This window comes from Panthera onca, chromosome E1, assembly GCF_046562875.1.
Source record: "Panthera onca isolate mPanOnc1 chromosome E1, mPanOnc1 haplotype 2, whole genome shotgun sequence".
Taxonomy (NCBI): domain Eukaryota; kingdom Metazoa; phylum Chordata; class Mammalia; order Carnivora; family Felidae; genus Panthera; species Panthera onca.
The window spans coordinates 4,222,534-4,364,847 of record NC_138352.1 but is presented as its reverse complement, the minus strand read 5'-3'; the positions used below and the strand labels follow the sequence as shown (position 1 = coordinate 4,364,847).

The following is a 142,314-nucleotide window of genomic DNA, read 5'->3' as shown; positions in this document are numbered from 1 at the left end:
GCGGCGCGCTGATTGGCCGGCGCGCATTCCAGCCGCTTTCCCGGGGCGGGAGCCGAGGCCGAGGGGAGGGGCGCCGCCGGCAGCAGCCGCCCCCGGCCCGCGCTCCGGGCCGCCCTCCTCCCCCCGGACGCCGCGGCGGGTGCGGGGCGCGCGGGCGCCTGCGCCGGGGGCTCCCCCACCCACCCCCTGCGGGCCGCCGGCGTTCCGGTTCCGAATCCACCCGGGGGCCAGGATGACGATCCGACACCAAGGCCAACAGTACAGGCCGAGGATGGCATTTCTCCAGAAGGTGAGCGCGGTCCGGTGCCCTGGGCCCCGGGAGGTGCGCAGGCTCCCAACTCTGGGAAGTGAGCGCGGGGATGCTGGCGAGGCTCGGAGCGTGTGGCCGGGAGCGGAGGGCACGCCTGCGGTCTTAAATGACTGGGATGTATTGTAATGACATTATCTGTTTAGGTGTCCCAGCCGCCCCCTGAGCCTGAAGCATCAGCCCTGCTTGGGCAGAATGTTGGAGGGTGAGGAGCTTCCTACCCGCCCAGGAAAAACTGTGCTCAGAGTGTTCTTTCTACACCTTTTCTCCCAGCGGTTCCCAGCAGCTCTGGTGATCCACGGGGTAACCTGCCGGCGAATACCCCCTGTCTTGATGTCCTTCCTTTCCCTGGCTCACTTCCCCAGCCACCTAGGACAGCTTCCCCAGCCGGGCTCAGCCCTCTTACCGACGCTGGGAGACAGGTTCCATTATTGTCCCCATTTTGCAGGTAAGGACAGGGGCGGGTAAGGACCAAGACTGAAGAACTGGGGTGATTCAGCGACACAGTGACACAGTGAAGCTGGTCTCGCTACAACAGTAGAAGCATAAAGCACAGCCCGCAGTGGGTCCTAGCTCCCAAATCTGTGTGAGGAGTAGGGGCAGGAACCCCGAGGGCAGAGCCTTGAGGCTGAGATTGAAGGGGCTTCTGCTGTGGTGGGGGCGGCGTGTGCCGGGGCAGAGGCGTGCGCCAGTCTGGTGAGTACAGGGGGACAGGCAGGCAAGGACGGGTCATAAAGATCTCCTGTGCCTTTCAGAGGTGGTCTGATTTCCCCCCAAAAGAAGCCACTGAGGAATTTGGAGCAGGTGAGTGATGCGGTCAGATTCAAGCTCAAAATCAAGTTCAAAAGACCATTCCGATGCGAACGAGAGGAAGTTTGGGATGTCGTCTTCTCCCTGAGCTGAGAGACTTCACACTCGAGTCCTCCTGTGTTCACTGCCGCTGTCACCTAGGAAGTGACAGGCTTATCAAGGACTGGGAGAAAGGGACGGGTCAGAAGGTCCCTTCTTTCTCCTGGGGCGGCTTGGCCTCCAGCTCAGGCCCAGTGCCACTCTTGGGTAGACAGGCCCACCGGCCACACCGCTGCCACCTCTGATTTCTGTTGCCAGGCCTGGTGGCTGGCACCCCACCAGGGAGGGGTCTGGGCTTGCTTAAGATGTGGCAAGAAGCGGTGGAAAGTCTACTATCCAAGAGGTTTGCCCCGGGGGGAGTTGGCTGATGACACACAGTGGACATGAGAGCGTGGCTGGGCCGCCTTCCGTGGCCCACACACAGGGCGCTGCTCCCGTTCCGGCCTATCTCTGTATCCGGGCAACTCTGACCAGCTAGGGGGTGAGGCGGACAAAACGTTCCTTTGGGCCTCTCAAATGTTTTTCTTTAAGACTTAGGGAGATCGTTGGGCCTGGTTGAGCACTGCAAGGAGTAGGAATCTTCAGAAGGCTCGGGCGGATTCGGAATTGCTTATGTCAGGGGCGCCTGGGTGGCTCAGTCCGCGAAGTGTCCGAGTCTTGACTCTTGATGTCGGCTCAGGTCATGATCGCACGGTTCGTGACATGGAACCCCGTGTCGGGCTCTGTGCTGACCGTGCGGAGCCTGCTTGGGATTCTCTCTCTGCCCCTTCTCAGCTCGCTCACGCGCGTGTGTGCGTGCTCGCGCGCGCACACTCTCTCTCTCAAAATAAGTAAATAAACCTAAACAAATAGAATTGCGTGTGTCATTTATGCATTCATCCATGTCACAAACACGTGCTGAGCATCTGTTGTGTTTCAGACATCGTCAGATGCTGGGATAGCAGACAGTCGAGGCATGGCCCCTATCTGCAAGCAGCTTTTAGTCTAGAAGCCACATACGCCAATCAGGTGCCACGACAGACACCTGCAGGGTAGAGGAAGTGCGTAAGTCCCAGCATTTGCTTTATCCTTGCTCAAGGTCACACGGGTGGAATATCAGGAAAGGACTTTGGAAGACTGCGTGGTGGGTGGGCTGGATCTTGAAGGATGGGAAGGTGTTGTTGAGGCAGCTGGGGTGTTGGCGGAGTAGGAGAACTTGCATTTAGCTGTAGATCTATTGCGTGTCCCTTGCTGACCAGAGCCAGGTGGTGAGGGCCAATAGTCAGTCCTATTTCTGAAGGGAGGTTCTGGAATACTTGAGAGAAGTTCTCGGTAGTTATTAAGAATGTAACAAAAACGAGGACTTTCTGAGGCCGGACACAGCTAACAAGGCATGTGGGACGTGGGCATTTGGACTGTGACTGGCAGCCGTGTAGCTGGGACAAGAGTCTCCCTACTAGGGAAGAGAGTGCAGTGGCTTGGGATCCTATTCCACCTTTGCACAACAAAGGATATGATGCGTGTGTTCCCCAGGGAGCCCTCTCTGGCGGACAGGAACACTCTGCTCCCACAAATCTTTTTTTTTTTTTTTTTTTTTTTTTTTTTTTTTCCCCACAAATCTTAAGGACAGTGACAGCCACTTCATGTGAGAAGAAGCCAGAAGCATGGGTGGATGGAAGGATGAGGCTATTGCTTTTTGATGCCTTGTAGGGATGGTCTGGATTCTTTGAAATGCTTGATGTCATACTTCAGTCAGCTGGACTCTGAGAGGGGTAAAATGCTAGGCCTGTTGTGGGGTCAGATAGGCCCAGGATGATCTCTTTGTTGTTTGTGGCCTTGGAATTAGTTGTGGAGAGAAGTCAGGATTCTAGAGAGCCAGGAAACTGTGGTCTGATCAACTCTGTGTGTGTGTGTGTGTGTGTGTGTGTGTGTGTGTGTGTGTGTGTGTTGGGGGTGACAGTGTGGGGAAGGGATAGGGGGTCTTCAATGTGTCTAATGAAAGAAGATACCTCCGGAGGGCTGCACACAGAACACGAAGATGAGGGGGGCCCAGAGATGCCCCAGCAACACCCCTTCTAGAGGGTTTTAAGAATCAAGATGGACTGTCTCTTGTTGGTGTGCAGTGTTCATTTAAGACAGGGAGACGGCCAGGCTCCCCTCTCTGAGACCTTAGGAGTCAGTCCTACGTTTTGCACTTCATTCTTTTTCAGGGAACCCCTTCAGCGAACTTACATGGGAAAAGGTCAGAGGAAAATTATTCTGTACCCTAATGGGAAGTCTTAGCCCGTCCAGGCTGGTATCGCAAAATACCGCAGAGTGGCTGGCTTACAAACAACAGAAATTGATTGCTGATGGTTCTGGAGGCTGGGAGTCTGAGATGCCAGCATGGCCGGGGCTGGTGAGAGCCCTCTTCCCAGCCACAGACTTCATGCCGTGTCCTCGCAGGGCGGAAGGGGCGGGGAAGCTCTCTGGGGTCTCTGTTGTCAGGGTGGGAATCTCATTGACGGAGACTTTCAGGAGTAAAACTAATGAATCACCGAGGTAGTACTTAGTACAAGTTTATTGCGCCTGCACCAAAAAGACAGTTTGCAAACTGGGAGCCCTCAAACCGAAGCATGAGAGGGAGGCTCAGGCGTGCATTGTTATAAAGCAGCTTAGACAGCGTGGAGGCAGTGACTGCTTATTCTTTACAGTGATGGGTTATAATACTAGAAGTTTCTTAAGTGACAAGGAAATGGGCAGTGCCTACCTCACATTATCCTGGGGAAACAGGTCACATGTTGCTTATAATTTCCAGAGGCAGAAGCAAGAAATGACCCAGGTCAAGCTAGCCTTGCAAAATAAGCTAAATCAGGCTTTATTGTATGACTAAACTGGGGTTTTTTTTTTTTGTTTTTTGGTTTTTTTTCCTGCTTGGGGAATTTTCAAGGCTGGTCTTGATGTGGTTTTTATTTTAACAGTTTCAACTTACAGGGGCACCTGAGGGGCTCAGGCAGTGAAGCGTCCGACTAAGGCTCGGGCCATGATCTCATGGTGTGTGGGTTTGAGCCCCGCATAGGGCTCTGTGCTGACAGCTCGGAGCCTGGAGCCTGCTTCGGATTCTGTGCCTCCCTCTCTCTCTGCCCCTCTCCCCTTCATGCTCTCTCTCTCTCTCAAAAATAATCACTAAAAAATGTTTTTAACAGTTTCAACTTATAAATTTTGGGGAGACACAGATATTCAGACCACAGCAACTCCCTAAAAATATACATGGCACACACATGTTCCCCTCTCCCCAGCAGAACCTCCCATTGTACGAAGTGGGACCTCCCTGCTGGCATGAAATCTGCCTCTTTTTCTTGGGTTTTTAAAAATCGTTCTTCTTGATCCCTTTTGAAGGTGAGTTTCAAATTCTTCATAGATAGATTTTTTTTTTTAAACACAAAGGGAAATAAAGGAGCCAGCTTATATTTTTATCAGAGAGGTTTATAACTTATTTTAATGTTTGCTTATTTATTTTGAGAGATGCGGGAGGGGGGAGAGAGAGAGAGAATCCCAAGCAGGCTCCGCACTGTCAGCACAGAGCCCAATTAAGGGCTCCAACTCTTGAACCGTGAGATCATGACCTGAACTGAAATCAAGAGTTGGATGCTTAAGGGACTAAGCCGCCCAGGTGCCCCTTTATCAGAGAAGTTTAAATTTGTAATTGGTCAAGTGGATGAAACCCCTCCATCCAGTGCTTAGCACCACTAAGATGAGGGTTGTTCATCCAGTGAAATACAGTGTTTTCAGTAAGTTATACTCTGAAAAGTTATGAGTGAAAAGAGGAAGTCTTAAGCTGTGTCATTAGCAACGAATGCTAGTTTAACAGGGTGTGTGTGTGTGTGTGTGTGTGTGTGTGTATGTGTATGTGTTGGGGCGGAAGGGACCTCTGGCTGCGTCTTCAAGGGCGACCCCCGCAGCCCATGGCCCCTCGGTCCCGGTGTCCAGGAGAAGCGGCCTCCTCCAGCCCTTCCAACACCCTGCTGGGCTCGCCCCTTCGCTCCCCTGCTGCTGCGGGTGCCTGGCTGACCCAGTGACCGAGTGCTGCCACTGTTCCAGAGCAATCTGTGAGCCAAGGAAGTGTCCGTGCAGATGAAGCGTGCAGTCAGTCTTGCACGAGGAGCCCTGCGTGCCGCCTGGGCCCCAGCTGTCCTCGCAGGCTGGCTGAGTGGCGGGCACTGTGTCTGGAATGGTTTCGACTGGCCGTGCACCTGATCCCTGACGTTGCGCGGGATGGTGATCAAGTACTGGTTTAGCGACAGAATGAACTAGGAATCCCAGCCCCACCGCATTGACTTAGGACACGGTCCCACACTCTTTTCGTCTCCAGGAAGGTGGGGCCTCCCAGCGTCAGGAGCAGGCTGGCTTCCAATTCAGGGCTCCCCTGCACGATTCTTTTCCTCCAATGCAGTCAGGTCGGTGTGCACCTCTTCCCTCTCTACCTGGCCACATCACAGGTTCCCTTCAAAGTCCACTTCCTCCAGGAAGCATTCCCGGATCATCCTGACTATGTCTGCTCCCCTTGATATCCTGTGCAGCTTGGGTCTGACCCATGTGGGGACAGGTGCGCTTTATCCTGTGCTTTGTGTTGATCTCTGTCTGCATGCTGCCATCCAGCTCCCGGAGGACAAAGATTATGTTGTTTATTTGTAGCAATCGTAGAGTCAGATCCATAAAGAAGCAATCAATTAAATGTCTCTCTGGATTAGGTCGTCTAGCTAAGTTTCATTGACTGGTCCCTAAAGGGCATATTGTGACCATAACTTCCATCACTGTCACCCCCACCCCAGCTGCTACGGTTTCTTTATTGCCTTAGAGAGTATCTGTTTCATATTCAGTCTTTTCATTTGCTTTTCACGACTACCCTTTTTAAATAGGTGGGGACAGGTATTACATTTTTTTCCTTGGTGGAAAATACTGCGGTTCAGAGAGGTTAAATGCCTGGCCCAGGGTCACACAGCTGACATTGAGACCAGGCAGGGAAGACCAGGGACAGGCCCGTACAGGACTTTGTGAACTGAGGGCTCATGCAGTGTGGCGCAGAGTTGGGATGAATCGCAGGAAAGCAGCTACTGCGGGATTGAAGCGATCGAGTAAAGAGGGAGCAGTGGATGGCAGTGGAGAGCCAGCTGGCGGGGGCCAGGGTGTATGGGGAGGGTGAGGAGGGCTGTGTTAACGGCAAGGAGAGACCTTTGGTCTCACTGCAGGTATCCGCACAAACCCTGTTATTTGCTCCCTCGGTCCCTCTGCCTTGCCTCGCCCTCCCCCTGGGAAACGTCCTCCCCGCCCCGCCCTCCCCCCTCCCAGGCTTGAGGCTGCATTTCCAGTTGTCTCCTGGACGCTTCTGTGTGTATGTTCCAGCAACACTGCACAAAACGAGGTCTGTCTTTGCCCAAACGGACTGCTGCTTTGGGGGATCCCATTTGGGACGCTGATACCCCCATCTGCTTGGCAGGGAGGCTGGAAACCCTGGAATCCTGTTTTTCCCTCACCGAGTCGGACCCAGTCTTCAAGGGCAAGGTCCACACCTGGAGATCTTCCAGTCTCCATTCTGTCGTGTCCTCACTGCTTCCGTCCTGACCTCGGCCTGCACCTGCTCGCCGGGCCCCCACCTCTGCACGCCCCGCACCCGCCCCTGTTTCGTTACTGTATGTAAAACAAGGCAAACGTTGATGTTCCTCTGTGAGAGCTTCCACTTGTCTGTTGTTGTAGGCTGAATTGAGTCCCCCTGGCCCAGATTCACATGTGGAAGTCCTAACCACAATGTCAGAATGTGACCGCATTCACAGGTTATCTTTGTCTGCTCAGGCTACTGAAATAAAATCCCACAGACTGGGTGGTTTAAACAGCAGAGATTTATTGTCTCACAGTTCTTGAGGCTGGAGACCAAGGTGCTGGCAAAGTGGGTTTCATTCTGACACATCTCTCCTTGGCTCTTTCGCAGCCGCCTCCTGGCTGTGTCCTCAGGAGACCCCTCTGTGCAGGCCCAGAGAGAGAGCGGGAGAGCTGACTCCCAGGTCTCTTTTTTTTTTTTTATTAAAAAAATATTTTCAAATGTTTATTTACTTTTGAGAGAGAGGCAGAGTGAAGGCAGGGGAGGGGCAGAGAGAGAGGGAAACACAGAATCCAAAGCAGGCCCCAGGCTGAGCTGGCAGCACAGATCCCGACCCGGGACTCAAACTCACAAACTGTGAGATCATAACCTGAGCCAAGATCAAGAGTCGGATGCACTGAGCCACCTAGGCACCCACTCCAGATCTCTTAAGCACTAATCCTATTTGATCAAGCCCCCATCCTTATGATCTCATTTACCCTTAATTACTTCCTGAAAGGTCCCCTCTCTGAATACAGTCATACTGGGGATTATAGTTTCAACATATGAATGGTCAGGGGGGCATCACAAACATTTAGTTCAGAGACTTAAACCTTTAAAGAGATGATGAAGTTGAAATGAGGCTATTAGGGTAGGGTGTAATCCAATTTGACTGCTGTTCTGGCAAGAAGAGATCAAGACACAGAGAGAGAGAGAGAGAGAGAGACATCAGGGGACACTATGCAGAAGGACCACCGTCTGCAAGCCAAGGACAGAGGCTTGAGAAGAAACCCACCTGCTGGCACCCTGATCTTGGACTTTCCAGCCTCTAGAACTGTGAGAAAATAAGTATCTGTTGTTTAAGCCACCCAATCTCTGGCATTTTGTAATGGCGGCCCCAGCAGACTTCCACTTATGAAATGACATTCGTGGTCTTTTGGGTCCTGAATTCATTTACTCTTCCCTACGCATACCGTGCACTTTTATCCTCTCGTGCATTTGTACATGTTCCCTCCTCAGTCTGGAATGCCCCTGTTCTCGTCTCCGTGGCGAGGCAATAGATTCTTACCAGACAGTCCGTGTGCTTTCTTAGTTAGAACCAATGAAGTGATGATGTGCGTGGCTTCCGGGCTGAAAGCGTTGATAGGCAAGTGTGTGTTCTCCACATTTTTGTCTCTTTCCCTGCATCGGGATCAGGAAAGCAGGTGTTTGGAATGCACGACCATGAGTTGGGGGTGGGAGCAGCCTGGATCTCTGAGCCGCGACCCTGAGGGAATGCCCTAGATATTTGTTCACTTGAATTAACATTTGGTTAAGAGAAAGAAATCTTGGTTGGGTTAAACTTTCGATTCCAAGGCATAGTCCAGTCTGTCTTGACTAATACACTCTCATTTTCTGCCAAAACCTGCATCTTTTAAGTCCTAGCTTAAATGTTACCTCTTTCCTTAAAAGCCTTCCAGAACCAACTCACGCCCAGTCAGAATTAATCACTTTCCTTTGTACTTTGATGTGTATCTGACAGTGCTTAGTGTTCTGGTTGGTTTATGTACATGTAGAGTTAGGGACACAGAAGGATTAAGAATGTGAATTCTGGGGGCACCTGGGTGGCTCGGTCAGTGAGCGTCTGACTTTGGCTCAGGTCGTGGTCTCACGGTTCATGAGTTCAAGCCCCGTGTCGGGCTCTGCACTGTCAGCTCAGAGCCTGGAGGCTGCTTCGGATTCTGTGACTCCCCTCTCTCTCTGCCCCTCCCCTGCTTGCATTCTGTCTCTCTCTGTCTCTCAAAAATGAACATTAAAAAAAAAAAGAAAAGAGTGTGAATTGTGGAACCAGACTAACTGGGTTCACATCTCAGCCCTGCCCGGCCATTTATCAGCAGAGGGACCTTTGATGAGTGACTTACTCCTCCAGGACCTTGGTTGTCCCTCTGGTACCTACTGGAGTACCTGCTACAATAATTAATCATCCAATAGTATCTGCTTGCCAGCCTCCTTCTGTTCTGTCTTGCAGATTGAGGAATCAGCAAAAGACACACTGAACCAGAGATGGGGACCAGAATGTAAAGCCAGAGGATCCTGTGATCACAGGATCAGGGGCCCTAGCGACACAACAGGTAGTATAGCCTATGGCTCAGGCCAGGACTACAAGAGACTACGGTTTTCAACTAATTCATTCAAACTGAAGGGACAGAACTCAGAGGAAGGGAGGAAGGAAAGAGCTCACTTAAAAAACTTAAAAAAAAAAAAATTTTTTTTTTAACGTTTATTTATTTTTGAGACAGAGAGAGACAGAGCATGAACGGGGGAGGGTCAGAGAGAGAGGGAGACACAGAATCGGAAGCAGGCTCCAGGCTCTGAGCCGTCAGCCCAGAGCCCGACGCAGGCCTCGAACTCATGGGCCACAAGATCGTGACCTGAGCTGAAGTCGGACGCTTAACCGACTGAGCCACCCAGGCGCCCCTTAAAAAACTTTTTAAAATGTTTATTTATTTTGAAAGAGCATGACAGAGAGAGCAGAGGAGGGAGAGAGAGAGAGAGAGAGAGAGAGAGAGAGAGAGAGAATCCTAAGCAGGCTCTGTGCTATATCTCACGAACTGTGAGATGATGACCTGAGCCGAAATCAAGAGTCAGATGCTTAACTGGCTGAAAAACCCAGGCGACCCTCAGTGTCACTTTTTCAAATCACCTTCTCTGATGTCATCATTTTATGTATCTATCATGAGACATGCTGGGGCTCCTGGGTGGTTCAGTCAATTGAGCGTCCGACTCTTGGTTTTGACTCACGTCATGACCTCACACTTTGTGAGATCGAGCCCCACGTTGGGCTCTGTGCTGACAGTGAAGATCCTGCTTGGGATTCTCTCCCTACCTCTGCTTCTCCTCGGCTTGTGCGCTCTCTCTCTCTCTCTCTCTCTCAAAATAAATAAATAAATAAAATTTCTCTCTCTCTTTTTAAGTGTATTTATTTAGAGGGAGAGAGAGTGTGGAGGAGGGGCAGAGAGAGAAAGGGAGAGAGAGAACCCCAAGCAGGCTCCGAGCTGTCAGTGCAGAGTCCGACGCAGGGTTCGAACTCACGAACTGGAAGATCATAACCTGACATGAAACCAAGAGTCAGATGCTTAACTGACTGAGCTACCCAGGTGCCCCAACAAATAAACATTAAAAACAAAGGCACGCATATCTGGGAGATATTGTAGGCTTGGTTCCCGACCACTGAGATAAAGCACACATTGCAATAAAGCAGGTCAAATGAATTTTTGGTTTCCTAGTGCGTGTAAAAGTTATGTTTACTCTCTACTGTGGTCTATTAAATGTGCAATAACATTATGTCTGAAAATACAATGTACATACCTTAATTAAAAATACTTTAAAAAAGATTTTCTTGCCACAACATGCTGTCATCTGAGCTTGTGACGAGTGGTAATCATGATCGCGGATCACTGCAACAAATAGAAAAATAAAGCCTGAAATACTGTGAGAATTGTTACACAATGTGCCGCAAAGACATGAAGTGAGCAAATGCTGTTGGAAAAATGGTGCCGATAGGCTTGCTCGACCCAGGATTGCCAAAAACCTTCAGTTTGTAAAAAACATAGTATCTGTGCCCTGCAGTAAACTGAAGCACAATAAAACGAGGTACGTCTGCAACGTTATGAATTTTTTTCTACTGTGATGAATTACCTTGATGGACTTTTTAGAATATTGAAATATTGAGTCACCCTCGCATTCCTGGATAAACCCTAGGTGGATGCCCGATTTTACTGGCTGATATTTTATTTAAGATTCTGCATCTACATTCATGAATGAGGGTTTTGTTTTGTTTTGTTTCCTGACACCAATCATTTCCCCAGGTTTCTGACACCAAGTGGGTGTCCAACAATTCCAATCAGTTCCGACACTACCTGGAGTTAGCGTCGGACTCCACCCATTTAAAGCTCCCCACAAGACCGTCCCCACTTTAGATGCCAGACAAAATCCCAGATCACCAGTACTCCCGGTGACTGGCTATAAATCCGTAGCACCCCCTGGCCCCGGCTCTGATAATTCACAAGACCAACTCACAGGACTCACACAAGCACGTTGCTTACTGTTACCGGTTGACTTTAATGGATCCGATTTAGGAACAGCCAAATGGCAGAGATGCACCGGGGCCCAGGACAGGAGGGTGGGTACACTTGGAACTTCCAGGCTTTCTCAGGGCAAGGCACCTTCCCGGAACCTGGCTGTGCTCACCAACCTTGAAGCCTTCTGAACCCATCGTGTAGGGGTTCTGTGGATGTTTCGCTATGTAGGCATGACTGATGAGATCACTGGACGTTAGTAATTAACTCCAGGCCCTCTCGCCTCCTTAGAGGTCAGGGGAAAGGGCTGAAACATCCAGCCCTACGGTCAAGCCTTGGTCTTTCTGGGTATCAGCCCTAAGGGCCTCCGGCCACCAGCCATCTCCGCAGCATCCAAAAGACACTCTCATCACTCCTAAAACTCCAAGGGTTTAGGAACTGTGTGGCAGGAGCCTGGACAAAGCCAGATCTTGACTAATTTCTGAAGGCGGTAAGTTGTAGGGCAAGTTCTGAGGGAGTCAGATCGGAGAGACCAGCATTCTCAGTCCAGCCTGGCAGAGACCCTTTCAGCCTCTCTTCCTCCCCCTGTTGGGACTGTTCACCTTGCTCTAGCTTGGTGGTCCCAGCCCTCTGCGTCCCCTTTCCCCAACTCTCCGCGTGCTCACACCTCCTGCCTCTTCCCCGCTATCCCGAATCTCCCCCAGAGCTTCCACGACAATTCCAGCTCCCTGCACTTGGTGGGTGACGTCCCCACAGGGGTCTGGCATCCTCTGGCAGAATCACCAGGAGCTGTGGTGGTATGAGCACCCCGGGTATCTGTCCTTTTGCATAAATGTCTGGGCTCCGCCTTTCGTGACACAGCTCTTGGAGTCTGCTCAAAGTCTCACAGGTGGTTGGCATCCCCTGGTATGAGTATTTTCTAGAGCACTGACACGAGATCTCTTTCCTGGTGATATTTTCTTGGCTGCGTTTCGGGTTCTTTCATTATTATTTCGTCCCAGATGGGTGCTGCTGAGCTCAGACTCCAAGAGCTAGCTCTCCAAATTCTTGGAGATTCCTCTTTAGGGCCCCTCTTCAAGTACAATAAATAAGTACCAATGTAGATAAATGACAGCTGTTGTTGGGAGCACGTATAAAATATATGTAAAGTGGGGCGCCTGGGTGCTCAGTCGGTTGGGCATCCGACTTCGGCTCAGGTCATGATCTCGCAGTCTGTGAGTTCGAGCCCCATGCCAGGCTCTGTGCTGACAGTTCAGAGCCCGGATCCTGTGTCGGATTCTGTGTCTCCTTCTCTCTCTGCCCCTCCCCCACTTGTGCTGTGTCTCTATCAAAAATAAATAAATGTAAAGTCAGTGAAGTCAGTCACTACCAGAATTTATAATTAGACATGGAGAAAATATCTAAGAGCTATCTAAATAATGATAGCTATACTATCTCAACAGTGGGCAAATGCAATTTTGACTATGTGTCCTATGGAACAGACGGACGGGTCCTCTTCGATTAGAAAATTACGTGTCGTTAGTCTTAACATCAAGTACAGTGTCAAAGAGGAAAGGAGATCATTAAATAGATTCATACAGGTTTCAGGGACGCCTGGGTGGCTCAGTCAGTTAAGCATCTGACTTTGGCTCAGATCGTGATCTCATGGTTTGTGAGTTTGAGCCCCGCATCGGGCTCTGCACTGTCAGCGTGGAGCCTGCTTGGGATTCTCTCTCTCCCTCTCTCTACCCCTCCTCCCCCTCAAAATAAATAAATAGACTTAAAAGAAAAACAATTTAATACATGTTTCGGTTCTTGGATGGGTTAAGTGGGTGGTAGAGGAAGTCATCAAGAGGACACTGATTACCAGTTGACCCTCAGGCTGGACTGGAGAATCGGAGGCTTCTCAATCTCTTCCATCCTTGGCGTGTACACTCTGCCTGCTGTTCTCGTGCTAGGATCCATTTTCAAGAAATAGCCTGGAGAGAGCAACGTGTGTTGAGGTCATCTGGACAGTACCCATGACTGACCCTGTCAAGGCTTCTACGTAAACTCTTAAGATTCTGGTGGGTGCGTGCGATTTACGACTTACGGCTACCCGTGACAAGCCTTGCTTATTAAACCTCCTACCTACCAATCTGGGGGTGTTCACCCTTTTCCTCGGTCTCTACTCACCCTCTGTGTATGGAGAACAATTTCAGATTTCACCCGCGAAGCTCCCAAGGTTTCAAACCAACAACGGGGCCAATAGATACTTAAATTTCAGAAAGAGAGCAAATACATAGAATGAAATCGGTCATCAACAGAAAGCACAAAGAGACCATCTAGAAAGCCCCCAAATCCAAATTTGGTGACCTGGGTGCACTTGCAGGGAGGCACAGCTGGTTACACGCTGGAAACAGAAAAACTTAAACCAAGTTCACCGTGTTGTATTGTAGCTTGAGAAAGAATGTGGTGGGGAGAGCATCTCTGAAAGTGATGTTCAAAACGGCAAAATGATTTGTCTTGCCTCTAGCACCGTGGGACACAGTGCCTTTTATTCATGAAAACATTTAGTCAATCCAACAGGTATTATCTGTAGAATTGAAAACACCCGGTGCCATTAAACTTGGGTATCATTCTCTTGGTTAATTCCATGCTGTCTGTGTTCAATACGACCTACCATAGCGTAAGAATCTGGTCTCCCACGCAGATCTTCCTTCATGAAGGAACACCTGGATGGCAAATAAAATTATCCAGATGGCTGAAAATTAAGTTTTTCACTAGGAAGTAGTTAATGCACATTCTAAGTTTATACATCAATCCCTTTTGAGTTTGGTTAGCATTAGTGTGTCCTCTGGAGCCTACTCACCTCTGGGCAAACTAATGAAACCAGGTCTCTGGCTCTATGCAACGGAACAAGGGCACTCCGACGTATTCTTACCTCATCTTTAGGCAGGTTTTGCTTGAAGCTGCAAATTTAGCAACATACTAGGAAGTCACTTCAAAGCTCTCCAGGACAGAGTTTTGTGTCAGACATGTGAAACTACCTCATTAAGAGCTGCTGGTTGGGGTACCTGGGGGGGTTCAATTGGTTAAGCATCTGACTTTGGCTCAGGTCATGATCTCGTGGTTCGTGAGTTCAAGCCTGCATCCATCTTTCTGTTGTCAGTGCAGAGGCTGCTTTGGATCCTCTGTCTCCCTTCCTCTCTGCCCTTCCCCGCTCTCTCAAAAATAAATAAACATTAAAAAAATAACATAGTAGATCTTCCTAGGAGTCTGTGAACAAATTTCCTAGGTTTGTCTTTAAGAAACCCTTAACTGTAGGGGTGCCTGGGTGGCTCGGTGGCTTTGGCTCAGGTCCTGATCTCTCAGTTTGTGAGTTTGAGCCCCGTGTCGGGCTCTGTGCTGACAGCTCAGAGCCTGGAACCTGCTTCAGATTCTGTGTCTCCCTTTCTCTGCCCCATCCCTGCTCACGCTCTCTCTCTCTCTGTCTCTCAAAAATAAATAAACATTAAAAAAAGTAACAAAAATAAAAGAAACGCTTAACTGTAGTATTTCCACTTGGAACAATTCATGTCCCCCCCCCCCCCCCAGTAATTTTTTTCCATTGTTTTATAATTATACATTGAGGGCATTTGCTCAATAATATTGAGACATTATCTACTGTCCATGACGTACGTAGGAAAGGCAAGGAGGGTTCACTTCCTTTTCCAAACGTTACATGGCTTGTCGTACTTTGTTAACTTTGGACCATTTTCCTGAACACAACTATCCTTACTGAAATCCAGTCAGTTGCTTTTCAAAAAGTACTTCTGACATGTCTTTTGAGATGTGACAGTGTCTGCGCCCAGGTGAATGACTTCTCTGTCAGCATTTCCCAAAATGTGTTCTGGGAAAAACCGCACTGGAGAGATATTAATAGGGTGTTACTCAAACGTTTCTGTGGTCAAAATGCTTGAGAAACACCAGGCTAAACAGAGTGAGACAAGTTCCATTACTGCAGGGCTTCTCAGAACACTTTGGTGTTCTATTATTAGCTGTGCTAAGAGACCATAGTTCAAACCCAAAACTTATTTTTGTTCATTATGGTAAACACATTATGGTAAAAGCTTCGTATGAAATACTCCCTAACACAGTCTTGTAAAACAGTGTCAGAGAAGGTAAATCCGGTTCACCAAAGAACCCTTACTCCTGTACAATCACACACAGGAGAGGGGACAGCAGACGTTGTCCTCACTTGAAAATCCCGAACAACTGAACAATCGAGTCGAAATGTGTAGGCAGTCAGAGCCTGTGGCAAGAACAGTAAAGAAGCCAGGCCAGTATTCTGCAGTTGGTGTGCAATGGCGAGCATCCCATTTACCCTCGGTAAGAGGACTTTCTTTATTCTAAGCCTTCACCCTCCTCTCCAACAGGCAAGGCATTGGGACTCCTTACACCTGGTACCTCCCGACCTCCTTCTAAATTACCTCTGCGCACTCCCCCCTTTACTCCATTCTTCCCCGGCCACAGTTCCTCATAGTTTGACCTGACACCTCTCTTCTATATCCGGCCACAATAGATACTATGGCATATATTTTTGTTTTAGTTACTGGACTGTTTTTTATGTCATTAAAAAAATACATATGTATTTATATTTATTTTGAGAGAGAGGGAATGAATCCCAGGCAGGCCCCAAGCTTGCCAGTGCAGAGCCTGAGGAGAAGCTCCAACCCGCAGTGAGATCTTGACCTGAGCCGAAATCAAGTCGGAGGCTGTAACCCACTGGGCCAGCCAGATGCCCCTGGGCTGTTTTTAAGATGGGTACGTAGACCATCCTCTCAGATCTATGGGAACGGACCCTAAACTACGCATTCTTAAGTGGGGGTACGGCCATTATTTTCTACACGCCAGTGGCCTCCGGAATTTATAAAAAGGAAACGAGTCCAAAGCGCTAGGGATTCAAGGAGTGAAGCCGGAGGCATCACTTCGGGGGACAGGGGCCCCGGCTCCAGGGTGGCCCCTCCAGGCAACCTCCCTGCCCGCCCCCCGACTCCGCAGCGTGCGGGCCCCTCCGAGCGGGCGCCCCGCGGCCCCCCGCCCGCCGGCTGGGACCGGCGCCCACCCCGGAGGTCCCTCGAGGGCTCCAGCCCGGACCCACGCCCCAGCCCCCAGTCCACGCCCTCCAACCCGTCGCCCTCGGCCGGGTAGGGCAGAACCGGAAGTGGCCCCGAGCGGAAGTCCGCCTCCCGAGAGTCGCGTTTCCCCTCTAGGAGTTTGGAGGTATCCTCGCCTCTATGGTCTGGGTCCTGGCGGCGGGGTGGTTGGGAGGAGAGGGCGCGCGGGGACCCTGGGGTGGAGAGGGGATCTGTGTCTTCGGGACACGCCACACGCGTGCCTCTGGCAGCACTGCTGGCAGAGAGCTGGGGGTTGCCCTCCTCATGATTTAGAAAAATGGAGATATAGGCTCACAAAGAGCCGCCCCGCAATGTCTCAAGTTTTCTAGATGCTTTTTTTTTTTTGAAAGAGAGCACTTTATTTTTATTTGCAGGATGTATGTATGTAAGCTCTCCGTCCAATATGGGGCTTGAACTCACAACCCCGAGACCAAGAATCGCTCGTTCTACTGACTGAGCCAGCCAGGCGTCCCCTCTAGCTGTTTTTTATTAGTGTCTGCGCGCATTTTTTTTTTTTTTTTTTTTTTTTTTTTATTGGCATGAAGTCTAACTTTACTACAATAACACAACTGAAGTGACCATAAAGAAAAGAATTTTTAAAGGTGTGCATTGGAAGCACCTTTTGAACTTGAACCCCAGGCTGCGGCTGGACCTGTTGCTCGTCTCTTCAGACCCAGACCTTTGGTCCCCAACGCTGCAGGGATGAATGGGCACACCTGTCCTTCCCCTCCCCCCAGGGCCCCAACTGGCTCATCCGTTGCTTCAGAGGCTAACCAACTTTTATATACTCTCTTCTTTGGACTTTCCACTCTAAAAAGAGAAAGGGAAAACTATGCAACTAAAAATACAGAATCTAGTAAAATCAGAATTGTCTAGGTTTAAACCTAACAGCATCTCACACAGAGAAGAGTGTGGCAAAACTAGTTCATTCTGGGCAAACAATGTAAATACGCAATCCTGTTGAAAAACCGCTCGGCGTTCTCTATCAAGAGTCATTTAACGCGTTTTAGGTTCTGACCAATGAGATACCATCCGCGGAAAATTTATCCCAAGCACATAACTCAAGGGAAGAGAACAACAGCTGCAGTCCCGAAGCGATTCTGCAGCGGACAACTGTTGATTTTGCTTGCCCCAGTGAGAATGTGGCTGCCAGGTTCCCAGCCCTGGTTCTGCAACTTAGTAGGTGCGTGGACTTCAGCCCCTTACTTACCTTCGCTGAGTCTCAGTTTACTCATTGGTTGAATGGGGTTGTTAATAGACGTCTGCATTACAGGGTTGTGGTGGGGGCTAATGAATGGAGCAAATATTCTCATGCTTCTTTTTTTTTTTTTTTATTTTTTTTTTTAATTTTTAAAAAAAAAATTTTTTTTTTTCAACATTTTTTATTTATTTTTGGGACAGAGAGAGACAGAGCATGAACGGGGGAGGGGCAGAGAGAGAGGGAGACACAGAATCGGAAACAGGCTCCAGGCTCCGAGCCATCAGCCCAGAGCCTGACGCGGGGCTCGAACTCACGGACCGCAAGATCGTGACCTGGCTGAAGTCGGACGCTTAACCGACTGCGCCACCCAGGCGCCCCTCTCATGCTTCTTATGTACTACCGTGATCATTTTCTACCTCCATGCCTCTGAGCAAGCTCTTACCACAGTTCCTTTTTTAATTTTCTTTTTGCCTTCCGCATACTGCAATATCATCTACTGCATAATCCCAGAATTATATGTTAGGTCTTTCTTTCTCACTGGAAATACTCAAAGGGGAGGGCTGTATCTTATTCACCTTTATATCACAGGCGCTTCTTAAAGCAGTTCCCACCCTAGAAATGGTGCTCAATAAAGGCTTAGTTGGACAAAACTGAATATCCTCTACCACAGAGCAGAGAAAGTAGGAACAGGTAATGAAAATGTAATTAATCCTAGATGATGAACAAAAGAGAAGTGGAGAAAACCACATGAAGCTAGAAAAGTTTTCTTACAAAAAATGACCTGAGGGCACCTGGGTGGCTCAGTCTCTTGATTTCGGCTCAGGTCACAGATCCCAGGGTCATGGAATCAAGCCACGTCAGGCTCGTGCTGAGTGTGGAGGCTTGGGATTCTCTCTCCTTCTCTCTCTGCCCCTTCCCCGCTTGTGTTCTCTGGCTCTCTCTCAAAAATAAATAAATAAACATTTGAAACAATTGGCCTCATTCTTGAGGATTACAGATTCCATTTTTTTCTTGGCCAGGGACTTCTTCTCATATAGTGGGCTGATGAGTTCCAGCAATAGACTGGTACCTAAGGCAGCCTTTGTGAATTATTGCTTCCTTTTCCTGATTTAGAACTCAGCTCTTCCCTTGGGAACCGGCAGGAAAAATGACCGTTGCCTTCTGAGAGATCAAATCCACCCTCAGGATATCAGATGCGGCCTGGCAAAACCCATATTCACGTGCAAATTCACACATACAATGCAAAGTAGAGAGGGAGCTTAAGTGGGGAAGGCTATATTAGGTGCAGGGAGGGGTTGGATCAGGCCAGCCAGGAGACCTTGCTAGTGGGCGATTGCCTAACCTCTCATGGGGACACTGGGTGATTGACAGCAGCATCCATTTCTCTGCCCTATGCCCTTGGAGCCATACCCAGTTGAGACTCCAAATTTCTTAGAGTTGGAAGAGATGGACAGGTTTATACAGTTTACCACAGAGTGTAGCGTAGATCTCACCTTCAACATTTAGACCATGGCCACTTAAACTATGAACACTCCCCTGACCCCTGGTTCTCTGGTCCAGGAGACAACCTCTTTGGTTTATGGAACGTTCTAGTTGCTAGAAAGTTTCCCCACTCCGTCCTAATGTTGTTGAAAAGTGACCTCTGGGTACCTGAGCTGAAATATAACATGAAGACTGAGTTGGGGGATAAAGAGCAACAATAGTGTTACTACTTTGCCAGACAAAGGAACCTTGGTACCACCATTCGAGTTTCATTACCAAGTATATACACTGAGGTCGGCGGAACATCCGTATTGACACCGAGTTCTTGGAGGAACGGATTCTACGGAAAAAAACAAATGAAGGGGTGCAGGATCCTTTAAGGACGAGGAAGAGAAAAATTTGTTCAGTTTCAAGTCAAGGCTTGCTGAAACATTAGCGTGTCCATCTGAATTTCCATCCACCTCTACGCTTCTATAGCAGTTTCACTAATCGCTCTTTAGGTAACTATGTCCCAGTTCAGGTTTTGCTAATCCTTAGCAATCTCTGCGGCTACACCACGGATCTAACAGAGAAGGACTTCCAACTCCCAGCTAGTATCTCTGGGGTCACTGATGTCACCTTAGTAGGAGAATTTATACCACGGACACTGGCAATGGCACATATCAGATCTACCTCTCGCCCAAAGCAAAGTAAACCCAACCCAGAAACTGCTACTTACAAGCCCCTGGCTGCCCTTATCCTTGGTGAAATTCATTGTGAATTTCCAATATGAATACCAATTATCTACGACCCAAAGTTGTGAGTGGAAAGCGTGGACACAGACTCAGTGGAAGGAGTGGGGGAGGGAGGAAGGTAGTCCATAGCGCCCTCAGATAGTGCAACTCAATCTGGGTTCCGAAGCCGGGGCCAACAGAGAGCATTTCATTTGCCAAATATATGCACGAGGGGATTATCAGCAAAACAACCGGAAAGAAAAGACATAAAGGTGAAGAAATCCACCATGGGCTGGAGAAAGAGCAAATCTCAGGCCTGGCTGGAAAAGGAGCCTCGTGTTGACGAGCAATGCAACCGTGGCTGAAAAATCAGATTGGGCTCGACCCCGAAAGAATGAACTTTATGAGGGAGGAAAATGGGAGCCACTGAAACTGTTTGATAAAGCGAGGGACATTCTAAATGTCTGTCTGAAAGCAATCCTTTGGGGGGAATTAATTCTCTGAGTTTGCACTTTTGAAAACTGAGGGGTAATTCACATACCCTACAGGTCTCCCTTGTGGTGTGCAGTGCTCAGTGGTTTTAGTGGTGGTAGTATATTCACAGGGTCACACAACCATCACCATTGTCCAGTTCCAGAACATTTTCATTACCCGAGAAGAAACTCTATACTTACTAGCAGCCACTCCCCACTCCCTCGTCTCCTGAAGATTTGTACTTTTTACAAAACACCAAATCTCGGGGCGCCTGGGTGGCTCAGTTGGTTCATCGATCGACTTCAGCTCAGGTCATGATCTCATGGTTCGTGGGTTTGAGCCCCGCGTCGGGCTCTGTGCTGACAGCTCTGAGCCTGGAGCCTGTTTCGGATTCTGTCTCCATCTCTCCGCCCCTCTCCTGCTCAAGCTCTGTCTCTCTGACTCTAAAAAATAAATAAACATTAAAACAAATGAAAAAAACAAAACACCAGATCTTGTGTCTGTAAAGTGGCCTGAGGTCTGAACCCAGAAGGACTGGCTACCAAAGATAAACAGAAGAAGGGAAGCAGAATTGGCTTTTCCAAGGTTCAGGTGATGTATCCACACGTCTCTCTGTCTCTTCTCTCTTGCTTTCTAACTAGGGGGAAAGAAAGAAAGAAAGAGAGGAAGAAAGAAGGAAAGAAAGAAAGAAAGAAAGAAAGAAAGAAAGAAAGGGAAAGAAAGAAGGAAAGAAAGAAAGGAAAAGAAAGAAAGGAAGAAAGAAAGAAAGAAAAAAGAGAGAAAGCATTATTGGATCCACACATGGAAGTAAAGAGACATGAGCAGGGGTGAAGTAGGTCTTCAAATGCAACTTCTGAAAAAAGTGTAAGCTATAGATGTTAAAAAATATTCTTGCAGTGGTTAATGTTTTTTATTTTCTTTGCATCTCCTTTATGGGTCATCTTTTTATGCCCTTTCAGACATGGTCATTTCTGGGGAAACCAAGGGAAAAGAAGAAGGGGCAGGGACTTCCAGAAAATCCCTTGTTTTGTAAAGCATTAAGAAAGACCTTTGCTCAGGGGGCCTGGGTGGCTCAGTCTGTTGAGCATAGGACTTCGGCTCAGGTCATGATCTCACGGTTCGTGAGTTTGAGCCCCGTGTGGGGCTCTGTCCTGACAGCTTGGAACCTGGACCCTGCTTTGGATTTTGTGTCTCCCTCTCTCTCTGCTCTCCCCACACCCCCACTCTGTCTCTCTCAAAAGTAAATAAACCTTAAAAAAAAAAAAAAAAAAAAAAAAAAAAAAAAGGAAGAAAAACCTTGGCTCTCTGCTGCCCTCTGGGCTCTTCACAAAAGGCAGCAATGGCTTCTGGAAGCAGGAAGGTGGGCCTGGGACTCCGCTGTGGTGCCTGAGCCACCCACACAAGCAGGGGGGCAGAGTCGGCGTGTCAGTAGAGGGCCCCAAGCTGGCGTGCATTTGTTTTTTTAGCATCCTCACAGGATAGGCACGGCATGTCTGACAAAAAAAGGGGACGTCAGGGGCGCCTGGGTGGCTCAGTCGGTTAAGCGTCTGACTCTTGATTTCGTGACATGGGGCTGGGCAGAGGCTGCTTGGGACTCTCTCTCCCTCTCTCTCTGCCCCTCCCCCACACGCTCTCTCTCAAAATAAAGAAATAAACTTAAAAAAAAAAGAAGGGGACTTCAGTGAGGCTCATACAGACTAGTACAACTGGGGTGCACCGAGTGGTACATTTTCCTGGGGTCTCTTCTCCTAAGGTGGGTCTTTCTTACCTGTCCCCCCCCCCCCCACCCCCCCATCTTGATCACTTGTGGCAGGAAGGCTCGGGGTATGTAGGGAGATGGTTAGTACCCAGCACTTTTCGATGTCTGTCACATGGAACCCCATTTTGGGGGCGGCTGGTTTAAGTTCAGAGGGGCCTCGCTTTTCAGGAAACACTAGATTGCACGCTCCTGCTTGTAGGCAGGTGGAGCTTTTTAGCTTTTTATTCCACTTAGAACACTGAAGTCATATGATGTGAAAATAGGGGAGGACTTTTGAGTTCATCAAGTCTGATACTCTTCTTACGAATAAGAAACTAGTGACTCAGATCAGGTGACTTGATCCAACTAATCCATAGTGACAGTCAAAGGACCAGTGGTTGCCTAGGAACGGCAGGGGGAGGGATCACAAAGGAAACTTCTGGGGGTTACGGATATGTTCCCTATCTTGTTCATGGGTGTAGTCTCACATTTGACCTATGTACACGTACAGCAAAACTTATCAAGTTGTACACCTTAAATGCGGTGTTTTTTGGTGGATGTCAATTACACCTCAATAAAGCTGTTTTAAAAAAGTCACACATCCTGTGAGAAGGTGAGCGAGGCCTAGGACACACATCTTGAGGCCTTCACACCCCTCCCCCCAGCCCCAGCGCTGTCTTAAAACCAAAGCCTACTTCGAGTTGTGAAAAATGCCTTTTCTCATAATGTCATTTTTAAAGACTCCAGAGTTCCAAATTGTCTGTGATGTGAAATAATAACACCCTTCACCACAAAGCAGCCGATGTCGTTCAACAGGTCCGGTGTGACCTAGTCCGTAAACAGACAGCACTGTACCCCACAGAGGGTGGGAGGAGGGTGGGGACAGAGCAAGACCTCATTTTGTTCTGTTTACCTATGATTATCTCTGGTGGTGCTTGTGGAGGGTATGACCTCTGGGACGCATGCCAAGAGTTTAATTTAGGGGGGAGAAAAGATAAGGATGGGGTTGTCCTAGGACTGTCCTTTGTGATGTAGTTGATGGCCTCTAGTGGGCCAAGGTAATTTCTGAGCAATCCCTGGTTGAGGAAGAGGCGGGGAACCTTCTGGAAAAACTCTGAGTCCTCTTTTTCTTCCGCGCTTCCTGATCAAACAGCCAGGGCCGCCAGGTGTGGCCAGCTTCCTGAGGTCTAGAATAGCTTCTTTGTGGAGAAGGAGACAGTAAGTGAGAAGGGAGTGGGTGCCTCACCCACACTTCCCTTTATTACTGACTGAGCCAGAGCGGACCAATGGTGCATGGAGAGATTCTGTCCGGCCGCCCTGCTGTGCGGACTGTGGAGCAGGGGGTGGGGGGGTGGGGGGAACAAGGCCCTCTGGTTTCCCTACCAGAAACGATTTTCATGAGCTATTGCCTCTCTCTCTAGCAGGTGCTAGGAAGAAGAAACATTCACGCATCGAAGGTGTTCCTTCTCTATATGATCTTGGTAGAATTGCAAAGGCAATACGCACTCGTAACACATTCAAACAAGACAGAATTCTGTGAAATGCAGACAAGGCATGGAATACGGCAGCGGTCCAGGAAGTCAGATAAGCTCAGTGTGATTTCTGTCCGAGTCAGGGAGATGTCTGTGCAGGTATGGGAGGCGCTGTTACTGAGCTGTTCAAAATGCCTGGCGACACAGATCAACTCTGAGAAGGGCCCTCTGGGCTTCTGCGCCGTCGAAGACATTTAAGCCACCGTGCAGCTTCTTCATGGCTTACCTACCCTGCGTTCCTTCCCATCTCCGATTCCTTCACCTTCCTCTGTGTGGCTCTGTGCTCCAGGGGGCCGGCCCTAACAGGCTGCATCATTCAGGCTCCACTGCCCTCTGGCTTCTGGTCAGAACTGAGCAGTGGGAGAGCCCAGGAGGAGAGTGAGTCAGACTATTTGTTCCCCTGGTGTCCTATCTAGCAATGGCTCTGTCCCTCCAAGAGGACAGCTCTGCCAGGTACCTCTCCACCAGGGCCCTGGTCCCCCAGCCCTTTATGTCTGGATAATAGCAGTGGTTTCCATGGTTGCCATTCTCTGGGCGCTTCGACATCCCTTAGAGGTTCCCTTAACCCAGCCCCACCTCTAAGAAGTCCCTTCGGGAAGTCTCTCTGCCTGGAAGTGGTTTAAGGCATCCATCATGTGGGAATGAGCTGTTTAAGATGCTGTCTCCCTTCCAGTGTGTCCTTCTAAAGTTTTATCTCCTCAGCACTTAGCACAGTGGACTCAACTAAACTGTGGAGTCAACCAGGGACATTTGACCCTAGACCTGGGTGTTAAAGGGCACTGCCGTATGGATGACCACATCCTTGCGCCTGGATGAGGTTTATCCTACAGGGGACGAGGGTCAGGCCCAGGTGGATAGTATCCAGGGCAACATGACCCCAATTTAGCGTCTGAAGGACACCCTTTTGTTAATGAAGAGGAGGACACTGAATGACCGCAGTGACCGTGATGACAACTGCTTACCTGCCTGAATCATGGAGGGTGTCATTTTTGTCACATGTCCCTCTGCCATGTTGCAGGATAATATTTTCTTCTGGGGGGTCAGTCCTTTTATTTTGAGGTATAGTTTACAGACAACGTCAGGCTGCAATTTTAAGAGTGCAGTTGGATGAGTTTTGACAAGTTCATTTACCTGCGTAACCATCCTTCCTATCAAGATATAGACATTTCTATCACTCTAGCAAGTTCCCTCATACCCCTCTGCATTTAATCCCTGAGCCAAACTCTCTAGCTGCCCCCACTACCACCAAAGCCAATCACTGTCCCATTCCAGCCCACCATCCTCTTCCCAGTCTCCTGTGATCTCGCTTCCGGTAAATTCTTTGCCACTGCCCTCAGACTATGCTGAGCCTTGCCTCGGCACCTATCTTCCCCTGTTGTCTGATGTACCTGCGAGTGATCCCTTTTTCAACCCGGTTAACTCGGGGCGCCTGGGTGGCTCAGTCCGTTAAGCATCCGACTCTTGATTTCGGCTCAGGTCATGATCTCGCGGTTTGTGGGTTTGGGCCCCACGTTGGGCTCTGCACTGGCAGTGCAGAGCCAGCTTGGGATTCTCTCTCTCCCTCTCTCTCTCTGCTCCTCCCCTGCTTTCTCTCTTTCTCTCTCAAAATAAAGAAATAAACTTAAAAAAGTAAAAAAAAATTAAAAAAAAAAACCTGGTTAACTCCCCATTTTCCTTTAAGACACCTCCTCCAGAAAGTCTCCCTGAATTTCTCTTCCACTCTGGCTGGATAGGGTGTTGTTCTACAAAGTCTGTGTTGCACTGACTGGATCTTCATTATATATACATTCTGTTTATAACACATTTTTGTTCAAGTATTCTTCTCCCCCATTAACCTTTGATCCCCTTGAGACAGGGACTGGGTTACATTCCGCTTTGAACTCCTGACTCTAACATAAGGCCTGGCATGCAATAGTTTGTTGTTTAAATGAATAGGTGAATTAAATCAATTATATTTTTCAGGACACTGTCATTAAACTTTGGACACCACATTATGTGTTGAGCCCCTTTGTTTGCAAAAGAAACAGAGATTTGAGGTGCCCGGCTGGCTCAGTTAGTAGAGTATGTGACTCTCAATCTTGGGGTTGTGAGTTTGAGCCCCCCCTTGGGTGTAGAGATTACTTAAAATACAATCTTTTTTTTTTTTAAACTTATTTTATTTATTTATTTATTTTTTGAGAGAGAGTGTGCACAGGGGGAAGGGGCAGAGGGAGAGAGAGAGAGAGAGAGAGAGAGAGAGAGAGACAGGATCTGCTTGATCCCATGACTCTGGGATCGTGACCTGAGCTGAAATCAAGATTTGGACACTCCACTGACTGAGCCACTCAGGTGCCCCTAAAATAAAATCTTTAAAAGAAAAAAAAAAGAAAGAAACAAAGACTTAACATATGTGAGAGGATTTGTGAAGATACATGTGCCCTTGGAAAGAAACCCAGGGGCTTCTCTGTCGGCCTCACGCCCCTCCTGTGCATTTGCTGCATTCAGTTTCTTTGCTTCTCTTTTCCCACGAGCTGCCTCTGCGCACCTTTCATTTCTGTTTCCCTGTAACTTCACCTTGCCCTTGGCCTCAGATTCCTCTGGCCCTGACTTTACCTCTGTTGGCCTCAAGTTGACGTTTGCGAAGGTGATAATCTAATAAGCTCATCTGAGCTTTTCAGATCCGTATCACGGCCACAGCCTGAGCAGGGGCTGACTGGCAGGTCACATCCTCCGCATCCCTGGGCTGATGGGCTGAGGGCGCGTCCCACAGAGAGCAAGGTTGCTCAGCGAGCAGTGTGTGATAGAAAGGGTGCAGAAGAGAGTGGCAGGCATTCCGTAGTCTCTCCTGCCCTACCACTGAGCAAAATCCCTTGTATTTTTCCTGTTTTTGCTCCTGAATAATTTATGTTTTCTCGTCCTCGATTGTAGGAAAACCACTTTTCTCCTTTCTGCTTAGGGTTTATAGAATTAAGGAACGTTCAAGCTGGAAGGAACCTCACAGCTCATCTGCTCCAGTATATCCCAGTGTGTGTTCCATATAAGTCCAGGCCCAAAAGACGCTCCACTAAAAAAAAAGTCATATTTGGGACACCTGGGTGGTGTAGTCGGTGAAGCGTCTGACTTGGGGTTCTCTCTCTCTCTCTGCCCCTCCCCTGCTCGCTCTCTCTCAAAATACACAAACTTTTAAAAAAGGTCATATTTGGATATGAATATTCCAGCACTTTTCTTGGGTCCTTGTTCACACCAGGAACATACTTCCCAGTGGCCTAGTTTACTTAGTAGGATCTCTGGTCTTTTTGTGTCGATGGACACCGGTTGGTTCCTGGATTCTCTAAAGCAAAAGGGAGCGGTGGACCAGCCATGAACCCCTTGAAATTGTTTGCAAAGTGGAGTCAGTGTTGTGTGAAGGTGTGTGCATGTGTGTGCACATGAACATGTTTCCTGAGAGAATGCCCATAGCTTTTATCTTATAGGTATGACCAAAGATATGGATAAGAACCAGAGCTTTAAAGGGATAGTCATTGATGTGCCTGCCTGAACCAAGCCCCTTATGGTTCTCTTCCAACTCAAACATTTTTTTTTAATGTGTATTTATTTTTGAGACACACGGAGAGAAACAGAGCATGAGCAGGGGAGGAGAAGAGAGACAGGGAGACACAGAATCTGAAGCAGGCTCCCGGCTCTGAGCTGTCAGCACAGAGCCGGACGCGGGGCTCGGACTCACGAGCCGTGAGATCATGACCTGAGCCGAAGTCAGACGCTTAACCGACTGAGCCACCACCCAGGTGCCCCTTACAACTCAAACACTTTATCTGCCACAATCTGTCGCCATCCAGCTAATGATGCTAATGATTTATCATTTTAATGATAAATATGAAAATAATGATGCTTTATAGACTTGAAGACTCTTGCTGACTACATAGGAGGCTCATTTTTAATTTTCTAGATACGAAAACACTGAGGACCAGAGAAGGAAATTATAACTTGCTTGGATCAGGCAGCTGGCCCAGCAGCAACCACAGCTTTCCTGTTTTTCTCTGTTCTCCTTTCTTCCTCCCTCCCTCCCTCCCTTCCTTTTATTACCCCCCCCCCCCCACCTTACCAATCTACTTATGATTTGTTTTCCTAAACACTGCTAAACATACTGCTAAAACAGTGCTGAGGGCCAAGCACCGTGTTACACATTTCCCCATTAAAGGATCCAACAACCGTCTGTTGGATATGACTATCCCATCACTCATTTTTCCTTTTCAGGTAAGGAAATTGAGGCTTAGAGTTTAAGAAACTTGCCCAACGTTGCTCCGGCTAGCGGCAAAACGGGGATGCGAAAGACCGTTTATTCCACCGCGCTCATTAGTGAGGCTGCTTGCTCTCACTTCTGCACATACCTCACTTCTGCCCCGGGTGGAAAGGCGCACTCTCTGCGACAGATCCTCCCGGCGGCGGGTCCCGGACGCGCGGGTCTCACCTGAGGCTCCTCGGGGTCCCGCGGGGGCCGGGCGCCGCCCCCTGGCGGCAGGTGGGCGCCGGCGCAGCGCATGCTAATGAGCCCGCGGCGCGGCGCGCTGATTGGCCGGCGCGCATTCCAGCCGCTTTCCCGGGGCGGGAGCCGAGGCCGAGGAGAGGGGCGCCGCCGGCAGCAGCCGCCCCCGGCCCGCGCTCCGGGCCGCCCTCCTCCCCGCGGACGCCGCGGCGGGTGCGGGGCGCGCGGGCGCCTGCGCCGGGGGCTCCCCCACCCACCCCCTGCGGGCCGCCGGCGTTCCGGTTCCGAATCCACCCGGGGGCCAGGATGACGATCCGACACCAAGGCCAACAGTACAGGCCGAGGATGGCATTTCTCCAGAAGGTGAGCGCGGTCCGGTGCCCTGGGCCCCGGGAGGTGCGCAGGCTCCCAACTCTGGGAAGTGAGCGCGGGGATGCTGGCGAGGCTCGGAGCGTGTGGCCGGGAGCGGAGGGCACGCCTGCGGTCCGTTAGTGCCGCTTGATGATATTAAATGACTTATTTGCTCTGTGTGGGTGTGTGTGCACGCGTGTGTTTTAAGACTATAATGATTAGGTTTACGTGTAACATGTTTGTAGCGGAGACTCTGAAGCCAGGGGCGACGGTCGGTTGGAGGCTAGACAACAACCTGTTACTCTGGAGAGAAGGGTGCCAGAAGGCAGTCCAGCGGAGGCTGTGTCAGATTTGAGACAGAATCCCGATACTGTCCTAAGGTTCCTCACCCGAGTACGTGTATTTGTGGATCTTGGGTCTGTCTGTGCTGGCGGTAGAAGTCAGAACCTTTCCCCCTTCCTCTGCAAAGGCTTTCTCAGACCAAGTGGCCAGGCACAGGGGACCCACCTGAGGACACTTGGGATGTGGCATGTACCTCGTGGGGGGATGTGTTGGGGTGGAACTGGCTCCTTTTGCTCTGGGCTTTTGAGATAGCCAGTGTCAGAAGAGATCCGCAAAGGATTGGGTCCCAGGTCCCTTGCCCACCCTTCATCCCCATGTACAGCCATTTTTCACAGTGCGTGTACGCCCTCTTAGGCTTATCTTGTTGAGTAGAATTAGCTCAATGCTTTGTGACAATAAGAACTCTGCCTTGAGCCCTTGGAGCTCAGCAGATTGGTGTAGGCAGGGACCAACTGTCCTGATTGGACCAGGACTCTCAACGCTAAAACCTGGATGGTCCCGGGCACACCGGGGGCAGTCGGTCACACGTGGTCCACCTACTTCAAGAAGCGTGTGTGCATATTCCAGGAATTAGAGGTGCGAGGACCATCCATGAAACAGACAGACGCCAGTTTCTCAAAGCGTAAATTCCTAAGTCTGATCTCTGAGAGCCAGAAATCATCTTCCAGGATTTTCCCGAGACTGTCTTCTTCTTCCAGAAAGTAATTGTCTGGAGACATTCTGTTTTCTGAATCTCGGACACTCTTTTCCATCATGACTGTTATCTGGTAGATTTTCCTCTCTCTACCTGGCCTTCCGTCTGGTGTCTTGGTTTCCAGCTTCCCTGCTCCCCCTCAGTCTGTCTACCTCCACCCTGTGCTTCATAAGCACACTGATTTTCTTTCCTAAATCGACGCTGATCCCCTCAGCCCAAAACCCTCTGTTGGCTTCCCATGCACACAGGGTAAAGTACGATCTGCTCAGCCCCAGCCCCTCGGGATCCTGATCTGACCCACCTCTCTTTACCTCCCAGCCGCCTTCCGCACCTGCCCTCCAGGGAAACAAAACAGAGCGGCCACGGTACTCAGTGGGGCTCCGGCCTCAATGACCCCCCCCACCTTTCTGGGAACGCTGTGCCCTTTCAGACACCAGGCTCCTCTCCTGGGAAAGCCCTTTCTCCCCTTCTCACCTGCCAACTTCCCAGCCCTCCTCGGTGAAGGCCGGTTCTCCCCACCCCGCCGGAGCAGAGGGACTTCCTTCTCTGTCCCCCAGACTCTGCCCACACCTCCAGTACCGATCTTTCCCTTTGCCTCGTGGAAGGGACCCTGTCTGTCTGTGTATCCTGAGGTCCTCAGTCAGGTCGCAGAGCTCCTTAGAGCCAATTTCAAGAGCCCTGCCAGGGGTCCCTAACGAGCCAGCTGAGCTAGATGCCCAGCCTTCTGGAGAAAGACCCAGACCAAAAGAATGTGGACGTGGGCGTGGTGTCATTCACCACTCAGTGAATATTCAGTGAGATAGTTAATGAATATTCATGAAGGATGCTGTGTCCCATTATCCCATCTGGTCCACAAGACAGATGTTATCACCATTTGCAGAGAAGGAAACTGAAGGTCAGAGAGGTGTCTTGCCCCAGTCATACAGCCACTGGGTGGAGGAACCAGGAAAAATACGGGACTGACCATCATCTGTTCCCAAATGTGATATGATGCTATGAACTTTGGGCGGAGTGGAGGCTGTGGGAAGGCCTGACCTAAGTGCATGGGGGACGTGGAGCTGAGAACCAGAGGATAAATGGGAGTTCTAGAAAGAGAGAAAGGGAAGGAAGGGTGTTCCAGGCAGAGGGAATGGCATATGCTAAGTGTGTGTGTGTGTGTGTGACACACAGTGCACTGCTCCCCATGGTTGCAACACCCATGGGCTCCTGTTGTAATGTTGGCTCGTCCCCTCTGTGATCGCCAGATCGCCATCCCAAGCGAGTACCCGTGCTGCTGTCCTTGGGATACACCATGGGATTGACTCTCCTGGTGCCACGGGGGAAGCCTCCTGTTAGACGCTATGCTTTCTGGTGTGGCTTCTGGCATTTGCTTTTGCTTGTGAAGGGAGTGAAGACACAGAAATATTAGGAGGTGTGGGTGGAGCATGGTATGTTTTGCTCGTATCACTCTTTCACTCCACACACGCACACATAATCCTGCACTTATGTGCTACACTGTGCCAGGTGCTGGGGACTCTTGGGGGGATTAAGACTTGGCCCCTTCCTCCCGGAGCTTAGAGTCTCCCAGAGAAAGCCGGATACGTAAATAAGAAGAGAAGTGCTCTCAAGGTCGTGGTAGACTTTGTTAGAGGACATGTATCTCTATATCTGTCTACACAAAGAGAGGCACACACACACACACACACACACACACGCACCTCACACAATGTGAGGAATGGTCAGTTCTGCCCGGGGTGAGGGGAATCAGGACAGGTTTCATAAAGGGGGTTGCAACCGAGCTGAGGTACCAGAAGTTAGTTTTCTTTGCCAGGAGGATGGGAAGATGAGTGAGTTTTTAGGCAGGTACAACACACGGATGTGTGAAGTGTCACATTGGTATGGGGGGGTCATCAGGGGTCGGGACAGCGGGAGGTCGACGGACGGGAAGGCTGGCAGGTAAGGAGGGCCCAGAACTGGGGGCTTTGTACTTGGCGTGAGCAGTTTGATGCCTTCTGCATTCAGCGAGAAGCTATTGGCTGTTTTAAAACCACTTGGTTTATGTCTAGAAAGACGATTCTGATTTGAGGGTCTGAGTGCTTCTCTACCCCGGTTGCACTTAAAATATATTGATATTGGGGCGCTAAGGTGGCTCAGTTGGTTAAGTGTTGACTCTTTTTTTTTTTTTTAATCTTTATTTATTTTTGAGACAGAGAGAGACAGAGCATGAATGGGGGAGGGGCAGAGAGAGAGAGGGAGACACAGAATCCGAAACAGGCTCCGGGCTCCGAGCTGTCAGCACAGAGCCCGACGTGGGGCTCGAACTCACGGACCGCGAGATCGTGACCTGAGCCGAAGTCGGCGCTCAACCGACTGAGCCACCCAGGCGCCCCGCTTCCTGGGCTGTTGACCAGCGTGGGCAGAGCAGGATTTGAGTACCGATGAGGGTGTGGCGCTCGTGAGGGTGTGCGGGACCCCGCGTGAGAAGGCGGGGGTCAGCAGGCCTCTGTGTGGCCAAGCGTGTTAGCAGGAGCCCCTTCTTGTCTGTTAGCACAACAACCCCATGGTTCTGGCTCATTTTGCCCGTCTTTGTAGAGACAAGGACTGATTATTATCATCCCCCTGGGAGCCTTCTCCGGCTTCAAGGAAAATTCCAGCCCCAGAGATCTTGCACAGTGAGTGACAGCTCCTTAATGTGAGGAGTGGCGTGGGCGTGGAGGGTGGGATGTCGGGGCGTCAAAGCCGTCGTGTCTGCTCCTCTGTGATGTCGGGGTTCCCTGGCACGCTGGCAGTCACAGTGCAGCACGACGGCTCCTGAGAGAAGAAACGTGGGGCCCACGCCCTCACCTCCCGCCCCCGACACTGTCCCCCGACACGGGGTCACGGGGCGAGGGGTGCCAGCGCGGCCTGGCTGTGCTGCCTTTGTCTGTGCCCGGGAACGGGATCTGGCGGAGTCTGGCTGGGCGTTGGCCTTGACATTTGCAGGTGGGGAGGGCTGGCCTGTGCCTCAGCCCCGGGGGACGCCCACGGGACACCAGGGGGAGGTGTGAGAGTTGGCAGCCGTTTGGAGCTGAAAGGCAAGGGCTTCTCGCCCGCTCTCTGGAGAACCTGGAAACGACTGGGATTCTCTCTCCTCCGCGATGCGCAAAGGGGTTTTTCTCTCGGGGTGGATGCTAGAGCCCAGCGTCTGCTAGTTTGCTCGGGCTGCCGTGACAAAGTGCCATGGGCTCTGTGGCAACGGAGATTTATTTCCTCACAGCTCTGGGGGCTAGAAATCCCAGACCAGGAGCGGACACGGTTGGTTTTCCTCTGAGGCCTCTCTCCTTGGCTTGCAGACGGCCGCCTTCCTCCGTGTCCTCCCGTGGTCTTCCCTCCGGACGTGTCTGTGTCCTAATCTCCTCCTCTTCTTGGTTTTTAAAAAAAAATTTTTTTTTTTTTGAGAGAGAGAGAGAGGAGGGGGAGGGGGGCAGAGAGAGGAAGACAGAGCATCTGAAGCAGGCTCTACCCTAACATTAAGACAGCCTGATACGGGGCTGGAACTCACGAACCGCGAGATCGTGACCTGAGCCGAAGTCAGACACTTTACTGATTGAGCCACCCAGGCGCCCCTAAAGTTTAAATTTTAAAACATATTAAAAAAATTTTTTTTTAATGTTTTGTTTATTTTTGAGACAGAGACAGAGCATGAGCAGGGGAGGGTCAGAGAGAGAGGGAGACACAGAATCCGAAGCAGCTCCAGGCTCCGAGCTGTCAGCACAGAGCCCGACGCGGGGCTTGAACTCATGAACTGTGAGATCATGACCTGAGCCGAAGTCAGACACTTTACCGACTGAGCCACCCAGGCGCCCCTAATTTCCTCTTCTCATAAGGACACAACCCTCTTGGATTAGGGCCCCCCTAACGACCTCATTTTACCTCACTTACCACTTCAAGACCCTGTCCCCCACATACACTCCCCTTCTGAGGTACTCAGAGTTAGGGCTTCAACATACAAATTTCGGGGTTCACAAATCAGCCCACAGCAGAGTCTCTCAAGAGTTTCCTTCGAGAACTGGGGAGCCCCCTCGGAGGAATTTATATGAGGAAAAGTCTGAGGCAAATCGAGTGGAGTTTCAGCGGCCTGAACTCCCTCAGAATGTTCTCGAGGTTCACGTGCTGTGCCCTCCTCCCACCAGCCCTTCTTTTCTGTGACGGGTGACATACCTGCCTGAAAGAAATGTGACTCCCCTCATTGTGTTTTTAAAATAACTCTCATTATTCCTCCTCTGAAGATTATTTTCAAACTCTTTATAACTAGCCTTTTTTTTTTAAATGCGAAGAGAAGGAATCCAATCTGCTGACTTTCTATCCGATTTCTAACTCATAAGGCAATTTCTATTTCTTCTCCAATGTCTCGACTCCCCGTTCTTACGAAACATTGTTGTCTCATGCAAGAGTTTTTTTTTTTTTTTTAAAGTTTACTTATTTTCAGGGGCACCTGGATGGCTCAGTTGGTTAAGAGTGAGGTCTTAAGAGGTCTTAAGAGTTGGTTTTGGCTGAGGTCGTGAGCTCACGGTTCGTGGGATCGGGCCCCATGTTGATCTGCACGGAGCCTGCTGGGGATTCTCTCTCTTCCTCTCTCTCTCTGCCCTTACCACCCCTCAGGGCAAATAAATAAACTTAAAAAAAAAGTTTATTTATTTTGCGAGAGAGAGAGTGCGCACGCAGGAGTGAGAGACGAGCAGAGAAAGAGAGAATCCCGACGAGACTGTGTCGTGATGGTGCAGACATGGGCTCCAGCCCAGGAACCGTGAGATCATGACCTGAGCTGAGATCAAGAGTTGGGACGCTTAACCAACTGTGCCACCCAGGTGCCCCGTCTAAGACTTTTTGTGAATAAATATGGGATTTCATCTGGCAGCTAATGTGAGAGAGGGGAGGCCTGAGCCCTCACACCAGAAAATCAGGCATTTCTTGGAGTAGCATATAAATCTGAGGCTCACAGTGGGTTGAGAACTGCAGGAGTGACCCCCGCAGCGCACGGCTCCTGGGTCCCCCAAGTCCAGAAGAAGCGGCCTCCTCTCGGTCCCTCCAACACCCTGCTGGGTTCACCCCTTTGCTCCCTCACGACTGCAGGCTCTAGGCAGTGGCCAAGAGCCTGATGCTGCAGAAGGCCAAGAATGGCAGCTCTGGGGCGCCTGGGTGGCGCAGTCGGTTAAGCGTCCGACTTCAGCCAGGTCACGATCTCGCGGTCCGTGAGTTCGAGCCCCGTGTCAGGCTCTGGGCTGATGGCTCGGAGCCTGGAGCCTGCTTCCGATTCTGTGTCTCCCTCTCTCTCTGCCCCTCCCCCGTTCATGCTCTGTCTCTCTCTGTCCCAAAAATGAATAAAAAAAAAAAAAAAAACGTTGAAAAAAAAAGAATGGCAGCTCTGACTGGAGCGGAAACGGATAGTTTCTGTTCTGGAACACTCCGTGAGCCGAGAAAGTGTCTGGGCAGATGGAGCTCGTACTCAGTCCTGCTCCCTTGTGTGACCCTTCACCTCCGATGCAGCTGGGTGCAATCTCTGTCTATCACTCTCTCTTTAAAATTTTTATTTTATTGTGGGAGCGCCTGGGGGGGCTCAGTCGCCTAAGCGTCCGACCCTTGATCTCGGCTCAGGTCATGATCTCACGGGCGGTGAGTTCGAGCCCTGCGTTGGGCTCTGTGCTGACAGCGCGGAGCCTGCTTGGGATTCTCTCTCTCTCTCCGTCTTTTTCTACCCCTTCCCTCCCCCCACTAGATAAAGAAATAAGCTTAAAAAAATAAAAGTTTTACTTTATTATGGTAAGAACACTTACCGGGAGTACTCCCCTCTTAAAATTTGAGTGCACAAGCAGCATAGTTAACAACCGTCTATTGTTAATAGACACAATATGGCAGAGCAGATCTCCAGAGCTTATGCACCTTGCTTGACTGAAAGTTGTTGGTTGGCAACCCAGCTCCATGCAGAGGAGCTGCATGTTGTTGGTTGGCAACCCAGTTGATAGTTGTTGGTTGGCAACCCAGCTCCCATTTCCCTTCCCCCAGCCCCTGGCACCACCATTCCACTCTTTGATTCTATGAACTTGCCTGTTGGGTACCCCACGTAAGTGGGATCATGCCGTCTTTCTGTGACTGGCTCTTACTCCGCCTAGCGACGTGTTCTCCGGGCGCATCCTTATCGTGGGATACCGCGGGATGTCCTTCTTTGTAAAGGCTGACTAATGTCCCATTGTATGTCTGTGGCACCCTTTGCCTTGTTCACTTGCTGATGGACGTTTAGGCCGTTGGCCCATCTTGGCCGTTGGGAACGATGCTGCAGCGAACCCGGCAGTGCTAATATCTCTTCGAGATCCTGGCTTCGAGTCTTTTCAATGTGTACCGGGAAGCGGGGTTGCTGGGAATTCTAGTTTTAATTTTTGGAGGAACCTTCATACTGTTTTCCACTGCAGCGGTACCATTTTGCATTCCCGCCAACTGTGCAAGAGGGGGCCAAGTTCAATCTCTTCGCTTCCCTGTGTAGAGAACCCTGGGGCCTTCTCAGGCCATCCCTCCCTTCCTATACACCCTCTATGTTTTTTTTTTTTTTGTGTGTGTGGGGGGATCTTCTCAGTTATCCTTTTCTTTTCCTGGCTATTTCTTTTCCTATTCCAGTCAGCACCTTGCCTATTTTTTTGGTGCCTAATTCAGCCTGCAACTGCTGTCTACTGAACACTCTGTGCATAGCATGATACCAAGTGCTTTAAGCGCTTCATCTCATGTAATCTTTGCAACATCCCTCTGATGATATAGGTACTTTTGTCGTCTCTGTATTATTGTCATCTCTAGGTTATAGAAAAATGAGTCTTAGTGAAATTTAGCAATTGACCTGGCTTGTATATTGAGCAGGGATTTGCACCCAGATCTCTAGCATTTATCTTAGTTACCCTTTTATTTTTATACACGTGTCTTCCCAATCCTCCGCGGACTTGGAGTATGTTTTCTACCTCGTTGTACCCCCCACAGTGCTGGGCGCTTAGTAATGCTTGATAAATACCTGCATTTGCACGGTAAGTAGAGCAGGGTTTTTATTCCCGGGCATCTGAACACAGCCCTGCGTGCCGAGTATGAAAGCTGCTGCTGTTACTGATTCAAACCATAACCACTAACACACATGTCTCCTGACAAAGTATATATCTTCATGCTTATTGTACATCTTTACGAGTCTATAACATTTGTCTGGCCTCGTAAAGCATTTTTTGCCTGATTACTTAATGAGATGCTAAGAGATTACAAAACTGTGTCAATTACTCGGGCACATACTATCAGTGTCCCCATTTATGGTCCAGGAGGGACGTTCAGAGAGGTTAAGTGAAATCCTGCAGTTGGTAGAGAAATGAAACCCCACGAAGCTGCCAGAATCGCGGGCTTCCCTTTGCACTCACTGCAAGCACTGAGCAGAGTCTAAAAGGTAATTGTGAAGGGCTGCACAGAGTGGGGGAGTGTTATTTTATTAAAAAGCGGGAGGACGATGATATAACCAAGTTAGTGAAATGGAGGGGAAGCGGGTGGACCAGTGACCTGTTTCGGTTTGGGTGGCGGTTGGGATGCAGACAGGTTGGGTTTGAGATGCAGCCCTTCATGAGGATACAGCGGGCTGTGGGCGGGGGGAAGGCTTCTGGCCACAGAAGGACAGGAAAGGTCTGTGTTCCTACCTTTGTTCCTTCCTTCGTATTTCATGCTCCTGCTCCTGCTGCTCCCGGAGCCTGGAATGCCATGGCCCACCATTTCCCCCACCCTCTCTGATCCCTGGTTCCTATCGTCTTTTGAAGACTCACTCCGAAAGTCCCCGCTGCTGATCCCTCCTGGCACTACTGTGTCCTCGTGATCCCAGGAACTCACCTTTGCCATCACACTTCCCGTGTTGTCCTATGATATCCTTGTGCCAGACGGTGCGCTCCGTGGGCTCAGGGGCCACGTCGCCTTATCTTTGGTTTTCCTGAGTCCACCATGGCTGGTTGTTGAGCGACTGACGGACCCTTGCAGGCACCTGGCAGGCTTGGGGATACATGGTTTCTTCATGAGTAAGCGGTTTCCTGGGGGAACATGGAGCTCGAAACCTCTGCATGGGCTTCGTCAATTCCCATCGTAAACATTGACAAGAGAAACACCTCGGTTGTCTTTTTTTTTTTCCTATAGCTCCACTTTATTCTTTTTTAATTTAAAAATTTTTTTAAATTTACATCCAAGTTAGCACATAGTGCAATAATGATTTCAGGAGTAGAATTTAGTGATTCATCTACATATAACATCCAGTGCTCATCCCAGCAGGTGTCCTCTTTAATGCCCCTTGCCCAGTTAGCCCGTCCCTCCGGGTTGCCTTTTCTAAACTGTGCCAACCCATCCGGTTTGTTTTAAAATATCCTTCAGTTGACTTTACTTCTGTTTAATTTTTCCAAGTGGAAGACTATTTTTTTTTTTTTTTTAATAACAGTTTAAAAAGTACTCTAAAGACCACCACGGGTGTCCTTGTGTCTGTCTTCCTGCGGTTCATTCTTCCTCGGACGGTTCACTGTTTCTGTTTGTTTCAATCTCTCTTCGATAGTCACGACTGATTCTTATCTCTGACCTTTATCTCTTTCCAACTTGAGGCCTTCATTTCCCATCCCCTGCCTGACCCTCTGGCTAGCTCGGTCAACGTTCAAAAGCAGAAGCGTTTGCTTCCAGAAGGTGCTCCTTCCTTTCCATTTTCTCCATTTTCTATTTGGGTAACTGGCAACTCTGATCACAGGAGTTACAGACTTTGCCCCCCTCACTGAACAAGTCAATCACTTGCAAGTACGGTTCATTCGAGTTAACTAGGGCTCTAAAAGCCACGCCTTCCTATTATCTTTCCTGCCGCTGTCTTCATTTATTTATTAACTCATGCATCAGTCGCTTATGGAGTATCACCTGTGTGTCAGGCTCTATGCCACGCAGTCATAATACAGCCTCAGACAATAACAGACAGAAGACCTGCCCTTGAAGAACTTACTTTCTAGGATCAAGAGAATCATGCAATAAACAATGTAATCACTAGGTAGATAGTTTCCTCGGTTAGAAGCTGAGCGCTATAGAAAAAGCGAGTAGGAGGTCAGGAATGCCAGGGGTGGAGTTCAAAGTCGTAGCATTAAGTAGGATGGTCTCAGGCCTCCCGAGAATGTTAGCTGAAGAAGGTGGTGAGCGAGTGAGCTACGTAGGTTCTTGGGAAGAGTGGTGTAAGCACAGGGACTAGCCAGAGCAAAGGCCCCGGGGCAGGAGGCTGGTATACTCTTGGCATGGCCAGAAAGCAGCAAGGTGGCCATTGTGGCCGGATGGGAGGCAGCCAGGTGGGCAGCGGTAGGAGAAAAGTCAGGGGGGAAGGGGTCCCGGCCACTAGAGCAGTAGGGGAACTTTGCCATTGCCTCTGAGTGGAATAGCCTTTGCAGGGTTTTGAGCGGAGGAGGGACATCTTCCAGAATAACTGATAGACTCACCCTGGCTGCTCTCCTGAGAGGAGACCACGGGGCAGAAGTGGCAAGCATGGGAGCCCCACCATTTCTTGCCTGGACCGTTGCAGTAGCTTCAAATGGATGTCCCCACTTGCGCCCACCCTGGCAAACTTCTTCATGCTTCAGTGTTCTTCTGTCCGCCGTGGACCACACTTCGCAAACGTGGGCTGGATGACGCTCCTCTCCATCAGTCACTGCTGGAGCAAAATGCACGCTCCGGGAATGGCATTCGAGGCCCATTGTGATCTGGCTCCCACCTGTCGTTCCGGCTTCGTCTGCCCCTGTTTTCTGTCCCTCTCTCACCCCGGGCACTGTCGTCCTCCTGTGCCTCGGCTCCTCTTGTCCTCTCACTTTCTGTCCATGAAAATCCCCTTCTGCTAAGTGCCACCTTCTCTCTTAGGCCTGCGCAGCGTCTCCGAGTCAGAACGCATTTCTCTGGGCTCCCCAACCCGGCGAGGGTGCTTGTGTCTGTGAGAAAAACGGTTCCGGTCAGCCAGCCTTTTGGGTTCTGTTTTGCAGATTGAAGCGTTGGTGAAGGACATGCAGAACCCAGAGACGGGGGTCAGGATGCAGAACCAGAAGGTCCTGGTCACCAGTGTCCCTCACGCCATGACAGGTAATGTATCCTGTGACTCAGTCTTGGCCTCGAACCATCCACACGCAGGGAATGGTGGCCCAGAGCTCAAGGTCCCAGTTCAGCCCGTGGCCTGTGTTTACACATAAAGTTTTATTGGGATGCAACCACGTCCCTACTTGTGTTTTATCTTTGGCTGTTTTTACGCCACAGTGACAGTTACACAGTTGTGCAGAGACTGAATTATGGCCCCCCGAAGTGAAGATATGTACAGCCCTTTAGAGGAAGTTTGCTGATTCCTGGACCACAGGCTCCTTCTGAGGAAGGGGTCGGAAAGGAAAGGAGAAAAAGAACCAATGGGGCACTTAGTGAAGCCATCCCTCCCGGGAGGTCATTTAAAAAGCTTTTACTGCCGCTTTCTGTTTGCCTTGTTTTGATGAAATCAGGTAGCATGAGGAAGAAAAATACTATCTGGCAGAAATAAATTGGTCTTTGTTCCACCCTGGTCTGATTCACGCTGACATCTTTCTCTTTTTATTAATTAATTAATTTTTAAAAATTGGGCTCCAAGTGAGTTAGCATACAGTGTAATAATGGTTTCAGCAGTGGAATTCAGTGACTCATATAACACCCAGTGCTCAGCCCAAGAAGTGTCCTCCTTAATGCCCATCAGCCATTTAGCCCGTCCTCCCAGCCCCTCCCCTCCCGCACCCCTCAGTTTGTTCTCTGTAGTTAAGAGTCTCTTATGGTTGGCCTCCCTCTCTCTTTTTATCCTATTTTTCCTTCCCTTTCCCTATGTTCGTCTGTTTTGTTTCTTAAATTCCACACATGAGTGAAATCATGTGATATTTATCTTTCTCTGACTGACTTATTTCGCTTAGCATAATACACTCTAGTTCCATCCACATTGTTGCAAATGGCAAGAATTCATTCTTCTTGATTGCCAAGTAATATTCCATTGTGTGTGTGTGTGTGTGTGTGTGTGTGTGTGTGTGTGTGTGTATACATACCACATCTTCTTTATCCATTCATCGGTCGATGGGCATTTGAGCTCCTTCCATAATCTGGCTATTGTTGATATCACTGCTATAAACATTGGGGGTGCACTTGCCCCTTCGAATCAACATCTTTGTACCCTTTAGATAAAGGATATAATAGTGCTATTGCTGGGTAGGGTAGTTCTATTTTTAATTTTTTGGGGAACCTCCATACTGTTTTCCAGAGTGGCTGCACCAGTTTGCATTCCCACCAGCAGTGCAAAAGAGATCCTTTCTCTCCGCATCCTTGCCAACATCTGTTGTTGCCTGAGTTTTTTTTCAAGTTTATTTATTTCTGACAGAGAGAGAGAGAGACAGAGAGTGAGTGAGCGTGAGCTAGGGAGGGGCAGAGAGAGAGAGGGAGACCCAGAATCCGAAGCAGGCTCCAGGCTCCGAGCTGTCGGCACAGAGCCCGACGCGGGGCTTGAACTCACAAACTGTGAGATCATGACCTGGGCTGAAGTCGGACGCTTAACCGACTGAGCCACCCAGGCGCCCCCTGAGTTGTTAATGTTCGCCACTCTGGTGTGAGGTGGTATCTCATTGTGGTTTTGATTTGTATTTCCCTGATGATGAGTGACGTTCAGCATCTTTTCATGCATCCGTTAGTCATCTGAATATACTGGCATCCTCCTTAACCACCCCACGGGATGGCGCCAGTGTCTCCTTTCTCTGGATGTGGGATAAAGGGGCATCATTTGAGGACATTGGCAGAAGGGACCGAACCACAAAAGAAGAATGAATTTTGATTAATGGGTCGCATATGTCGTACGATTTTGGTTTTTTGGTCAAGAGCGTGTTTCCTACCGAGACATAGTGTCTGCAGAAACAGACATCTTCTCAAAGCGCAAGCCTGGGACTCACCACTCTGTTCTGCTCCTTGTGAACCCTCACTCTCTCCCCCCGCCACGACCTCACTCTTTTTCACTCGAGGTGCCCTGGTCCTGGCAGAGATAAGCTGGCTGACACTGTCCTGTTTCCCTTTCTATCTGCTTGGAAGAAAGAGTGCCCCCACCATCAGTGTATCATGCAGGCTTCCATGAGTGCAAGCCACAGAAGACCAACCTGGCTGGTTGGAGCAAAAGAGCAGTTGACCCAAACGGAACAGAGTAGCTCACAGAAGAAAAGGAAACTGACGAGCCACCCCCGGGAGAGGCTAGGAACCAGTGTAGCACAGGCGCCCAAAGAGCAGGAATAAATGGGCAGACTCCCTGCTCAGGGTGGTCCTGCTTCCTCCCAGCCTTTAAGATGTACGGGGGGGGGGGGGGGGGGGGGGGGGGGGGGGGGGAACCGGGACCATTCTTCCGAAGGCATCCCTGCCCCGCCCCCCTCCGCTCCTGGTTGTCATTAATTGTGGCCTGGATTCTCCACTGGATTGGGAAGCCTTCACATCGCATCTTTCTCACCTGGGTAACCCCAGTGCTTAGCAGAGCTGCTGGTCAGGCAGGGGGGGGAGGTTTAACAGAAGTTTGCTGAATGCGTGAGCCGGTGCTGGCCTAGCGCTGTGCAGAGAACACTGGACGTCGAGGGGCACCTGGGATTGAATCTTTCAGGTGCCTTTTTCAAGCCGTGTAGCCCTTGCCTCAGTGTTCTTATTTTAAAAGCAGGAATAGTGGGGGGCGCCTGGATGGCTCAGTCGGTTTAAGCATCTGACTTCGGCTCAGGTCATGATCTCAAAGCTCGTGAGTTTGAGCCCTGCGTCGGGCTCTCCGTTGACGGTGCAGAGTCTGCTTTGGATCATCTCTCTCCCTCTCTCTCTGCCCCTCACCCGCTTGTGCACTCTCTCTCTTTCTCTCTCTTAAAAATCAATAAATGAACATTAAAAAAAAAAAGCAGGATTTGCAATCCCTGTCTACGAGAATGATGGCGGGTGTTAGGTGAGATAGTACTGTGCACGTGGTCAGCAAGCATGGATGCTTGATGTGTGGTGACAGCAGGCGATTCCCCACACTGTGTCACTTAACACCCACAACAAAGTTAGGGATAGACACGACCATCCGCATTTTGCAGGTGGGGCCATGGAGAAGCAGAGAGGCTCAGCAACGTGTCCCCGTGTCACTACACTCACACGTGGCCGAGCTTGGATCTGATCCCAGCTGTGTGACTCCAGTGTCCATACCCTTACCCACTGTCAGTGCGCATAAGCTGCTCTTTTTCCTTGCACACGGGGCGCCCGTGGTTCCTGGATTTGGCCGAGGCGGCCGACCCTGCCATGTGTTCTCTTGTTCCTCCTGTGTGGGTGAATTTCAGCTGCCGCTGGAACGGGTCTCAGGGAGAAGCCTTGGGTCCTGCATCAGCACTAATAAAAGCAAACCGGGTAATCAGTCTCTAACTCCTCAGATGGCAGGTGACCCAGGACTTCTGGGGATGACGGTGGCTGACGCGGAGGCTGCCACGCTATTAGCATAGACCACGTGGTGCCGATGCCGGTGGCTCTGTAATCCCATTTGGTCTATTTCGGGAAGCAGTCAAGTGGATGAGAAAACCCTCGGCTCCTTGGTGGAGAGCGCTAATCAAACTGCTGTCTGCTTGGGTCTCTCTCTCTCTCTCTCTCTATCTCCGTCTACATGCCTCCCGAGTAGCATTCAAGGAAACCTGGGGTGGAAAGTCTAAAACATCCAGTCCTAGGATTTTAAGGAGGATTTTAGATGAAGGCTTTTGCTTGAGAACAGCCAACCAGGGGTGAATAAAACTAAGAACAATAGACGAGAACCCACTGGAAGCGAGAACGGTGGGCATATGGGCAAGGACAGAGATAATGTCTGAATGTTTGTGCCCCAGGGCATGGATAGGAAGGTAAGAATTACAGGTTGTCCATCCTAAGTCATGCTGCGGGCAGGTAATTAAGCCCAGAGAGTGTGTGAGTGGGTGATAAGGGCCTTCCCTGGAAGGCCCCAGAAGAAATGCCCCTTCACTGGCTCTGAAGAGGGAAGTATCTATCGCGGGCAACAGTCCAGCCACAAGGACACGGGCATTGGGGTCTCAGACCCGGATCCTCCTTCTTGATGTGTGCTGTGGGCCAGTTCTCATGCAGGCAGGGGTCCAAGGTTGGCCTGTGAAGTTGCTGGAAAATGTGGTTATTGCTGTTTGCCAGATGGTGTCTGGTGAAGGGTGGTTCCTTCCAGGACATCTCATCTTTCTTCAGGGGAACTATTGCCTTCCTCGTACAAGGAGTCTGTTCCACTAAGGGGGTGCAGGGCCCAGGTTGAGGAGGAACCACACAGCTCCTTGGGGTCCTGCAACAGTTCTGGATTGCTTTTGGAACTTGGCTCGCTTTGGCCCTTAGATAAATCTGAATCCTTGGGAGATGGGCGGGAGGGGGTGCTTCTTCTCTCCTGATCTTGCCTGATCTCATCCCTGTCTGCCTCACCTGCTTTTTTTTTCCCTCACCAGTCTTCACTCTGCATTATTGTTCCCAGGCTGGCCCCTAAGACCTGCCGAGCCCAGGGCCTGACTGCAAGTGGTGTTCCCATTCCATTGTCTGAAGTTATAAATCAATTCACAGAGTATTACTAGAATATGTCCCACCCTCCTGCTTCGACCAGAGTACTTTCACAATGACCTGAGAGGCCAGGTCTGAATTTTGAATTTTTGGACTCCTCAGAGTTCTGCCTGGGAACTTGGGAGCCGGGGAGAACCATCCCCTACCCTTGGCTCATTCCCACTTTTCCTCCCATCCCTGGCTCTGATGTCCCTTCATGTGACCAGGCTCCATCTGGAGCCCCACAGGCAGCATGCCTTGGGTCTGCTTTTTTTCAGGGCTCAGACTTAGGCTCTCTACTTCCTACTTGATAAATACTAGTCCATGCACAAATTATTGTAAGGTAAGGAAATAAGCACCACAAGAGAGGTGAAGATTGAGGGTGTGGGGGGATGTTAAGCTGGAAATCTGGCCGGAGTCAGATCGTGGACGACCCTGAATTATGGGTTGTGGGGTTTTGGGTTGAACATAGTGACGGGGGTGTGGTGGAGGGGAGGCCCTGAAAGTTTTGAGCCGATGAGGGATGAGATCACAGCTGAGCCTGGAGGAGACCCCGTGGGGTAACAGCGTGGAGGAGGGTGTGGAGGTCGGGGGCTGGGCTGGGAAACTCTGATGATGGCCAAATACCTCTGGTTTGCAGGCAGTGATATTCTCCAGTGGATCGCCCAGCGGCTTTGGATCTCCAATCTGGGTGAGAGCTCCTCAGGCACTCCGTCGACAAGGACCAAAGAATCTCTGGAGGCCAGAGACTAAATGGAGGCTTAGCCTCCGTCTCTGAGAAATTGACATTGGAGAGACAAGGCATTCGTGTGAAAAACAACCAGAATCAGAAGCGAAGGCGTGACAGATAATTGGGGAAGAAAAATGGTTGTTTCATTCAAAATATTGGGAGCACGTAAATCACAGGCAACCGGGGAAGAATCAGTCAAGACAGAAGTCTTGGAGGGGTGATGCACACATACAGCTGGTCTCGAAAGAAGGGCCGCTAGCGGACTGTGGAGGGGAGTTCCGAGGGTCTGTCTTCCCAGAGGGGAAACCAGCAAGAGCAGTGGTGTAGAAATGGACTGAATGAGACAGAGAGGGGGACGAGGGGGAAATTGGGACCAATGACTTCAGCTGGGTATGGAGGGCAGGGGAGGGACAGGCGTGTAGCTGGCTTATTTGCAGATTCCAAGTTTCGTCTGGGAGGCAGCCAATAGGAGGTCATGGGGGAGTTTTGAGCCATATGTGTGATAATCATATGTAAACTAGGATGTTTGCAGCACTTTGAGGGATGGGTTGGAACAGAAGGAATCTGAGGCACAGACTTCCCACTAGGAAAAAAGGCTCTTGGTATCACATGGCATAGAAAATGAGACTTGTCTACGATGGGGGGGGGGGCAGGGAGTGAGACATGAAGAAGGAGGGATGGGGAGAAAGTCTCTCAAAGCGTTGGCGGCTGAGATACAGGAGGGGTTGTGGGTTGGGTCCTTGGGCCCGAGGACGGCAGGGATAGAAAATTCTCTCGATGATGGCAAGACACCTGCTTCATTGGTGACTCTGAGAAAGAGCCAGGAAGGTTTTCCTTTAATTGATGCAAATCCAGAAACAAGGCTATGTTTCCAAGCACATTGGAGGTGGGCTAGGTAATAAAGTGAGGTGGGGAGGAACAGGGGGGATCCGTACCTAGGTTGCTGGTAGAATGGAGCTTGGGGATAGAAGTTGACAGTAAACATGTCCTCCTCTTTCCTTTCCTTTTTGAGGGAGGAACTCTCTGGTGGTCAGAGACATTCTCTCCCTGCTCCTGGGGACTTCTCCAGACCCAAAGGGCCCAAAGAAGCTTCTCCAAACATCTTCAGTGGACCACCTGTGATACCCATGAACATTTGGGTTCTCTGGTTCCCCCCAGACTTATGAGTTGTCATTCTTGGGGGTCGAGCTGGGGAAGTCTTCCTCTTACCATGCTCCCCAGCTGAAATTTGCCCATAGCCAAGTTCAGGAACCACTGTCCTCTCTCCTCAGATGAAGTGCTGTTTGGATGAGGCGCCTCTCCTGGAGTTTGGGGTGCTCTGTGGGGGATGGGCAATGAGCTTCTGCCTTCAGCGTCTGCTGTTAACTTCCATGTCTTAACTGTTTCTTCCCAGAGGCACAGAACTTGGGCAACTTTATTGTCAAATATGGCTACATTTACCCTCTGCAGGATCCCAGGAATCTCGTACTCAAGCCTGACAACAGCCTCTACCGGTTTCAGGTGGGTCTTGGCCTTGACCTTGGTGTTAATATGGGATTAATCTTATCTGAGAAGGTAATTGCATGGCTTCATATCCTCACAGATCAGAACTTTAGAAATGGTGGGGGAGGGGGCTGAGGTCGTTTCATCTCAAGCCACAGGGCTGGGGGCCCAGGGGGACAGTCAACAGCGTGGGTTGTAAGCCCACGCTTACGTGCTTTCCTGGTTTCTTTTATAGACGCCGTATTTCTGGCCCACCCAGCAGTGGCCGGCTGAAGATACAGACTATGGTAAAACTCCATCCCCCTATGCCTTTGGTAGTGCTCAACATGCTGCTTATTTACTTGCTGCACCTTGGTGACGTTTGTCTTACTGTCATCATGACCTTTATGTCCGTTCACATCTGTATTGGGTGTGTTCCCAGGGAAGGGAGCAAGGATCTGCTGAAACTTCTCCCTACCAAGCCAAGCACAGCAGCCTTGTGCAATAATGGCGCAGATGCAGTTTTAAAATATGGTGATGATGGAAAATGTCATTGCTTTCTTTTGCAGCCATCTATCTAGCCAAGCGAAATATAAAGAAGAAAGGGATTTTAGAAGAATATGAAAAGGTACAGACATGCTTTCAAATATAAGTTATTATAATTGGAATAAAGTCTTGAGCTGTTTTTTTTCCTCTTCCCCCTTGGTTACATCATGTGTACCCTCATCATCCATCCATCCATCATCCATCCATCCATCCACCCACCCATTATTTATTCATCCATCATCCATTCATCCATCCACAATCTACCCATCCGTCCATCCACCATCTATCCATTCATCCATTCACCGTCCATCCATGCACCATACATCTATCATCTATCACCTATCCATCCACCCACCCACCGTCTATCCATCCATTACCCATCCACCCACCTACCCACCCATCCACCATCCATCCATCCATCCACCCACCTACCCACTCATCCACCATCCATCCATCCACCCATCCACCCACCCACCCATCCACCATCCATCCATCCACCCACCCATCCACCCATCCACCATCCATCCATCCATCCATCATCCATCCATCCACCATCCATCCATCCATCCATCACCCATCCATCCATCATCCACCATCCATCCATCCATCATCCATCCATCATCCATCCATCCACCATCCATCCATCCACCCACCCATCCACCATCCATCCATCCATCCATCATCCATCCATCCACCATCCATCCATCCATCCATCCATCACCCATCCATCCATCATCCACCATCCATCCATCCATCCATCCACCCATCCACCATCCATCCATCCATCCATCATCCATCCATCCACCATCCATCCATCCATCCATCACCCATCCATCCATCATCCACCATCCATCCATCCATCATCCATCCATCATCCATCCATCCACCATCCATCCATCCATCCATCCATCACCCATCCATCCATCATCCACCATCCATCCATCCATCCATCATCCATCCATCATCCATCCATCCACCATCCATCCATCCATCCTTCCATCCATCCATCCATCCATTCATCCATCCATCCATCCATCCATCCATCATCCATCCATCCACCATCCATCCATCCATCCATCCATCACCCATCCATCCATCATCCACCATCCATCCATCCATCCACCATCCATCCATATACTATTCATCCATCCATCCATTTGGAAGCAGCTTACTGAAATAAATTCTTCCCCATGTCAAGCTTCAGTTTCTCCTGCTGTAATTTAAGCCCTTGCCTCCGTGGCTACTGGACACACAGTAGCTACTCCCTTCCGTTCGCTGTCCTATTAATGAGACAATTAATATGCATGATAATGGACATTATGTGATAAACAGATGTGAACTTGAGTTTGTGATGGGAAAACAATAGTGTAGCTTTGCTTTTAGGCCGCATGAGTCAGATTTCTCAAAGAACACACGCATCCCTCAAAAGGCTAGATTCCTGTGCAGACAGCAACAATCTTGCTGTGTTTTTATTCTTTACAAATATGTATTTCGAAGGGCCCACATCATACCAATGTTAGGATTTGTCTTTGTGCATTTGTGATGCTCTGTTGTTGAATACTGAGTTTCTACATTTCCCCTCACACGATTCCCCTCTTCCTAATCAGATTTGGGATACATTTATTAAAAAAAAATCCAAGCCAGGGTGTGGCTTTTTGAGAAGCTTTAGATCTTTTTGTGAGGGCTTTTGTTGTGAAGGCTTTTTGAGAATTCAGTGCTACCTTCTGAGTGAATGCCTTCGCAAAGCTGGGATGGGAGATCCTCTGGCTGCGTCTAGAGCCAGGGGCATGCCCTCATTGACTTAGAGCTTGCTTCCTTCTGCACACAGCCTATGTTGTGGGGCTTAGCGTTCTTTTTGTTCTCCATTTCTAGGAAAATTACAACTTCTTGAACAAAAAAATTAACTACAAGTGGGACTTTGTCATTATGCAGGCCAAAGAACAGTACAAGTGAGTGAAAGATCACGTTTGTCTGTTGGTCCTTCCTCCCTCCTTTCCTTCTTTGTTTCCTTTGATCGTAACAAACCTTTATTGGGCTTTTACTGTCAAACGCTGGGCTCGGCATGGGGAATATGAAGGCACAGTCTGGGTTCAGGTGGACGAGCAAACAGGCTGTGATGCTACACTGAGATGAGGTCTCACACAGGTGTCTGCAGGAGAGCTGGAGAAACAGCATTGAACCTGAGGCTGCCTAGGAGGTTGCCGGGGGGAAGGGTGGTGCTGGCGGATGGAGAAGAAGGGCGAGGTGAGAGGAAGGATCTTCAAAGCAGAGAGAACCAGAGTCTGGAATCGGGGGAATGCCCACTTGATGCAGTTTTGTGTAGCTGGAGCAGAGAGCACAGAGCCTGGAACCGAGAGAAGTGAGACCCGACATGTTAGCAGGAGCAGATCGGGAGAGGGTTTAGTGCTAAGGGCCATGGGAAGCCATAAAAAGATCTAAAGCAGATTTGCACAGTAGAACCACCCATGACTGGTCTCATTTGCCTGCCGTCCACTTCAGAACTGGAGCCGGAAGTCCCCGTGAAGGCTCTGCCTTGTCTACGAGAGCCAGATGTCAATGATGCAGAGAGTGAATCCGTCAGGACGATGTTAGGCTGTCGTAACAAACAGCCCCCCAAGCCTCAGGAGCACAAAACCACGGGTTGATTTCTTGCCTGCGCTTCATGTCCACTGTGGCTTAGCTGGGGCCCTGACATGCTTTGTGCCCACTCTGGGACCCGTGCTGAAGAAGCGGCACCATCCGGGCTTCGCCTGTTGCTGGAGTAGAGGGAGGCAGAGCCTGTATGGGTCACGAGCGATGCATGTCACTTGTGTTCACAATTCATTAGCCCAACAAAGCGGCTCCTATGGTGGTGCCCAGCTTTAAACTCCTTTGGGTGGGGATGTACAATCCTACTGTGTGCCTGTGATGTGGGGGAGTCAAGAATACCTGGGGACCAATACCAGATATTACCAAAATGGGTGAGTCCAGTCAGCCTCACTTGCCCAGGCAGGTCCAGTTTCTGGAAGGTCTTCCCTTGCTGGTGCGTGGCTGGGCTGAACAGTGGAATCTCATCAAAGAGCCTTGGGATCTAAGTAGTGGTGGATTGGTTAGGGCTCTCTACAGAAACAGAAATACTAGGATATGTATGTATGTATATCAGAGGTTTATGGTAAGGAATTGGCCCATACAACTACAGAGGCTGCGAAGTGACATGACCTACGGCTGGCAGGCTGGGGATCCAGAAGCCCTGGTGTGATAGGTTCGTCTGGAGGCTAAGCAGCTGGAGGCCCGGACGCTGACGTTTCAGTTGAGCCTGAAGGCAAGGAAAGACTGATGTCCCAGCTCAAGGCCACCAGGCAGGAGGGATCCCCTCTCATTTGGGGGAGATCAGTCTTTTTGTTCCATTCAGGCCTTCAACTTTAAAATACCCTCAGCTGAAAACATCCTCAGGGATACATCCAGAATAACATTTGACCAACTGTCTGGGCACCCCATGGCCCAATGAAGTTGACACAAAATTAGCCATCACAAGAGGGTGAGCGCTGTTATGCAGAGTGCCTGTTAGGGGCGGGGCGGCGGGGGGGGGACATAAAAGTTCTAATGGCAGATGGCTTTATTGCTTCGGAGAGGGACTGTCTGCTCTGAGGCTTTAAATTCAGGTAGAGGAGCATTACTGAGAGACCTGGAGCGGGTCTTTCGCCGCTGACATGTTTCTGCCTGGGTGTGCCTGAGGCAGAACAGCTGCGGGGAGTGCTCTAACCTCCCATCACTTGTGTTTGTTCATAAGGTTTCATTTGGTGAGTTCGTGTACTGCCTCCGTTTATGATGGTGAGAGCAAGTGCTCACAGCAGGAACTCTTGTCACCCCTCACATCCACAAATGGGGAAATGGAGGCTTAGAGAGGTTAAAAAGTCCTTGGCAAAGTCGCTCTTGAGGTAATGGTCAAGGCTGGGCTAGTGTTACTTAGGTCTAGTCGATGCACTAGTTTTGAGTTTCTGCTGGGTTCCACACTGGGCTGGAACCGCCTCATCCTCCTCCACCTCTCTGCTCTGAGCAGGATAGCCCAGCGATCCTGACATGCCTTCCAGGACGCCCTAGCTGTGTGTGCAACTCAGGGCTATTCTCAGTGGCTCCCCCAGGCCCTACCACTCAGACTTGGCCTTAGCCTGGACAGAGCTCTGCGTTGCCGTGTCATAGGGCATCCCCTCCTCCATCGTTTCTAGCTGCTTTGGGATGAGCGATTCCGGAAAGACTCCGTCCTTCTGAGATACTGGCTTTTCCCTACCAATTCCATTGCTTAACTCAAAGGCTGCCTCCGATTTCAGCTCTAGGATGTGCAGCGGCGAATTTTATGTGTTAACTTGGCTAGGCCGTGGTACCTAGACAGCAGGGCCACCACCAGTCTATGATGACACTGTGAAGGTATTTTTTAGATGAGGTTAACATTCACATCAGTAGACTTGGAGTAAAGCAGATTACCTCCGTAGTGTGGGTGGGCCTGATCTAATCAATTGAAGGCTTTAACTAAAAAGGCTGAGGGCTTTTTTTTTTAATTTTTAATTTTTATTTTTTTTACAATATTTACAAAAAATTTAACATTTATTTGTTATTGAGAGACAGAGAGACACAGAGTGTGAGTAGAGGAGGGACAGAGAGAGGGGGAGACACAGCATCTGAATTAGGCTCCAGGCTCTGAGCCGTCGGCACAGAACCCGACGCAGGGCTCGAACTCAGACGGCGAGATCATGACCTGAGCCAAAGTCGGATGCTCAACCGACTGAGCCACCCAGGCGCCCCTTTAATCTTTGTTTTTAATTTTTATTTTTGAGAGAGAGTGAGAGACAGAGTGTGGGTGGGGAGGGGCAGAGAGAGAGAGAGAGAGAGAGAGAGAGAGAGAGAGACATAGACTCTGAAGCGGGCTCCAGGCTCCCAGCGGTTAGCGTAGAGCCCGACACGGGGCTCGAACCCACAAACCGTGAGATCGTGAGATCGGGAGCCGAAGTTGAATGCTTAACCGACTGAGCCACCCACGTGCCCCAAAGACTGAGGTTTTCCGAGGCAGAAGTAGTTCTGCCTTCAGATTGCCTTTGGACTCAAGTTGCAACATCAGCCGTTTCCTGGGTCTCCAGCCTGCTGGCATGTCTTGTGGAATTTAGACTTGCCAGCTTCCTCAGTTGTGTGTTACTCAACAAATAAACTCTGCCCCTATCTATCTATCTATCTAATCTCCTACCGGTTCTGTTTCTCTGCAGAACCCCGATTCATACAAACACAGGGTCTCACCACAAAGTTAGGTTGGCTGTGTGTATGTGTCGGTGGCTCATGAGGTAGCCATTTGGTTATACTGAGCCTCTCAACACAAACCTCTATTCCGAATCCCAGACTCATTGCATGTTGATGTCGCATCTCAAACATAACTTGTTCGTATTTGAATGTTTCGCTCCCTTGCACCCCAAACCTCTTCCTCTAGTGTTACCCCCATCAGTACAGGGAACCCCATTTACCTCCTGCCCACAAGCCCTCATGCCCCCTGTGTAGTCGTCCAGTCCTGTTGCCACTTCTGGCAAAATTCCTGCCACCCTCCTCCTCCTCTGTGTGCCCCCCCTTCCCCTGAGTTGGTTGAACCAACCTCGCTGTCACCCAGGCCATGGCAGTATCCCCCCCAGTTGGCCTCTTTGCTCCCATGTGCCCCTATTTTTAAAATATATTTATTTAGTTTTGAGAGAGAGAGAGAGAGACGCACAGAGCGTGAGTGGGGGAGGGGCAGAGAGAGGGGGAGACCCAGAATCCGAAGCAGGCTCCAGGCTCCGAGCTGTCAACACAGAGCCTGACGCGGGACTCGAACTCACGAGCCGCGAGATCATGACCTGAGCTGAAGTCGGACGCTTCGATGACTGAGCCCCCCAGGTGCCCCTGCTGCCATTTTTGAAACAAAAATAGAGCCCTGTCACCCTTCAGAGTGAGAGATCTCTCAGTTCAAATGTCACATGCTCAAAGAGGCTTTTCTGATTAGTCGTTGTTATTGCACATAGATCATCCTAAAAGTGGTTCAAAACAGCAACAGTCACTTTATTATCTTTCAAGGTTTCTGTTGGTCTGGAATTTGGGAAGGGCTTGGCTGGGCAGTTCTGGATCTGAGTCTCTCACATGGTTGTGGTGAGAGGGCTGGAGCTGGGGGCCCTCAGCACCTGGCTGGGCATTTCCTGCCCTCGTCTTGTAGCCTCTGGACTGCTTGGGCTCCCTCACAACATGGTGGCATTAGGGCAGTCACATTGCTTGCAGGTGGTTGGAAGCTTCAAGGGCAGATATTCCAGTGAGGAGGATGGCAGCTGTCCCACCTTTTAGGGCCCAACCTCAAACATCGCAGTTTGCCATTTCTGACATATTATATTGGGTTGAAACAGCCACAAGAAACCCATCTGGGCCCCAGGAGGGGAGGACATAGACCCTCCTCTCGATGGGAGGAATGCCAAGGAATTGTAGACAGATTAACAAGCTCCACAGGGGCCATCTGAGATTGTGCATTAGAGCACCTGAACTTTTCCTTAGAGCTCATAAAGCAGTATGTAATTGTATTTCTTTTTTTATTTTCTCCTTTTAATATCTTAAAATTTATTTATTTACTTCGAGATAGAGAGCACAAGCGGGGAAGGGGCCAACAGAGGGAAGAGAAATCCCAATCAGGCTCCGTGCTGTCAATGCAGAGCCTGATGCAGGCTTTGAACATGTGAACCATGAGATCATGACCTGAGCTGAAATCAAGAGTCAGACGCTTAACTGACAGAGTCACTCATGTGCCCCTTTCTTCTTCTTCTTTTTTTTTTTTTAATATTTATTTTTGAGAGAGAGAGCAAGAGAGCACAAGCAGGGAAGGGTCAGAGAGAGGGACAGAGGATCCGAAGCGGGCTCTGCGCTGACAGCAGCCAGTCTGATGCTGGTCACAGAAGAGCCAGAGAAGAAGCCAGAAAGGACCATTACTGTAAATTAGCGATCGGCTGTATTCATAAGACTCTCCAGCATTGTGGAAACTCCACAGTGCCTCAGGCCGTCTGTGGCCCATCCTCCTGAGGACTCGGGGTAGTTAACCTGGTGGAAAATCCAGTTAGGCCGGCAAGGGGAAGGAGAAGGGATGGTGTTTATATTTAATTTCCAGAGGAAGTTGGCAAAACACCCTACTGGAATGGCACTCTCCACCCACCTGGCCCTCTAGATGTGATGATGTTATTGACGATGCATTCACTGGTGGATAAATCTGCTGTCTCTGTCTTCTGGAGGGCATGTACGTCATCCCACGTTGCCTGGAAAACCAGCATAGCCACGTGGGTGCAGGTCGCCGTGGAAATAGTGGCAAATGGGGCCCCTGGCACCGTAATTAATGTCGCCCGGCTTCCGTAGGAGGAGAGCACAGCATCATTTCCTATCCATAATGGGAGAAGGGGGAGAGAGAGATAAGAGGGAAGATACATAGCCTTTCACCATAATCAGTTGGGTTTGGAAAAAACCCCGACTTGGCACGAACTCTGTGAAGTGACAGAGCGGGAATGACCGGGAGGGAGACACACACGACCCCCCCCCCCCCCCCCCGCCCCCACCCCCACCCAAGGCCCAGCATCATCCCTGGTAGCAAGCTCTGGCATTGCCTGCTGCCACTTGTCCGGGTGTTGACCACGGTGTTTATTGAAGCAGGGAAATGTTAAGCCAGGTGGTCCAATGTCATCAACCCCGAATGTCGTCCGCACTCGCTGTGGTGGTGAAGGTGGAGGGGATTCGATTCTGGGGCTGAGTCACGGTGGCGTGGCTGCGTAGCAGCACAGGGCTGTCGGGTAGCGCGGTGCTCTGCCCCTTGCTGCCACCGTGACTCTCTGTGGGGCGTTCAGTCTGTCTTTACTTCAGTCCGTCGAGCTGCGAGGTGAGACAAGGTCACTGGGGGGGATTACGTGAGTTCACACGCGTGAGAGGACCTAGCACGTGAGGGTGATATTAGTGTTTGCTGTCATTGTTACGATTATGGGCAAACACAGATGACTTGGAGAGGCGGGGGGAGTGGTCTGGGGCTTTGGGGATGGGCTGCATCACTGAGCAAACAGAGCAAAGTCTCACTGGCCTTGATGCGGCTTTTGGTTTTTCAGGACTGGGAAGGAAAGGAATAAAGCGGACAGGTATGCGTTGGATTGCCAGGAGAAGGCGTACTGGCTGGTCCACCGATGCCCTGTGAGTATTATCCTTCCTGGTCCCACCCATCTGTCACCCTGTCCTCACCGTCCCTTTTGCTGGCTCATCTCCCTCTGGGGCTGGAACTGAATCAGCAAGAGTGGTGGCTTAGTGTTGGGTTAACATCCAGGTGCCTCTCGGTGGAAGAGGAAAGAGACGGCTTGGAAAGAATGAGCTTGTGGCTCATCTGTTGGTCTGTTGGTGTTGGGTCTAAGTGAAGGCAGCCGTGGGAGGAACCTGAATGAGCTTGCCTTTTATAAGAGGTGGAATTGTGTGTGTGTGTGTGTGTGTGTGTGTGTGTGCGCCATGATACCTTGGAAAAGGAGCACGGGAAGAAAAAACTAGAACCCAGGCTCCATGTAAAATGCTGCAGGGAACTGGAAGCCATGCCTTGTGTCTCTTGCTCCCTCTCCGTTTGCTTTTCTAGATCCTTCCCCAGCAGCCGAGGCGGGAGGGGGCTAGAGGGAAGGAGTGTGTGCTGTGCCTCCCTGCTCAGAGCTCGGGGACTTTAAGTGGCCCAGAGAGACAAGCTGCGTATAAGTGACGTCACTTGTTACCGCTGGTTACCCGGGAAGTGGTAGTCCTGCCTCCCGGCAGAGAAGCATGCTGTCCCGGTCACCCACTGGGGTTAACTCTGCTGCCTCAGTTTACTCCAGTGTCAGACCCAGGTGCTGCCCACAGGTCGCTACAGGGATTCTGAAAAGCGAACGCAAATGTCATTCCTCTTCTTCCTCCACTTTTCCTGCCCATCAGGTGGCCGAATTCTCAGAACCAGCACGTGAGCTGGGTCGGTCATGGTGCCAAAGCTTCTGGGGCTTTGAACTTGGAGCTCGTCAGATTTGGGCCATTTGGGCCATTTTTTTTCTACATTCAGAACCAGATATCGCATGCGGTGTGCCATCTGTGGGGGCATCGATTTGCACGCCTCGCTGCTGAGGTCAAGGTCCTGGGGTTGATCCCCAAGAAGCTTGTTGGGCTTTGCTTTGTTTCAGGCTTCCTTCCCCTAGACAAACCAGTTAGCTGACGCCCGACACAGGTCCCCTGGGTGAAGGAGTGCCGACTGGGATGACAGGGTCCTGGAGAGACAGCCAAAAACGCCTTCCCCACCCCTCCCCTTCGTAGCTCAGGAGTGACATCTTTGTTCAGCCTACCTCCTGTCATCTGTTCCTAACCGGGGAGCCTTGGTGAGGATAAGGGCAAATGGCGGGTAAGCCTCTCATCTGGCAAGATGTCCTGGTGCCCGTGGCACTCGTGATGGAGGGGACCCTGCTCCTTGTACGGTGGAGAATGGCTTCCGTGGTACATGCAGAGACTCCGTGGTGGGGAAATAGCTGGGTGACTGCATCTCTTGCGACGTGACATCGATAGGCTGTGCACAGGATCCGCCCCGGGTCTCTCTCCTCCCCTCTGTCCTCGCAACCACGAGGCCTGTAGGGAACAGAGTGAAAACCAGATGATCTGAGTTCTCCCCATGTCTTGGGGAAAGCTCTCAGCCCCCGCCCCAGGCAACTGGCCGAGTGGCTCCTCACGGTATGATGCACAAGTCGCTGAATTTGACAAGGCGACTCTGTGATTACTGCCTCTACCATCACCTGTGCCGCCTCCAACCCACCACCACTGATCCCGCTTCCTCCGCCTCCACCGGCACCATTGTGACTGTTGCCGCCGCCATCATCGTCATCAATCACAGCAGACCCAACTGAGCACATAAGTGTGTGCTGGGCACTGTGCGAGCATCCTTCTGCATCCGTTCCCTCATCTCATCTTTGCAGCCCCGTGTAGAAGGTGGTATTATTAGTCCCATTCTGCTGATAAGGATGCTGAGGCTCAGGGATGTTGCCAAAGTTGCACAGCTAGTGAGTGTCAGAGGAGCTCTCTCTCCGGTCCCTCTGCTCTTATGCCGCCCACGACAGTGTCCCGTGATGTCTTAGCGCATCCGAAGGCCTTTTTGTAACCTCCCCGGTCATTAACGCATCGCATGAATCACTGCTGCTCCAACGAACATGATGCCAGGGTTCCAAGGTACCCAGTCCCTCTTTGATAGCGCCAGGGAGCCAAGTTCGCCATGACGTTCTGGTGTACCCGGGGCAGTCGTAAAACCCTGTGGACGCAAAACTGTTCTCGCATCCAGTCTCCATCAGTGCTGCCCCCCAAGCCAAAGCTGGACCAGAAGTCAAAGATGAGGCTGGGGAGCATCTGGCTCCTGCTCTCCCCAACTTTTTTTTTTTTAACTTAAAAAAAATTTTTTTTAACGTTTATTTATTTTTGAGACAGGGAGAGACAGAGCATGAACTGGGGAGGGTCAGAGAGAGGGAGACACAGAATCTGAAACAGGCTCTAGGCTCTGAGCTGTCAGCACAGAGCCCGACGCGGGGCTCGAACTCACGGACCGCGAGATCACGACCTGAGCCGAAGTCGGCCCCTTAACCGACTGAGCCACCCAGGCGCCCCTTTTTTAACTTTTTAAAACGCTTATTTATTTTTGAGAGAGAGAGAGAGAGAGAGAGTGTGAGTGGGGCGAGGGGCAGAGAGAGAGAGAGAGAGAGAGAGAGAGAGAGAGGGAGACGCAGAATCCGAAGCAGGCTCCAGGCTCTGAGCCATCAGCACAGAGCCCGATGCAGGGCTCGAACTCATAAGCCGTGAGACCTGAGTCGAAGTTGGACCTTTAGCCAACTGAGCCACACCCAGGCACCCCCATCTCCCCGACTCTCTTAAAACACGGTCTGCCTCCCGGTGGAATGTTCCATTTGAGGGGCGTCCTGCTTGAAGTCTGTCTCAGCCTAGGTAGAAATCGAGCAGTTGGACTGACAGACCCACGAAGCCCAGGGGCTTAGGGACTGTCAGACTGTCTCCAGGAGACCCAAACAAACTGTCACCTCAGTGGGAGAAAAGCCAGCCAGGCAAACAAAGCTTTTGGCTCCGTGGAGTCTAGAACCAACTGTGTGTGGACTGTCTGGAACCAACTGTCATAGCGTGGGACATGGCTTGCTGTTACCCAGCCGTCCCCTTGTGTGTTCAGTGATCCGTGAAACCTTCGTGAGCCCTGACTCCGGGCCAGCTGAGGTGGGTTCTGGGCGTAAAACAACTGCTAAAAAGTCCTCAAGCCCCTGCCCATATTAAGCCCTTGGCGAGGATGATCCCACTTACCTGATGACAATGCCGCCCAATAGGGAGTCTCCCCATCGCTGTTATCCCGACGGGGCCGGCGATCAAGGCTCAGAGATGGTCAGTAGGTTGCACAGCACTGGGATGTGAATCCACATCTGTCTGACGAGCTCCCGCTCTAGGAGGTGCGCCCGCACGTGGTCCCCTCTCCCAGCTCGGGGGGTGCAAAATCCAAATCGTGGTAACGGGCTAGCAGCACTGCTCCAGAGGTAAGGCTTAAGTGCCGAGGGGGCACAGCGCGGGGTGATTGGTTAAGGGGGTGGTGGGAATGTGGTGCCAGATGCTGTAGCAGGGATATCAGCACAGACGGAGGCCAAGACCACCCTCGGGATGTGGGTTGGGAGGTGGTGGCTGAGGGATCCGGCCCAACCCCCAACCTGAGCCCAAACGCTACCTGTACCTCAGCATGGATGTGCTGGGGACTGGGTCTAGAAGGGGAGAATGATGAAGGAAAGTGATGTTCCCCTCCCACTTTTTAACCTGCTGCATCCGGGCAGGATGCCAACAAGAGTTACTTGTGTAAGGCAGCAGAGGGAGAACGAGGGAGAACGGTTCCTTCAGAGAAGTCACCTGGGGGCTTTCCGTGCGTCTTTGCTGCACCGGCTGTGACTTCTGGGTCTCTCGAGGATCTGGTCGCTGACGTCTGGACCATGGATACATGAAGGATATGGTCCAGGGATGCAGGTGGTGTGTGCTTTAAATCACGCGGTCGCTTGTCTGAGTATCAAGCTAAATGGCCTTCACGTCAACCGCGAACTCTGTCCGGTCACCAGAGAAAAGAGTAGCTGCCTTCCGTTTCCTGTCAAGGTTGGGCTGAATGTCCAACAACAGCGAGATGGCAAAATAAATTTAAATAAATAAATGGCTTTAAATCTTTTAAAAAATTTTTAATGTTTTATTTACTTTTGAGAGACAGAGACAGAGACAGAGCACGAGTGGGGGAGGGGCAGAGAGAGAGGGAGACAGAATCCCAAGCAGGCTCCAGGCTCCGAGCTGTCAGCACAGAGACCAGCGTGGGGCTCGAACTCAGGAACTATGAGAACATGACCTGAGCCCAAATCGGATGCTTGACCGACTGAGCCACCCAGGCACCTCAATAGATTTAAATCTTTAAGGGGCGCCTGAGCGGCTCAGTCGGTTAAGCATCCAGCTTTTGATTTTGGCTCAGGTCGTGAGCTCACAGTTGTGGGATCGAGCCCTGTGTTGGGCTCCCCAGTGAGCCTGGAGCCTGCTTAGGATATTCTCTCTCTCTCTCTCTCTCCTTCTCTTGCTCTCTCTCAAAAAAAAAAAAAAAAAACAAAACCAAAAAACCTTTAAATATAAGATTATATCCATATGAAGGACCATTGCGATTAAATCATTAAATTACTAAAATAGCATTTTCAAAGGCCATTTGTTGACCTGGGAAAATGGTCTGACGTAGAGCGTTATGTCATAAAAACCGATGGAAAACTCCACATACTCTGATCCAGATGATCAGAAATGCCCTCTCTGGGCCAAGTGCCCCCTAGGCAATGGGGGTATTTGAATTCTAAGCCAGGACCGCCCTCACAGGGCTCGCGGTCTGGCGGGGGGACGAAGAAGGACAGCTTTGCACCATGGGTGTGTACCATACAGCACGCCAGCACAGCGCGAAAGAGGCAGGGGTCTCGAGGCAGATCAGGGCCTGGGAGCACCTCTCCGTAGAAGTGATGTTCCAGCCAGGACTCGTCCCCTGGTGCAGCCTCCTCTCTGTCTTCCCCCTGCTTTATTTTGTTTATGGAACCGTGTGGCATTTTGTTACTTGTTTTCTGTTCCATGCGCCGGAAGGGTCTGAACTGATACGTTAGGGGAAAGAGAGATGATGAGGGAGAGGAGGACAAGGCACAGGAGGGACGTGTGGCGTGTCACCAAGAAGTGTCTGTCAGCTCCCAGCCTGGCTCTGCTCTGGAACGCTGATTCTGGGGATGTCGCCTCCTCGCGGAGCAGTCTTTGGGGGTACAAGGGTCCTTTCCTCACCCGAATTGTGAGGCATTTAGCAAATCGCCTCTTTGGCCGACGCCCAAGAGGTGTTCTTGGGCGTCACCCGCTGGCACTCACCGCAGGGGGACCGTCTCTGCGGGCTTCCCGCGTGTGGCAGCGGCCCTGGGCACATCTGCGCGTCTCCTTATCTGCTGGCCGCCCGCCCACTGCAGGGATGTCTCCGCCCTGTTTCCTGTGAGCTGGCGGTCAGCTCTGGGTTATCTTCGTCGAGCACCCTCTTGTGCGCCAGAAACGGCATCAGCAGTGGTGACCGCCGTGGAGAATGAGCACTTGGTGCTACCCGACGAGTAAAGGAATGAATGAGTGGAGGCTGGGAGCCTTCCAAACCAGCAGAGGGAGAAAGGCAGTCCCCTGGGTGGGGGTGTGTGACTAATTGCCAAGGGGCTGCCTCGCCCACAAGACTGGAAGTGCCTTGAGATGCCATCTGGGGATGCCTCGAGGTGTCACGTTGGCCAGGGGCTCTCTGGGCTGAGCGCAATGTCAGCCATGGGAAGTGCCTGATAAATATTTGTTGATGGAAGCCCACGTGTGACAATTAGAGTAACGATGGCCGCTCCCTTCCCCTCTCTCTCTCTCCCCACCCACTTTCTACTTCTTTCTTTTTTCTCTTCCTTGCCTAGTCCGTGTGCCCAGTATCTGCCCCCGTGGTAGCCCGCTGAGCTAAGCTGGCAGATTTAGCAAGCGAAATAGAAGATGCCCAGTTCAATTGGAATTTCAGATAAACAGCAAATGATTTATGTCGCAAAATTTTTATGCTTATTGTATATTTACATTAAAAACACGTGGAATGTGTTTTTATGTAAATAACGAATCAGAATTCTTTGTTGTTTATCTGACATTCACACTTAACTGAGCACCATATATTTTATTGGGCAGTCATGCCTCTGAGCTAAAAATGTGGCGAATCCCATTGGGGTTGAATCTGATGGGGACAAAGTTCGGCAGCCTCTGGCGTCTGCATCAGGGTGGAAGGCCTGGTTAAGCACACATATGGAGAATTTGATGGTTGCCTGCACCAAACTAACAGAGAAGGAAGTGAAAGACCCAACTTGTTGGCCAAGGAATTGGGAGAGACCAAGCAAGATTGGCTGGAGAGTTGGCTGCCTGATGGAGAAGGGAACTGGTAAAGACTGAGGCCCGTTTGGGGCCAGGCCTTTACACACATGATCCTAAAATGGGTCCGAGCCCTTGCTCAGTAATAGCTACTGTCTGGTGAGAGCTTCACATGTCATCTTGCTAAATCCTCAACAAGAACTTGACAGGTAGGAGAGATCATCTCCAGTTCTCGGGAGGGGTAGCAAGTGTAGAGAGGAGAAATAGTTTCCAAAATCTTCCTTACAGCTAGGAAGTGGCAGATCCAGGATTGGAACCCAAATGTGCCTGACGGGAGCCTGGACTCTTCAAAGTACTGCACTGTAGGGTGGGGAAGGAGCACTCCCAGAGGAGTCAGAGTCCTATGGACAAATCCCAGTGAACTCTTACTGAGTTTGAGTTTTATCCCTCCCTCCCTCCCTCCCTCTCTCCATCCGCCTGCTCATCCATCCATCCATCCATCCATCCATCCATCCATCCATCCACATTGCCTTTCATTCATCCATCCAGCCAACCATCCATTCATCCATCCATCCATCCATCCATCCATCCATCCATCCATCCATCCACATTGCCTTTCATTCATCCATCCAGCCAACCATCCATTCATCCATCCATCCATCCATCCATCCATCCATCCATCCACATTGCCTTTCATTCATCCATCCAGCCAACCATCCATTCATCCATCCATCCATCCATCCATCCATCCATCCATCCATCCATCCACAATTGCCTTTCATTCATCCATCCAGCCAACCATCCATTCATCCATCCATGCATCCATCCATCCATCCATCCATCCATCCATCCACAATTGCCTTTCATTCATCCATCCAGCCAACCATCCATCCATCCATCCATCCATCCATCCATCCATCCATCCACAATTGCCTTTCATTCATCCATCCAGCCAACCATCCATCCATCCATAAATCTATCCATCCATTCACCCCCCCTCCCCCCCCGCCAAACATACACCTATCCACCCATCCATCCTATTGTGTTGGGTTCTGGAGATGCTGTGGTAGTGGAACAAACCCATGAAGCTTAAAAGCTCACCTAGAGCATCTTACGATAGCTTGTAGCACCCTGTGGGGTAAGCCATAAGCCCTTCTTAGCTCAGTCTCATAACTGGCAGCTTGGTGAAGACCCAAAGTGAATCATAATAAAGTAGAGGCTTTTCCAGTGGTGGTTCTTTTGTTGTTTTTATTCCATTCAGCCGGGAATGAACAATGTGCTGGACTATGGCCTGGACCGAGTGACAAATCCGAATGAAGTTCAGGTAAACCAGGTAGGTCTCTGCTGCATACTTTGGGCAGGGCCAAGGTCAGGTTCTTAGGCTGGGAAGGTGTCCGTATGTCTATTGCCTATTTTTGTCTGTTGGGGCAATGATATCTCCCCTTTAAGGCTGCCAAGAGATATCTTGTGATACCAGTGTTGGGAAGGGGGGAGGCCATGGGTCTTGCATGATGGGAGATGAGAGAATGTAGAGTGCAGGTCAGTGCGAATAGGATCTAGGTGGTTGGTCTTCAGACTTTTACGAGGCAGTTCCTTTGAAAATCTGATGAAAGTGGGGTGCCTGGGTGGCTCAGTCGGTTAAGCGTCTGACTTCGGCTCAGGTCATGATCTCACAGTTCGTGGGTTCGAGCCCTGCGTCGGGCTCTGTGCTGACAGCTCAGAGCCTGGAGCCTGCTTCAGATTCTGTGCCTCCCTTTCTCTCTGCCCCTCCCTGGCTCTCTCTCTCTCTCTCTCTCTCTCTCAAAAATAAACATTAAAATAAATTTAAAGAAAATCTGATGAAAGTTATGAACCCATTCTGCCCAAAGATGCCCAGACAGACATTTTGCACACAACTTCAGCCAGGTCCCAGATCCCCTGGAGACTAGAGGCCCCAGGCTCAAAACCCTTGAATCAACTTTGAATTTAAACCTTAATCCATGTGACCTAGAATGTCACTCTTTCTTTTGCAGCAACTCAGTAGGGTGGGGGCCTTTGCAAAGATTCTCTTAATGCTGTTAGTTTTGCAAGGACCCTTTTCCCAGATAGGCCACCATTTATGATGGATGGCCATTTTTCTATGACAATTATCTATCTATCTTTAAATTTCATTTATTTATTTATTTATTTATTTATTTATTTATTTATTTATTTATGAGAGAGAGAGAGAGAGAGAGAGAGAGAGAGAGAGAGAAACAGGGAGCATGAGCAGGGGAGGGGCAGAGAGAGAGGGAAATGGAATTCGAAGCAGGCTCCAGGCTGAGCTGTCAGCACAGAGCCCAACACGGGGCTCGAACCTACAAACTGTGAGATCGTGACCTGAGCCGAAGTCGGACGCTCAACCGACTGAGCCACCCAGGCACCCTGACCATTTTTTATTTAAAGAAATGCAGGGCATAAGCTGTTGAAAGAGCGAGCATCAAGCACGGCACTATCTTTGGGGCCAGATAATTCCTTGAGGGATTGCCTACGTGTTGTAGGATGTTGAGTAGCATCCCTGGGTGCCAGTAACTCCGTGCATTTCCCTGCCAGACTCCCAGTCCTGATAATCACATGTGTCTTCAGACATTGTCCAGGGTGCCCTGAGGGACAAGATGGGCCCGGTTGAGATCCATGGAGCCTGAAACCCACTTAAGCTCGTCTTAGACAGTTTCATTGCTCTCCTTCTAATGTCCTTGGGCAGCAAGGGGTCATTTTAGCCTCGCGTGTCACCTGTAAACCTTGGTGGTGCCTAAAGTCTTGAGTTGGGAGGTGGGGGGAATGTGCCAGAAAGGTAGAAGAAGGGACCTGGAACTCAAGATGGCTGTGGGGACCACCAGTGCGTGAGACAGAGGTTAGGGATGGGGTCCACATGGAGAGGGGGCATTGAGTTCCCAGAGAGCGGTGTCCCCTTGAGCATTGCTAGGTCCCTTGGTCAACAACTTAAAGTGACCCTTCCTTTGACACATATATGGCACTGTCAGCCTTCACAGCTTTTTCCACATTCCCATCATCAGACGACAGATAATTGCTGAGGCCTAGTAGGCTGGGTTGCTATGGAAACAGAATTATCAAGGAAAATACTGAACTGAGGTGGAAGATGTGCTTTTTTTTTTTTTTTTTTAAATGGATAAGTGGCAGTTCTAGAAACCTCTGTGGTGTGGAGGAGGGGAGGGCATGGGTGGAAAGTGCATCACTGTTCTCTGACCCTGGGCTGTTGGGAATTGGCTCACCTGTGCATGCGTGTGTGTGTGTGTGTGTGTCTGTGATGTGGGAGGCCTTTAATTCCAGCTCTGGGAGGACAGCAGAGGAGCCGAGGTCCTCTGTCCTCTGTGCTCCTTGGGGGTAACTTCAAGGAGCCTGGCCAGACCCCCTCCTCGCTGAGGAAGCATCTTTCGGCTCACGGGCGGTCGGGCCAGGAGGAGAGCCTGCCTTCTGGCATTCACCACCCACTTCTAGCCAGACGCTGGCAATACTCTCAGCTCAGAGTCAGAGAGCCAGACGGTGTGTGAGGCTGAGGGCTGTCTTCACCATGGGCATGTCTGACACAGGGGCTCTTTCACTTTGTTTGCCCTTCATCTTGTCTCTCTCTCTCTCTCTCTCTCTCCCACCAGCTCTCTTTGTCCTGTCTGCACTCTGGCTGCTCTGGAATATTCAGAAGAATAAAAAACCGTAATTCTCGTGCGAGCGGGGCCTCTCCTGCTCAGCCAGCCTCGGCGTGTTGTGAGGCCCGGCTGTGGCGGGGAATGGAGGCTGGCGCCATGTTGGATCTGTTGGCGACATTTCCCACCGTCTAACTGAACGTCCCCTGTTTTTCTGGGCTGATCTGCCCTGAGGGGAGAGGGTCACAAGAACGTGAAGTGTCTCCATGAGGCCTCGGGCTTTCAGATTGGTGTCTCATTTCAGAGAAGAGCTCTCGTTGCTGGTTTGAAGAGAGAGAGGCCATTTCTGAGAATTAGTGGATTCTAGAAAAGATACCTGTTTTCCTTAAATGGAGGCAAATAACCCAAAAGAAATGAACAGCATCAGGCACAAGAAAGAAAACTGTTAGGTTGGCAGGTGTCTAGGGCTCTGGGTGCCCCACCTCCTTAGGCTGGTGGCCTCTGATTGGTGTGGCTGCCCAGCCCTGGGGGGAACTGGCTGTGGGCCGAGGGCTGCACCCAGAGAGCGTGTCTTCTCTCGGTCCCATACCTTGTGGCACACTCAGCCCCCATCTTCCCTTTATTTCAGTGAGGTGACATCATGGCAGCCGGGCAGTAGCCAGGCCGTGAGCAGTGGGGTGCCCGGGGCTGGCCCTTCCTCCCCTGACCCCGACAGGGTGACGATGGTCCTGTCGTGATGAGGACCGGTGTGCCGTGCTGAAGAGAGCTTTGACATCAGGGTGAATCCCAGCCCTGCCTCTCCCTGGACATGTGATCTCGGATAAGCTTTTGAGCCACTCAAAGCCTCAGTTTCCTTACCTATAAAATGGGGGTAACAAGAGCCCCTTCCTCGGAGGATCACGTGAGCTCACTTACGTGAAGTGTCTAGGATGGTATCTATCACGTAGAGGTCGCTGCACAGACAGTAGCTGTCATTATGGTAGCTGCCGCCATGCTGTGAGTGGACTAATCTATGGGTCCTCTCGACCCTGGGGTGAAAGACAGAAATGTGGCTCCATAGGGTTAAATACTCTGCGCTTCAGAGCCCCCAGCCTGGAGCCCTCAGTGAGAGAAAGCCCCCATTTGCTCCCACCGACTGGGGACAAACGACTTTCTTCTCATGACCGGCGCCGGCTGGAAGGGGACCGCTCCGGTGGCTGATGTTGGCGGACAGCTCCCGGTGGGCCAGGCGTCCTTAAAATTCTTCATGCTTTCTTTGGACAAGGGGCCCCGCGTGTGCATTTTTCACCCGACCCTGCAAATCGTGTAATCTGCGCCTGGTCAGGAAGTCCGAGGCAGGGCAGGTGGCAACCTGGGATTCTTGTCTCCTTGGCCGGTAGCCGCCTCCCATCTCTAGTCTCGTCTGCTCTGCATTGACTGCGTCAGTCCCCAGACTTCCTGGTTGCTGACTTTTGACCCTCTCCCTGCTCTTAATGCCTGTGTTCCCCGATTCCTCATGGTTGTCCCCATCTTGTGTTTCACCCTGTGGCTTGCCAGACCCTCGCCTCTGTTTCTTCGTGTGTTCCTGCCTGGCTGCCCGATCCCAGGGTCCCTGCCGGCCCCTCCTCCTCCCTTTCCACCTCCCCGTCTGCAGCGGCCCCAGGGTCTCTTCAGGGCACGGCCTGATAATTGTCTGCAGCCAAAACCCGGGTTTTGAGGCCAGCAAGCCGGCCACAGAGCTGTGTAAACAGGCCATAGATGTGCCCCTATTTGGGTAGCTCCATGGGAGAAAAATAACAAGTTAGAATTCCAAGAATGCATGACATTTGAAGATTCCTGAGGCAGAGTATCTTCCTGTAGGCAAATGTGTCACTCGGATGAGGAATAAAGAAGTGACTTCCCACCAGGAGGGCCAACTATTGAGAAAGCAGGGGGTTTGTGCATGAATTACAGGGAGAAAAAAATGTTTATGTCTTATGTTGCCAGGAACAGGAAGTGGGTTTCTTTGAGTGGCTTAGAAATATGTGTGTGTGTGTGTGTGTGTGTGTGTGTGTATTTTTAATAACTTCATTTTAATGTTAAAAACATTTTTTAATGTTTTATTTATTTTTGAGAGAGAGAGAGAGAGGGAGAGGCAGAGAGAGAGGGACACACAGAATCTGAAGCAGGCTCCAGGCTCCGAGCTGTCAGCACTGAGCCCAGAGCAGGGCTCGAACTCACAGACTGAGAGATCATGACCTGAGCTGAAGTCAGACGCTTAACCGACTGAGCCACCCCGGTGCCCCTTTAATGTTTGTTTTTTTTTTTTAAATGGCCTTTGGCTAAGTAATAATGATATTGACCAGTTTATGAGATTTAGCAAATAAAAATACAGGGTGTTCAGCTGAATCTGAATTTCAGATAAACAACAGATAGCTTCTTTAGCATAAGTATGTCCCAGATATTGACGGGCACCCTGTCCTTTACCTTGTGATTGGGGTAACCCCATACCATGCCTGCTGTCAGCAGTAGTGTGTGAACCCCAGTCAGGAGCCCCTGGATGTTGAGCCTCTCCTATATGCCAGTCACCTGTGTGTATTATCTCATTTAATCCCCTCCCCCCCCCCCCCCCTTTTAATCCCCTTTTACAAGGGAGGAAAGAGGCTTTGAAGTGCTAAATAACTCATGCGAAGTCATATGGCCAATGAGTGACAGAACCTGTAATTGGACCTGGGCCTGATCTGAAAGTCCATACCATTTCCTAAGACTTACCCCTCTCCCCGAACTCTCTCTCTCTGTCTGTTAGAAAAGTTCAGAACCCTCTCCTGTACCATCCCAATGTAGACAGACCCTTAACAGGACAGAGGTACTCTTATATCCGTCAAGAGGAAGCTGTTACTTATTTTGAGAGAAAGAGAGAGAGAGTGTGGGACAGCGGCAGAGAGAGAAAGGGAGAGAGAATCCCAAGCATGCCCTGCACGGTCCGTGCAAAGCCCGACGGGGGGCTCGATCTCATGAACCACCAGATCGTGACCTGAGCTGAAGTCAGATGCTTAACCGACTGCCACCCAGGCGCCCCCGGAAAGCTATTTTTAAAGCTAGAAATAACCAGTAAAATCCATGTGGGAAACCCAAGGTAGAGGTGGAGAAGCCCCAGGTTTTGTGCTATTCCCAGAGGGTAGTCCTTGAAAGCAGAAAACTAACAGCAGACTGAACCACCGAGGCAGGAGCCCTAATGGGGTAATTAAAACCAAATAAAGTGAATTCAAATATGAAATATTTTTAACACACCGAAGACTGAGAAAATGGGCTCAGATTGAGAGTGTGTGTGAAAAGGATGAACTTGCAGGGACGGCTCCTTGGGGAGCCGGGAGAACGGAGAACGTCAGGCGGACTAGAATCTGGCTCATTGAGTTTTTGTTGCTGTGTGCTCAGGAGACCCGTGCTTGCAGGGAGTTTGACCTTGGGCCTGGGGCACTTTGCAGGAGGGCGTTTATGACTCTGGCTGTTGAACACAGGCCTCGTATGACCGCGATCCTTACCGTCATTAGTGGTTTTCTCCCCTTGAGCTTTCATGGGCATATAACGTATATGAATTTAAGGTGTACGATGCGATGCTTAGAAATAGGTATGAATTGCAAAACTGTGACCACCATGAGGTTACTTAATACCTCTGTGCCTTCACATAAGTATGGTTTTTTTGAGTGTGTGGCGATAACATTTAGGATCTACTCTCTTTGTCATCGTAGAAGTATAGACTACAGTATTGTTAATTATAGTCCCTGTGCTGTGTGTTAGCTCCCCAGAGTTTATTTATCTTGTAGCTGGGAGTTGGTTTTACTGTCATTAGTGTTGATTAAACAGTGTTTCCTGTCTTTCTGTTTCATCTTGTGATGGGGGCTTTAGCTCTCTTTTTGTTTGGTTTTAACTTAAATGGCCGGCCAGAGTCATTCTGTTGTGTAGCACCTGCCGCTTGAAGGCAAAGAAGGAACTGGTGAAGAGAGTAGGCTATTTTCTGGTTCTCCAAGATCACTCCTCAGCTTTGCAAAGGGAAGATCTAGGTTTGAATCCCGGCTCAACCAATTACCGACCAGGAGATATTGAGAAAGTTGCCCTATAGCATCTCATAGCCTCAGTTTCCTCAGCTGAAACTCAGAATGATGGAACCTGCCTCCCTTAAACTTTGTAAGGGATCAGGAAGATGTAAATTGCCTTGCATGAATTGCTACTTGGTTGCTATTATGCAAACATCCAGCTTCCGCTTTGAACACAGGGCGTTGGTAGACCAGTAGCTGTTATTCTTAGTCTACTTTAGCACACTTCTAACAAGAGACTCTGTATCATGTTTGGATGCCAAGCCACTCTGACCCCAGGGTCCTTTTCTACCTGAAATGAGAGTCTTCTAAAACAATGCCTCCTGTTAGGAGATAATGGGAACAGATAATAGGTGTGGTTACCAAAATAGGGACCATTTGGGGAGTGTCTCAAACATGTTAGGTGGAAAAATACTGTATTCTAATTTAAGCTTAGAATACATCTCCATTTTTCTGGGCCACCAAGAACATGGAAGCCATCATTTTTCTGATTGTTTTTTTTAAAGTTTATTTATTTGGAGAGAGAGAAAGACTCACTCAGGGGAGGGACAGAGAGAGAGAGGGAGAGAGAGAGAATCCCAAGCAGGCCCTGTGCCGTCAGCAGAGTCCAACTCGGGGCTCATTCTCACAAACCCTGAGATCATGACCTGAGCCAAGATGAAGAGTTGGATGTTCAACAGACTGAACCACCCAGGCATCCGTGTCTGATGTTTTTGTGAACATCTACTGTGCACCAGAAATTATGTTAGAGGCAGACATGGTCACCCTGCTCTTAATGGTGCCTGGCGGGTGATACATATGTGAAGTAGAATCACACAAATAAATATTTAATTACAGTTGTGGTAAGTGCTATGAAGGAAGAAGTCAGGGTGCATGTGAGTCCAAAATGGAGAGACCTACCTTTAATTTTCTGAGATAACTCTCCCTACTCCCCCACCCAGGAAAAAGGATGTCCTGGGAAAGCTCATTACATAAAAGCAATCTAATGAAGCAGAATGGAACCCAGCATGGATTAGAAAGGAGAGACAAGGATGTGACATTGTAGATTAGACTTTCCTTCATTCCTTGTCAATGGGCTCGTGGATCAGTACTTATTTTGCTAACTGGCTAGTGGAAATAGTGTCCTCCTTGGACTTCTGATTCTGTTTCCAGTGAAGATCTGGTTGTGTTAAGTTGCTTGGATGACAGCAGCAAGAAATTAAAGTATGGGTGTCAGTACCAAGCAGCCCCTGGACACAACCAAATCTCAAAAAACTGAGACTGGAATCATCAACTGTGCCCAGCTCCCAGGGGTTGCACCGAGCAGAAAAGTGATACTAAGGAAGCATGTCAGATTTCAGAGCATTTCAGTAGGAGACAGATCTGAATGGTAACAGTTTCCAGGAGCTTCTAAGACTCTATACACGGAGTCCCTTTTGGGAGCCAGGCTTTCTCTGCTCCATCTCAAAAAATCCAGAGAGAGGATGCCCTGCTCACCCCAGGCATGAGCGTGCTTTGGCAGCTTCAATGAGAGGATGGGGCCCGACATGATCTTCTACGTTACAGCTCAGCTCTGGGACTCACCTTCCTTGGATGCTGGTCTCAGGTTTTTTTGTTACGTACTTTATGTTTGGCCATGTGGCTTGTTTCTTTTCCAATTTGTCTCGGTCAAGTTGTTATGAATACCTGAGGAATGGAGGTCACCATTCATTCAAAGCAGTCTCCTGTGAGAAAAGAAAGAAACATTCAAGCCGCATACTTGCTTCACCGTCTTTGCGTTGCATTCTATTTAAGATGGCCCTGTAGGCACTATGGTAGATTGGGTCGAATCCCTGAACTTAGTCTTGAATTCATCTTGGCTTTTGGGAGAATGGTGTAAAGTTATAGTAGTATATTGGGCACCTGCATGGCTCAGTCGGGTGGGTGTCTGGCTCTTGCCTTTAGCTCAGGTCATGATCTCAGAGTTTGTGGGTTCGAGCCCCATGTTGGGCTTTTGTGCCGATAGCGTGGAGCCTGCTTGGGACTCTCTCTCTCCCTCTCTCTCTCTCCCCCCCCCCCCCCCCGACCTCAAAATAAATAAACTTAAAAAAGAAAGTTATGGTAGTAAATCATACCTGTTCCCTCACCAAAGCCTTAGTTGAATGAATTCTCCAGTGGCTGTATAGAATAGGGTGGAGGTGTCAGTGATGGGGAAATTCTATCTTTTAAGTAAGGAGAGGTGAAACAATTTTCTCCTGGGCAAGGATTTTTCTTTTTCAAATGGGCATTTGAACTATAATGACTTACTGGCAGCTGTTTAATGGTTTTTGCCTCTTTGTTTTACAGAAACAAACAGTCACTGCTGTCAGAAAAGAGGTAATTAGTTTCCCAGTCCCAGGGAAGTTTGGTTTTTAAATCCTCTCACAAATTGTATGTACTTTGGCTTTATGTTCTGCCCTCAGTAATGAAATGAAAAACCATGTGTAATGTTCAAACAGTTGTCTCCAAATTAATGGGCAGCACAGAATGACAAAGATTCTTTTGTAAGATCTACATGGATTGGTGCTGACGCTTGGGATATGAGACACCCTCAGAAGGCACAGATCTGAGGGACGTGGGAGTGAATGCCACAGTGTCTGCCTCCCCACCCCGGCCCCTGCTCCTACAGTTACGGGGACATTCAGAATCTGAACAGGCACACTACCTATTTTGGCAAATTTCATGACCAGGGCACAAGACGGAGCCCTGGGAAGCTTTGGCTGTTGAGGTTAGACCTGCTCTGTCAGCCAGGAGCACCTGAGGGAAAAGCCAAGCATCTGTCCCCATGTCTCGATTTAATGTTCCTTAGAACTTTTTGCGTTTTCAATTGGTGCCTTTTCTCAGACTGATGCATGATGGGCTGCAGAGGCCCCTAGTTTGGAGCTTGGGGTCACCTGTCTACTGTGAGCCTGTGTCCTGTTAGTACCAAGGTGGGTGGCTTGAGGGGATGGAATCGGGGGCTGTGACAGATAAATGGCTCCTGGTTCTGGAGGCCACATGGCAGTGCCAGTGTTAGTGACGCTCAAGGATGGGGAAGTTGGACGTCTTCTAACCACTGTGTCTTTTCCAGATCATGTATTACCAACAGGCCTTAATGAGGTCCACGGTGAAGTCTTCGGTGTCCCTTGGAGGGTATGTCCCTAATTAGTTGGTCTTGCTGAGGTTTGAACAAGAGGTGGGCAAGAGGAGAACTTTCCACTTTCAGGCAAACTTGAGCAGTCATGGGTTGACATAAGAGCCTAAGGAACTCTGAGGGACAAAACCAGTCCCTTGAGGATTAAGTTCCTGGTTCCTCAGTCTGTGTAAGTGTCCAGGTCTCATCTTGGGTTAGGCAAGATCAGGGATGGGGGTTTTTATACAAGTCTCGTCTTTCTTGGTATCCACTAAAGTGAGGATTGAGAAAGAGGGAAGAGTTGAAAGTTCATGAACTGTTCCTTGGGGCTCCATAGTGGCCTGTGTTCCTATCATTATTCACTTGAACTTATTAGAGATATTTGAGTTATGTTTACTGATTCAACGCACTATCAAATGTCCATTGTTAATCTTTGATTTAAAATCCAATGATGATAAATTGGAAATTTACATTTTATTTATTGAACATTCAGGGTACCTTGATCCAGTCCCTCATAGGATATTATTTAGGAGACACAAAAGGGTTTAGTGGCCCCCAAATGTAAGCACTTGTCCTTTTAAAATGTGGAATTCATTATAGGCCCACCTTACTAACTCTAAGATTTTCCTGCACACATGAAAATGGACTTGGCTTACTTCTGGGGGAGGGGGAGGCACAGTGTGACTAATCATTTACTTTGGCCGTGTAAGATTTCAGTAACGGTACTATTCAAGATGGAAGGCGTTGTGTTTTGTCCAGTGCCTTTCTTTCAGTACTGTTAGGGGTTAGTCTCTTCGAAAAATCTTTAAATGTCTTTTTTACCCCTTCCCCAATCCCTAGTTTGCAAACATACCACCTGCCTGATAAAATGTGCCCTGACCTCACCCATATTTTCCAATGACTTCTGACTGCAGCTCCGTCACAGATGGGAGTGGACCCCTATACTCAGTGGACATTCACCTTGGGTTATAATGATCATCCCTGTTTCATGACAAAGTAAAAACCATCTCCTCCGATGTTCCGGAGACCCGATCTAATGAAACCAAGCAGAAAGAACATTGAAGGAGACTCGAAGGCTGCTGGATACTTTTACCCCCACTTTCTAATTTTTATTTGTTTTTGTGCCTCGTTACCGTTGTATGACGTCATTTGTGTTTGGACCTGTGACGTGGTTTTCTTTTTTCTTCCCTTGAGTGGCTCCACTGTAGGGGTCTTGCTGAGAAATAGGAGGGTCTGGGGAGAAATGAAAGCAAGGGGCTCGAGTTCCGCACAGAACTCTACACCTCATGCTCGGGTGTATCTCTAGGGCGTGGATTCCGTTCTATCAAAATCTCATGGCTGTGGGCAGACTTCACGGCAGGTGTCTCATGTACACCGTGGATACGATTCCCCGCCTAAGGGGTACAGGCACAGCAGGCTTTTCCAGACTGCCCGAACACCGGGAAATGTGCTGGCTAAGAAGGTCTAACTCACATAGAAGGAATTAGTTCTCGCTCACATTTGCAAAATTGGGCTTTACACCTCAGTGAGCCCACAGGTTTTGGAGGATGAATGCATTATCCCGACAAAGGGTAGAACCTGACGTGGCAGCAGAATCTCAGAGAGACCATGGCTGCCTCATGCTTCCAAGCAGGTGCCGAGACGCTGGTTCGAACACGGGCACACGGCGTCGGCTTTGAATTTTGAAAATGCACGATAAAAGATAAAGAGGCTTTATTTTAATGAAGTAGGTACAGGAGAGAGGCTGCAAAGGGATTGGATGGGGAGACAGTGTATCATCTCCCAAGTAGAGCCGGGACCAGATCCCGTTGAATACCTGCCGTTCCCGAGGGCTATTAGAGCGTTTTTCTAAGAAGACAGTAATAAGTATGTAACCAAATCGATAAAGAGGAAGGAGGGCAGGCTGGTCAATCAACCTGAGTATTGATTTTGTCTCTTGGGTGTTGAACTTCTAGGAAATCCTTTTCCGTTTGCTTTTCAGGATCGTCAAATACAGCGAGCAATTTCTGTCCAATGATGCCATCATGTCAGGCTGCCTCCCTAGCAATCCTTGGATAACAGATGACACCCAGTTCTGGGACTTGAATGCCAAATTGTATGTATTTGATACATTGGTGTTTTTTTTTTTTTTAATAGGTTTTTGAGTTACAATTCACATGCTATACAATTCACCCAATTAAAGCGTGCAGTTCGGTGGTTTCTACTGTATTCCTAGAGTCGTGCAACCATCACCACAGTTAATTTTAAAACATTTTCATCACCCAAATAAGAACCCTTCCCCCCCTACCCCTCCTGCCCTAGGCAACCACGAAAGTATTTTCTGTCTCTGTGCAGTTGCCCACTTTGGACATTTCGTGTGAATGGAATCATATAACATGTGGTCTCTTTTTGTGTGATTAGCTTTTTTTTCTACTGAGCATAATGCTTTCAGGTTTTATCTGTATTGTATAGTGTATAATACATCCTTATTTATGGGTGAATATCATCCATCCAGGGATGATATTCACTGGAAAGATACACACTTTTTTATCCATTCATCGGTTGATGGACATTGGGTTATCTTGGTCTTTCAGCTATTATGAGTAATGCTGCTGTGAACACGCACGTACAGGGTTTTGTGTGGACGTATGTTTTCATTTCTCTTGGGTATGTACCTAGGAGTAGAATGGCCGGGTCAAATGGTAACTCTATATTAACAAGATACTGTTTTTGAAAAGAAAACGACCATCTCTATGGCTTTGCCTTTTCAACGTCTAATTAGAGAACAAGTAAGTTCCTGGAGGGCGGGGCCCTGCACCTGCCTTGGCAATCGTACCACTCACTCCGTGGCTCTGTTTGTGAGTTTTGAGCAGTTGTCGCTGCTGATTGGGCCTATGTGAGCCTGTTGTTTGCCAGAGGGACAAAGGCAGAAATGCAGGAGAGCATCGGCCAATGAAGGAAGAAGAGAAGGTGTAACGGTCACGTCAGAGGGAGAGGTAGAGGAAGAGGGGAGGAAGGAAGGGGCTGTAGGAGTGGATGAGGCAGGTGGGGTGATGGGGAAGATAGACAGCATCAGGTGCGTACCACAGTTTAGGTCACCACCGAGGCCATTGCCACCTAACGCATGAGGAACATTCAGGTAGCACAGATCCAGCCAGGGAAGCAGACATAGCTGGGAAATCCTTCCGCCTCCTCCTCCTGGCCCTGCTGTGGGGGCCTGATGGGTTAAGGGGGGCACTCATCTGGAGTTCGGGGTGACTTGTTTACCAATATCAACCACAGACCCGAAGACTCTAGAACCACCTTCCGGAGAGGCTTCCCTCCTACTCTGGGGGCTCTAGTTTGTAGGGTGGTTTTCCGGGGCCTCCGCCGGTCAATGGTGCCTGTTGAAAACAGGAAGCCTTGTTCTGAATGGTCTAGATCAGAAAGCCGTATTAAAATCACCTTGGGAGGCTTGACAACCAAAAGGTAAACAAAGCCCAATGTCTAGCTCTTACCCCCCCGCAGCCTCTTAATTGGCCGGGGCTACCCTCGTATACTCACCGGTGGTTTTGAAAAGCTCCCACTTGTTTTCATGAACAGCCGGGATTCGTGATACTGGTCTAGAGCAGTGTGGCTCCCAGTGTGGTCCCGAGACCCGCAGCTGCAACACGAGCGGGGAGCTGGTTAGAAATGCGAACTCTTGGGGTCGTGGACTTGGAAGCGTTTGTTTCCAAGGGGCTGTGCCGGGTTCTGGAGAATTTCATAAGGAATGGGAAGAAAAGCCGACTCTTTTCCTGATTTTCTGGAATGTTAGGCCTCAGCCAGCTGCGCTCAGATGTCCCACCTGGGAGCTGGGAGACCCTTCCAAACACGGAGGGGGCGTGGGACTTGCATGTTGGAGGATGCTTTGGGAGAGGGCTCATCAGTGACCACAGGGTCTACCTGGGGCTCGGGGCCTGAGGGCAGGTAAAGGAGGAACCACAGACTCCCTCCCACCAGATGCCGGTGGTGAAGGGGCGTGGGGAGGGGTGGCAGTGACCATAGCTCGCGTCACCAGTGCTGCTCTGGAAATCCTTCCTCTCTGGTCTGGTGTGGCAGCCTGACCGGCCCTCTGCTGGCCAGTCTCCACAAGCCTTGGAGGGCGCATCCGTGTTCCTTTGCCGGACTGTAAGGCTGTTGAATGTGGGCGTCCTTCTCGCCTCTGGGCCACCTGCTCTCCATAAGAGCCCCAGGGGACATGTCCGAGGCTGCATTTTCCTAGCGAGGGATCACTTGTATTGTACGTTCGTGCAGGGATTGAGGGGGGAGGATCGGGTTGAGCCCTGGGTGGAGGGACTCGTGAACTTAGGCGGGGCTAAAGCCCCTCTCCCCCAGCCGGGCCACCCCCTGGCACGGCCCCTGTCTTGCATTGTGTCTGGTGCGTTTACAGATCATCATCTTTGCAGGGTGGAAATCCCAACCAAGATGCGGGTGGAGCGATGGGCTTTCAACTTCAGTGAACTGATCCGAGACCCCAAGGGCCGACAGAGCTTCCAGTACTTTCTCAAGAAAGAATTCAGTGGTGGGTCTTTTGATTTCTTTCACACATTTTTTGTTTTACAATTTTTTACTTTCAGCAACACACCTGTTACGACTGTCTGGCAAAGCTTTCGAGGCTTTCTCGGTAGGTGTTTTCACAGCTCTGCGCCCACGCGCTCTTCAACAGGCTCTTCTTGGACGTGTCCTTTCCATCCCTTCCAAGGGGCTCCATAGTGGGGGGTAGGGATGAGGGGTGTTGAATCTACTAATGAAATCCGTCCACCTTAGCGTTACTCGCGTGTGCAAGGGCCCGGTCCCCTCTGGCCGCTCTCTCACTTCCTCACCCTGATTCTACCGTCAGAGTCCAAGAGTCCCTCGCCAAGCCCTGGCCAGGAGGGAAGCGGAAAAACAAGCTTTCTCTTTTTGTCCCGCAGCCTGCTTTCCTTCAGCTCAGTGCTTCTCTGCCCAGGCTGTGCCTTCGGTTCAGCTGGGGAGATTTTAAAAACACATCTGCCCGGATGCCTTCTCCAGAGGCTCCTTTTGTTTTGTTTTGTTTTTGGTTTGGGGTGGGTTCTCTGCACGTCTGAAAACTCCCCAGGTGATTATTCTAATACATGGCTGAGCTCTAGAACCGTCTCAGCACCTGCCCTCCTTCCTTCAGGGCCTTGGGAGTGTGCCGATTTTAGTGGAACGGGCGGGGCCCCGTTTTCTACTCCTGGTGTCTCAGAGACACACACTCTGGGTGTCCCTGCATGGTAGTAGGGAGGCACTGGTGACTTTTTCAAACACACTGCCCCGAGAAACACCTGGGAAAACGAAAGGCCAGATTAAAACCGGTTTCATCAGGCCAAACATTCAATTGGCTTCACCAGCTTTGGCTGAGATGTGTGCTTTTATGGGATTCGTCATCTGCTTACTGAATCCCCCCAGCCCTGCAAAGCATCCCATTTGAACCTCGCTTCTCAGCTGCTGGCTCCCAGGACCCATTTGTCCAGGGGGTTGCTCCTGAACTAATTCCAGGGGACAGGCCATTAGCCTCTTTGACCGCCTGATGCAGCGCATCACATTATAATGTGGATCCCTGACAATCCTCTCTAATCAAGCCTAATTGCCGTGATAACGGTAAAACCCAGAACAGATGATGGGAAAGGCAAGTGCCTTTAGCTGGGGCCCCTGGAGCAACCGGAGAATAAGAGGATAGGCTGCCATCTAGTGGCAAAACGACAAACCACACCCCCGGGCTGATCCCGTCCATTACTTAGTGACAGCGAGACCCCGTTGAAAAGACTTCCCTGTTAATTCTGATGGGGTACGTGGGTGGCTCAGTCAGTGAAGCATCCCTCCTGATTTCAGATCAGGTCGTGACATCACTCTCACAGCTCGTGGGTTCGACCCCCGTAGGGCTCTCTCTACCCCCCCACCCCGCAAACTAAAGAAATGTTAAAAAAAAACACCACCACAAACTTCCGGTGATTCCTCATGAGATTCCCAAGGCTTCAGATATAAACAGGGAAGATGAATCATTGGTTTTCTTATCTAATTAAAATTAAAAAAAAATTGAGATAGACTTCACATACCATAAATACACAGACCGTGTAATTCACATGCCATAATCCTTTCAAAGGGTACAAAGCAGTGATTTTTAGTACATTCACAAAGTCGCACAACCATCAACACTATAGAATCATAGAACGTTTTTGCCACCTCCAAAACAAACCCCTTACTCATTAAAAGTCGAGCCCTATTCCTCTCTCCTCCTCTGCCCCCCATTACTTTCTCCTCCACCCCTGCCCCCCCTCCCCCAGTCCCAGGTGACCACTCATTTATTTTCTATCTTCATGGGTCTGCCTGTTCTGGACATTTCCTATAAATGGAATTATACACTGTGTGGCCTTTTGTCTTTCACGCAGCGTAGTGTTTTCAGGGTTCATCTCTGCTATGGCGTTGGGCAGTGGTTCAGTTCTTTTCATGACCAAATAATACTCCACGGTGTGGATATACCGCATTTTGTCTATCCACTCGTCATTTGGTGGCCCTTGGGGTGGTTAAGACTTTTTGGCTATCGCGAATAATGCTGCTCTGCACCTTCATGTACACATTTTCGTGTGCTCGTTTAGTGTTTTATGGCAGTAACATATTCATGACATGAAATGTATCATTTTAACCATCTTTACAGGTACAGTTTGGTTCAGTATCTCCAACACTGCCGTTCAACCGTCTCCACCATCCGACTCCGGAACTTTTTCACCTTCCCCAACGGAAACTCTGTCCCCGTTAAACACTAACTCCCCAGTCTCCCTTCCCCCAGCTCCCAGCGACCGCCATTTTACTTTCTGTCTCTGTGAATGTGACTGTTTTAGGTACCTCGTATAAGTAGAATCATATATGTTTTTTTGTCCATTTGAACTGGCTTATTTCAAGGTGCATCCCTGTTGTAGCCCATGTTAGAATTTTATTCCTTGTGAAGGCTGAATCAGGCACCTGGGTGGCTCAGTCAGTTGAGCATCTGACTTCAGCTCAGGTCGTGATCTCAGGTTGGTGGGTCTGAGCCCCACGTGGGGCTCGCGGCTTTCAGCGCAGAGCTCGCTTCAGCTCCTCTGTTTCCCTCTCTCTCCGTCCATCTCCCATTCACATGCTCTCTCTCAAAACTCAATAAACATTAAACAAAAGAGGCTTAAGGGGGAATCATATCCCATTGTAGTATAGACCACGTTCTGGGTATCCATTCACCTGCTGGTGGACATTTTTGTTTCGCACCTTTGGCTGTTGTGAATAACTGCTCATTTAACCTAAAGCAATCAGCTATCTTGTGCCCTGGGTGAGGTGGTCTGCGTTGCACCTGATGTGAAACCGACGGCTGTCCCTTTTTTTAAATTAAAAAAAAAAATTTTTTTTTAACATTTATTTATTTTTGAGACAGAGAGAGACAGAGCATGAACGGGGGAGGGGCAGAGAGAGAGGGAGACACAGAATCGGAAGCAGGCTCCAGGCTCTGAGCCATTAGCCCAGAGCCCGACGCGGGGCTCGCACTCACGGACCGCGAGATTGTGACCTGAGCTGAAGTCGGACGCTTAACTGACTGAGCCACCCAGGCGCCCCCCGACGGCTGTCCCTTAAAAGCATCGCTGGCCTGTTTATTCGTGCCTGTGATCTCAGTCCTCAGAACACCCTGAAGTTCATGCCGAAGAGGAGGGACCTGTATAGGGTTATGGGACAGACGTCAACTAGCTTAGGATTGTGCGGCTTTTTCCATTCCGAAGCACCTGGGAGCTTTCCAGAAAATGCTATGAAAGGAGACGAGGGGGAGTTCTTGTCTATTTCCCCACACCACGGTGTGCTGTGATTTACAAGCACGTGCGTGCGCGTGCACACACACAGGCACTTGCTGTCCCCCTGGTGTGATCATCTTTATTTTCTCAGGCAAAAACGACCACCTGGGACGATGGCACCAGAGTATTCACCTTCCTTGTGGGTGCCGCGGAGACGGATTAGAGAGTTTTAAGTTGAAAGGAAGGGAAGGCTCGGGAGGAGACTGGCTTTTCCTTCTGGAGTCCGTCTGGCTCGGGCGACCCTCTGTTATGTCCCCCGCTGGCCAGGCCTTCCCTGAGAGTGAGTCTGTCAGCTTCGCTGCCTGTGTAGCCTCTCTGGAAGCACCTTTGGCTGGAGGGGCTATCAAAGGGGGGGGGCGGGGCTGTACACGCCAAGGAGGCAGAAGTCACGTGCAGTCACTGAACATGAGCAAAGCAAACGACCTTTATGGAGAAAGCCTGTCGTGTAGCAGTAGATGTTCACAAGCCTAATCAGATGCCGACTTGCTCGAGCAATGTTTGCTACAGCTAAATTCCAGACAGGCAAGCCTGGGACAGTCCTATCTTTGTCTAGCCTCACAGGGTGCCCTGGTTTGTTCTGCAGAGGGAAGGAGGATGTTCACTGGGCTGGGGACCGAATCCACCCCAGCTGACCCATCTCCTTTCTTTCTTCTTTTCTTCGCCCGCCTTGGTTCCTGCTTGGCTTTCATCTGCGTGGACCCCTCCTCCTCGTGCAGGGGAGAATCTGGGATTCTGGGAAGCCTGTGAAGATCTGAAGTATGGAGATCAGTCCAAGGTCAAGGAGAAAGCGGAGGAGATTTACAAGTGAGGACCAGCCAGATTGTTGGGAGAGCTGCCCGGGGGGCCTCTGCTGGCCACCCCCTTGCGTTTGAGGTTGAGATCGGATGGGAGGGACCACATTCCTGGTGTGGGCCTTAGTCACTGCACCTGCCATGCTGTGGATAGCTATCTCCTCGCTAAGGCTTGGGGCTCCCTCGGAAGAAAGTCCGGGAAGGCGCATGATGTCACCGTCCTGCACCAAGGGGGATGTGCTCAGGAGTTAAAGCAAGCTGCCCCGAGTTATAGTGCAAAGTGCTTTGTCTTTGACCAAACCCCTCCTTAGATGTCCCGAGAGGGGTGTGTGCACGTGCGTGTTTGAGAGGAGAGAGACAACAGGTGGTGTAGGAAAACTTCCTCTCCCCAGTCATCTTGCAGAAGTCAGGACCACGAAGAGAGGGAGATCCCCCAAGCCTCTGGGACCGTGCACCCCGCTTGGGTGTACAAATGTGCGTACATCTCTAATCTTGCACCTAATGGCTGTAGGTCCCACTTGCTCGTTCTAGCAGTGAGTCTGTTCTGCTCCAGCCCTGTCTTTCCCCTAAGCCACCCTCTGTGTTACCCAGGAAGCAGGGGTTCCAGTTCAGAGGGCCTCAGAGGGCCAGGCCTCCCTCTCATGGCCCGGTAGAGAGAGACAGAGAGAGAGAGAGAGAGAGAGAGCCGGTGCTGCCGGGTGCCGAGCGGTTGAGATCTGCACCCTCCCTCCCCCGGGCACTGGACGTAGGGGACACCAGTCTTGGGCTCTGAGTGCCCAGCACGTTCGGGTCGTACTCACATGCGTAGCCATGGTTGTCAAAGCCCTGCTGCCGTGCTGGGCTGGGACCAGTCCCCGGCAGCCAGCGGACTGTGGCGCCGAGCTTGGGGCGGCAGGCCAGGTGGCCCCTCCCCTCTGTGCACTCGTCCATCTCAACCTCCGGTGTCCCTCCAGCGGACTCAGAGTGGACCACTGCAACTTTGGGAAAGGCACCAATAACACTGAAGGCAAGGGCTAGAGGTCTTGGGCCTCACGCTTGGAGGCTTCTGCACTTTCTCAACGACGTGTCCACCTCCTCCCACGCAAGGACTGTGTACCGAGAGAGACAGGGGTGACGGAGGGATTGTGGTTCCAGGAAGGTCCTGTGACATCCTTCCCGGGAACAGTGGCACCTGACTGCCACACTGCCACACACACACACACACACACACACACCCCCTAACTCCAAAAATCCACTGTAAGAAAACTAGCTGTCTTCACCTTTATAGCAGCTTCCTTTCTCCCCAGGGTCCCTGGGTATGTAATGTTAGTCTGAATCCCCAAATTAAATTTTTTTTAATGTTTATTTATTTTGGAGAGAGAGAGAGAGAGAGACAGAGCGTGAGTAGGGGAGGGTCAGAGAGAGGGAGACACAGAATCTGAAGCAGGCTCCAGGCTTCAAGCTGTCAGCACAGAGCCCGAGGTGGGGCTCGAACTCATGAACCGCGAGATCATGGCCTGAGCCGAAGTTGGACACTTAACCGACTGAGCCACACAGGCGCCCCTAAATCTCCAAATTTTAAGGTACAGCTGCATAGTGTGGCAAAACATTCACGCATCTCTAACCCTGAAACAACTCAGAAGGGGGAACAGTGGAGAGCCATGTGGCTGGGTTTGGGTTCTCTCTGGGACCATTAGCAAGGATGCCCTCGTCATCCACCCTCTGGGCGCTGGGACTATAGGTTGCTTCCCGACCCAGCATTTGAGATTCATTTCTATATGCATCTAGAGCGCCTGGCTGGCTCCGTCAGTGGAGCAGACGACTCTTGATCTCGGGGGCAGTGGGTTTGAGCCTCACGTTGGGGATAGAGATTACTTGAAAAAAATTTTTTTTTCTAAATACATCTAGGCTGGGCCAAAGGAGAGCAGGGGCCCTGGGACACCTGTTTGGGGGTGTCTCAGCCTGGTTCCGGGTGGGCCCCAAATCCTGGTGAATGAGGCAGAAGGCATTACGTTGGAAATTGGATTCTTTATTCTAACGCCTGGTGTTGCCCACCAACATTTTGTTTTCTCTCTTAGGGGCGGGGGATGCTAAAGTTAAATTCCCCTTCTGAAGACTGGCGTGACTGTTTTCTTGCGTCTAAGAAACGTCACGTGACAACCTGTTCAGGGCTCTTTCCTGTCTCCTAAAAAAAAAAGGACCGCTTTCATTCCCGGTGACCTGAGTCATGTCCGTCCCTCCCTCCCAAGCAGCTGTGAACTTTCATTCACGGACTTGGGTTAGCTACTCGCTAACATTTCCCTCCCTGCTCCAGGCTATTCTTGGCCCCCGGGGCGAGGCGGTGGATAAACATAGATGGCAAAACCATGGACATCACGGTCAAGGGGCTGAGGCACCCTCACCGCTACGTGCTGGATGCCGCGCAAACCCACATCTACATGCTCATGAAGAAGGTAGGTGGGGCCGGTGCTGATGGCGCCTAGGGGCCAGGGAGCCCTTCCCTTCCCGGGCACCAGGGAAATACGGGAACAAAGGGAGATGCCGGGTGGCTTCCTTTGCTGGTGTTGAGATGCAGGATAGTCAACTTGCACCTGTCCGCTGGTCTGGAACCTTGCCGAGCCCCCAGTCTTGGTGGCTGGGAAGGACTACTTACAGGTGCTGTGTGTGTCCTTAGGGGCTGTCGCTCTGTGGTGGCCGTAGAGGCAGTCATGATGCCGGTGATGAAAGCGTTGCCATAACAGCTGTTCTTTACCGAGCGGCTTGGGAGGTGGGGTCATGATGCAAAGCATGGAACTTTGTACCAAGGACAACCCAGGGGACAGGGCTTGCTTCTCCAGAGTCCAGCAGTTTGTCCAGGGTCTCCCGGAGGTAGAGTCGAGAGTCTGACTGTGTCTGCCTGCATCCGGAGGCTGAGCTCTTAGTCTCTTCTCGAGAATGGTGGCAGTTAAGGTGGCCCTGGCCCTAAGCAAATATCTCATTCGCTGGAGGAGGGGGAGGTTAGTACCCAAAAGAGACAAATGTGGTGTGATTCTGGTAAAACCCTGTGCGAATTCAGGTAGCTTTCTGGGTTATGTTTTTTTTTTTTTTTTTTTTTTTTTTAATTTTTTTTAACGTTTTATTTATTTTTGAGACAGGGAGAGACAGAGCATGAACAGGGGAGGGGCAGAGACAGGGAGACACAGAATCTGAAACAGGCTCCAGGCTCCGAGCTGTCAGCCCAGAGCCCCACGCGGGGCTCGAACTCACGGACCGCGAGATCATGACCTGAGCCGAAGTCGGCCGCTCAACTGACTGAGCCACCCAGGCGCCCCTGGGTTATGTTTTTAAAAATGTTTATTTATTTATTTTGAGAGAGAGGGAGAAGGGCAGAGAGAGAGACAGAGAGAGAGAGAGAGAGAGAATCCCAAGCAAGCTCTGCACTGTCAGCTCAGAGCCCAAGTCGGGTTTCGATCCCACAACCCTGGGATCATGACCTGAGCCAAAATCAAGAGTCAGATGCTTAACCGACTGAGCCACCCAGGCACCCCACATTTTGATTCTTAAAAATGTGCTTTTTTTAATGAAAAAAAGGGGGGTGCCTGGGTGGCTCCGTTGGTTGAGTGTCCAACTTTGGCTCAGGTCATGATCTCGCAGTTCATGACTTTGGGCCCCGTGTTGGGATCTGTGCGGACAGCTCAGAGCCTGGAGCCTGCTTCAGGTTCCGTGTCTCCCTCTCTCTGTGACCCTCCCCCGCTCACACTTGGTCTCTGTCTCTCAAAAATAAATAAAAATTAAAAAAAATTTTTTTAATGTGATTTTTTTATACAGCCTTTTACAGAGATACCCAGGAAAGCCAGATAGTAGCCAGAAAAAAACAGAGCCGTGGGTAACTTAAGGACAGTGTATATGCTTAGTAGATTGTGTGTCACGAGAGGCTGTGTCCTATGACAATAAAGTCAACATGACCCACCAATCCATAATCCCCACTCCCAACCTCTGTCCTAGTTCTTGTAACTTTCACCGCTACCGCTCAGTCTTTAGAATGGAACTGTTTTGATAAATTTAAAAAACCCTAGATCCCTACATCGTTGCTGTGGGCTTTGTCCCGTATTTGTTAGAACGAGAGTTTTGAGTTGAACCTGCACGTAACGAGCATTTGTGAAGCGAGTTCTCTGAACCTGGAAATACCCACATAAGAGGAATCTGAGTCTTGGTTTTTCTTTCTTTTTTTTTTTTAAGTTTATTCATTTATTTTGAGAGAGAGCATGTGTGAGAGGGGCAGAGAAAGAGAGAGAGAGAGAGGGAGAGGAGAGAGAATCCCAAGCAGGCTCCGCATTGTCAGTGCGGAGCCCGATGTGGGTCTCAAACTCATGAATTGTGAGATCATGACCTGAGCTGAAATCGAGTCGGATGTTTAACTGATGGAGCCTCCCAGGTGCCCCCTTGTTTTGTTTTGTTTTGTTTTCTCTCGCTTTTATATCTAAGTTCAGGGCAGAAAGGGATGTTCATGGGCATCAAGGTGGACTCCATGCTCATGGCTGTTCATTTTCCTTGGAGGAAGATACTGGGCGGGAGAGGTGGGCTACAGGTGTCCTCTCATGCTTACTTGGCTGAAGCCCCCCCAGGTGGATTTTAGTGGGGGGGGGGGTTATAGACAGTTCTCTAAACCAAAGTGTAGCAGAATCAACGGGACGCTTCTTAAGACTCCAATTGTCCCATCCTGGGCATTTCTGACTTAGTGGGACTGGGGAGGGGGCCTGAAGATGTGCATTCGTAGCAAGTTGCCAAGTGAAATTGACTCTGTGGGCCCAGGGGCCGTACTTGACCACAGTTCCTTTAGCCGCACATCTGAATGCCTTTCCCGCAAGGGTACACGTTCTCTTAACTTTGCCATCTGACTGCCCAGGGAGGGCTTGAAAACAGCAAGTGTATGTGTTTGATTTGACACCTCCCCTCTCGTAATTACTGTTTTTCTCTTGTTCCCCCTAGGATTCTTATGCTCGCTATTTAAAATCTCCAATCTATAAGGAAATGCTGGCCAAAGCTATTGAACCTCAGGAAACCACCAAGAGAAGGCAAGTGGGATGGACTGTAATTGCTGGTTTGCCTGCTGTTTTGTTTACAGAGAAGTGAGGGTCTTTTTCAGCCAAATGGTCATGAATGAGATGCTTGCTTGATGAAAATATTGGGAACTGGGAAGGATTTCGTAGGGGTATGATTGCCTCATCGGCTTCATAATGCCCTGAATTAACCCCGGCAAGATTTCCTTAGTAATTACTGCCCCTAAGTTTTGTTTCCCTTACTCTGGTTTGGAAAAGTTGTGATTATCAGACCGATAATTACCCTATGGCAAATGGAAGCATCTCATTGGTTTTTTAATTTGCTACCCTTCTTGGGGCGCCTGGGTGGCTCAGTCGGTTAAGCGTCCGATTTCGGCTTGGGTCATGATCTCACGGTTTGTGGGTTCGAGTCCCGAGTCAGGCTCTGTGCTGATGGCTCAGAGCCTGGAGCCTGCTTCGGATTCTGTGTCTCCCTTGCTCTCTGCCCCTCCCCTGCTCGTGTTCTGTCTCCCTCTCAAAAAGAAATAAACATTAAAAAATTTAAAATTTAAAAATTTTTAAAAAAGTTGCTATACTTCTTCACCTTGAAACTGATTTGTGGGAATTAAATTAGCTACATCCTTGTATCCTTGGAATGTCCTAAGACCTTAGAGAGCACAGCAGACTATGCCTCAAGAAAAATGGTGGACTGATGTGGAAAAACGACAGTGACATTCTAAGTGTTCTTGTTGTTCTAAGAGTTCTAAGTGTTCGGGGCGCCTGGGTGGCGCAGTTGGTTAAGCGTCCGACTTCAGCCAGGTCACAATCTCGCGGTCTGTGAGTTCGAGCCCCGCGTCGGGCTCTGGGCTGATGGCTCGGAGCCTGGAGCCTGTTTCCGATTCTGTGTCTCCCTCTCTCTCTGCCCCTCCCCCGTTCATGCTCTGTCTCTCTCTGTCCCAAAAATAAATAAAAAACGTTGAAAAAAAAATTAAAAAAAAAAAAAAAAAAAAAAAAAAAAAAAAAGAGTTCTAAGTGTTCTTGTTGACTCCAGGGACTGCCTGTCAGCAAGTCCCCCGTTAACTGGTTCCTGCTCACTTCCTCCTTGGAGATGTGGATCATCCCAACTGGCAGAACCCTTGGGCAAAGGATGCAGTGTTCTGAAGGGCAGTTTGAACCCTTTTTCTGGAGGGGTAAAAGAACACTCTATAGGGAGGGACTGAAGATTCAAAAGAGTAACCAAATGACAGCATGAACAAAGTTGTGGGACTTTGGTGGGGGTTTTCTCAGTGACGGCACGTGGTCTGTTCATCCCTCTCCCCCCCCCCCTGCCCCCCTCCCCGCCCCCGCCCCCCCCATGGTTAGTAAATGTTCCCCTGTTTGCAGGCTCAGCCCATGCTGGGCTCTTTTCCAGCGTCTCCAGTCAATTCAAAAGAGGGGTGGTTGGACGGGAGCCTTTATCAAAGGAGCTTAAAAAAAAAAAACCCAACTTAGTTTCATTCTTGAGGATAATGGCCCTGTTATAAAAAGGAGAGAAAAGAGGGCTTTGTGGTGCTATTCTTCTAGGTTTGCCCGGTAAGGAAGGGAGTTCAGTGTCCCTGGGGGCTTGAAAGCTTCTCCTTTAAGTCACAAGAAAGGAGCGTAATGGCTCCAGAAGTTCTGCCAGAGAGTAGTGGGGAAGGAAAGGAAGTCTTGTGTATCTCTCTCCAGATGTTTTATAAGTAGGCAGCAGGCCTGAGAAATCAACTGGCATCTTTTCTGGAGCATCCAGGGGGCCCTGAGGCCCCCGGTGCAGTGCTTATCTTGCCGTGGGGAATGGTGGTCTGGTAATGGCCCTGTGAGTGAGGACACACGGGTGATGCTTTTGTAATGAGGGAAGCCCGGCCTGTCAGTGTGTGTGGGTTGCAGGGCGTGTGAGTTCGTCCCAGGGCTCGTGAGTGTCAGCCAATGTGTGCAACTTAATTTCTCTAGAATCCGTTAAATCGAGCTCCAAACTCCCCCTGGGCTGGGCTGGTGGGCGACCCAAGTTCAACCATGACTCACTGGTAAGGGAGCCGTCTTCTTCCCTCGCGTGGACGCCAGAGTTCTCCGGGCTTTTGTAGTCCAGAGGTTTGGGGAGGTCCTAGGTTTGAAGTCTACCATTGCTGTTAAGTGCTTGTTTTCCAGGCATGGGGGTGGTTCAGCTGCTCGCCACTGCCTGCATCTGTCAGACGCCTGGAGCTTTGTCCTGGTCCCCAAGGCCATGGGAGACAGACTTGGGTCCCAAGAACCCATGTTTGACTTCTGGAGAGGTTCTGACTCACGTGGTGCATGCACAAAGTACCACCAGCCCAGCAACCCTCTCCAGGCCTCCCCCCGCGTTCTCTGCTGGTCTAGCCTGGCCCCCTTGGAGAGCCGGGCTCTTTCCCTCCTTCCCAGAGCCTTGGCTTTTTGAAAACAAATGCTCCCTCCACCCCCCCTCCCCCCAAGGCAAGAACCATTGGTCTTCCAGTATCCAACTCTCCTTGCCCCCTTCTTTCAGAGAGAGCCCATGGGAAGTTGACACATTGATTTCTAAACATTGTAGAAGGTATGTCGTCACCACGACAGGCAGTGTTCCATGCGCCTAGCCTAGAATCCGATGGCGGCTGGTCCTCACTCTGGTCCATCCTCCAAAGGGGGAGAAAGAGCTCAGGTCGAACACGCCTCTGAGGGCGCCCCCTTGGCGCTCACGAGGAGAATGAGGGAACGAGCCCAGATTCGGGTCCTGCAGCCCCGTCTCCCACCAGGTGCCACAGTGGCACAGCTGGGCGAGCTGTGTGGCTTTCCACCAACCACGGCCTTGTCCTTCCTTCCAGCTCCGGTCTCCCATTTATGCGACGCCACCTGCGTTCCAGCCCGAGCCCCGTCATCCTGAGGCAGCTGGAAGAAGAAGCCAAGGCTCGAGAAGCAGCCAATACGGTGGACATCACCCAGGTCATGAGCAAGCTGGACCGTAGGAGCCAACTCAAAAGAGAGCTGCCTCCTAAATAGATCTAGAATCCTTGGGGGCGGGGGCGTACGTGCAAGAGAGGCATGCAAAGAAAGGCAGAGTCAGAGTCTAGAGAATTCTATGCCCCGTTGCGGGGGGGGGGGGGGGGGCGCAGCGGGGTCGCCAGGTGCGTGCCATAGCCCCCTGACCTCCTTCGGGGTGGACTTCACAATGTCACCGCAACTAGAGCTCCAGTTCGTGGGGGGGCAGGGGCAGCAGTGGGGGGCGGGGAGGTCACTTGACTCAGGTGCTGTGTGACTTACTTAGCGCTTACTTAGTAAGTACGAACTTGGCACTTACCCTCTTACCGAGGGGGTTCTTGGAGTGGGAAGCCCAAAGAAAACAGGCTGTTTTGTGTAACACCGTTTGCTTTGGAAAATGAACGGGAAGACCGCCTCGTCCCCCAAGACATAGTTCTTTCAGGTACATTCGTTTCAAATAGCTTAATGGAGCTCCTCACCCTACCTCTCCGATTCAGACTCCGCTTCTAAAGCAGTCTGAGATGCCTCTGAGGCACTAGATGCAGGGTCCCCCCTAGATGCACTTCCCCTGGGCTTCTCTGTTACACCTTCTGGAAGGGTCCTGCTGAGACATTCCTGTTGAGCTTGTTCTTAGTCACGGTTGATGAGGGCTGGTGAGCTCCCTCCTTCCCTGTTGTCTCCCCACCGCCTGACACCCGCTGGGGGAATTAGTATGAAGGGCTAATTAGACTAATTAGACGAAGGACTCAGTCGGAAGCCTCCCGGGCAGTCAAGGTGAAATGGCCTTATGACGAGGGCCGTATCGTTTTGGATAAAGGAAAGGTGATGGTGACTTCATTCGTGGGAAGAGGGGTGGTAGACGGCTGGACATTTCCAAGACGAGTTAGGGTCAAAGATAATACTCTTTGGGATATTTTCTTTTATTTTTTTGTGGCGGGACAGGGGAGAGGGAGAGGGAGAGAGAGAATCCTAAGTAGGCTCCACATCTGGCTCAGAGCCTGATGTAGGGCTTGGTCTCAAGACTGTGAGATCATGACCTGAGCCGAAATCAAGAACTGGGTGCTTAACCGAATGAGCCACCCAGGCGCCCCTCCTTTGGATATTTTCTCGATGTTCGTGCTTCTCTCCTCTGTAGCCTCTCCTCTGCTTCTCTTCCTGTGCTTCTCTCCTCTGTAGGCTAGGCCAGCCCTGTGGTCAGGGAGCAGGGAGAGGACAGTTCCCACTCTGACCTTGGGAGGCCTACAAGGTAATTCTGGAAGCTAGCCTTACCTCATACACCTGCGTGAGAACGCAAAGGCGACAGAGCAAGTCTGCGAGCAAGGGACCGACGTTACGCAGCAAAGGGACTCACTCCTTCAACACGTTTACTGAGTACCTACTACGTGCCAGGCAGTGGTGAATACCACGGCCTGGCCTGTGTCTCAGGAAGTTTATAGTCTAGGACTGACCAAAAATAACGAAGCCAATGGTATCGGCAGCCGTTGCCATGTGACAAACAAGATTAGAGCGTCACACGATAATCAGTGTTTATTGCTCCTGGGTATAGGGTCGTCTGTGTGGCTCTGCTGATCTTGGTGGAGCTCACTCCCATGCCTGGGGCCTTGATCTGTGGTGGCCTAAGCTGGGACGAGCGGAACGATTCTCCTCTGCTTCTCGTGCCTCTTGTCCTCCAACAGCCTGGCCGCGGCATGATCTGTGGTGATGGCGGGTTGCAAGGGAGTAAGTGGAAACACGTCAGAGTCTTGAGGTGTAGGCTTAGACCTGGTTTTCCACCTCATTTCCTTGGCCAAATCAAGTTACCAAGCCAGCCTAGAATCAAGGGATGAGGAAATAAGCTCTAGCCCTTCAGCGAGAGAAATGTTAAAGTCTTATCGCCACAGACGTGGAGACAGGGAGGGACGAATTGGAGCCGTCACTGCGACCAACAGCCCACACATATGATAAAACCTGTAGAGAGTGTTACAAAGGATGCGGATATGGTGCCCTGAGAGGGGAGAAGGGAGATGTGTGCACTAAGGAGGCCTCTTCAAGGCGGTCACGGAGAAGCAGAGGTGGAGCGAAAGCGGCCACACAAAGAATGTGGGCAGGCAGGGAGAACTTTCCAGGCCGACGGGACTGCATGCGTGAAGGCCCATTGGGGAAAGTGCCTCGGGGTGAACTGTAAGGCCAGGTGGATGGAACCTGGTGGGCGTGGGGCATATGGTGCAACACAAGGTTAGAGAGGTGGGCGAGGCCAGGTCACTGGGGACCTTTTAGGCCATTGTAAGGAGTCTACAGCTCTTGGTTTCATGTCAGTGAATTGATTCCATTACTCTCTCCATTTTCCCTAGTCGTAGACTAGTTTAAACTCCGAAAGAACAAGCTGAGGTGTGCTTTTGGTCATCTCTCTTTTGGAGAATGTTGGAAGTTTTCCGATGCAGGGAGGGCATCCCGAGAAGGAATTTCAGGTGATGGCCGTGGTAAATGGAATGACACAGGACAGGGGCTGCGTTTGCCCAGGATCACTCTGAAACCTGATGGGTTCTGCAGAAACGTGTCTTACCTGAGTGGATGAATGAAAGGAGGAAGGAAGGAAGGGAAAGAGCCCTGGATTTGGAGAAGGCCTCTTGGTCTCTGGTTCTGCCACCAGCCATGTGGTCTTGAACAAGTCACTTATGATCTCTGCTTCCTGATTTGTGAAGTGAGGGGTTAGGGCCAGATCCACGCTTCTTGAAACAGACTCTGTGAGTTCCAGGAGGGTACCCCGCCTGGGGCCTCAGTTTTGCTTGAAGATTTGGAATGGGAGGACACTTAGGTAATTTTAGATATTTTTTTTGCATTAAAAGCATCATGAATATAGTATGAATTAGAATGCAAAACGTACATGAATTTTTTAAGATAAAAATTGAGACATCAAAGACGTTTCATGCTTGGCTGTGGCAGGTTTAGGCTTTACCCTCAGACTCCTGGGAGAGGATGTTTACCCGGCTCTCCTGCTGTTTGTCCTACTTTCCTGGGAAAGTTTGAGAAGCACAAAACCAGAGAGATGCGCCGTCCCTCCTGGTTACCCCCTGTGAGCTGGGACCGCATACCCGTCTCAATGGCGGTGAGGATGGCAGGACGTCCAACACATCAGGAGTTCCGCAGGCTACAAAGTGTATCGTGTTTGTGACTCAGCCATCCACCTCCCACAAGTGAGATGTCTCCCACCCTCCGGCAGGCTCCCAGGGGCTCCGTATCAGGCACAGAGTAGATACACCACACGTATTAATGGAAGCCTTCTCAACGTCAGACACACGGGGACCCCGCAATCTAATGAGAGGCACAGGGATGTAAACAGGGCCAGTTATCACTCTTTAACGGATAAATGCATAAATAAGGAAGCCGGAGAAATGCATCTGAAGGAGGGTAGGAGATAAATGGCTTCGCTCCTGGATAGCAGCAGCCACGTTCCACACGTTTCTAAACACCTTTTCTGTGTAAGAACCGGTGATGGCTGCTGGGACAGGTACAGAAACGGGCAAGAGGTTCTCTGCCCTCCAGGGGCTGGCATCGATGCCTAGATGCAAATGGCTGCAACGTGAGACGGAACGGGATCGAGGCTGAGTGTGGCACACCAGAAGAGCACAGAGACGGGAGAGGATTGTCTGGCCTGGAGGCCTGGCGGGGAATCCACCAGGAGAGTCTCGTGTTTGGTAGTAAAGGAGCCCAGGTCCCTGTCCAGTTTTGAGGTTTTGTAAGAGTGTCGGCCGCTGGGCCCCAGCAGGTGACAGCTGTTCCTGGGGGCTTTGTTTCTGTGTGTCAAACATAACAGTGGCCCCCGCAGGGTCTGTCTCGATCTCAGCATCAAAAATAGTATTTATTTGGACAGTATTATCGATATATTTAAATGATTGTGATAGTTTCTGTTTTCTGTGTACTTAGGCACCCTCTTGATTCCTCAATGGCATGCTTTAAACAGCTTGAGTTTCTCCACCTATGGTGGTGCATCTCTTATGCTAGAATATAAATCATGCTGTAAAGCGCCAGGATTTCCTTGGTAGAATTTCGTCTTCAAGCTTGGCTTTTAGAGAAAGGACTGCTCTTCTTGTGAGGGTTGTGGTAATACGAGGGCTAGGGACAAGAAGATACAAGAAGAGTACGTAAGGTAATGCCTGGCATATAATAAACGCTCAATAGATGCTAGCTGCTGTTACCTTGGTCACAACCATCGTCACTGTCGCCATCACCACCATTTATCACCAACACCGTCACTGTCGTCATCTGCATCATCACCACCATTCTTAGTCGCGTACGGTCTTCCTTGCACCTGTCGGTGTTCGTCCAGTACGGTGATCCATTACTCTTTACTATTCCGGGCATTCCCTCGGGTGCATTTTTAGCTTTGTTGACTTAAACCGTCTCACTTCTCTGCTCTCTCAGAGTCTTGCAGTGTGGGCCGCCCAGCTCTTCAGGGACCATCAGGATATATTGGAAGGGAGGAGGGTGGGCCATTGATGTCATGCGCTCTATGAGTCTGTCCAAGTTTTGTGGCTAAAGCAAGGGTCCGTTCAAGATGGTAAGGCTGTGCCACACACGAGATGGCGGGTAGGAGAAATGATGTGTCCACCCTTGTGGAATTGTTTCCACGGAGCCAACTTTGCTCATTTGCTTTTGGAGGCAGTGGGCGAGGGGAAAGCGAGGAGGGACCGGAGAGGGTGCTGTGCATACTGCATGCTGAACCTGAATGTGGCTTAGGAAGCAGGAGTTCAGGGGGCCACAAGGACCCCTTCAGATTCTCAGCCAGTTTCTAGACAGAAGACGAATCGCACCTCTTTGCACTTATCTGCCTTGCCTGCCATTAAAAAGCCTACGATTGTGACGTCATGTCAATGTATCCACTCCATTCCACGCTCTTTCCCCGTGTCACTCCCTTGCCTAATAAAACAGAGCTCTCAGAGCTTCACCGTGTCTCCGTGTGTCACATTTCTTTGCCACGTGCCTTGCATGCCGCTGCTTTGCTGTGTCACACCAGGGGTGGGCGTGGCGTGGGCTGGAGGGGCCAGGTCTCTGTGGGAGGGGCCGGAGTCCTGGTGGGAAGGGGGTAAAAAAGGCCTTCCCGCTTTGGGTGTCTGGGGCCCATGGGGTCAATGGCTATTTTCCCAGAAGAAAGGACCTTCTCAGGCCAGGTGAGTAAAGCAGGACAGTGGCCGCTCCTCACCTGTCTTGTCATTCATCCTGGAAAAGAAAGTGATGGGGGAGAAGAGGGGGGTGGGGAGGAGGGCACAGAATTAAGGAGGGCAGTAAATGGGAGTGGCCTGTCCTGTCATAAGCTGTGCGATCTTGGTCAAGTTGTCATCTCCACGAGGCTCAGTTTCCTAATCTGTAAAGTGGGGGTTATAATGACTTTATCACAGATTCTGAGGAAGTGGGATTCAAGAGAATGAACCGGAGGTAGGGTGTCCTCAGTCAGTTTATTCTCTCACCAAAGCCTATTGCCTAGTTTTGGTGTCTCAGCCCACTCTCCAGGACCCCAGGTCCCATCTGAACCCCACAGGCAACGGGATGGCCTTATGGATCAGTAGGCAAAGCAGGGGGCTTTGGGGTTTCACGCTCCTCGGATGGGATTCTCATTCTGTGTTAGTTATCTGCTGCTGTGCAATGAAACAGCGCACACACAGCTGTTTGTTAGCGCACCGATGGCCAGGTGAGGCTGGGCCGGGCTCCCTGCTCACGGTCTCACACCCAAGGTCACACCAGGCTGTCGTGTTCCTATCTGGAGGCTCTTACGAAGAACCTGCTCCCAATCTCTTTGAGGTTGTTGTGGAGACTCAGTTTGTCACTGTAGGACTCAAGGCCCCAGCGTTTTTGTTGGCCGTTAAGCTGATGGCTGCACCCAGCTCCTAGAAGCTGCCCTATCCCTCGTCCTGTGTCCCCTCTGTCCCACCTTCAAAGCCAATCCTGGAGAATTTCCCCTTTGTTGAATCCCTGTTGTGCTTCCAACCTTGTCTGACGTCTGTCCCTGGTCTGTGACTCAGATCTGAAGGGTTCGTGTGATGAGGTCAGGCTCACCCAGATAATCCTTTGTTGAGGTCACCTATGCCATATCACGTCACCTGAGCACGGAGTGGCTGTCGTGTGCCATTTCTGGTTCACACCCACACTGGAAGACGGGGGCAGGAATGTTAGCGGCCACCTTCGTGTTGTACATGTCACTGTCCCTGTTGGCTGTGAGAGCCTTGGGATGGCAATGAGCCCGTCTAGACCTCAATTTTCTGGATACTAGATAATATGCTAGATTACCTACCATAGAGCAGATGCTTAAGAAGTTACAGGGCCAGACCCTTTCACCTAACCATTGTCTCCCAAACCCTTAATGAGGGTCCAGCTTTCTCTTTTATTGCTCTTCTGGTCAGCAGACTGTGTCCTAAGTGGAGACCCCTTTCCCTATAGAAGGACGGTGTTAGAAGCATGGCGTGGGGCTCCTCAAACTGGACATAACAAAACCGTGACCTCGGGTGTTTGTTAGAAGATGCTTTCCCTGGGTTGCGTCCCCCCGAGATTCTCCTTCAGTGGGTCTGGGTGGGGTTGGGATCCACACTTGCAACATCACCCTGGGTGATCCCGGGGTGCGCTGATGGGCAGGCCATCCTGAGACGGCCAGCTAGCTGCTACACGTGCAGACTCGGCCGTCCACGGGCCCGGCTTCAAAGCCCGCCCTGTCCCCGGTGGCCTGTCCTTGGGGCTCGGTTTTCGAAGCATTAGTTTCCTCGTCTGTAAAATGGGCATAGTAAGAGCTGGTGGCCTTACTGAGCGGCTTTGGGAAGTGAGTGCGATGATCCACAAAACGTGCTCAGCCTCGACCCTCACGTTTCCTGAGTTCTCGCTGCGTGTTAAGGCCAGGAGTTTTGATTTCGTATGTTAACCCTGGGGCCCCAGGTCCGGGCCTTGGCTCTGGTTTGTGGGCCTGTGGAGGCCTGAGCAGAGGCACTGTACCAGTGGCTCTCAGCTGCTGTTTCAGAATGGAATCGAACTTGAACTTCAGGGAGCTGGTGGGGGAGAATGGAGGCCGTCCCCCCTCTGTCCCCCATGGCAAAGACTTCTGTGGCCTCCTGGCCTTTCTTTTCCTCTAAAAGCTGTCCTTGGATGTGCCTGCCCCTTTCTCTTCCGGCTAGGACCAGCACACTCAGGGGACCTGGAAACCAGGCCATACCCCATAGAAGCCAGCAGCCTCCAGCTCAGCGCCCGGAGCTGCCCTCCCTCGGCCCCGGGGCAGTGCCTAGGCCCCCGGGGCAGGCAGGTTTCTCTAAGCTGGGCGTCGTGTGGCTGTGCCAGTTTCAAAGAGGGTTTGTTCTTCACTGAAGTCCTTTCCAGTTCTCTCTCGGAAGCAGTGATGGCCCAGCTGTCCCAGAGGGTCCCCCTTCCCCACCAGGACTGGGCTTTGACACGGTGAGAGGCCACAGCAGGCCTTTAGGACGGGGCATGACGAACGGGGCTGATGGGCCCTCGGACGCCCATCTGTGGAGGGAAGAGCGGTGACAACAGAGGGGTGACAGCAGAGAGCCTCCCTGAAAATTCCAACTTTAACTTTGTCAGCTCAGACCAAGCTCTCCTGGGCTTCTTTGCTGAAAACCTGCTGGTCCAGCACTCCTGCCCCTCCCCCCTCCCGCTCCTTGACTCTGGGGCCACGGGAGCCCAGGGAGGTCGGGATGCTCCCCTTCTCCAGTGATGAGCCCATGACGCCCACTCTGCCTCCCCTCCCGGCCATCCTGTTCTGCCGCGGGAGGCACGGCCAGTGCGGGGGCTTGGCGACCCCCAAGGCGTGGCCAGTTGGACACGGGGTCGGGGCTCAGGACGAGGTGGGGTGGTCTCAAGCCTGGAGGAGTGAGCAGGGTCCGGGCTGGGGCTTCTCGTGTCACCTCCACTGCTCTGTTAAAAGTGTCCTCGGGCTGGGAACTAAGGACGGAGAAAGGATGCATGGCATCTGGCGGGTCCTAAGCATTGTTTGCTGGGGGGCAGTTGGAAAGCCAGCCTGGCCTCACCCCAGCATCCCAGGCCCGGCAAAGGTCAGCCTGGATGCAAATGTCCAGCTCCAGGCACCGTGGCCAGGGCTCGGGGACCGGCGGGCCCCTTGACGGGAGGCCCGTGTGTGGCTGGGCCGTCATCACAGGGGGCTCCGGGCCCCTTTCCCAGCTCCCCTGTGGGTCCGCCACACCAGGCCGTGCTCTGGGCGCTGGAGGGGGCTAAGTCAGCAGAGGGCTGTGTCCCTGAGCCCCCATGACTCACCCTGAACTCTCTCTTTCCTTGTCTGCAGCCGGGCCAGCACACCGCTCCCAGCCCCCACCTGGCCGTGTACACAGGGACCTGCGTGCCCCCGTCTCCTTCGGGTCCCTTCTCCCCCTCCTGCCGCTCCCCCAGGATGCCTTTCCCCTCGCCGGGCCGCTTCATCCGGAGGCCCAGCAGCACCATCTGCCCCACGCCTATGAGGGTGGCCTCGGAGAGCTCCGAGCAGACGGGGGCCGCTGGTGCCTCCGGGGCCTGCCCGGGGCCCTCCGACACCGCCGGGGGTGAGGCCTCGGCCGAACACCCCTGGGTCCGGCCCAAGGCCCGCGTGGCTCTGTCCTTCAGCAGATTTCTGAGACGGGGCTGTTCGGCTTCCCCGGTCTTTGCCAGGCTCTCGCCCAAATGCCCGCCCGTGTCCCACGGGAAGGTGCAGCCCCTGGGGGACGTGGGCCAGCAGGTGTCACGGCTGAAATCCAGGAGAGTAGCAAAGTAAGAACCGGAAGGGATCGTGCTGTGTGTGAGCGCAGGGGCACATTTGTCCCTGTGCGAGCATACGTGTTTGCACATTTGCCTGCATGTGAGCATGCGCGTGTGCATATGTCTCTGCATGAGTGCACGTGCACGCATGTCTGTGTGTGTGTGTGCAAACGTGTCTATGTGTGCGTGTATGTCTGTGCTGGGTACCGAGGCCATGGGCTTGAGCATGGTCTAGAACTGGGGGTGGGGGGGGTGAGTAATGAGGATTCTGGGTTAGCAGACACGACAAGAGGGCTGTTTGGCCGCTGGATAGTTTCCAGAAACTCAGCGTTGCCCTCGCCTGCTTCCTGAGAAAGAAAAGGAACGGGAGTCTTTCTTTTCCACCTTTTCCCCCTTCTGTGCTCCACCCAGCCTGCCCCATCCCCAGAACGTCAGTCTAATGAATCCATTGCACTTTTTTTTTTTAAAGTTATTTATATACTTTGAGAGAAACAGAGAGAGAGGAGAGGGAGTAAGCGGGGGAGGGGCAGAGAGAGTCCCAGGCAGGCTCCACACTGCCAGCTGGGAGCCCACGCGGGGCTCGAACCCACGAACCGTGAGACGGTGACTTGAGCCGAAACCGAGTCAGGTGCTTAACTGACCGAGCCACCCAGGCGCCCCAGATCCATTGCACTTTTAAAGGGCAGGAAGGGTCAGTGGCAGCGGTGGGAACCAGAGGTGGTGGGGGCCGGAGCCTCCTGCCTTCAGTGCCCTCGCCTCACCTCCCCCCTCCCGCATACACCTGCAGGCTCTCAGAGGGGCCTGCGGGGATTCCTGCTTCTACAGGTGTTTCTGTGAAAATGACCGTGCCCAGTCTCCCCCGAGAGGTGGCCCCTCTCAGCTCCATTTTGGGTGTAAGCCTGAGTTCTGAGAACCCCAAGCGCCTGGAGGCAGGTCACCGGGGGCAGCACAAAGGCTCCGAGGGGGTGCACGCCAACTGCTGGACCAATGGCAGAAAGAAAAGTTGTAGACGGTGCAAAACTGAGAATCAGCCCCCCGCCTCTATTTGGTTTTCGGGAGACAGTCAGGGGTATCCCTGCACCAACCAACACGCTCCTGTTGGTTGCTCCATCCATAACAATTCGAGCCCCTCCAACATGAAAATAAAGCATCTTTTGAATGAGCCTGAGTCCAGCAGAGAAACAGGAGTCCCCTTCTACCCCCAGTGAAAGAGATCCGCAGAGCCGGTCGCGGCACACGAAGCTTTTGGCAGGCACACCTGGGTGTCACTCTCCTCCGGGGACGTCAGGGTGAGCTGAGGATTTGGTGTCCCTTCTGTCCCTATGCACTTGCCTGTCTTTTGTGCCTGAAGCTTTTTCCAGATCAAAATGGACGTGCCTACGCAGAGTGGGACCTGCCTGATAGACTCGGAGGACACCGGGACAGGAGAGTCGGGTGACCGGGCCGAGGAGAAGGAGGTCATCTGTCCCTGGGAGAGCGTGGCCGAGGGGAAAGCTAGCTGAGCCGGGGGCGCTGGACCAAGAAGACGCTCCCAGCAGACCCTGCCAGATGGGGCCACGGGCTCTCGAACCCAAGTGCATTTCGATCACATTTGGGGCCTGGAGAGAGAAGACGGGATGGATTGTGGGGAAGTGTGCACTGGCTGGGGTCCCGATGGCCGATTCCCACCCTCCCTCCTGACCTTCCCTTCCTTGGAGAAGAAGAAAGGCATGTGGACCAGAGGACTTTACTCGCTGCCTTAAAACCGATAAGAGGTTAACTTGTGAGAGTCTCTTGGCCTGGGATGTTAGTGTGCGTCTGGTTTTATTAGCTATGAGCTACTGTTTATCAGTTTATGGGTTCAATTCATCTCTCCTTTGGTTTTAGAGACAAAGGGACACCGAGTCGCTTTTAAGAACTCCCTCCCTGGCTACACTGGTTTGTGCATGTTACTTCTATCAACGGAGCTCCCCAGAGCGCGGCATCGTGCACGAAGGGGGTGTCGGGGAAAGGCATCTTTCTAGAATGAGCAGGTGTGTTGTTCGCATCCACCAAGAAGTAGAAACAAGATGGGATTAGCTGGGCAAGGGGTTTATTGGGGGAAACACCTGGGAAGGATAAAGAGAGCGATCTGGAGAAGGAGGTAGGGGCCTTCAGACCAAGTGCCTGGCTGGCCTCTGGGGAAGGAAGGGCAGGTTTGGAGAGTCTCATATGGCAGTGTAGTTCCAAGTGAGTTTTGGCCTTGCCATTGGGGTGTCCTTGACGCGGAGTGACTAGGTCTGGCAAGAACGGTTCTGCCTTCTCACCTCCACCATGCAAGGTCATTGGCTGGGAGCGCCTGAGGGGGAAGCCCGGCCCCAGCATGGACACGCTGCTGGCCATCGGTCCATCCACTCCCTGCAGCAGGGGCTCTGAGCACGCACGTTCATGTCTGCGGCATGCAACCCGGTAGGCGCTTCTGGAGGCTTAGGCCTCGGTGCACCCCCACCTCTTCTCATAGTCATTTACTCAACTGGTATGTGTTGAGCCCTTGCTTTGTGCCAGGCACTGTGCTAGGCCCCGGGGATGCAGTGGTGGGTGAGCCTCCTTGCCTCCTTGAATTCATCTAGAGCCGTGGCTCTCAACCCGGGACAACTTTGCCCCTGGGGGACACTGAGCAGCGTCTCAAAAAAATTTTTGGGGTGTCAGGACTAGTGCGGGGAACGCTGCTGGCCTCTAAGCGGGTGGAGGGCAGGCAGTGACACCAAACATTCTGCAAACGGGATAGTCCTCTACCCCTCCACAACGAAAGATTCTCTTGTCCAAATCAACAAGTGCCACTGTTGGGAAATCCCCGAAGAGAGGGTGCAGGTGATTCCCTGGGCTGCTGGACACGGGCCTCTTGTCATTGGTTTCTGCCCCCAAGCCCTGAGCTGCTGCCTGAGAGTGTTCTGCTGGGATTATAATTGGATTCGGGGGTGGGTCGATATTAAGGACTACATCGTCAAAAACGCTTCTTCGAAGTTGCATGGCAAGTTCTCACGGGAAAAAGATTTTTCGAGTGGGTTGCCAGACCATTCATTATCCCCCTCCCCTGAATTCTCAGCTTCATCACATTCTGATTAGTAGAGAAGAGCCCCTCACTTGCTTTTAACGTGGGACAATTTACCTTATTCAGTCCATAAATAAGCCCCCCGGGGTCTACTGAGTCATCTGTCTTGACGCTTCTAGAAATGAACGGTGGCTAGGGGCACGGCCAAAACCTGGACTTGCTGACCACGCAAGGAAGCGCAGATGATTTAATTCTGAAAGAGCGTGTCATTTTACATTCTGTGGGGTCCGCTCCTTTGGGCTCACAAGAGTTACTCATGTGGGGATGAGGAAACTTCTCTCCTAGAGAGCACACAACGCGGGCTGGCTCTGTCTTGGAAGGCGAGTGGATCAATGAACTTGATGTCTTTATTTGCGAAGCTGGTCTAAAACGAGATTACAGGCACGACAACCCATACCTTTAATCTACCAGCAACCATTGTGCCCAGACTGTAAACTGGGGTTATGGGGCTCCACTCCGAAGCCCCCAGGGTCCTCGACCAAGACCGTATGGACCTTCAGCATCAACTATCCAAGGCTGCGTGTTTCCCTGATGGGATTAGGTGAGGTCCCGGCTAAAGTGCTGTAACAAAGAGACCCCAGGAGGAAGGAAGTGGTTCAAACATGAAGGAGTTTGACTCTACCATGTAATTGCCCAAAGGCAGGAGGCATTTCATGGTGACTGGATTCCAGGGAAGAGAGGAAATCCAGGGGCCAACGTAAATATTTTTAACCTTGTTGCCTCACCCATCCCCTAGTGATTGGCATGATTATTCTCCACCTTGTCTGGACCGAAACTATTACCCAGTCTTGGTGGAGGGAGTGGAAAGTATAGTAGAAAAGGGGAGAATGTGGGAGGTGGGGCAAGAGGAGCTGGGAGTGGCTGATCAGTTTGTATTTGGCCAAACGTTTGGTCAATATCTGTAAAATGCATCTCTGCTCTATTCTATGGTTGGGTGGCTTTTCCTTCATTGAGAATGCAAACCTCCTGGGCGCCCAACACCAGGTGCAGTAGAGTAAAACCACAGTGTGCGAGATAATTCGTTCTGGAAACATGCTTGTCATCCAAAGTACTTGGATATCAAAGCGAATTTCCCCGTGAGAAATAATGGACACTCAGATGATTCGTTCCACAGCCCCAAAATATTCATATGCAAATGACTACAGCACTGTCATATAATGCAAAATAATAAAGAAAATACAAAATATAAATAAACAAATTAACTTGCACTTGCCTTTGAAAACCTTCGTGGCTGGTGTGAGGGAGACAAGAGAGAGGAGGGTTATTGTGCAGGACGACTTTCACTGTCACTAATGGAATCACTGCTCTCTATTGGCTCCATGGAATCTTCTTCTGAACGGGGACCATTGCATACACTGGCACGGATGTTGACCAGACTACAGTATTAAGAAACTCTTGTCCTATACTGTATTTTTTAAAAATTTTTTTAACGTTTATTTATTTTTGAGACAGAGAGAGACAGAGCATGAACGGGGGAGGGTGAGAAAGAGGGAGACACAGAATCTGAAACAGGCTCCAGGCTCTGAGCTGTCAGCACACAGCCCGACGCGGGGCTCGAACTCACGGACTGCGAGATCATGACCTGAGCCGAAGTCGGCCACTCAACCAACTGAGCCACCCAGGCGCCCCTGTCCTATACTGTATTTAAGGTAACTGGCAATCAGGCAGCAGAGGAAAGGGTCTTTATCTGCAGGCAGCCTGACCTAGGATGAACCAAAGAATTCCTCAGCTTACTCTTGTCCGGAAAAGCAGAGGACTGTCCATAGGTGCTGTGAAGTGACAAAAAATACACCAGTGCCAGTCGTGGGCACCTTCCAACGTCCTGAAAAACGACTGATTTCTGCCAAACACCACGGCCTGAGACCGAGCATCCAAGCATGGGAGACGATCACCCACAATCCCTCAGTGAGTGAGAGAGAGAGAGAGAGAGAGAGAACCACTGGCTCAGTTGTGATCACGTGACGTTCGGCTACTTGTATTGCAAGACCTCACTCGTTGATCGAGTTAAAATTTATTAGAAATGTTTGCTCATCTTGCAGGACACTCACAGAACAAGTTACTTGCAATCCAAGGTTTTATTGAATTAAGAGTGAAGCTGAGTCTCTCAGGGACCTCTGTTATTGTTCAGAAGCAAGTGGGGGGAAGTCAGATCTCTGGGTCACTGGTGGACACGGGACTATGGGATATGTGAGTCCTGCCCCAGCCCTGTCCAGCATGGGACGGCTCCTTGATTCCTTCACCTGTGAGCTGGCAGCTGATAATTGGACCTCTGCCATAGGGTTATTTGAAGATATGTATGTAAAATGCACATACAAATGTCTGCCTGTGCAGAACTTTGTAGGGTGCAAGAAGGAAACATCTTTATCCATCACCCCCTCCCCATCCACTTCTCCCTGTAAACCCCCACTGTGAGTTATTTTTGTTTTCCAACCCTGGATGAAAGCTCTGGCGAGTCCCATAACTTCTCTGGTCCCTTTCAGATAATAAATTCTCCGAGCACGATCAGAGACAAGGGCCATCTCAATTTAGCTCTGTCCGCACGCCATTCAGACTCTTGTGTGCTGAGCAAAACTCAGAAGTTCATCCAAAGGCAAAACTTCTCTCCTCCAGTTTGAGCTGAGCCGGGTTGGGGAAAGGGGTCAACTCCTTCTCTCTTGCCTTCCTTGCTTTGCTTTTCTTCTTCTCCACCCAACGTGTAGCCTGTGGCTCCCGGAGGCGTGGGCCGGAGAGCCAGGAAGTTCTTAGTTGACTCACACAAAAACCACCGGTCATGGTGCATGCTGGGATTCCCCCATTGGCTCTCACTCAGGTGGGGTTTTCCTAGATTCTTGGGCCCTTCTGGCCTCAGCCTCCTTGGTCAGAAGGAACCCTGAGTGTCCTCCAGCCGGCTGCACGAGGAACTCATCCCACGGCCCACATCTCAGCTGTGGTCACGTCCTCAGTTGCCTGGGGCGAGATTCAAATGACTGTGCACCCATCTCGCTTCGGTGTAGACTCTTCAGATCCTGGCATCCTTGCCCCAACGGGGCGGCCCTGTCCTTTTTCTCTCCTCTCTGTTGGCATGGCTTTACCTGATCTCAGCTTTCCTCTGGTTCTTCCCCTCTCACTGGCTGCACAAATCAAGCCCTCCGAGTGACTCATCAAACCCCTTTCTCAGCTTAAGAGAGAGCAAAGCACCCCCTTCCCCAGCAAGTGGGTTTGCAAGAATGACTTCTGGACCATTGCCTTTGCTAGTCGTGCCCACGTGTCCAGCTTTCATTTGGACTGGCTGGTCAGCGGTTGGCACCTACTGTTTTATTTTTGGCCTTTGGGGCTACCGCAGAAAGGGAGACAGAGAGAACATTCCATCATACTTCAACATTTCATCATATTTGTCAAAACGTCAGGAGTGTGCTTATTTTCTTTCTCTTGAAAATCTACGAGCAGAGCCTTGTCTTTGGGACTCCTAGGGTGGCCGTCCCTTTGTCTTCTGGGGAGGGGACGCTTGGTGGCCCACTCGGGGCTGAAATTCGTTGAACCTGAGAGGATGAGCTTCAATGTGCTGCCCCTTGCTTTCTTGCTAGGAAAGAGAAGAAGAAATATCTTTAAGGAGTCTGTACCGGCCGACTACTGCAGGGTTGCTGGGTGCAGAGGTGAGCAGGGGAGGGTGAGGGGGCATGGGATCTCCACTCACCTCAGCCCCGGGAGGCCCAGCCCTCTGCTCCGGGCACCATGTTCTCAGACTTCGCCAGAAGAGGGAGTCCACGGCTCACAGATCCCCAAAGAGAGGCGGCTGCGCTTTCCCCTTAGGAATTCAGAGACCAGCACCGGAGAAGAAGTCAGAGGGACTTGGAGAGAAGTCCAGATCGGGGTAGGGCTGGGGGTGGCGGGAGGGGCTGCGCGTCCTTTGTCTTCCTGTGCCCAGTCCAGAGCCCCTGGAACCGGCGGGGGTGGGGACCGTGCGAGAGAAGCCTCTTGCTCCCTGCTCTTGGCCGTGGGCCCCCTCCCCCACAGGGTTCTCCTGGCTGCTGTGCCCAGGTGGGGGTGGGGAGGGGCTGGTGCTCTGTTCCTGCTGGCTTTGGGTGAGGCTGAGACTCTGCAGAAAAAGCCCCAGAGGAAGAAACTGCCTCCCCCGCCTGCCTGCAGACCGGTGGTAGAATTCTCCTTTCGAGGGCCTTCTCTCTGTGGAGCTCTGCCCCCTAGGACTGGCTGCCGAAAACGGAGCCTCATTCAGTGTCCACTTCCTAGCCCCAGGGCTCTGTCAGCTGCTCTGTTAAGCAGGTGAGACTGGAGGCCTGGGGCAGCCAGAGGGGCCGGAGGACAGTGATGTTTAGGGCAAATATATGGCATCAGAAAACAGGCTTTTCTACTCCGCTGATGGGAGGGACCTGTGTGTGGCCATATGACAGGAGACTGAAGGCGGGCAAGGTCATTTGTTTCCCAGGCAGTAGAACAAGGGTATTCAAAGGCCCCTGTGAATAGGAGGGGGTATTTGGGGTAGCCGGCTTTGGGTACAGGTGCGGGTCCCTCGGCACCAACCATGTCCGAGGAAGCGAGGAATCCTGCCATGCACAGAGAGGTGTGTGTGTTCACACCTGTGCCAACACAAGCACGGGGGGCCGCCTGTGACACCCTGGGCTGTGTGTGCACGGGAGGCTGTGGACGTGGGGCTGGCACAGCCCGCAGTCACCGCCCTCCGCCCACCCCAGCGCAACAGTCTCCGCGGTGAGCTTGGAGACCGTGGTACGTGCGGGAGGCACTCCAGGAATGTCCTTGAGGAGCTGGATGTTTATAAGGAAGGCCTCCACATCCCTGAGCCACACATTCAGGGAGAGGTGGGCACAGTGTGTTAGAGGAGGGTGCTGGGGTGCAGCGAGGTTGGGTCGACGAAACCAAGGCCATGTTCCGGACGGGTCCCGGCACGTTTACGGCGGGTCCCTTTTCAGAGCCTTTTGGAGGAAATCCTTTTTCATCATCCATCTCTGAGTCAGCCTTGGCATCCCGTGTTCCTTGTCCTCAGCCCGCAGGAAGCCCCAGCCTGTCCTGTCCTGGAGTTCTCCATCTAAGGGACCTGGGGATCTGGATAACCCCCCTCCCCCATTGACACACTCTGTTTCTCCCTCTCTCAAAAATAAATAAACACTAAAACAATATTTTAGATTTTGCAGGTTACACTTGATTTCTGGCACATAGTCTTCTTTAAAAAAAAAAAAAGCACACATAAAAATGTAAAATCTTCATATACCCGACGAGGGGTTAGTATCCATAATATATAAAGAACTCCTACAGCTCAACCACAAAAATACCGACAACCCAATTAAAAAAATAGGTGAAAGATTTAAATAGACATTTCTCTAAAGAAGATACATACACAGATAATAGATAGACGAGAAGATGCTCAGTGTCACTCATATTTAGGGAAATGCATATTCAGACTTCATATCAGTTAGGTTGGCTCCTGTCAAAGAACTCAAAACACAGCAGGTGTTGGCGAGGCTGTGGAGAAACGGTATCGCTGGTGGGAACGTAAAATGGTACAGCCACTATGGAAAACAGTATGGCGGTTCCTCAAAAAGTTACAACCAGAATTCCCTTACCATATGATCCGGAATCCCACTTCTGGGTACACACCCCAAAGAACTGAAAGCAGGGACTCCAACAGATATTTGCCCGCTCACGTTCATAGCGGCATTATTCACAGTCACCAAAAGGTGGAAGCAAGTGTCCCTCAATAGACAAATGGATAAACAAACTGTGCCGTATCCACACAATGAAATGTTATTCCGTCTCACAAAAGAAGGCATTCCAACACCTGCTACAACCCGAATGGACCTTGAAGACATTATGCTGAGTGAAATAAGCCAGACACAGAAGAAAAAAGTATCATGTGATTCCACTTCTATGAGGTCCATAGAGTAGTCAGGTTGGAGGAAGAGATGATGGGAAGTTATTGTTTAATCACCCCCCCCCCCCCATCATTAAACAATCATTGTTTAATAGAGTTTCAGTTCGGGACGCTGAGAAAGTTGTGGAGATGGATGGTGGTAACAGGTACCTAACAATGTGCATGTATTTCCTGCCACTGAACCGCACATTTAAGAATAAAGGGGTAATGTTTACATCACATGTATTTTACCACAATAAAAAAAAAAATGTCAACAGTGTTCTTACCACGAGGGCCATGTAAAAACAGGCTCCTGATTGGATTTAGCTCAAGGGTCAAAGTTTGCCGGGGAGCCTGGGTGGCTCAGTCGGTTGGGCGTCCGACTTCAGCTCAGGTCACGATCTCACGGTGCGTGAGTTCGAGCCCGGCGTCGGGCTCTGTGCTGACAGCTGTGAGCCTGGAGCCTGCTTCAGATTCTGTGTCTCCCTCTCTCTCTGCCCCTCCCCTGCTCATGCTCTGTCTCTGTCTCAAAAATGAATAAAAACATTAAAAAAAAAAGGGTCAAAGTTTGCCAACCTTTGTTCTTCATTATGAGTTTCATCATTATTGTCAGTATTGTGTGTTATAGTCAATGCTTATTTAACTTTAGCTCCATGTTTTACCCGGTTCTCTGCTCACCTCTCTCCCTAGTATCCTACTTCTTTCCAGGTCCAGTTTTCTTTGTACTGAAGCGCATCCTTTAGTAATTCTTTCACTGATGGCTTTGAGAAGTAAATAGTTTTTTTGCTTGACAATGTCTTTATTTTACCCCCAGTACTGTTGTGCCCCATTGCTATCTTCCTCATTACTGTTAAATGATTGTTTACCTGAATAAAGAAGGATAGGTTGGGGTGCCTGGGTGGCTCAGTTGGTAAAGCACGCAACTTCTTGTCTCCAGGTTGTGGGTTTGAGCCCCACGCTGAGTGGAGAGCTTGCTTTAAAAAAAAAAAAAAAAAAAAAAAAAGAATGACAGATTGAAAGTAACTTCCCTCTGCCCTTCAGATATCATTTCATCATCTGCGGTCCTTTCTTGCTGCCGATGAGATGTCATTTAATAGATGTGCTTTTCTACTTGGCTTCCAAGATTGGTCTTTGTCTTGAGTGTTTTGCAGCTTTCTGGCAGCAAGTCTGGGCACGGATGTGCTTGTGCATATCTTGGTCTGGTGGTGCTTCCTCAGTCCTGAGGACTCAGGTCTTGATTTCACTCTCAAAACCCTCAACCACTGTCTGTTCGAGTGTTTCTCCCTCCTTCCCATTCCCTCTGTTTCGCTTTTGGCAGCTCCTATTATATGCTTGTTATACCTTGGAGAGAGGTCCCTCCTTTTTTTTTTTTTTTTTTTTTCTGAGTCCCCTTTTTCTGTCCTGCGCAGCCCTTCTGCTTTTCCAGCTTGATGGAGGGGTCTCAGATCAGGCCCTCCAAGTCTCTGTTGCTCTTTCCGGGTCTTGGTAACTTCCACCTTCGTTCAGTATGATCTCTGCATCTTGTAACAGAGGGGAGTCCATGTTAGGTCCGTTGTCATGTTGCTGGAACTAGACGTCCATCCAGAACCTGATTTTTATCACAACACAGATGTCTGTCTCTCTTTCTCTTTCTCCTTCTCCTATTATACATATATATTTCATGTATGAAATTTTCTGTATATATGTGTATATATATAAGTACTATATATATATATATATATATATATATATATATATATATAAATACTCTTCCAGTTGTCCAATTATTCTATTTCTCTCTTCATTGTAGCTCCATTTTAATAGGGATGTCTGGTTCAAGGAAATGCATCTCCAAACTTAGAATGGTCGGCACCAAACAAGCTGTGGATATAATTTGGGGGCAGCGAGATTTGTACTCAGTGAATGGCTTATGAGGCTGATTCTGGCTGTGGCCCTGCCATGAAATGTTCCATCCCTTTCCATCACAAACACCCAAATGAGTCTATACCATCTGCCTTCAACATTCCATCCATCCATCCATCCATCCATCCATCCCTCCATCTGGTGGGATCCACTCAGGCTGCTGATGTGATATAAAGCTTAATTTAAGCTGAAAACATCTAAACAAACAGCAGCCACCGGTGGGGGGGGGGGATGCCTTATCTAAGCTTCCCCCCCCCCCGACTTAAATAAAGCCTCTCAAAAATACACCCTCCGTAAATCCCCTCTCGGAGGTTTACGGTTAGAGAGGAGATCGGTCCTCTTGCGCCTGGATGAGAAATCACATAAACAAAACCTCTTGAAAACTTTCCTTTTGCTTGTTTTCCCTCCTCATTTCTCATTACTTCCCACCATTTGCTTTCCCTTGAATTCCTAACCCCTCTTCCTAAGATGATATATGAACCCTCAACTCTTGCTGTTCGAGGAGCCATTTCTTTATGTGCTCTCATGAATGTGAATAAACCTTGTCTTTTCTCTGTTAATCTGAGGATTAATCTCTGCTAATTAATCTGTTAGTTTGTCTTTTGTCAGTTAATTCGCACCCCCCTATCACTGAACATAAGTTGGTAGAGAGAAAATTTTTTTCTTCTAACATTTTCATCCATCCATCGACTCATCCGTCCATCCATCCCTCCATTCATCCAAGTTTCACAGAGTGCCTGCTAGATACTTGCTATGCTGTCATGAATAAAAATAGGTCCTGCTCTCAAGAATTCATAGTTTCGTTGGAGAGCATACTTTTCTTTATTAAATTTTTTAAAAAGTTTATTTATTTGAGAGAGACAGAGACAGGGTGAGTGGGGGAGGGGCAGAGAGAGAAAGAGAATCCCAGGCAGGCTCCATGCTGCCAGTGCAGCGGGGCTTGAACTCACGAAACCACGAGATCATGACCTGAGCCAAGACCGAGAGTTGGATGCTTAACCGAGTGAGCCACCCAGGCGCCCCGGAAGGAATACTTTTAAACTAAGGATTCGAATACACTGTATTGGCAGGGGTGCAGGGCATGACAGCTAGAAGGATGCTGCTGTGAGAGACAAGGTGCCGTCTCTCATCTGTCTCAGTCGCACCCAGGTTCCACCCTTTCCTAGCTGAGTAACCTTAAGCATTTTATTAAAGCTCTCCAAACCTCAGTTCTCTCCTCCATAAAACTGAAATCAGGAGAGTCCTTGCCTCGTACAAGGGTGCGAAGATTATGAGCTAATGTGTGTAAAACGCTCCGATCAGTGCTGGATGACCGTTTGCTATTTTTACACACAAGGTGGTACTGAAGCAAAAAAGAGCCTCTAGAAAGTCTTCTTGGCCTCAGAATGTGGCTCTATTGTATGTGTTGGGCTAGTGTATGGAAAGTTCTAGTTCCCATGAGGGACATGTGGTAGGGAAGGCCAGGAACGTACAAAAATAATCTCCGCGCACTCACCTTCAATAACTTGCAACAGAAGGTGGTGAGATATTACCCATATGAAGCGAGAAGGCCCAGAATGAAAGAGGCATTGAAGCTGACGTCAAATGTCTTTTGGGGGCCAGTTCCTGGAGTCCCGAGGGGCGAGGAAGGAGCAGAGCACAGGTCAGTCAGCAGGGAAACATAGCTTCACATCCCGAGAGAATCGCCAGCTATGTGGCCAGTGGGGCCTGAGGGCTCGACCCACATCGGTAGCTTCTATTGTGTGTGTGGATTAGACACTGGAACGGCCTAGGTTAGGGAGTTGTCTGCTTTCCTGGAGAGCCCTGGCTCGGGTCCTTCCCTGTGCCATCATCTTCAATGTTCTCTCTCTCCTTTGGCTCCAAGGCAAGGAGACTCTGAAGCATTGTAGTAACATGGCACTCCCGGGATTTTCGGCCAAGCCTCGGGACTCCTGGAGGCAATAAATGCCAACAATGGGAACGTTAAAAGGCGGGAGTCATGACCGCAGGCTCATCTTTGTCCAGAGCCCAAGGCAACGCCACACTCAGTTCGAGGTTTGGGGTATTGGAGATGTTGGATCATCTGTTAGGATAAAGATCTCCCGATTAATCAGCAAATGCCCACAAAGATCACTTTGTAAATTAAGGCTAATATTGTGAATCAGTGGCCCTTTTGGTACTTTTTTTTTTTTTTACGTCTGTAGTATTTTTGTTGAAACAGGATGAAAAGCCAATGACTTCATAGGAGTTGCCGGCCTGAGGTTTTTAGTGTCTTCCCCCCTCCCACCCCCCCAAAAAAAATCCCTACTGGTAATTTTATTGAAATATTAGTCATACTGGATTAGGGTGGGCCCTGAGTCCAATGACTGGAATCTTTCTAATAAGAGGAGGTGACGCATAGGGACACACTACACCATGTGAACACGGAGGCAGAGATTGGAACGACGTGACTACAAGTCCAGGATTGCAGAGGGTTCCTGGGGCTCCCAGAAGCTGGGAGGGGCCGGGAAGGAGCCCCCGGTAGATCCTCCAGAGGGGGCTCGGCCCTGCCGACACCTTGGACTTCTGGCCCCCAGAACTCCGAGAGCACAAATTTCTGTTCTTTTAAGCCACCCCGTTTGTGGCACTTTTATACGAGCTCTAGGAGATGAATACATTATGCTTGGAACCTGGTTTGATTGTTCTGTAAACGAATATCAAGTTGTTTCCCAGTTTTCATGACAACAGCGTTGAACGCCTGGTGTATTCCTGTCTGTGCGTGTCTATAGGTACCTCCCCGGGACAGAAAAGAAAAGGAGGAGCTCGTTGGGCTAAAAAGTGTGCCTATTTCATAGGCCAATACGCCACGCCAGATTGTCATTTTACTTAGTTTTAGTTTCTTTTTTTAATTTTTATTTTTGAGAGAGTGGGGGAGGGGTAGAGAGGGAGGGGGGACAGAAGATCCAAAGCCCCATGGGGGGCTCGAACTCACCAACCGCGAGATCATGACCTGAGCTGCAGTCGGACGCTCAACCGCCTGAGCCACCCCGGCGCCCCAACCAGATTGCCATTTTAGCAGACTATACTAATTTAGATTTCTACCAACATGAATGTACAAGGGCAATCATTTCCTTACGTCCCCGCCAGAACTGATGTTGACTTGTCACACTGTCTGTGCTGGTGTTTGCTCAGCAGTGAGGCCACCGGGAGTCGAGCACATTCTTCTAGAGGCGGGGCTGGAGGCTGAGTACATGGGGCCACAGTCCCTTTGCACCCTCCTAACCCTGGAAGGACGGGACAGTGGGGACAACCACAGAGACCTGGGGCGTGTGCCTCCCTGCCTGTCCTCTGGGGCTCCCCAGCCTTGCTGGGGCTTTGGGTGTTTGTTTGGTGTCCCCGTCATCGGCGTCTGGTGTGCAGCTTAACGGAAGTGAGAGAATCTTTATCATGACTCAGTTGCAATACACTTTGTGTTGTTTCAATACGTGATTTATCTCCCCGAGAGACGGTGACGTCCTCAGGATTGCCTTCTACTTCGGTCATCTTTGTGTGTGAAAGCAAGAGACAGAGAGGAGCCTGGGTTCCTGGAGGGGACAGAAGTGAGTAGCTGTCTCCAGCTTCCTTGTTGGGGTTGGGTCCTAGAGGATGCTGGTCCCCCTATGTCTTCACCAGCAACGCACTCCATCTCTGGAGACGTACGTGTGGCCTCTCCCTCCCCTCCCTGTGTCAGGTCTCAGGATGTCAGCCACGGGCGGAGCTGTCCTGATCCCCCCAAATGACTCAGGTCCCTCAGGCGCACCCTGGACCCTCATTGTGGGGAGTCCCATCCTGGAGAGCCTGGCTCCAGGGTTGTTGAAATAGAAGAGGCAGGTTCCGCAGATGACTGCTTAAAATTCACGTTGCCATAGCAGCGTGGCATTAGGCCACGGGTGATCCGGCACAGAGCTTTGATCTCAGGGAAGGCAGAGGGTTTTTTTTTTGTTTTTTTTTTTTGCTCTTATGCTGGTTCTGAGGGGACACTGCCTTGAGGTCAAGCTTTGGCTTCGCTCCTGGGCCTGGGGATTGTCCCAGAAGCAGAAAGCTGGGGACAGGAAGACAGAGACCGAGGCACTCAGAAGTCAACTCAGCTCTGAGACTGAGACTGAGATCCCAGTGTGGGGGGGGCGGGGGCGGGGGAGGGGGTTTGGCTCGAAACCCTCAGGGCAAGAAATCGCTGGTCTGAAGACAGGGCGGTTGGACGCGTCTGTACTGAGGAGAGGCGCACGCCTGCCTCACTTGAGAGGAAAGCACAAATGCGATGGTTTGCGTGTGGTTTTCGTAGCAGAGCTGAGGAAGAGAATGACGTATCAACAGATGTGGCCCGGCTCAGGGAGTCTCGGTGACGTATTTTAAGGATTCACTCAACGCTGGTTATGAGGACTTACTGTGTGGTTGTTGCTTGGCGATACAAGGACAGCTCACGTGGCCTCCACCCTCAACTCTCCAAGTCGTCAGGGCACTAAATAGTACATCAAAATAGTACACAGTAGAATGTGATCAATTGCTTAGAGAACACAGGGTTTCGGAGTGGGGCGAATTACCCCACTGGCACCATCGGGGTTTTCATAGATGAGTTTAGGTTGAACCTTACGCAACACGGAGAGGAAGAGAAAAGCATTCCAGCTGGAGGGGACCAATGAGGGCAGCGGTGGCAAGAGGGGCGTGAGGGGATGTGTTTGAGAACAGGGAGGAGTCCAGTTTATTAAAGGGGTATAGGAGAGAGTGTTGTAAACATAGGTTGGTCCCAGGGCTGAGCTCAGGAGGAGAGACTTCAGTTGATCGGTAATGGGGAGCCATGGGAAGCTTTTGAGCCTGGCCGTGGCTGACTGGAGTTGCGCTTTGGAACAGTCAGTCTGGGGGCAGGGATCGCATGGGCTGGGAAGTGAGGCCGCAGGGAGTTTTTGAGGTCTCCCCGGGACCGCAGCAGGAAAGGCACTGCGCTTGGGGGACAGCGATGGGGTCGGAAAGGAAAGGACAGTCCCAGGAGGTGAACAGAACTGGAGCACGACGTCGGGGAAAGGGCAGGGTGAAGTCAGAGAGGCTGAGATGTGGAACCCAGGGCGCTGGAGAGTGGAGCAGGGAAGGGACCGGGAAGTCAGGAGGGGAGATAAACTCATGATGTTTGCAAATGCTGAATGGGTTCCCGGGGAGAGGAGTTGGGAAGGGAGTGGTGGCTTTTGCGGACCCGTGGACGTAACGAACATACCGAAGGCCTGGTGTTGAGGGACGGAGTCGAGGAAGAGAAAAGACAGAAAAGCAGAACCTGGAGGAGAGTGGAGGTGAGGACGGCAAGAGGAACGGGCAGGGTTGCCCCGCAGCGCTGAGGACCCAGTGTGGTTGGAGAACCGGAGTGCTGGCCGAGGGCGCCCAGGACTGTTGTGAGGGGCGTGTCTACTCCATGTCCCAAGATTTCCCCTAAGCAGGTGCCTCAGCCCCACCACTAGCTTGTGCGTCCAAACACGTGTCCTTCAGTCCGTTCTCCCTGTCGCCTGACTTCACCTATTCGACCTCGTAAGTCACATTTTTGGTGACCTTCAACCCCTTCTCCTTTTTTTCCAAGACCTAGTGGAAATTCCTTTGTAATACCACTCCTGTGTCGTATGTAGGAAAACATGCTTTATCCTTGAACAACTTTTTCTTGCTCATTATTCCCCTCCTCCTCCACCCATCACAGGCAATAAGGGGCATACAAGTAATAATATTATTTTTCCTTCCCTTGGACGTATTTGTGATCATTTATGTCCCATCCGTATCTCAGTGGTTCCAAAATCGTTGCACCACTGAAGACTTTATTATTCCTTTCTACCCACATGGACCAGATTTGAAAGGAATTAAGAAAGGGAGTTTCTGTAATGTTCATCTGTTTTCCCACCAAATTAGGTAGCTCCCAATCAGGCCTTCTGATCCTTAGTTCTTCTGGTATTTTCAGGATGCTACAAGGATTCTCACACCGCAGGGAATGGGTGTGAGAGGTGGAAGGACCGGGGAAAAAGCTAGAGGGGTAAGCCAGGCGATGAGCATGATTCTAAATATGAGACTCCTCTGTGAACACAGTGGAGAGCCGTCAAAAGATTTCAAATCAGGAAGGATAGGGTACCATTCACAAGTTTGAAATTTCTCTCCAGCAGCAGTGTGGAGGGGAACACGATGAGGTGAACTAGGGACATGGCGATGAGGACGGAGAGACACAGAAAGATCTGAGAGACGCGTCGGTGGTGGAGGTCAACAGGACTTGGGGGGAGGGGCGCACTGGGATACAAGACAGTGAGGGTCAAGGGTAAGAAAACAGTGTTTGGTGGAATTGGATTCAGGTCAGGAGTGTGGCAAAGCAAGGCCCTAAGGGATCCCAAAGAAGCAGTCTACACAGAAGCAGCGCACAGTATGACAGAAGGAATGTACGTCTTCAGGGAAATTTATTAGCCAGGGTATAAATTCATTCATTCCAATATCAAGGCCAGAAACATTGATTGAACATTAGATACACAGGAAACTGTCTTTTCCGTTGAGAAACGGAATGACTCCTTAGGAAGATAGACATATAAGTAAGTAAATAAGTAAATAAGGAAGGAAGCAAATAAATAAATAAGTAAGTAAATAAATGCCGTTACAATCTACCATAATAACAAGAGATACAAAGTTCATTTTGGTATATTTCCCTCAAGTTATGTGTGTTGCTTATATAACATTTCCTCAGAAAGTTTTACTAGACCTTTCCACCGTCCCTACGTCCATATCGTGCTATTTTCCTCATGATAGTAATTTTATACCACCTTGATCATTTTATTCTCTTTCTTACTAATGCAGTAATAAGTAATAATAATATTAGAAATAATGAGAGTTGAGGCCGGAGTTGGAAGAGGAGGAGAAAAATGCTATTTGTAGGTCATATGATTGTAAATACGGAAAACTCAAAAGAATCGCCTAAAACGATTTAAGTCAGTTACAAAGTTAGTAAGAGGCATTAGATACAAGACAATAATTCTAAATTCAGTGACTTTCTGGTCTACTGGCGTGGCAGATTTATTATTTGTGTGGACTTTTTCTTTCCTTCCCCGTTCTGGCAGTGACTTCCCTGAAGTCAAGACCTGCTTCCCACCCTGTGAGCCATGTGACTTGCTTTGACCCAGGGGAGTGTGGGAAAAAGTGACAACGAGCCAGCTCCTAGATGAGGTCTTAAGAAGTAAGTTCTCTCAGACCTTCTGTCCTCCAGTCTGAGAAGTGAGTGTCCCAGGTGACCCGGGCTCTTTTGGATTGTGTTCAGGAAAGAAGACCAGAACTCAAACGACGTCTGGAGTCCAGTCTAGCTTACCTAATTCTGGACAAGATCAGACACACGGCAGCTGACCTCCAGAGTGTGAAATACATGTTTGCAGGGGCAAGTATCTAAAATACGGTATTTACTAAAGCACTCCCCCGAACCCCATGCATGCTAAGTTAGCAAACAGGGAGAAGGGTGAAGTGAGTCATGACACTTCAGTGATGTAGCCATTACAATTATTTTTATGAGTGGTATTTAATGATGTAAGAAAATGCTTATACTATGATAGGGGAAATAGCAGAATATAAAACCGACTGTATAATACACTTTTAGCAATAGAAAAATGCAGTTAAAAGCTAAATTGTGTCAGGGACTATTTTTGGCGGCTTACTTGAAGAGCATGCATTATTTTCCCATTTAGACAGTGGTTGCAAGTTGTTAGTCATGGGTTGAATTTGGTCCACAGTCATATCTGGCACAGTGTTTTAAAAATAAGAATTCATCTTCAAGATTTTTATTTTTTTTTATGTTTATTTTTGAGAGAGAGAGAGAGAGAGAGCGAGGCAGAGGCAGAGAGAAAGGGAAACACAGAATCCGAAGCAGGCTCCAGGCTCCAAGCTGTCAGCACAGAGCCTGATGCGGGGCTTGAACTTACGGACGAGATCATGATCTGGGCCGAAGTCAGATGCTTAACCGAGTGAGCCACCCAGGTGCCCCCTTCGATATTTTTAAATTGGAATATTTTACATAGAAATTCTGATTTCCATTTTCCGTGCCCTCTTGAAAATTCGAGGTCCTCTTGATGATCTGGAAGCAATGTTCTCCCATGGTCACTCCTAATTCAAGCTGACTAGCGGCTCCCTCAGATAGGAGATGTGCCCCCCTGTGATTTTTTTTTCTCACATGGTGCCTTATTTATATTACCCACTTTGCCCCTGTAGGCCTTTGCTTGTGCAATCCCTCATTACACACTGAATTTAATCCTTGGATTTTGTCAGAGCATCAAAAGCTCTCTCCCTCAACCACACCACTTGGGCTCTTTGCCATCAGCTTATGGAACTTGTTACTATCGTCATTGCAGGAAGCCGTTGAGGATGTGGTTCCCTACAATCCCCAGGAAAAAATGTTCTCTATACTTAATGCCAGAAAATTCTTCTTCTCCCTGGTCATGATTTTTTTTTTTTTTAAATCTCATAGATGCCATGAGTCATATGATCAATCATGGCTCTCTCAGCACTGGCTTCTGGGAAGATCAGGGCCAAATCTTTCATAAAGTACAGTGTATCCTTTTGTGCTACTGGTGGGAATGCAAAACTGGTGTGGCCATTTGAAAAAACAAACAGTACGGAATTTTCTCAAAAAATGAAAAATAGAGCTACCTTATGACCCAGAAATCCCACTAGTAGGTATTTATCTAAAGGCTACAAAATGCTGATTCGAAGGGGCACATGCACCCCAATGGTTAGAGCAGCCCTAGCAACAACAGCCAAATTAATGAAAGAGCCCAAATGTCCATCGACGGATGAATGGATAAAGAAGATGTGGTATATGTATACAATGGAGTATTACTTGGCGATCAAAAAGAATGAAATCTTGCCATTTGCGATAATATGGATGGAACTAGAATGTATTATGCTAAGTGAAATAAGTCAGTCAGGGGAAGATAAATATGATTTCACTCGTATGTGGAACTTCAGAAAGAAAACAGATGAACACAGGGGAAGGGAAGGAAAAATAAGATAAGAAGAGAGAGGGAGGCAAACCGTAAGAGGCTCTTAAATACAGAGAACAAACTGAGGGTTGCTGGCGGGGTGTTGGGTGGGGGGATGGGTGAAATGGGTGACGGGCACTAAGGAGGACATGTGTTGGGATGAACACTGGGTGTTATATGTAAGTGACAAATCACTAAATTCTACTCCTGAAACCATTATTACACTATACATTAACTAACTTGGATTTAAATTAAAAAATAAATAAAATAAACTAAAATTGTCTCCAAGACAAAAAAAAAAATTAAAATTCTCAAAGGGTTAAAAAACGAAAGCGCAGTGTATCAGAGCCATATGACACGCACTGTATGTATAGAAAAGGAATGGAAGGAAATGCCTTAAAGCACCAAGAGCAACGTTGCAGGTGGGTTTCCTAAAAAGCGGACCCTGAGATACGGACGGATTCATGTACAAGTGATTTTATTATGGACCTGCTTCTAGAAGAAACCCGTCAGGCAGCGGGAAGAGCAGGACAGGGAAGGGGAAGAAGCCAAGTAAGGATGTGATTTCAGAACAAGGGAGAGTAACTTCAGCATCTCCTCCCAGGGGGACTTCTGAAATGTAACCACGCCTCATAGGGTTTCACGCTCCTTTCCATCTCATCCGCCCAGTCATCTCCACCTGTCTGTACGTTCGGTCAAGGTCCACCAGTTTAAGTCTTATTTCATCTAAAAAACATCTGCACAGAAACATTGGGGCGAACTGACCGTGGCCGACTCGGGTTGACCCGCAAAGCTAAACATCACACAAGGACAAGGACAAGTCCTAGTTTCTGACTCGGTGGCTGGCTGCATGTTGCTCTCTAGCTAGGGATTCTGCTTTGGTTTGTCTTCTAGTTGGAGCAGCAGCACCGGAAGGGCAGGATTCCCCACAGCACCAAGCACGGCGACTGCCCTCCGTGATAAGAAACACATTTTACATGACAGAGCAGACGCTGTTGAAGCTCCATCTAGATTCTCGCGGTCTATTCTGAGGTCGTCGCAGAAAGGTCCTCTACGTTCTGACACACACCCCGTTGCTCTGCCAGAAGATGTCCTCTGGCACAAGGGCATACTTGGTCTTCGTGTGGGGCATTCTGGAAGTGCTAGGGAGCTAATGCTCAGGTGAGACCCTAACTGATGAGGGATGGGTGTCTGTGGACCCTCCAGCTTCCACACCTCCAGGGGGATAACTCCGAGGCCTTTCCATAGGGTCTCTTAAAGGGTCCCGGGAGGCTTCCAGTGGTCTCATTAATTCAGGCTTCATTGGCTTTCCTCTGTTCTTGTCTCATTTACCTCACTACTCACAGTACTTTCTGGAATCACCCTCCCCCACCCCCAAATAAGCTACTTGTCCCACACCCTTGTCTCAGGTTCTCTTTGGAGGCAAAAACGTGGTGATGATATATGGTGACCCAGTACACTCATATCTGAAACACAAGTTTCAGGAAACAATAATGACTCTGTACGTTGAATGACTCTGACATTTTCTTTTCCATTCTATTCTGCAGGACGTGATCCACTGAAGGGATTTGATGACCCTCTCGCGGGTCTCAGGCTGCAGTTTGAAAATCACCAGCCCTGGAGGGTGAGCGGATGGAGGAGAACTGGGTCTTGACGACAAGGGCAATTTTGCTAGTCGAACTCTGCCTTGGGGGACATGGTAAGCAGCTGACGTCAGCTTGGGGGGACTTCTCACCGCCTGTGGGCGTCCCCTTTTCAGCAGATTTCAAACCAGAGCTTCTGTCAAAGGGTTGCTTCGTTGGCCTCTGCTGACCATCCTGGCACGAATCCAGACAGAAACAATGTCCCCTTTTCTTGGAGTTGTCCTATGGGTCACCTCAGAGAAGACCGGGGCTGGGAGTGAGGGTGGGGACAGCAATCAGGAAGAAGGAGGAGGAGGAGGAGGAGGAGGAGTGGATGTAGCTTTTCAAAGGTCAGCTCGACTATGGTTAGTGGACGCTTGGAGATTTATTCCAAGTGCCTTTCCTGGCTGGAAAAACAATAAGAGAAAAAAAAAAAAAAACCCAAACCCACAAGTGGGGTGGAAGTTGAAGAACACTTTAATTCATAAGAAAAAGGGCTTGAATAATTGATGTTGCCGCCATGCCAAAGATAATTTCAGCCCTCTCTCTATCTCACAAAGACATTTAGCATTGATTGAGATCAAAGTATCTAGAACCCCTGCTGTTGGGCTGAAAGGCAAAACTCACAGCGGCCTTTCTCTGCTCTGATAATGTCGTCTTTATGTGGTTAATAAACTGCACACTTCAGTCAAACTATATCATTACAGAAGACTTAGGGAGCTAATAATTTAAAAGCAAAGAATTGCTTCTGTTCTTTGCTTTGAACTAAACAACATTCTGTTGAATGAGGAGGACATCAAAGTCTTGTCACTATTACCAGTGTGGATTGAGCAGAAGGCCTCACAGAGTGGGTGCTTCAGTCATCAAGAAAAGAGCGAGAGCGGGAGTGAGAGAGAGAGAGAGAGAAAGAGAAAGATGAAAGATATTGGCTTATCAACCCAAAGGCAGTAGCAGGTGCTTTATTATTATTTCTTCTACTAGGCAAGCATCAGGTGGTCGGCTTATCAATGAGCGTCCTTGTTAAATAGATGTACGTGAACTGGGGCCGACTGTTCAGTTTCCACCTTGGCTCCATTCTGAACTTTGTCTCGGCTACCTTTGTGTTCACCTGCAGCCCGCCTACTCCTCTTGCTACTTCTCAGTCCTCCCCCGTGGTTTTCTAGCTTCCTCAAGTCTCTTTGCGTGAAGGGCAGCAAACCATTCCCCCCCCCCCCACCCCGCCCCGTCTCCTTCTCTTGGCACTGGCCTGTAGGTCATCGTATGGTTTGCCGGCCCTCCTTTGCTTCCGAGGCTCCACTGGCTGGCTGGGTGAGGGCATCCCATGCACGGGTATTGGGGGGAGATGCAACCATTTGGAGTTGGGGTTTTCTGGGACTGAGAACCCCATTCCACCAACATACCAACCCCCCCCCCCCATCCTTCCTAGCTCTGTGGTAGGTTTTTTTTTTTTATTACTATTTTTTAAAGTTTTTATTTTGAGAGAGAGAGAATGCGAGTGTGAGTGGGGGCAGGGGCAGAGAGAGAGAAGGAGAGAGAGAATCCCAAGCAGGTTCTGCACCGTTGGAGCACAGAGCCCGGTGCGGAGCTCAAACCCATGCACTGTGAGATCATGACCTGAGCTGAGATCAAGAGTTGGACGCTTAACCGACTGAGCCACCCAGGAGCGGCTGTTGTAGGTAGTTTTATTTATTTATTTAAAAAAAAATTTTTTTTAAGTTTATTCATTTTTCAACTACCCATGTAGGTAGTTTTAAAGAGCGACATTCGTGTATGGCACGTAAGACCTCCCACCTGACCGCCTTTGCCACACCACCATCGGAAGAGTGTCGTAGGAGGGAGTCACAGAAGGGACACTCATGTAGGTGACTTACTTATTGAAGGAGGTTCTTAGGAGAAATACCTTTGAGGAAGTAAAGGAGGCAGGATAGAGGAAGGAGCCCAGCAAAGGGAAACTGGTCTTAGCCCATCCCAAGGGGGACTCTGGGGCTTGAATGACGCCACAGGTTGTCCCGCCTTGAGGCGAGGGGGTTAGCCATTGTAAGTATCAATCAGCCATTGGCCGCAGGCTGCCCTGGGACTGCCCAGGCCAAGGTTCCCCAGATAACAGTGCATCTGTGAGCTCTTTGCAGTCGAGATGGACAATAGCTGGGAGGCAGGTGCACCAGCCTGGCAATGGGGGCCTGGGCAGGGTCCTCTGGAGGGTAAGTGAGATGAACGGTCAGAAGACTTTCGAAAATGTACGTATCATTGAATTCAAAAGGTTCGTGTTTTGGTTTTAATCCCGAGGAAAATAGGGATTTGTTAGAAGCTGTGCCGTTATCACCGCCATCATCATTTTATCTTTCCTTGAACTTGAGTTTGCTGAGCACCTCACATGTCTCATTCGACTCTTTCTTTTTTTTTTAATGTTTAATTGTTCATTTTTGAGACACACACACACATACACACACACACACACACACACACACGCAAGCGTGAGTGGGGGAGGAGCAGAGAGGGAGGGAGACAGAGAATCTGAAGCAGGCTCTGCACTGTCAGCACAGAGCTGGCCGAGGGGCTCGATCCCATGAACCATGAGACCATGACCTGAACCGAAGTCGGACGCTTGGCTGACTGAGCCACCCAGGCGCCCCTCATTTGATTCTTTCGTGGACTCTGTGAAGTATTGCCAGTGATTTCACATCAGGAGACTGGGGCTTGGGGAGGCTTTGACCCCTGCCTTGAGAGAGAGGCGTGCCCTGGGGATGTTCATTGCAGTGTTAATTACAGTAATAAGGGTTTGGGAATGACGCATTTCTCTGACCCTGGGAACAGGAAGGTAAGTAACCCCCCCTCCATACGGCGGCACAGATGCAGTCAGTCAAGATGCCCTAATGACACAGGGATGGGTCCCTAATGCAGTGTTGAGAGGAAAAACCGGGTCACAAAACAGCATCATACTTGTGTGTGTGTGTGTATTTTTAAAACATTAAGGGAGGGGTACCTGGGTGGCTCAGTCGGTTGAGCGTCCGACTTCAGCTCAGGTCATGATCTCATAGTTCGTGGGTTCGAACCTCGCATCGGGCTCTCTGCTGGCAGTGCAGAGCCCGCTTGGGATCCTCTGTCCCCCTCTCTCTGCCCCTCCCCTGCTCGTGCTCTCTCAGAAATAAACATTTAAAAATGTAAATAAATAAAACATGAAGGGAAACCTTTGTATCTGCATTTCCTTTTACCCTTTGCTGAACCCTCTCCTTACCCAGGATTATTAAAGTTCCTTCTTTGGTGCCTGTTGCCTCAGGGAAGCGCACGTGAATGGAAGCAGCAGAAACGGAAAGTTGGAAAGTCGACAGGGGCTTAAACAACAGAAGGGGGATAAACTCCACCCCCCCCCACCCCTGCCCCTCCCCAGAAAGAGATCCTCTGGGGTTGATGGGGGTGGGGGGAGGGGGGAGGGGGGTGGTTGGTGGGGGAGGGGGAGAGGGATGGAGGTATGTTGGAAGGGAGACACTGTCCCAGAGAGACACTGTCCCACTGTCCCACTGTTGGAGGGGAGACTGTCTCAGAGACACTGAGAGCTTAGATGCTAGAGTGTTCCTGAGAAAAAAAGCCCTGAGCCTTGCCTGCAGGAAGGTGGAGGATAACTTCACAGGCTTCAAGAACCAAGGGGGCCTGAGGCCAATTCCCAAAGGGCCTTTGACCCCAGAGAGGGAATACTGGGGGAGGGTCCCTGCGATGAGACCTCAGGCAACCTCTATGGCAGACCCTGGCTTGTCGCCACTCTCCAGGGACCCACGAGGCAGAGGCAGGGGACCAGCTGGGTCTGCACTTGGGAGTGAGGGGCGACGGGCAGCGAACCGTCTGGATGGACGCCCAGATCCACGGACCAGACCCCTTTGCCGCTGACTGCTTCTGCTCAGTCTTCCTCACCTCCTCCACCTGCCGTGGGAATTTGGATACGGCCCAGGGAAAGGAGAGGGGCTGAACTGAGGAGACTGAGCTCCTGCCTGCAGGGCCTCATGGGCTCATAACACAAATGGAGTTGAGCTAGAGGAAATAAAGATTTCTTTCTTGCCCACCTGAAGCTGTGGGCTGGGATTTATACGCAGGAAAAGGTATAAGGGTATACCCTTATGGCACAGGAAAAGGGTCACACCACAAAATTATAGTCAGTGGTTAATGCTGAGTGATTTCTTCTTTCTTCTTGGTGCTTTCCTGTGTTTTTTGTAGTCTTTTTTTGGGGGGGGGGCGATAGAACACTCATTAATTTTGAAAATGGGAAGAAAAAGGGACTTCAGATGACAACAACAACAGCTCACATTTACTAAGGAAGGAAACTCAATATGCCGGGCATTGGGCTGGCCAGTGTTTTTCTTTCTTAAGGAAGCCACCGGTATTTTATTTTATTTTATTTTATTTTATTTTATTTTATTTTAAGGTAGAACTGACATACAACCTTCCATTGGTTTCAGAGGGATAATGCAACGATTCCACATCCGACATCCGGATCTAGAGAGAAATAGACAACCAACAAGTGGGCTGGCCACGCTGTGTTATGCCGTTCACCCCTCACGACTGTCCTATGGGGCGAGTACGACCGTGGTCACATTTTACAGTTGAAGCTGAACTCACACGGCAGAGATGTGTTAACGGCACGGGTCTATCTGGCTCCAAGTCTCGTGCTCTTTCCAAAACACCCCATTGTCTATCAGGGGACCTTTTCCTGCTCAACCCGAAATTAGCTGAAGCATCTGGGATGGGTTTAGGGATTCCAAGCGAGCACAGGTGCCGAGCAGAACTGGCCTTGCCAATAAACAGAAGAGTCCATACAAAGGGCTGGCCAGCATGGGGCCTGAGGACACAGCTGTCTGTACAGTGTGAAAGGAAAACTTGCCATGATGAATTATATTGATGTAACAATGAAAGAATCGTTTTGGAAAGAATTGAACTGTTATTAAAACACAAAGGCACATGAATCGCTTCAACATTGATCTGCTCAGTGTAATTTCTGAACTAGGCAGTATTTTTTTTAACGTACGTTCTCATTGAAGTTTGACATAAGTAGAGAAGCTCACGCGGAGACCCAGCATACGGCTTGATGAATTTTCTCAAAGTGAGCAAGCCCATGTGGCCGGCTCCTGGATCAAGAAACACGCATTTCGAGGACCCCAGAAGTTCCCCCTGGGCCCTCTGCCAGCTGCCTCTCCCCTCCGTGAACCACTGCCCGGGCTTCTGACACTTGAGATTGGTCTTCTTTGTAGACGGAAATTTTCTGAACATTATAGAAATGGATCGTACCGTAGGTCTATGAGATTTATCCATGATGTGTATGTAAAGTTTTGTTCATGCTTGTTGACATATCGTATTCCACGGTTTATATTAATTTTGAGTGACTGTATTGAATGTATGTGAATATACATAGTAGAATTCACCCATATTTCTGCTGATGGCAGGTGCCTCTGAGGAGGCCCCCTGAGGAGCCAGGAGTAACGAAGAAGTTACTCGTAAGCGAGTCGTAAAGGGTTTCGTGAAGAAAACCGAGCACGTGGGGACTCCAAAATGAATTTGGCCTTCATTTGGGCAATATTTAGTGAGTTTCTTCAAAGTGCCAGGCTCTGGAGGCGGTGCTGTGAACCCAGCGATAAGTAACTATTGTTCTTTTCTTGGCAAAACTCAGTCCAGCTGGAAGACAGTCATGTATATAACTAGCAGTTACATGACGTGATAACAGACAAAAAAATTAAAAAACCAAAAAACCAAAAAAACCCCACCCCTGTTGTTTGCCTACCCAACAACCAAATTCCATTACTCCTTTGTTTATGGAGCTCGGAGGTTGTATCGTGTGAGCACATTCTTAGGACAGGTGGGTCCCTCCCAATCCCAAGGGATAAGCCACTACTAGACCAAGCCAAGGGTAATCCCCACTTCTAGGAATTGTTTAGGGGTGGGGCATGTGACGAGAGGCGGACAATGAGGTCTGGCCTCCTCCTTCCTGCCTGGAGAATGGTGGTGCATAGACGTGGCATTTGGAGAGGAGGCAGCTGTCGAGACCAAAGCTGAAAGGCCAAGTGCGGAGTTCTGCAATATGGGAAGAATATATGAGCCAGATTCCCAGAGAGCCTTGTGGAACTTCTGTGCCAACCTCAGAACGGCCCTGGCCCCGGGCTTCCTGTTAGGGGAGATCATTAGATCACTTCAGCCCCTGTCAGGACTCCGTAGCTGGGAGCAGGGCTCATCCTCGGGGACACTCGTGTGTGGATGGCTGCAGGAGTGTGGGGGAGGGAGGTGGGTGTTGACCGTGGAGACCAACATGGAAGGCATTGGGGAGCAAATTTCTGAGGTGAATCACGGAGGATAAATAGGCGTGTTAGAGAAGGAGGGGGGATGGGAGAGTTGCAATCCCAGGCAGAAGAAAGGGTCTGAACAGGATCATGAGTGCCTTTGAGTAACAGGTCAGAAATCCAGCGAAACCCGAGCCCAGAAGACGGACAGATTGGAGCCTAGAAATCCTTGCTGGGGTGAGGTCGTGCAAGGTTATGTCCAATTTTGCCTCGAGATGAACTCATTGCCCTAACCTACTTTCATTTTGGCAGACGCTCTGGGGTTCTTCAAGCTCTGATTTTAATCATGACTAGACCCAAGATTGATTAATTAGGAGCCTTCAAGCAGGATGTTTGTTATTAATGGCAAGTTCATGTCCTGAGTTAAGATACCTCCAGAGGGGCAGGTTACAGGCACCAAAACGGTTTAACCACTTGGGTAGCGCCCGAGTCAGAACCCATGTCTTGCTGGTAGAGAATCTTCTCTACAGAAAGCTCTACATTTGTGCGATTTACATTTGCAATATGGCATGATCTGTGACGTAATATTTGCATATTTGGAGGCACACGGGAGGTCTAACAACGTGAGACGCCTTTTGTGGAGTCACACAGCTAATTGGAAGAACGGACCAGAGAACTCCCACATCTTCTGGTACCTCTGCACCAAGTGATGTCTAATTTGTCACCATCCCAAGGAGGTGGAAGAGGGACCAGGAGTGGTCTATGCATCATTAACTCCAGGCTGCCAGCCTCTGTCCCTGTTAGATCCTTCTACTGGTTATCTATTGCTGTGAAACAGACTATGCCACAACTTAGTGCCTTAAAAAAACAGATCTATTTCGCTCACGAATCTGCAATTTGGGCAGGACCTGGAGGGAACAGCTCATCTCTGCTCGGCGTGGCTTCAGCTGGGGTAACTCAACAGGGGGCTGAAGGATTCTCTCTAGAGATGGCTCACCCACATGGCTGGCACGTTGATGCTGGCTATTCTTTGGAGCCTCAGCCTCAGCCAGATCTGTGGGCCTCAGTGCCCGTCCCTATGGGCTTTCTCATAGTATGGTGGTCACGCTCTAAGAGTGGGCATCCCAAAAGGACAAGGCAGAAATGCATGACATTTTCATGACTTAACCTTGGATGTTACGTAGCGTCACTTCTGACATACCCTGTCGGACGGGCAGCCGCCAGGCCCACCCGGGTTCAAGGAGAGGGGGAGTAGCAAGGTTCTAAAAGAGCATGTGGGGAAGAAGATATTATTGCAGCCGTTTTTAGAAAGTGCCATGTGCCTCAAGCCTGTACCATGGGCCCTGGAATTACTTCACAAGTTCGTAAACTTTACCTTTTATGAGGATAAATGTGTCCTAGGGAAAAGTGGAGGAAAACATAGCTGCAGCCTGGGGCAGAATAGCTACGTCAGCGTCATGGTCAGGTGCCGATGTGTTCTCCGTATCTCTCCCTCTGGATGAAGAACCCTCCCTGTCCGTTTTGCCCTCTCTCAGTCAGCTACCACTGTGATCCTGGCCTGACCAATCAGAATATTTATTCCATTTTTCTGGCCACGGTGATTGGTTCAGGAATAGCCACCTGACCCAAGCCAGGCCTATCGGAGACAGCCATGGAGCCTTAGCCAGAACAACTGTGGAGTCGCTGGCTCTAAGGACCAGGTGAGCTTAGAGCTACTTTCTGTGCGGCATCTTTTCTAAGGTTCCGTGTATAAGAGCCTGCCCAGGAATGAAGCCAAAACCGAGGAATGCAAAGCCGAGAAAGATTTTTTTTTTTTAATTTTTTTTTTTTTAACGTTTATTTATTTTTGAGACAGAGACAGAGCATGAATGGGGGAGGGTCAGAGAGAGGGAGACACAGAATCGGAAACAGGCTCCAGGCTCTGAGCTGTCAGCACAGAGCCTGACACGGGGCTCGAACTCACTGACCGTGAGATCATGACCTGAGCCGAAGTCGGCCGCCCAACCGACTGAGCCACCCAGGTGCCCCTAAGATTTCTGATCACATTGTTTACGGGCCTGTTTTCACCTCTACACAACAGCAAATCTACCTCTGGAGCTTTTGTTTATACAGTGGGCCCTTGAACAACACAGATTTGAACTGCGTGGCTCCATTTATACGTGGATTTTTTTCCAATAAACGTAGTACAACACCGTAAATGCGTTTTCTCTTCCTTATGATTTTCTTTAAAGAATTTTTTTAATGTTGGGGTGCCTGGGTGGCTCCGTCGGTTAAGCCTCCGATGGCTCAGGTCATGCTCTCACAGTGAGTTCCAGCCCCACGTCGGGTTCGGTGCCGACAGCTCAGAGTCTGGAGCCTGCTTCGGGTTCTGTGTCTCCCTGTCTCTCTGCCCCTTCCCCGCTCGCGCTCTGTCTCTCTTTCTGTCTCTCAAAAATAAATAAACATTAAAACTTAAAAAAATTTTTTTTAATCTCACATGAGATCGTGACCCGAGCCAAGGTCAGACGCTTAACTGACTGAGCCACTCAGGTACCCCTTCCTTATGATTTTCTTAAGAACATTTTCTTTTTCTAGCTTACTATATTGTAAGAATATAGTCTATAATACTTACAACAGATGAAATATGCATTACGCGACTGTTTGTGTTGTCGGTAAGACTTCTGGTCAACAGCAGGCTATTAGTAGTTATGTCTTTGGGGAGTCAAAAGTCATACTCGGATTTTCAACTGTGCAAGGGACTGATGCACTTTCCACAACCCCCTGAACAATGGGTCAGGGGTCAACTGTGTACGGCAATGAATTCTCCTTGGGGTGTAAGCCAGGTGGACTTGAGTTTCTGGCAGGTGCAGACAAAAGTGTTCTGATTAAGGTAGTGTAGTTCTGATTAATTCTGAGTTCCAGGACATAGAGTCCCCATGTAAAATAGCTCCTCCTTCAGAATAGACAAAACAGAGGCAAGCCTGGCCTCAAAAAAAAAAAAAAAACCACAGAAAAACAAAAAACCCAAAAAATCCCCCCAAACCGCAAACCTATGGTTAAGCAAGACTTGCGTGGCTAAGCAAAGATGGGACACGTTGGGTCGGTTCCGTTGTGTGTCTGAAACCTACTCCCGGTCATTTTATTGCGTGGGCAGGCTAGTAAATATTCATTAATCTGATAGAGTTTCTATCCATCCATTCACCTGTTCATCCATCTGTCTCTATACTTTCCCTTCAGTTAATCCCATATTGATCGAGCTAAATAGCTGGCCCGAGCTTTCTGAGAGGGAGGGCTTGAAGCACGCGGTCAAGGTCAAACTGGCAAGATATTTCACTTGGGTGCCTGGTGGCTAGGGCTCAGCTAGCTGCCCTCTTTTTCATCAGATAAAAATAAGAAAACCTGACTTAGATACTTGCTCATATCCCTTTCAGTGCTTGATGATTCAAACAACTCTCAAACGCATGATAATTCAGAATGCGATGTGGTCCAATTTTCCCAGGCCTGAGATGGGAAAACCCAAGCATAGGGAGCTTGAGGGATTTGTGCCAAGACTTGACATCGACGTCGTCCCTGGTGACGGCGCCACTCCACGGCGGCTGGCGGGCCAGAAGACGAGAAGAGATTGAGGGCTGAGCACAGAGGTTCCAGGTTCCCGGGGGGCAGGGCCAGCAGAGAACCAGAAGCAGGTGGTGTGGTGACAGTCGCTGTGGGTGGGATCCACACACGCACAGGGAGGGGGAAGAGAGCTGGGAGCCACAGAAAAGCTGCCCCTGTGGCTTCCCCCACCAAAGGATTGATACACGGAGCATATCTGCATAGACTGCCCTGCAGGGCACCATTTCTGAGCCGTGGCCCCAGGAGCGTGTGAAATGCCTGTTCCGGGGGTGCTCACCGGGGGTGCCCGGCTGCTCTGCCCCGACCTCTCTCCTCCAAAACCGAAATCGCGGGCTCGTCATTGCTTTGCTCTGGACCGGGGATTATGGAGCTTAAACTCTCTCCTTCAAGCCATGTTCAAGTTTTTGACTTAAAAGGGAAATGTTTCATTTTAGGCCAAATGCATCCCCCCCCCCCCCTTTCCCCCTTCCTGGAAAGAGAACAAAGCAATTCAAATCAGAAAACAGAGCGAACTCCATGCTCTCTGTCCACGGGGACCCGGCTCCCAACTGGATCCTACGGAATTTGATTGAAGTACAACTGAACCCCTCCGCGTTTGTTCAAATGTCATTTAAATAGAAATGTTTCAAATCCCTGCCAAGGAAGTGCCCAGGGGGTGGCGTGGAACGGAGTCGGGCCCTCACCGCTCTGCGGGCTGCTGGGCCGGAGACCACGGGGGCGGGACCCAGGCGAGGCTGACTCAACCCTGCTCACAGTGGGGGTAGGGAAGCAGTGGGGAAAGGGGTGGGGGGGGGGCGTAGAGGAAGCAAAGAAGGGGGTGGGGTGGACCTTCTGGGCGGTTTTCACTGTACAGGTACAGGACACGAAGGCGACACAATATGCCTGCATTTTGGTATGCATTTACTTTTCGAAAGATGGAGACAAATCCAAGCCCTGGAAGGATTCATGATCAGGAGAGCGGGGAGCCCTCAAGGTTTAGCTGGTCACCCCTTTAGTGTCATGACGACTTAAGTGTCCCCGCACCGCGGCGGGGCTGTTTTTAGCTTGTCAGCTGGGAAAGAGGAGGACACGTGTGGCTTGCCTGGGCTTTGTCAAGGCGATTGGATAGGACCCGCTTTTGGGGTGGGGCGCGGGCGCAGTGCTGAGGGTGTGGGGTCTTGGTTTCCTTACCCAATGTGGTAAAGGCAGCCAGTGAGGTCAGGGGTTTGATGCTGTTGGCCCAGCGGACCCTGATGACGCCCAACAGGGAAGAGTCTGGGAATCTTATCCTTCCCTCACCCGTAATGGCTACCTTTTTAGGCTTCGTTATTTTCTAGTTCTGGGTAAAATTTTGTGGCAGAAGAAATCTGCCACTAACAGCACTGTTTGCGAACCACGGAAACAGGTATCTAGAGGGGCCCCTGGTGCGGACATTCTAGAAGATCTAAACTGGGAAAAGATTAGAGTGGGGTCACTCCCTCTTTCCTGGAGACCCATTAGCATGGGAAGGAGTTCACTTACTCAACAGGACCTCTTTTTCCAAGACAGTAGGCTTACCTGGCTGTTGGAAAAAAACATGTTCATACCATGATGCCATATAAGCATGTTGGACTCATGTCAAATCATCGTGACATGGCTATGTCTGGTGACGTTGTCCTTCAGCCTTTGCTCATGGAAAGACTACAAAGCAGTGCTTTCCACATTTCTCAGGATGAGGACACCTTTAAACATCAAAAGGTTGTTACGGACCCCTAACTAGGAGTGGTTGGATTTTCCTTATGTGTAGACAGAAAACACGTTAGCCACTCCAAATTTAATGCATTTAATCATTCTCTGAAATAAGCTTGCGTTTTATGACTACACCTACTTAGGTTTGGAAAATCATTGCACATGTATGTGTTAGGCGTCGTTTATTCTTTCTAGATATAATGCTCAGTATCGAGACGACTTGAGAGTCTCTACCGTCTCTTTAGTGTTCACAGATTAGTGAGCGTACGTATATACGAACTTGCTGTTGTCTATAGATGAGGCATGACAACTATGTGGAGTCTGTCTCCAGGCTCCCATCCGGTGCACGCTCCATCATTCCATTTTTTTCCCCTGCTGAACCTGAAATTCAGCCTCAGAATCCTTCTTAACCCAGGACTCCAAGAAATCACTACCGATCTATGGGAGCTGACACACGAAGTCACGCATAGGCTCATTTCCTTCCTCTGATACAGGGTGCAAGTTTTTAGAGGGTGGGGACCAGGGGATGCTTGCTGGGCATGGTTCTGAGCCTAAAGACAATAACAAAACACTTCCAGAACTGGGAAAGAGTTCACATGGGCCTGGTTTAATCAGGGTTGGTCAGTCACTTATGCAGACGGACTTAGGAGACTCTGAGAAAGTGCAGTATTGGTGATCCTACAAGATGAGCCTCCCCTGGAATTGAAATTATTAACCTAAAGACGTATGAGAAGAGCAGTCTAAGAGTCACTAAAGGGAGATCCCCCCTGTCTTATAGACTTTTGTTCTCTTATCTTAGAGAACCTCTTAAAGCAGCAGGATGTACTCAAAAGGATACATTTCCTTTCATCACTGGGTTCAGCCAAAAAGTAGCTCTGAGGTGTCCCTTTCAATGAGGATCACCAAGGGCAGTGGTGGTTCCTGCACTGGCAAAGGACCTGAGGTATGAAGGAGCTGCTCATTGTAACTCAGCCAAGTACACAAACCACAGACCTTCAAGGGCTGAAAGACCCAAGACGGATCTCTACAGATGAGATGCCCACATCGAGTGTCCACATATAATTAATGGTAGCATTCATTAATAGCAATCTAATTTGGTGCCATGGGGCTTCCATAACCTTGGTCCAATTTCAGTGATTTTGGTTCAGAATCACAGAAGATATACCATTTAATTTCAAGATGGCACACCAAACCCCAAATCAAATTCATTGTGCATCTCAACACTCTTGGTGATAGATTAGACTTGATGGAAATTAGTTCATTCTTTTCAAGTGGCCGTGGAATAACGCACAGGCAAATGTAAAATGCTCCCACATTGGGGTGGCTTGGATGGACACCCTGTGTTATTCAGCTGTTATGACAGCCATGGTCACATCAGCGTTTAGTAGCCTGTTTAAGACAATTAGTCTGTTGGACAGATATTGTTCCCATTATCCATGTGCTAAAAAAGTTCCCTTATCTGCCCATAGCTTTTCTTCCTCTCCCTGTTCAGAGATTAAAAGACATGGGCTCAAAATCCCCACTGGCCTTTTTGGAGGAATTGGCAAGTCCATCCTAAAATTCATATAGAAATGCAAGGGGCCCAGAACAGCCAAAACAATCCTGAAAGAAAGCAAAGTTGGGGGGACTCATTCTTGATTTCAAAATGTACTACAAAACTACAGTTTTCTATATGGCATAAGGACAGACCCATGGATTAATAGAATAGAATTTAGAGTCCAGAAATGAGCCCATGCATTTATGACCAATTGATTTTGAACAAATGTGCCGAGACAACGTAATGGGGGAAAGAATCGTCTTGTCAACAAATGGTTCTGGAACGATTGTGTACTCACATGCAAAAGAATGAAGTTGGACCCCCACCTTACACGATATACAAAAATTATTTTTTAATATAATTTATTGTAAAATTGGCTAACATACAGTGGGTCAAGTGTGCTCTTGGTTTTGGGGGTTCAAGATTCCTGTGGTTCATTGCTTACATAAAACACCCAGTGCTCATCCCAAGTGCTAGTCAAAGACCTAAATGTAAGAGCTAAAATTTTTAGAAGAAAACATTGGTGAAAATCTTCATGACCTTGGTTTAGGCTTTCTTAGATATGACACCGCAGGTACAAGCAACCAAAAAAATTGATAAATTGGACTTTATCAAAATTAAATGCTTCAGAGGACACTACCAAAAAAGTGGAAAGACAATCCACAGAATGTGAGAAAATATTTGCAGATCATATATCTGATAAGGTCTAGTATCCAGAGCTCTTACAGCTCCAAAATAAAACCACAAAGAACTCAATTTAAAAATGGACAAAGGAGGGGTGCCTGGGTGGTTCAGTCGGTAAGCGTCTGACTTCGGCTCAGGTCATGATCTCGTGGTTCGTGGGTTCGAGCCCCGCGTCGGGCTCTGTGCCGACAGCTCAGAGCCTGGAGCCTGCTTGGGATTCTGTGTCTCCTTCTTTCTCTGCTCCTCCCCCGCCTGCGTTCTGTCTCTCTCGCTCTCAAAAATAAACATTAACAAAAATAAAAATGGACAAAGGATGTGAATCAACATTTCACCAGAGAAGACCTACAAGTGGCCAATAAGCAGATGATGTTCAACATCATTAATCATCAGAGAGACGCAAGTGGAAGTCACAATGTGATACACAACCACTGGGATGGCTATGATCAAAAAGAAAGACCGTAACAAATGTTGGTGACGATGTGGAAAAAAATGGCTGGTGGGAATGTAAGGTGGTACAGTCACCTTGGAAAACAATTTGGTAGTTCCCCCGAAAGTCCAATATAGAGTTACCACAAGACTTAGCAATTCACTCTTAGGTATACACCCAAGAGAACTGAAAACAAATGTCTGCACAAAAACTTGGTACATGAATGTCCACAGCAGGATTATTCATAATGGCCCAAAGGTACACGCGTCCCACGTGCCCATCAACTGGTGAATGGATAAAAATATTCCTGCAAGGGAATGTTTGTCCACCATTAAATGAAATGAGGTACTGGTATATGCTACGACATTGAGGAATTTTGAAAACATGATGCTGAGTGAAACAAGCCAGACACCCAGGCCACATATGATAGGATTCCATTTATATAGATGTCCAAAGTGGGCAAATTCACGGAGACGGAAAATATAGTAGTGTTTTTCAAAGGCTAAGAGTTGGGGATGGGGAAGGAATGATTGCTAATGGGTACAGGATTTCTTCTAGAGGTGGTGAAAATATTCTGGAATTACACAGTGGTGATGGTTGGAGAACTTTGGGAAAACACCAAAGCCCACAGAATTATATGCTGTTAATGGGTGCGTTTTATGAGATGTAAGTTATATTTCAATTTTTTAAAAAGACTGTGGGGATGAATTTGGGAAATGGATTAGGAGAGTGAAGGGGGCAAATGAGAGCATAGGTGACATCAAAACTCATCTCTCTTGTCCACATTAGCACTTTTCGTAATCATCAAACACGACTGAGGTGTGCAAGAGGTCACTCGTTCAAAGTGACAGTGGCCCAGACGAGGCGACTGGGACATGCATATTTTGGTCTTGTTTCTTCCATTGCTTAGTGATTTTAATCTGGTCGCTGGACATCTCCTGATTTTCTCTTACGCATGTGGGTAGTTTGGCATAGAAGAAAGAACACGAGCCTCAGAGCCAGAATCTTGGTTCTGCCCTTTGCTCACTGCCAGATCTTGGGCAGTTTATTTGGCCCCCATCGATCTGAATTTCCTTCTCTGCGACCTGGTCTATATCCAGTCAATGTTCATGCCTTGCTTTCCCTTCTCCTCGTCTTCCCAGAGCACTGAAAGTACTAAAAGTTTGGTGTTTACACACGAGAGAGAACTGCCCCGTGTGCCCTCACTCAGGCTCTGCCGGGAAGAGAATTTGTTCCCAGCCAAACCCTTCGGGTCTAGACTTTGTCTGAGGGCAACTTCCCGTGAGCCCTACAAGAGTTCAGCTGGATCAAAAGGCTCAGGGCTGGCAAATCACCATAAGCCAAGTTGACTACGATGAGTTTCTGGGAACCTGAGCCTCTGGTGCTCCCTTCTCCCCCCTCCCCCCCGGAAAAGTTCAGATTGCTTGCCAGGTTCATAGGTACCTGCCCCCACTGCGCTGGCTGCCATGACGTCACTGGATTTCCCCTATGACGTCCCTGCCACCCTCTCATCAGAGAGAGCCCTCAACAGAGGCGCAAATTGAGTCAGACGGTCCCTTCCAGAAGCCAGCCCCCTTCTCTTCGCCCGCCCTCTGCACACTCTGATCTGCAAGCCGGTTTGTGTTCTCCTTCTCTGTCAAGCTGTGAAGGGGATCTCTTCCCGACACTTGTCAAAAATTAAAGCGAGACCTGCCTTCAAATGTTCTGTCTGTACTCACCGGCCAGGGAGGCGAGTTTGTCTCTACAGAATTTGCATTTACAATTCCAAGTATGCGCTTGTGCTAAGACAGAAGACCGTCCCCTCGCTTCCAAGCTGGGTTTGGCGTGACCTCTAGGTTTTAATAGTTTCCGCGGGGTGTCCTTTGACGATCCAGCCGCATTCAGAGAGGGGAGAAGAGTAAATGAAGGAGAAGAGTGTCCTTTCATGCACACGCAGACCGGACTGAGGGGCGGATGGTCTCCTTTGCTTCCACCCTTTATTTAGTTTGAAAAATCCCCACAGAAACATTACTGTTTTCGCTTCTCCACTTTAATTTCTGTTTTGTGTTTCCACACAAGCTTTCTTAAGAAGACCGTGGTGTCTGTGTCTCCTAACACAGAAGCATCCAGCCAGGCGGGGTGTCTGTCTCTATCCATCTCTCACGTCCAACCCAGCCCCTTGTGCAGCGCCCCCCCCCCCCCAGCTCCAACAGTAGGGGGGGGACCTGGTCACAACCAAGTCCCCCAGGTCCTGGTTGCGTCTGAGGGCAGTGTCCCATGAGTCCTGCGGGAACCCGGCCGACTGAGCAGCCCCGCACTTAAAAGCCAGCTCAGAGTGGTGACTCTTCTGTGACAGGTGCGTCCCGCGGGAGGCCAGCAAGAGGGCCTCTCGGGTTTCAGAGGCCCTGGTCTCCGGGTCCCGTAGCTCTGTTACTCCTTCCCCTCTCCACGCCCAGAAGGCCCCATCTTGACAAGTCAGTGGTGGTCACTCCACGACTCGGCCTGGATCGGCTTGTCACAATAATCAATGCCACCCCCGGGGGTCCCCGCCATCCTGCCCCGTTGGCTTAGAAGTCGGCGGAACCGGGGGATTTCTCGCGACAGCTTCACTCAACACTCCGACAGGCCTGTGGGTGCAGGATGGGGCGGGTTTACACAGATGCTGGCCTCCCCGGCGCCAAGCAGGTGTCTGATAACCTCTCTCAGACCACCCTCGCCGTGAAGAGCCTCCTCCCCCTCTCGGGTTTGGGGGACCGGAGGCCGGGCTTAGGAGAAGCTTTGGAAGGACCGGCTGGCTGCCCGGTGCCCTGGGGCCGGCTGGGGCGCGGGGACCTGAGCCCACGCTGAGACAGCGCTTGGGTCCTTTGCGCAAGGCCTCACCTATCAGTGTGGTGCACTGCACACATCAGGGAGCAGGCTCACGCCAGCGGTCGCAAAGCCAGGAGGTCGCAGAGCCGAGGCCTCCGAGCTCTGGGTCCCGGCGCGCACCCCGGCGCCACCTGCAACAACAGACGTGACCCCTTGGAGACCCAGGAGACGTCCAGCCGTCAGCGCGTGCTTTCAACTCATAAAAGCCTTTGCGTGTCCCCTTCCGCTACCTTGTTTGCTTCTCCCAGGAGATCTGAGATGGGGGGTGGGGGGTGGGGAGACCCCGGACCTGGCTCTGGTCCCTGCCCCAGGGGACCCCACCAGCCGTGGCACAGCCAGCGCCTGCCAAGTGTGTGGGTAGCCACCCTCTCCTGAGACAGGCCCTTAAAAAGGCCTTCGTTTTGCAGCATAGACATGGCGGAGGTGGGGGGTGGGGGGGAGCTCACGGTGCCGAAGAGGGATTTGACCGAATGAGTCCCTCGGAACACCTGCCAAGGCTGCCTGGCCCTGAGTGTGCAGTCGCAGTCAGGGCTTCTAACTGCCACCCCCCGTGTGTCCTCCCACAGCGGAGGCCACCGAAGATGTCGAACATTCTTTGACGTGTTCCATTTTATCTAAAAAAAAAAAAAAAAAAAAAAAAATCGTGGAAAATTACATTCTATTTCATGGCATATCTGTTTCTTTTCTTTCTTAAAAAAAAAAATTATAGGGGAGCCTGGGTGGCTCAGTCGGTTAAGCGGCCGACTTCGGCTCAGGTCGTGATCTCGCAGTCCGTGAGTTCGAGCCCCACGTCGGGCTCTGTGCTGACAGCTCAGAGCCTGGAGCCTGTTTCGGATTCTGTGTCTCCCTCTCTCTCTGACCCTCCCCCGTTCATGCTCTGTCTCTCTCTGTCTCAAAAATAAATAAAGGTTAAAAAAAATTATAGTAAAATGCATATAACACAGAATGTACCATTTTAACCATTTTTTAAAATGTTTATTTATTTTTTGACAGAGAGAGAGCAGGGCAGGGGCAGAGAGAGGGGGACACAGAATCCGAATCAGGCTCCAGACTCTGAGCTGTCAGTACAGAGCCTGACGCCGTGGTGTGTGTGTGGGGGGGGGGTTGACCTCGCAAACCGAGAGATCATGACCTGAGCCCAAGTCAGAGGCTCAACCCACTGAGCCACCCAGGAGCCCGCATTTTCACCGTTTTTAAGCATACAGTTCAGTGGTAGTGAGTCCGTTCACACTGTTGTGCACCCATCACCACCGACCATCTCTGGAACTTTTTCATCTTCCCAAAGTGAAACTTCGTACCCAGTAAACAGTAACTCCCCCATCCTCCCTCCCGTAGCCCCTGCCAACCACCATTTTACCTTCTGTCTTTATGAATGTAAGTACCTCCCGTGAGCGGAATCATCGCGTTCGTCTCTGCGTCTGGCTTCTTAGCCAGATGTCCACCAGAACCTGATGTCCTCCAGGTTCATTCACGTTGTAGCGTGTGTCAAAATTTCCCTCTTTAGAAGGCTGAGCAACATTCCATTTGATAAATAAATAAATATAAATATAAATATAGAATAAAGCATATACAGGAAAGCCTTGGAATGCACGTAACTTAGGGTGCTGCGAGCAAACATTGCTGATAAATTTGAACTTGCTAAACGAGCCGCGTCCTGCAAGACAAGTAGTATGTATCGCCGAGTGTCACGTGATCACAACTGAGCCAATGGTTCTCGAAATTTGCTTTGAGATACGAGGGCTTTGGATTATAAGCATGTTTCTGCAATGAATTATGCTCGCAAACCAAGGTTTTACTCTATATGTTTACATATACATACATAAAAAACATATATATATATATATACACGTGTGTGTGTGTGTGCATGTGTGTGTGCATACACACACATATATATATATGTATGTATATATATAACAGATTATTCACAACATAAGGCCTGTGAGGGCCAGATAGTAAATATTTTAGGCTTTATGAGCCATATGGCCGGACATAAATGAATGGAGGTGTCTGGGTTCTGATAAAGTTTTATTTACACAAATAGGCAGAGGGTTGGGTTGGCCTACGGCTAGTGGTCTGCAGACCCCAGGTCTGGGGGTCGATATGGTATATAAGTTAAGAGCATAGGCTTTGGTGTCAGTGGGATGGTTTAGTTCACACAAGAAACCATTTTCCTCCCCAAGGTTCAGCTGGGCCAAGACAGAGCTGCAAGCTTGGCCTAGAACTACCCTCGGCCCCGATCTTCGGGTCCGGTGGCGGAGTCGGCATCCTCTGGCCAACCAAACTCCTTCTCCCAAAATGACCGATTCTCTCTCAGATGACTTGGGTCCCTCCCAGTACTGCCACCCAAAGTTTACCAAGTACGTCTGTGAATGGCTGAACAATGGCTGTATACCAGAAGGCTTTTCCCCAGCAGGTCTGAGGTCCCTCCACAGACCCAGGTGGAAATAGACATGGGGGTGCGGTGGGGAGGGAGGTTGGGTGTGGCAACTCCAGGTGCCAAGAGGATCAGGAGACCAGGAGGACCAGCCCTGGACCAGACAAGAGCTCTGTGTCTCCTTGCCCTGGTAAAATCTCTGTAGTTGCTTACAAAGTAGCTGTGTTCGTTTTCCCTTCTTGGAAGGGATTCTACCTGAGAGAGACCACTGGCACTTTCCCTTGGGATCCTAGAGATGGTGTGTCCCAACTGAGAACGCCGAGCTGGGTCTGATGCCTTCTGCTGATGTCTCAGGAGTGGGACACATGAGCCTGGACACCAGGCAAATTGTGCAACCTTGAAAAAAAGATCTCCAAGAGGGGACTTTCTTTTCTGCCTTCTGGGGAGGCTGAAGACATTTTTATTTATTTGTTTATTTAATTTATTTTTTAAAGTTTATTTATTTTGAGAGAGAGAGAGAGAGAGAGAGCGAGTGAGCACTAGCAGGGGAGGGGGTGAGAGAGACGGGGAGAGACAGAATCCCAAGCAAGATCTGCGATGACAGCACGGAGCCCAGAGCCTGACTCGGGGCTCAAACCCACAAACCATGAGATCATGACCTGAACCAAAATCAAGAATTGAACGCCTAACTGACTGAGCCACTCAGACGCCCCTGAAGACATTTTAAAAGACAACTTTATCGAGGTATATTTTATGTATGATACGCTGTCCCTGAAATGTAAAAATTTGACAGATGTCTATACCCGTGAATCCATCCCTGCAACCAAGAGAGTGAACGTAACGTGTCTCTTTCCTTCTAGGGTTTTCTGTGTTCCTTGTTAATCAATCCCTCCCCCTCGTGCTCCCACCTTTCCCCCAAGTAACCACTGATCTGCTTTCTGTCATAGATAAGTTGGCATTTTCTAGAGTTTTCTATAAAGGGATTCATATAGCATGTACTCCTTTCCTGGTTTACTGCTTTTACTAAGCATAATTATTTCAAGACTCATCTATGTCATTGAGTGATTAATAGTTTGTTCTTTTTTTATTGCAGATAGTATTCCACTGTATGCATATACTACAGTTTGCTTATTCATTCCCTGTTGATGGGCATTTGGGTTACTTCCAGTTAGTTAGGTCAAGTTGGTTGATAGAGTTGTCCAAGTCTACTGTATTTCTGCTGATTTTCTGTGTACATGATTTATCAATTATTGAGAGGGGAGTATTGTAATCTCCGATCACAAATATAATTTGTCTCTTCGTCGATTGTAATTTTCTCCTTGCGGTTCTATCCAGTTTTGCTTTATGTATTTTGAGGCTCTGTTATTAAGAACATAAATGTTTGGGATTGTTATGTCCTCTTGGTTAACTGATCCCTTCGTTGTTATGAAAGGAGCTTGTTTATTGTTGGTCTATAGCCTACAAGTCCCCATTTTGGTTGCTGAAAACTTGGTTTCACCACCTAAGACTGTGGGGATTGGGGTGAGTCCAATCCAATGTGGGAAGCCAATTCACACTCATGCCTAGCCTATTCTGATGGGCTGTGCAACACACAGTCTCCGGTTATTTCCCCATGTTTCTCCATTGGAAGGGACCCAATGGCAGCCCCATTCAGGATGGGGCAGTGTTGGGGCTGGGGGTCCAGGACTTGGAATATCTTGGCCTATCACTGGGCACACTCCCCAACCTGGTGACATATGAAGACCCAGGGGTGGCAAGGAGGGCATGGTAACTTTGTCTAGACTCTAAATTTATTTTTAAGAGACAGTTTTGTTGGAACATCTCAGACTATTCAGTGTGTTCTGAGATGATGCTAAAAGGATCTACTGTACAGGGGTAATGGCCTAGGTTTACAGTTTCCTGACTAATTCCACTATAAACTTAATTGCCTTTTTTTTGGCTTTGAAGTCTTAAGACTCCCCTTGGCATAGGGCTTTCTTGTCCACACACACACCCAGAATCCTGGCAGGACGTCATGACTGAGTATCCAACTGCCAGGGCTCCTTGACTCATTCTCCAAATGGTCACCTCTGCCTGGCCCAGGAGCTAGACTCTCTCTCTTCAGGAGGTGATGTCAGGAAGAAGTCGCTTTGCCAGCAACACGCTGGAACGCTTGGAAGCAAATGCCCAGGAGGTGCTGCTTCCAAGCCCTGTCCTGAGTCCTGTCCTGAGCACTAGGGATCCCAGCTCATCGTCTCATCTCTGCCAGATGCTTTATTGACATTGTCCTCAATCTCACTTCATTCCCACTATAGCCCCCGGAAGCCAGGTCATAGTGTACCCATTCTACAGAAGAAGACACCGAGGCTTGGGTACAAGTCAAAGAGCTGTTTGAGGACACTGGCGGGTTGCTGTAGTGCTAGAGCTCATATTCAGGTCACCTGACTCTAAATACAGCTTTCCATTCTGCCACACAAATCTGTTTTCATTTCTTGGGCCGCCATAATAAATGACCACAAACTTGGTTACTTAACACAACAGGTATTTATTCTTCCTACAGTTCTGGAGGCCAGAAGTCCCACATGAAGGTGTTGGCAGTGTGGGTTCCTTCTGGAGGCTCTGAGGCACAATCTGTCCCACGCCTCCCTCCAAGCTCTTGGTGACTGCTGGCGATCCTTGGTGTTGGTTAACTTGAGGGTGCCTTCTTCAATCTACACTTGTCTTTACATGGGCCTTAACATGACTTCCTTCTTCTGATACCAAGGATATAAGTTGGAGAGTTGGAGGCCCTATAGGAAGGCTAATCTAAGGTCACCTAGGGATGGTTTCGAGTCAGGTGCTTCCAGGCTGGGTGGTGGGCAGTCAACTCCAGACTTTCCACACCTGAGCTTCCTCGTCTGGAAGGTGGCGAGAGGGATGGTCCACACTTAGGGGCTTCTTGGAAGAGTGAAACGTATGTAAAGTGCTTAGCCCCTGTGCCTGGCACCTGGAAGGAGCCCTGTTAGCATCAGTTGTGAACAGATACAACTGATAACATAGCTCCCATCTCACTGTGACTAAAACCCAAAAGCCTTGCTGTGGTCGACAAGACCTTCCATGATACGGGCCCAGTTCCTTCTGGTCTCACTGCTGACCCCTCGTCCCTCTGTTCTCTGCATTTCAGCTGTTCTGACCCTGTGTTTGTTCCCTGTGTCTGCCCAGGGCCCTTTAGCTTCTAGTTCTTTCTTCCTGGCTTGATTCTGCTCTCTCTTTAAAGACCATCTGCTTTGGGGTGCCTGCGTGGCTCAGTGGGTTAAGTGTCCGACTCTCGGTTTTGGCTCAGGTCATGATCTCGCGGTTCATGGTTTCAGCCACGGGTTGAGCTCTGTGCTGACAGCGTGGAGCCTGCTTGGGATTCTCTCTCTGCCCCTCCCCTGCTGGCTCTCTCTCTCTCAAAATACACAAATAAACTTAAACAAAAAATTTTTTTTGATATTTATTTTTGAGAAACAGAGACAGAGCATGAGTGGAGTAGGGGCAGAGAGAGAGGGAGACACAGAGTCTGAAACAGGATCCAGGCTCCGAGCTGTCAGCCCAGAGCACAACTAGGGACTCGAACCCACGAGCTGTGAGATCATGACCTGAGCTGAAGTTGGACGCTTAACCAACTGAGCCACCCAGATGCCCCGAAACTTGAAAAAAATTATAAAGGTCAACTGCTTTGAGACTGGTCTTGGCATCCCCTTTTAAAATGCTACCCCATGGGGGTGCCTGGGTGGCTCACTCACTCAAGCGTCCAACTTCGGCTCAAGTCATGATCTTGAGGTTCATGGGTTTGAGCCCTCATCAGGCTCTATGCTGACAGCTCAGAGCCTGGAGCCTGCTTTGGATTCTGTCTCTCCCTCTCTGCCCCTCCCCTGCTCACACTTTGTCTCTCTCTCTCTCTCTGTCTCAAAAATAAATAAACATTAAAAAAAATGACATGACATGACATAACATAAATAAAATAAAATAAAATTCCAGTGTTCTCAGGTGTCTCCCTTCCCAGCACTTCTGGCTTCATGGCCTGCTTTATGTTTTCTTAACACTTATCATTAATTGAGATGTTCTATATCTATTTCTCTGATAATATTTGTTTCTGTCTCCCTCCACCAAGAGTACAAGCTTCTCAGGACTGGTTTGTTCCTCGCCGAATCCCTAGGGTGCATGATAACGACTGGGGGTTAGTGGTTCCCAATAATTTTTCGTTACATGCGTGCACCAATGAATGGTTGAAATCTGACTGGTTAGCCCCAGTTGGCAGTGAGCTACGTGTATTCAGTCCTGCCCCATTAGCCACCTTTTTAGGAGGGAAATGAGAGTGAGCACTCCCCATATATGTGGGTGCCTCCATTCACTTCACAGCTACTGTTACAGTGAAGAAACAGGTTCCGAGAGGTTGAGTCAGTAGTCTAAAATCACGCAGTTCATAAGGGCGGAGACAAATCAAATCTGTGTCTGTCTGTCCCAGCGCCTGCCTGTTTTCCACCACCGCAAGCAGAGGCATC

At 50.0% G+C, this 142,314-nt stretch overlaps 1 protein-coding gene and 1 long non-coding RNA gene across 4 annotated transcripts; one reads left to right on the top strand and one right to left on the bottom strand.

The window, feature by feature from the left end:
- Positions 1-6,481: 6,481 nt before the first annotated feature.
- On the bottom strand, positions 6,482-16,673 carry LOC132687418 (uncharacterized). Of its 2 annotated transcripts, XR_009614099.3 has the most exons (4): positions 13,181-16,673; positions 12,809-12,984; positions 10,317-10,405; positions 6,482-8,150 (listed from the first exon to the last, which is right to left on the bottom strand). It is a non-coding gene; the product is annotated as an uncharacterized LOC132687418 (long non-coding RNA). The 2 variants fall into 2 exon arrangements; XR_009614098.3 differs by having other exon boundaries at positions 12,809-16,673.
- Positions 16,674-27,799: 11,126 nt separating this feature from the next.
- Positions 27,800-101,217, top strand: RGS9 (regulator of G protein signaling 9). 2 transcript variants are annotated; one of them, XM_078438244.2, is made up of 19 exons: positions 27,800-28,108; positions 39,134-39,230; positions 44,347-44,397; positions 45,830-45,936; positions 46,154-46,205; positions 46,467-46,525; positions 48,316-48,392; positions 54,555-54,636; positions 62,138-62,209; positions 70,853-70,882; positions 71,616-71,677; positions 73,639-73,752; positions 76,064-76,179; positions 80,182-80,269; positions 82,550-82,688; positions 85,204-85,289; positions 88,088-88,205; positions 96,514-96,971; positions 98,311-101,217. In XM_078438244.2, exons 1-19 carry the CDS (start codon positions 28,052-28,054, stop codon positions 98,459-98,461), a joined length of 2,016 nt encoding a protein of 671 aa, XP_078294370.2. In that variant the 5' UTR covers positions 27,800-28,051; the 3' UTR covers positions 98,462-101,217. The 2 variants fall into 2 exon arrangements, with proteins under 2 accessions (XP_078294370.2, XP_078294371.2); XM_078438245.2 differs by having other exon boundaries at positions 27,801-28,108; positions 62,138-62,200.
- The last annotated feature ends 41,097 nt before the right edge of the window (positions 101,218-142,314 follow it).

Coding starts and splice junctions, on each gene's coding strand:
- RGS9 (XM_078438244.2), top strand. CDS start 28,052: ATGACGATCCGACACCAAGGCCAACAGTACAGGCCGAGGATGGCATTT. Junction 48,393..54,554: donor CAGGCCAAAGAACAGTACAA/GTGAGTGAAAGA, acceptor TTGGTTTTTCAG/GACTGGGAAGGAAAGGAATA. Junction 82,689..85,203: donor TCTACATGCTCATGAAGAAG/GTAGGTGGGGCC, acceptor TGTTCCCCCTAG/GATTCTTATGCTCGCTATTT.